Source organism: Embiotoca jacksoni, unplaced genomic scaffold, assembly GCF_022577435.1.
Source record: "Embiotoca jacksoni isolate LCO1_2020_lvr unplaced genomic scaffold, fEmbJac1.0.p SCAF_4, whole genome shotgun sequence".
NCBI lineage: Eukaryota > Metazoa > Chordata > Actinopteri > Embiotocidae > Embiotoca > Embiotoca jacksoni.
In genome coordinates this window covers 12,685,346-12,829,524 of record NW_027185392.1, presented here as the reverse complement: position 1 = coordinate 12,829,524, position 144,179 = coordinate 12,685,346, and the positions used below count along the sequence as shown (strand labels likewise).

General features: G+C 41.4%; 5 protein-coding genes across 12 annotated transcripts; 2 read left to right on the top strand and 3 right to left on the bottom strand.

Moving 5' to 3' along the window:
- The first annotated feature begins 35,920 nt into the window (after positions 1-35,920).
- Positions 35,921-80,009, top strand: lef1 (lymphoid enhancer-binding factor 1). Of its 6 annotated transcripts, none has more exons than XM_069166972.1 (11): positions 35,922-37,032; positions 39,130-39,196; positions 40,473-40,600; positions 59,580-59,712; positions 63,010-63,100; positions 65,005-65,124; positions 65,906-66,068; positions 66,878-66,985; positions 68,896-68,935; positions 69,558-69,599; positions 78,409-78,499. In XM_069166972.1, exons 1-10 carry the CDS (start codon positions 36,832-36,834, stop codon positions 69,590-69,592), a joined length of 1,086 nt encoding a protein of 361 aa, XP_069023073.1. In that variant the 5' UTR covers positions 35,922-36,831; the 3' UTR covers positions 69,593-69,599; positions 78,409-78,499. The 6 variants fall into 6 exon arrangements, with proteins under 6 accessions (XP_069023069.1, XP_069023068.1, XP_069023067.1 ...); XM_069166971.1 differs by having other exon boundaries at positions 68,893-68,935; XM_069166970.1 differs by having other exon boundaries at positions 68,887-68,935.
- A 1,976-nt stretch (positions 80,010-81,985) lies between these two features.
- hadh (hydroxyacyl-CoA dehydrogenase) lies at positions 81,986-86,028 on the bottom strand. Its single transcript, XM_069168150.1, has 8 exons — positions 85,843-86,028; positions 84,831-84,959; positions 84,564-84,721; positions 84,220-84,346; positions 82,892-82,981; positions 82,589-82,661; positions 82,384-82,500; positions 81,986-82,279 (listed from the first exon to the last, which is right to left on the bottom strand). The coding sequence occupies exons 1-8, from the start codon at positions 85,957-85,959 to the stop codon at positions 82,161-82,163; spliced, it is 930 nt and encodes a 309-aa protein (XP_069024251.1). The 5' UTR covers positions 85,960-86,028; the 3' UTR covers positions 81,986-82,160.
- Positions 86,029-86,298: 270 nt separating this feature from the next.
- On the bottom strand, positions 86,299-90,504 carry cyp2u1 (cytochrome P450, family 2, subfamily U, polypeptide 1). Its single transcript, XM_069168215.1, has 5 exons — positions 90,022-90,504; positions 88,393-89,043; positions 87,512-87,673; positions 87,107-87,274; positions 86,299-87,008 (listed from the first exon to the last, which is right to left on the bottom strand). The coding sequence occupies exons 1-5, from the start codon at positions 90,449-90,451 to the stop codon at positions 86,824-86,826; spliced, it is 1,596 nt and encodes a 531-aa protein (XP_069024316.1). The 5' UTR covers positions 90,452-90,504; the 3' UTR covers positions 86,299-86,823.
- A 1,497-nt stretch (positions 90,505-92,001) lies between these two features.
- Positions 92,002-100,843, bottom strand: sgms2a (sphingomyelin synthase 2a). Of its 3 annotated transcripts, XM_069167124.1 has the most exons (7): positions 100,684-100,843; positions 100,143-100,365; positions 96,048-96,551; positions 95,084-95,201; positions 94,182-94,335; positions 93,427-93,593; positions 92,002-92,729 (listed from the first exon to the last, which is right to left on the bottom strand). In XM_069167124.1, exons 3-7 carry the CDS (start codon positions 96,494-96,496, stop codon positions 92,544-92,546), a joined length of 1,074 nt encoding a protein of 357 aa, XP_069023225.1. In that variant the 5' UTR covers positions 96,497-96,551; positions 100,143-100,365; positions 100,684-100,843; the 3' UTR covers positions 92,002-92,543. The 3 variants fall into 3 exon arrangements, with proteins under 3 accessions (XP_069023225.1, XP_069023226.1, XP_069023224.1); XM_069167125.1 differs by lacking the exon at positions 100,684-100,843 and having other exon boundaries at positions 100,147-100,463; XM_069167123.1 differs by lacking the exon at positions 100,684-100,843 and having other exon boundaries at positions 100,143-100,462.
- Positions 100,844-100,881: 38 nt separating this feature from the next.
- On the top strand, positions 100,882-120,649 carry papss1 (3'-phosphoadenosine 5'-phosphosulfate synthase 1). The gene is made up of 12 exons (XM_069167122.1): positions 100,882-101,131; positions 102,191-102,305; positions 102,398-102,633; positions 103,338-103,476; positions 104,180-104,298; positions 104,566-104,679; positions 104,880-104,991; positions 107,227-107,432; positions 111,507-111,642; positions 112,037-112,305; positions 113,340-113,569; positions 117,733-120,649. Exons 1-12 carry the CDS (start codon positions 101,072-101,074, stop codon positions 117,869-117,871), a joined length of 1,875 nt encoding a protein of 624 aa, XP_069023223.1. The 5' UTR covers positions 100,882-101,071; the 3' UTR covers positions 117,872-120,649.
- The last annotated feature ends 23,530 nt before the right edge of the window (positions 120,650-144,179 follow it).

The following is a 144,179-nucleotide window of genomic DNA, read 5'->3' as shown; positions in this document are numbered from 1 at the left end:
CCGGGGGTGTGTGGGCGGTCTGGGATCTCACCCAGTCTACTCAAGCAGGGGGGGATACACCTGAACACAGGGAGAGACATGAGCAATGGCACAACTCATCTGGCTTGGCAGGGTAGATAGTGTGATGTAAGATTAGTTTTGATCACCTGCTAATTAAGTGTAATGCAGCACTCTAAGTAATATCATTACATGTTTATTTTTCTCGCTACAGACGTCTCCTCATGTTTGAATTGTAACTCTGTTTTTTAACTGACCTACTTGTTTAAGTAAAAGTAAAGTGCAAATACAAATTCCCGCATTTTGAAAGTCTGTCACTTCCAAATGCGATTTCCTTTTTTAGGAATATCTCAGTCAAACGTCTACATTCCACTTTGATGACAATGCATCTTGACATTATCCGGTAAGGTTTTAAAAGGGCTTTCATAAGCCCCCATGACCGTTTGATGGTGATTTAACTCTGGGCATTGTCCGCAAATGATCTGAGGACATGAGAGTCATCCACATTTTAATGCACAAACTTTTAAAACAAACCTGCATACAGTCATATATGTTTGTACTGTCTAGGTTTTTTATTATATCTGTAGAATTTCACACAAAAAGATGTCTGAAAACACATCGTTGGCTTCAACATTAAATCAATATTTTTTTTATCAAAGTAAAATATTGAAATTAGTTCAGACAAAACCATGAAGTGCATTAAATCACGAGAGTCTGTGAACTTTGAAAGGCTCTAAAAGAAATACTGTTATGTTGCATTTGGCAGCAATGGATGATTGTTATCTACCAATCTGGTGCTTATTTTCTTAATTAATGTATCCCTTATTTGGTCAAACACGGAACTTGGGGGAAAAATATCAATCGCAACTCCTCAGGAACATTTCATAAACTTTTTTCTTATGCATACAATAATCCATTTACCCAATATCACGCAAGAAAACGTCATGTTATTATCACAGGTTTGCCTAGTCTCGGCATCAAAACCATGTAGTTAGGTTTAGGGGGGAAAAAAACCACGGGGCAATGTTTAGGAAAACAAAACCACTTGGATAGGGTGAAGAAAATATATCTTTAAAGGAATCCAACTTACTTTGTCACAGATTCAAACTCCGGTCACAGTGATTTATTCATGCAAACAACTCCAAGCTTCCTCCCTGTATGGACTTGAGCACTTTTGTACTTCGTCAAATGATTTATGTCACATGACTTTTGTCACATGACCTCTTTCGTATAACGTGTCTACTTCTCAGGCCAGGAGAGGCCGGCCGTCACACCGACACGCTATCATCTTATAGACTGGCGGGTGGTTTAATTGACCGATTGTTTCATGTTTCCTGCTTCATGCCAGAAGTTAACTGATCAGATTTGATCCCTCTGTTAAGGTGGAAGACATCGTGTTGGCATTATGGATGTGCTTTGACCTTTTTATGTTGTTACATAATCAGAACAAAAACTAAAACCAAAACAAGTGTCCGATCCTCTAGGAAGCGATAAACAATGCTTCCTCCTCTCCCAGCTTCTTGGTTCCGGTCCACGTACGTCACAGCTGACTGGTAGTACCTGTAGAAGCAGCGCTGGTGCTGATGCTTCTGCCGGTGCCAGATAATCCCGTGTTTGTGTTTGCATGTGTATACTGAAACATTCACAGTGTCACTCCACATCAGTACAAAGGACCTGTGATGCGAGGATTACCACACAGAAGCCACACGGTGCTTTTGGTTTCATGCGGCGGGATGATGGCTGGCTGCTGCGCACCGGCAGCCTCTGTACCGTCCTAATGATGTTGTCTGAGCACCGAGGGGTGGGGATGTGGGGGTGCGTCGAGGAGGAAGAGGAGGAGGAGGAGGAGGAGGGAGGGACGGGAGCAGGGGGAAAATGGGGGGGGGGGAGGGTACTTATCTTCACTGCTCCCCAGCATTTCTCTTAATTAAAACTCCTATCTGTGTCTTTGAAGTTCATAATGAGTCAGTTTGGTTACGCAGAGGAACAGGGCGAAAATAAGGCCAGGGCTGATATTTATGCTGTTATTTCTCCACCTCTGATTCCTCCTGGTATTCAGCAACACACTGAATGTATGTTCCCGCGTGTTGTGCGAGGGAATGAGTATTGTTGTGCTTGTGTTGCGGGCTCTCTTATTTCGCTATTTACATGAAAACAACCCAGAGGAGAGACGACGTAAGAAATGAGGCTGATAAAAAGGAGCTAGGGCTGCTCATTTTTCATTATAGGATGTGAATGGGTTTAATCTTATCACTGGCTGCTCCTCACAGCTTGTGCTGATCTCTCTCTCTCTCACTCTCTCTCTCACTGCACACTCCTGCTTTCATAGGCCTTTCAGATTACAGTCAAATATTACAGCCCGTGACCAATCTCCAATTAACCAAATGTTGTAGGGGTATAGTATCACCCTTGGCTCCTTTCATGCTCCTTTAACGCCTTTTCAAGGGGCTTGAATATTTTTCACTTCTGTACTATGAAATATCATTCTGTTAAAGCCTCCTTACTCTTCTGCGAGGCACCAATGGCAGCTTAACCTAAATAAATCAGTCTTCCCGTAATGTATTCCAAATCAGCTTGGAATTAATTGAACATCAAAATTGTATTCCAATCAAGTAAATTACCACAGCATCCCGGTTTTTGAAAGGCTGACCAAGGAATTTTAGCGTCTCTTATTTTCGTCACAAACTACCAGGCATAATCGGCCGTTAAATGAGCCCATCTTGGTCATGGTCTACATGCATTTTGCTGGTTTACATGCTCCTCCTTTGTGTGTGTTCAGATGTATTTCAGCAGCGCCTTCACTTCTCTTAATCAATCCTCTCTGATGTTCATGCTTCACCCTCGTGTCCATATGTTGTTGGAGTGCTTTAAAGCACATATAGGGAAATAATTAGAGGCTTTGGACGCTGAATGTTATGGGTGCAATAAATCACATTCATAAAGCATGCGGGTCCAATAACTGAAACCATGATGCAAACTGCTCTTCCAGAGTTGGCGATGATTAAGATCCTCCGGCTGGGCGACTATTAGTGTTCTTGTGTATTCGTTGACCTGCAACGATTCATTGGAATCAGGAAAACACAAAGCCTTTCTTCCACTGAGATTTTTTTTTTTTCCTGGAGTGTTTTTGCTCACTAAGAGACGAACCGCAGCGATAGCTGAAAACTTGCTTTATTCTCTCACTAAACTCGCTCTCAGCTGGCACATTCTCTGTTTTCCTCCTAGAAAAGACATCTGAACTTTATGTCCAGACGTACTGGATCTGAAACTACTGATAGCATGTTATTTATTTCTCCATCTTTTTTTCTTGAGCTGAAAGAACTTCAAAAGAACAGCCTGATAGTGTGAAGCATGTTTGATGTCACCGGGGACATATATCGCAGCGGCGACTGATGTATAGTTTGGAGAAAGTGAGTTGAAAAGATCAATATGAGGGAGAAAGAAAAAAGGCTTACAATATACAATACAACAAGGCTGAGTTTGTTATGGGAAAAGACAACTTGTAACTTTTTGTTTGGAATTGGTTTGAATTCAATCAATTGTATCTCTGAAATCACCTTCAAATAAGATTTTTTTTTTTTTTCTCCTTTTGTGTCGCTGTGTCAACTGCTGCAGTCAGAAATAAGATTTACGTGTAAAGACTGAAATTGAAATGATGACTGTGGGAAAGCACACTGTGAGTGTTTTGGGTTTCTGGCACTAGGTTTTCTGTTTGAACCACCATAAAATACAGTTCTTGGCTATGTGGCTTTTAATTGCTGATTTAATTGTTTGCCACGACTTTCGTCTGCTTCAAAGGAAGTTTTGATCATTTACAACCTCTGAAGTTTCATATTTCATTTCTTGGGCCGAAATTTGCTGCAAATCTACAACAGGCCATAAATAAGTGTGGAGTCCTCTAATTTCTCTAAATCAGGTCTGAGACAAGAAACTCCATGAATTAAAACCACACTTTTCTTAAAGTGGTTTTAAAGTGAATTTTGTTTGCGAAGGCATTAGGTCATTTATTTAGGGGGCTGCTTGAGGGGAGCGGAACAACCTGTAAACACAACATTGGCATCGATCGGATTATTAAGTTGCCCCGCAGGCAAACTTGTTAGCAAACAGTTGCATATTTAGACATCTGACAGACACAGGGCAACATTAGTATTCATGCGAAGGCGTGTTTCTGGAATCCTGATAAATGTCTAATGCTCACAATCCTTCCAGCTCCACTGTCACCTGAGCAGAATATCTGTCAAATGCTTTACTGAGTTCTCCGGTTAATTTCTGGCTTCATCGGCCTGTTGTTCACTGCCGGAAGAGTAGCATACAATGGATTTTTAGAGCAACGTAGGTGAAGCGGCTGTATGCTGCGGCTGAAAGCAACTCTATCGGAGGGGCAAGGGTGAACCAAAATCGTACAGAGTGGCACTTTATTTCAAGGCCCCCGTGTTATCCAAATAATTCCCGAAAAAGGATCTAAAACTTGAAAGTTATTTCTTGGGAAGATTCTTGGAAAGGACAATGTCTTTGACTGTTATGATCGATGACTTCTAGTTGACACACAAGATTCCAATAAAACATTAATATTTACTACCTTATTCACATTTTCACACAGTCATTAAAGTCATCGTTAAGATGTCAATAATTCATACAGTGACCTTTGAGGTCAGAATTAAGGGGGAAAATGAAGGAGTAGAATAAAGCAAAGTTGACGAGTGTGTTGTTGATATCGGAAAGGCCAGAGCTCCAGCTGATGCTGCTGTAGATTTTCTATCACCTCTCTCACCGACGCACACAGCCCAGGGTCTGGAAATTACCTTTCGGTGTCCGGGGGCTGAATTCACCGGAGCATTTTGAGAAAATGCATCTGCAAGGACACAGAAGTCCTCTTCAGGTCTAAACCTTTGATCCTCAAGAGACCCCCACCTTCTTTTTAGCCCTTAGGTACTGGCATCAGTGTAATTGAAGATCATTACTAACCCACAATGCAAGCCTCTCAGCGACCGTCTCCATAATGGAAATGAATTGTGAGGCGCAGAGCCACTCACAACAGCAGAAAATGGAAGCGGGAGAGGTAGAAGGAGCAAGGGACGTATTCCAAATTGAAATGAAGTGGAAATATCCCGTCCGTGGTGCCATTGGTTAGCCAAGGAGCCGAAACGAGCAAGATTACTGGCTTACATTTGTAGCTCCTCAGTGTTTTTGTTTTGTTTCGCTGAAGTGGGGTGGTATAGGGGGGGTTTGTGTGTGCACTTCAAAAGAATTTGTAACAAACCTAATTCATCTGAAGCGTAGGATGAGCTGGTAAGAAAGATGAAAGATGAAAGTGAGTTGGCATGGAAACAGAAAGCACATCAGTGCTTGCTGGCACACAAAAGGGCTGCCTGTGTTGCATGTTGCATTTCTGCGGGAAGGGATCCAGAGAGGCTTTAAGTGCTATCATGACCTTACAAACGAAATTAGCCAATTATGACTAACTAGGGTTCTCAATTTCCACTTTTTTTTATGAGACCGTGCTTATCATGTTTTTCTCTATTTTTACATAGGCCTATAATTAGGAGCATAGAATCAAGATTTTTGTCACACACCTTGGAGTATGTTTCCTCCACACTTGTAATGTTGCTGATCAACATGAGAGCAAATCCAAGACGTCCAAAATACCCGTAAACCTCGTTCCATCTTTGTTTAACACTTTCTTTCCACTTCTGACTCGTTCCATCTCCGTTATTGACACTTTTCATCCGAGCGTAGACGCAGGTTATGTATTAATTGGAGAGCAGTTGAAGCCCATATATCTTTTCTCCATTTGATCTCAGGAAGGGGAATTCCACAAGTTGCTGCTGCTCAGACCTCCAGTGCTGCTGCTACTGCCACCACACACACACACACACAGAGACACACACACACACACACACACACACACACACACACACACACACACACAGGCATGTGCACTTAACAACACAAAAAAGTGCTTAAGAAAGTGAACAGAATATAAGTGACGATATCAGAGAGAAAGTTTTTCTGCAAACTGCAGCAGCGTTCACAGAACAAACACAATCCGAGTAAGAAAAAACAACAACATTAAAGCAGACAGTCATTTCCAGAAAAGCAAACATTGTAAAAGACTGTTGCCCCTAAACATTCGTGGTCAGAACATTTTGGAACAAAGAGGGCCTCTAAACAGGTAAACCACCAGGACACAGTGTTTACCTTTTCATGTTCTCTGTGTACAGAGGAGTTTGATCTTTTTCTCCTGTATATCCCGCAGTGTCACAAACACAATGCGGTGTCTCATAGCTTCAAAGGCCCATTGGTGACAGGTTCGGGGGGGAAAAGATCAAATATTCATTTCTAAGACACAGAATGGAAATTAAAATGAAATACAGTGAAAATAGAAAAAATAACTGCTTGTGTCACTCGTGACAGCGACTCAACCCGAGAGGAAAAACCTTTGGGCTCTCCTTTGTGTTTTTTTTTTTTGCGTGTTTTATTTTTGTAACATTGTTTGGCGTGGCGGCAAAAAGGCTGTTTCTTTTTTTCTTTTTCTTTTTTTGTCTTAAATTTGCTTGCACACAGTTTTCATTAAGTGAGTGAGTTCTTTGTTTGACAGGCAGGGAAACACGTAGACAAATAGCAAGTCTGATTTGAATTATAACTTCCATCCAAAAGCATTTTCCACCCATTATGAAACCTTTGGGTTTCTCACTCTTCACCGTAGCCAACTTTGTGTGTGAACGATTGAAGGCTTGTTTTGCTCTTAATTACAACTTTTTTTTTTCAAGTTTGTTGCTTGTTATGGCACCACATGTTCTCATCATATCATCATGTTAACAGTCGGCTCACTTTTTGCTCGCTCTATACCATCAACAAAATATCCCTCTGGGCTTCCATGGCACGCCCAGCGAAGAGCTGATTGAATTAAATGGCATTAATATGACATATGGTATGTCCTTTGCAAGCAAAGAAGAACATCGCTCTCTAATGCCCTCATGTTTATGATTATATGAGATATTGATTCCAGCACTTAAAAGAGACGTGCATTTTATCATATCAACCAAACAGCTCTCTCGTGGTTGCTTGTTTACAGACGACCCCGTCTGAATCGTAAACACAGATAACAAACATATGTATGCAAAAAAAAAAAAAAAAAAATCCCACAGCAATTTGAATAGCAATCCTCTGCAAACACCCTTTTTACTTTTTCTAAACACTTGCAGAGGGAGAAACTTAATCTCTCCCCATTTAGAGGCTAGATGGATTGTCGACTAAAATATGGGTGGGCTGCGAACCGATTGCGAAGCTTTAGTGTTTCATCAATATGACAATGATAACAACGGGGCTGACCTCGCCGAGCCTCCCGAAGACAAACTTCACAGAGGGAGGAGGAGCTCCCTCCACTTCTGTCAAGTGTGTGAAGAGGTGGAGGGCTTTACTGGATTACTGTGATCCCTGCCTGGCTGGCACACGCAAGGGAGCGTCTGCGCTGAAAGTCGGGATCTAAGGAGGCTCCATCACTGCCATCATTGTTTTCCCGGTGTCACTTTCTGGTAGATTTTTTTTTATTATTATTATTAAATGAGAGCATCACTAGCCAAAGGTAGGCTGAAGCTCTTTAATGAGCAGCACTGAGTAACTCACACCAACTCTTTTTGTCATGCCATCTCCCTTGTTCTCCCCTTCCACTAACTGCACCATATCACTGCCTATCCCCCTTACATTTTGTGTATGTATGGATGCATCAGAAACATGAGGGGGTGCTCCAGCGGTGGGGAAAGCGGAAGGGAGACCAGCCGGCACATGTTGAAAGGCATGGCTGCTCTTTAATGTGGCTCCAGCTCGGGAGTCCCGGGCCTAATGAGGTGCTGTGGAGCTCTGCTGCTCCATCTCCCATCGCCTACACAGCAGCAGCCCACATACTGCCACTGCTGCTCCATTCAAGATCATTAAGAAGATGCTCTGAAATTCCTCCGGGGGACCTTAAAAGAAAGGGGGGTAAGGGGTGGGGGGGGGGGGGGGGGGGGGACAGTCCTCTTTGGCACATAGGAGTTCGGTTGAGGTGAGAAGGATCATGCCCCGGTTGCCAGCCGTCACAGCTTGTATACACATTCAGACAACAGACCTGACCAACACTCAGGGTTGGTCGGGGGTCTGTAGTCACAGAAGGTGCCGCCGCCACCCCGTACATTCAGTAAGAAGGAGCAGAGACAGGGCCGGGTATGAGGCGTGCTCCATCTGCGCAAATCCCAGAAACACCTGCACGTAATGCAGGACAGTGCTTAGCATTTGTAATGCAAACTGCTTTCTGTTGCTATTACTTGAATTGCTGAGCTGCAGAACATTCCATTATCCAAACAAACTTAACTTCAACTCCCCCCCCTCCCCCCCATTGGCAAACAAGTAAGTGCAATGGTGATAATGTTTAAGGGATGTTATCAATTTGCCTTTTATGTGGTGTTTCATGCAGCTCAAACCAACCACATCTGTTGTTTTGTATCTTCTTAATGGACATTAAGCTGCATATTTATCAGCAGCTACTGATTCTTGGTATATTGTTTAAATCAGACAAAAAAAACTACATATTTTCAGCAGATTTGAGCAACCACCAAAAGCACTAAATGGAAACATTTTTTTAATGACTTAGCTCAAAGGCTAAAATTAAAGAGACAAAGATCAATGTTCAACAAGTTGAACATGCAAACATCAGCTGATTATTGAACAATTTCAACAGTGGACTGACAATTATTTCATCAATTCATTTTGTCAGTCTAAAAGATATTAGAAAATACTTTCCCATGACAATTTGAAAGGCTTCAAGGTGATGTCTCCAACTTGCTTGGTTTTATTCATCTCATGCTTCAAAACCTAATGAAATTCACTTTTTCAATCTAAAAAAGATCAAGAAATACAGAAAATCAATTATCAAAACTTGCTGTATAACATTAATCAGACTTCCTTGGATAATTAATGACTTTAGCAGTGATTATATTTATCTGTACTCTCTTTGAAGCCCAGGTTCACATTAGACTGCGAGAATATAAACATACAGTATAACTGTGTGCTGACTGGCAGTGATGTAAACAAAAGTGCAGTCAGTCCAAACTTCAGAAATCAGTAAGGGTCGGATTTTTATGAATGCCGGGTTCTTACACAGTTGAATGTGATCACTACTCAGAAGTGACTTTTTAATTCGTCCCAGCACGGACACATTCTGAGCCTTCAGTTTGACATCTCTTTCGGTCACTAATTTAATTTCTTTTTCAATAGTAAATGTTCTCATTAGATGCAGACCATCACATAATTTACACCTCACCTCTGTGTTATTTGGCTCACATTTGTGGTGAGCAGTTTGCTTTAAAGGCTTGAATTTTAAGAACATGTTTAGATGCTGGGTTGAAAATAAGTTTCACATGTTACAACATGTTCCACAATCTAAATATATGTCACTGAAATGGACAAATTTAGCTCAATTTAGTAAAATTTGTCTTATTTTGAAAAACTCACTGTAAAAAGTGTGGATAAACAAAAACTAATTTAAAAATACACTGATATTTGGATGTACAGTACCTTCTTTTTATTTATCATTTAACAACAAACTATTGACCTTTGTATTCAATGCTGAGACACTTTTGCTATTTAGGTTACAAGAAGGTGATGGAAAAAAAAAAAAAAAAACGAACGTAAAAGCAAAAATCCATTCGCTCGCATCATATATGTCTAAAATCAAATCAGTGATGATTGCAACATCTTGATGAGCCCAAAATCAACAGTGCATCATAACTTTTATAATATTTTGAAAATGACAGCAGTTCCAACATCAAAGTGTTGCAAAAGTCCAAATTCATGAGTGACAAATATTGGTGCAGTTATTTCTGAAGAGTGTGCCATTATGTGTATGTCTGCACATGCATGTGCTGCTGCTGCTGCTGCTGCTGTGTGACAGTGGAATACGGCCCAACGAACAGGATGAATAATCCCCAACACCATCAAAGGCTCCTCAACTCGGGAGCTCAGGCCATGACAGCGGCACATACAGCGAATCTCCCAGCCTGTCTCATACCCCCTGGGGACAGCAGAGGCCGAGGAGAGAGGGGAGAGAAAGACAGAAATGGGGAAAATGACGGGAGGAGAGAAGGCAAAAAGAGCCGAGAGGGGAAATTGGAATGGGTGGAAAAAGTGAAGAAAAGCAAAAAACGAGAAGGGAGATGGTGGTTGAGGGGAAGAGATAATGTGTACTGCAGTAAGTTCAATGTGTATCTAAGAGCTTCTCCTTTGGGTGATTGAGACAAAGCGTAGAAGATATTGTTACATGTGGGGCTCGAGGGGCCTGGACATAACATGCACTGTTGAGTCATCACTCTGCTCACTCTAAAGGATGAGCAGCTCGAATCGAGCTTAAAGTTTGAAGTTGCAGTTTTGTTTCCCTTGAGAAAAAGTGTGGGAGTGGGCAAACAATTTGAATTACCACTTGGCGGTTGTATGCCTTTCACCAACCAATCAAGTCAAATTGATCTGAATTGAATTTTTTGAGCTTTGGTGTTCTTGTTTTGCCGTATGTATTAATTCATTGAGAGAAATAAAAACAAAACAAAGTCCTTGTACGTGCTCCCATGCCTCGCCAATAAATCGGATGCTGATAGAACACAAAGTTGTATCCATGGCCGTGGAGATTGCTTCAATATGGATGTTGCTACAAATTCAGCTACAAATTTTAAAACATGGATGCTTCACACGTCTTATACCTGACAGCACAGAAGATCTCTACGGTCACCACAGTTTCAAGGTGAACACCCAAGATTAGCATCAATAAATCATTATATGACCAAATGTGAAATTTGGTCACAATCTCCTCTTTTGTTCTCGAGTTAACGCAGTAGAGCTGATCTTTGACCTTTCTAAAGGAATCTTTTTAAAAGATATTTTTTGACACAATTCTCTTTTTTAAATTTTTTTTTAGAAAAGTTATAGCCAAAGCACTGTGCTTGAAACTAGACAAACTGAAGAATTTATAGTGATCTCTGTTGAATTATGAAGTTAAGTCGCATCATTTTTATTTAGGCTCTACAGGCCAAAATTAAAAATGTATGTCAGAGATTGTATCTCTTTAGAATCTGAAAAACACATAAGGCCCTATATCCTCACATCTTTGATTTGAAAAAAAAAAATAGAAAAAGAAAATAGGAAAAAAAGGATCAACAGAGGAGGCACCACTGCATTGACAGAAATACGAAATAGGTTTCCTATGTGGAGAGATAATAGTAGTCTAGCTGACAATCATCTAGACTTTCAGAGATCAGATCTATGACCAGTCGCAGGTGGGAGCAAAACAGTTTGTTCTGATGCCAACAGCCTGTGGTAACAAAAGACTGCAGGTCAATGTCAGACAATCTGATCTAAACTGTGTGACGACAAGGAATGGGCTACCCTTTCAGTTTCTACTGTTTAAGTGAGGTTTGCACACAAACTGATTTGTCTATTTCACTGTGAATACACATACAGGTGTCAAAAAAAATTCACATTTGCTTATTGTGACAATTTAATGAACATGTGAGCACCGAAGTTTAGTTGTATCTCATTCTACTTGATGGAGAGATAGGCTGTAAAGAGTTCACAGAAAAGTTGCCTTTGGTTTTTATCGGACGTTCCAGGAGTTGAGTTGATTATTGATTCATATTAAGTCAGAAAGATTAGCGACATGGTTTGATTTGTGTTACAACCTGAGTAAAAGGTACTTTCCTGTCTGTTCCACCGAAAAACGTACAGATGCCACAAATTTTTCAGAACTGTGATACAACCTCGTTTTCCCTAAAAAGTTGACACGCTGTGTAAAATGTGAATGAAAACAGAATGCGATTATTTGCAAATCATGTAAACCATATTGAATTAAAAATAGACCAAAGACAACAAATGCTGAAACTGAGAAATTTTATTGTTTTATGAAAATATATACTCATCTTGAATTTGATGCCAGCAACATGTTTCAAAAAAAGTTGGGCATGTTTACCACTGTGTTGCATCACCTCTTCTCTAAGCAACATTCTGCAAATGTTTGGGAACTGAGGAGGACAGTTGGCAGAGTTTTGAAAGTGAAATGTTCCATTGTTGCCTGATTTCAGCTCAACAGTGTTGTATTTTTTTGTTTCATGATGCGCCAAATGGGTACCAGGTCTGTACTGCTTGCAGGCCAGTTTAGGACCCAGAATCTTCTACTATACAGAGCCATGCTGTTGCTATCTGTGCAAAATGCGTTTTGGCGTTGTCTTTGATTATTATTTGAAATAAGCAATGCCTTCCCTGAAAAAGTTGTCCGGATGGCAGCATATGTTGCTCCAAAATGGCAATGATGGGGCCTTCCTAGATGTGTAAGCTACCCATCCCTTATGCACTAAGTCACCCCCATATCATCACGGATGCTGGCTTTTGAAATGTGTACTGATAACAAGCTGGGTGGTCCCTCTCCTCTTCAGCCTGGAGGATACAGCATCCAAAATTTCCCCAAAGAATTTCAAATTTTGGCTCATTAGATCACAGGACAGTTTCCACTTCACCTTAGTCCATCTTAAATGAGCCGGGTGCAGAGAAGGCAAAGGATCTGGACCGTGTATATTTATGGTTTAGCTCATATATACGCTAGAATTTTGACCTGCATTTGCAGCAATTAATTGTCTTCACAGACAATGGTTTTCAGAAGTGTTCCTGAGCCCATGCAGGGATGTCCACTACAGATTCATCTCTGTTTTTAATGCAATGCCACCTGAGGGTCTGAATATCACAAACATCCATTATTGGTTTTCGGCCTTGTACCTTGTGTGTAGAGATTTCTCCGGATACTCTGAACCTTTTCAGATTTTATGTACCATAGATGATAAAATCCCTAAGTTTTTGTACCCAATCATATTACTGACCTGTTGCCAGTTGACCTAATTTGTTGTGAAATGTTTGACCAAGTGTTTCTTTTAGCATTATGTAAATTTTCCAGTCTTTTGTTGCCTCAGTCCCAAGTTTTTGGACAACAAAATTTCTCGTTTTGAGCATTTGATATGTTGTCTTTGGTCTATTTTCAATTAAATATGGATTTGAATGATTTGCAAATCATCACATTCTGTCTCATTTTCATTTTTCATTTTCACAGCGGCCCAAGTTTTTGGGAAATGGGGTTATAAAAGGTATCTTCTGACAGATTTTTCTAATATACATATATCATATTTCATCAGGAATTTTGAATGCAACAGTTCACTTCAAATAAATTCTTAAATTTTCAAATAGTCCTGCTTATTCATTTAAAAATAAATGTGATGCTCTCAATGAATGCTCGATTCAATTCATATTTAAAGCTATTGAGATACTTTGAGAACCTCATAAATGGAAATAGTTCAAATATGAAGTTGTTCCCCTCACTGAAAGGATATGACAGAGACTATCTAATAACCAATAATATTTAGGTCTCCTGGACATTTGATTTCATATTACTTGTTCGTTGCCTCTTTTTCTCTTGTTAATGATCATCTCTTTCCTTTATGACTTTCCTATTTCTGTCAGCTTCAAATTCTCCCCTTTTGGCATCAGAGCGTTACTGGCCTGTTTGACAGGAAAATACAGTAGATCACAGCTGGCTTGATGCCCACAGATAGAGCGGCTCCCCAGCGTCCTCACACCACTGCCTCAGATCCCGAGCCAATTCTCCTGCCCCTCCTCGTAGGTCAACCTTGGCTGCTCTCCGCAGCCTCACACTCCGTCCCCTGAGTCGGTGCCCATCCCATCACCCCTGGCACAGACAGTCCTGCTTTTCCCTGCCAGCTTTTACACAAACCAAAGAGGATACAATGCGCTGTTTTTGTCCAGAGATGGATATGTAATTAACCTTGGACTGTGGGCGTTTTTACTCGGTGTCAGGGCTTCTGGAGAGGTATGGAAGGCAGGTTAGCAAACAGTCAGAAATGTTAGCAGTGCATGAGGGGGGCTAAATTAATGAAAAAGCCATCCATTAACCTTTCTGGCTCACTGGCTGCTCACTCTGCTCGGGCTTCTGGACGGATTGCATCAATGTTAACAGCACGACTGAAGTTATATGTGCTGCAGTAATTACACAATTGACAGAAAAATACTTTGGGAAGTAATTTGATAAATTATTGATTATTTTAGTTATTTTTAAAAACAAAAATGGCAAACATTCCCTCATTCTGTCTTGTCAATTGTGAGATTTGCTCTGTGTCCTACCTATTGCAGAAACCCGACTGCACCACATGCCTGTCAATCAAACAGACCCCCCCTCCCCCAAACATAGCCCTTTTTGAGGCCAAATAGCTAATTAATGATGGGATTATTTTCAGATGGACCACCAGAAAACAAATAAGAAGGAGTGACTTTGGCAAATGACACAATGATGACTTGTGGAAAAATGTATTGACTTCACATAATCAGAAGTTTAATGGGAGTCTGTGGAGCCAGAGGCTTTTTGGAGCTGACCCCTAGAGGCCATATGTGGTATTGCGGTTTAGGGCACTTCCGCATTGGCTTCATTTTTCAGACCTGAAAGCTATGTCCCCTTTTTATACTTAACAGCATCACTTCTCTGGCTCACCCATGTGGTTACCACAACAAAGAATCCTAACTGACTTTTGATTGGCATTGTTTCCGCAGAACCCACACATAATTTTAACACATTACATTCCACCACCACTTAATGTGGTGTTAAAAGGTCATGATCATTTCACATAAGTGATCCCGGCACACCTGAGACGCCAAGATTGTTGTTTTTTAGTGTGAGCCGTTAAACGTAACTGTGAGTTGTAATAAGCTTGCACAAACGATCTTGGGATCAAGGATACTGCACAAACAGGAGTTGATATTTCGCGTGTTTTCATGGATATGTTTCACTGCTTTTTGATATTTAATCAAGAAAATGTAAGTATCAAAATGAAAATAGCGATCTGTCTAATTGATGCTGAAAATACAGTGATTAGGTAGAACCATTTGTTTGGGAATTATAACGCAAAACCCTTCACAGACCGCAGTTTCCTTTACCCTTACTGACTCAGCTGCCCATGAACTGTCTAGGAAGGTGTTCCAGTTAAATTTAGATTTGCACAGTCACACAGCTCAAACACTGACTCCAATATAGAGATAGTTCTCATCACAGGACTCTCTAAGCTGTCCCTCCCCCAATCTGCCACTTCTGTGACATTGTTCATCAGCAGTTACATAAAGCCCATACTGCCGCTGCTGATGTCAGGCAGGATCCATTCACATGCAGATGCTACTAAATCCTCCTCTTGTTTTGGTTCAGGGATGGCTCATTTTGCCTTCGCTCCCCACACCCTCAGCTCCCTCTCCTCCTGTTTATGTGTTTCCTTATGTACATTTATAGCCCCAAAAAAAGGAGGTTAAGCCCAAGTGTGGATGGTACAGAAATGTTAATTGGCTACATGGTCTATATAATCAACCCCTGCACGCTTTGGTTCTCTGTACTGATAAATATTTCATTACAGGCATGGAGCTTGAAGTCCCTTCTCCATCCAGTGTCATCTGTTTTTATGAAATCAGCAACAATAGCAATGATATTTTTCACTCGACTCATCCATTTTCCCCTCCTTTCCACCTCATTCTCTGCCATCCCGCCTCCAAAAAAGAAAGCTCACAGCTGCCCTATCAGCAGGGGCTCCCTTTCATCATATGCTGAATCCATTGCTCACCAGTTTTTTCTTTCATCACCCTCACAATAACTGGGGGATCAGGGCGACATTACGCAATCCACTGAAACATTATTACCTCATTGTCACATTTCGGCATTGTCGAGAAGGCGGGTACAGTATCTTCCAAAACTATAATCCAACAAATTCAAACGTCCCTTCACTCGAAAAAGACACGCTGTGACTTCCTTCCTCTCCCAGACACCCGAGACGGTGGCTGGTTGGCCATCTCTAATTATTTCATGCCCCTTGGTTCAACGCGTACAGGACAACATGGCATAGTATTGGAGAAGAATGAAGATGATTGACAGCCAGCCCCCGTCCCACAGGAACTCATTAGGCTTCTTGACTAAAAGCTAGTGGGCACGCTCATGCTGCTCTTGCCTTCTTCTTCCTCTGGTCCTCCTTTTAGTCCTACATTCAGTAAGTTGGAAAAAGAAATGCCTGAACTCAGCTGCAAGCGAAGAGTGAACTTACTGTGCTCTTATCTCATCTGATCTGAGGATCAGCTCAGTGTAAAAGTTTTTTTTTTTCCTTTGGCTGCGCGCTCTTTCATTTTGAGTTTCTTTTTCTCTGTGAGGGTTTCTCTGCTCATCTCAGCCCCTATGACTCTTTTGCATTTTGGTTTTAGAGTGTTCTCCCTCTTGCTTGCTGTCTCTTGCGTTCTCTTTCTATTTCTCTTTGGCCCTCTTTTCTCTCCCTCTCCCGGGGTGATACAAGGCTGTGGTGCGGGTTCTAAGAAGCCCTTGAAGTGTTGGCTCCTCTGAGACTACTTTAAAAGGCCATTTCATCATGTTCATGAAGCAGCACTTGAGACCAAGCTCAAATAGGACTTATGTGAAACTAGCATAAACTCCTTGGAAAGTTTTGTTGCAGCCTTTACAGTTATATACCACTTTTCTGTGCTGTGGATATCCTTTGCTGCTGCTTGTTTGTAGTCTTGCAGTTGGTTTTCCTCAGATCTCCATGCATGCTTGCAATATTTCTAGTTCAAGGAAAAAGAAAAGAGATTTACTGAATGCTGATAGTCATTAATTATGTTCAATTGTAACACTGATCTGAACCTTTTGATTTCCAGAACTATCGAATTGGACTCAAACGCCTTCAGGAGAGTGAGAGGAGCAAAGACACCTACTTTAAGACAGTGTCCAGACATCACTGGGCTTTGTGGAGTTGCAATTACGACATGCCAATTAGAAAGATAAAGAAGGACGGCTGTGCAGCTCTGTAGTTTCTAATCCGCTCCCAAACTGGGAAATCTACTGACCGGGGGCATCAGATTAGGTTCACTCACCGCCCTTCATTTAACTCATCCATCAACACACACACACACACACACACACACACACACACACACACACACACACACACACACACACACACACACACACATGCATGCACGGGCAAAAGGCAACAAGGTGTCAACATGCTCATAATGAACTTGTGTATATGTGTCCGACCACACGTAAAGACAAGTGTTGAAGCTCTTCTGAATGGAGGGGTGAAAGAGCAGAGCCTTGGAAAAGTAACAGAAAGAAGTTGAAACCCTGGTTTCTTCTTCATCTTCACATGCGTGGCCAAACACCACCAGCTTGGCTCCACCCACCTGTTGCTCACATCTTCAGTTTTTGTTGTGATTATAGTCTGGAAACCCTGTTAATGAAGCTTCCCTTAGCCACTCTTAAGGTCGGACCAATTAGCAACCAATTTAGCGTGGCTAAATGTAATGGTGCTGAAGCCAAGCGTTCATTCCCAAATGTAGCTCCAACAATAGTAGTGGTGCGACAGGAATAGGTGCAGCACAACTGAAGCAGAAGCAAGAACGATGCCAAAAATGAACAAAACAAAAAACATTTGCGATAGTCATTTACCAAAATAGTGCTGCCGTCTGCTCACATTAGGGGAGGGGGGGGAAAGGGGGGGGGGGGGCTCCGTTACAGCTTGGTGACTGTCGGCACACAAACATGGTGTCATATGGTGGTCAAAGGCAACTCCACTAGTTTCTAAATGAAGCTGAGGTCTACATACAATGACTGGAGACAATCCTCCACGGAGGGTGACCAGACCCTATATGTTTGGTGTGCGGCAATCTCAGGCTCAATCACTGCATGCAGACGGTTAAAACATCAAGTTGTCATTTGTCGATTACATAAATTGTTGGAGGCATCGCAGGCAGGGTTTGTGACTACGAGCAATTCCTTTTACATTAAAGTACAAATTAGGATTCTCGCCACTTGGCATATTAAATAAAACAAATAAACTTCCTAGACTTAAAACTTCCTTATAATTGAAACAATTGTTTGACCACTATGTATTTTTTCCTAGTAGGAGATACACCCAATTTAGGAAGTCAAATCCTTTTAACATTTTAATTGTAAATTTAAATTAGTTTAAAATCAAGTTCTTCCCCCTGTGTGAGCAAAAATTCAATCCCTTTGACTTCATGAATTTATCTACCCCTGCCGTGGTGCGCACACACACACACACATCTTGTCTGAAAATCTCACACTATTTAAACAGAGTTTGTGTTGTTTGAATTTACTTTACCCCGGCTCCCTTCACCAGAGCTGTTTGCTACCAATTAGTTTTCAAACACATCTGAGCAACTTCCCATTTGAGCTCATGCAATTCAATGTAGACTATTACTGCTTCTCCTTGCCGTGTAGTACCAAGACTTTAAGGCTCAACAGCTTGTTGTGGGAGCTGGGGTAAATACAGTGCTGTTTGAGGAAATGTTGATGGTGAAATCACGCATTTTTCATTTGCGATTAACATTATTTACGACATTGTTTGGCCTGGGTTTAGCGGTAAGAAATTAATGATGGATTTTAGAAGGCCATAAACACAATCTTTGTTGGTGCGAAGACAACGCTTCAATATGAATTAAGAAGAAAGCGAAAGATCAATGGGCCTTCTATTACTCTCAAATCCCATTGCTTTATTTTCTGTTTGATGTCTCAAGTGAAGAGCTCATTCACACTAAAATCAAAGACCTGTCATCTTGGTTGCAGTAAGAACAGATAATATCACGGTATGGGACTTTGGCTATGGGTTAGTTTTTAAGCCTTTAGGAAATTGTTGTTTCCACTGGGAGGTTTATTTAGGCTTGGCTTTGACTCTGCTGCTCGCTGCCTGCTGACCAGCATATTTACACCACTTATTGATCGTCATCAGGGACCAGTAAATATTCTCGTGTGAATTTAGATCAAACACATGCTGCAAGCCCTTTCTCACTGATTGCAGATATTGTATAACTGATCACCTTCTTTTGACAGGACCTTTACTGATTGGAGTCCTGCGTTCTTTATTTAGCAAATTCTATCTGTTATGAAGTTGATTTGATCTATTGATCCTCTGATGGTGTCGGGACTTTGGTCTGCATCTTTGTGCTTTGGAAACAATTGATTCATTTTCTGCAAAGTGTTTTAGAGTACCGTGAACTGCCCGCTATAGAAACCTTCAGTGTGGCCATGATTTGATGCTGAAAAAGCCACTTTTTGTTTAGAATAAAAATTTCACGAGGTTCTGATGCTATATTTCCCACTATCACAGTTATACTTAGTAAGCAATGTTGTGCCTAAAAATTGAGGCACAGCCATATTTCTAACAGGTGAACAATGGTTAAAGCTTGATTAGGTTTCATGGGCCTCTAACGAGTCAATTGAACCACCTGAGGGTCATCTGTTTCAGTGGAAGGACACACCTGAAGTGAATCTGTGCTTTTATTAAACCTGGCCAAAGCAAAAAATGTGCTTCAATTTGATTGCTGATCTAGAAAATGTACAGAATCTAAAATATTTCCTCTTCATTTAGATGTCAGAATTTTTTTGCTTTTGTGTATTTACTAGTCCACAAACTTGCAGATTATTTGAAGTTTTACATTAAACTTTGACAGTTTATGAATATGGTCTCAGGATTTTGAAGCCTACTGTATTTACATGTTGTGTTTTGAGACTCACAATTCTGTCAATAAGATCTTGAGAAGCTGTGTGGTTGAGGCAGATGTAAAAATGTTTAGAGGAGCTTACGACACAAGCCTTTACTTAGATTACACTTGGAACCCTTCCAAATATACACAGTGGGGTATTTTTTATTTGAGTAAAAGTATTAATACCTCACTGTGAGAATACTCCACTAAAAGTTAGTGTCCTGTATTAAAAACTTACATAAATGTAAGGTGTGTAAGTATTACAAGTAAAATTAAAGTGTCAAAAGTAAAAGTACACACTATGCAGTAAATGCTCCCTGTCAGTGTTTTACTTTTGATATTTTTGGATTAATATTACAGCTGCATTAATGTGCATTTTGGTGCTGCAGATATTTTAGGTTGTGATCATTTTACTGGCTTTATAATGTTTGTTAGTTTAATTCAATCTTCACATACTTTATATTCTATAAAATTATCATGTTTGTAGTGTCGCTGACCTGTAAGACCCATGTATTTCCGAAAAGTCAACATGCTAAAAAAAGAAAACAGTTGTTCAGCTTTTTAACATTGTCCAGTGAATCCAAGTGGGTATTTAATTTGTTTCAATCATCTTAAGAAGGAGGAGAATTTTCTCATTGCATAAAGGAATATTTAATCCTTCAGTTTATCAGAAACATTCAAATTTAAAATCACCAAATTTGGACTTAGGTTGTTTTTACTGCACAGAAAGGGTAAAAAAGTTATTCTGAAAAGAAACAAGTAACAAAAGCTGTCACACAAATATATTGGAGTAAAATCTATATTGGTGGCCTCTGAAATGTGGTAGAGTAAAAGTATAAAGTAGCATCAAATGGAAATACTCAAGAAAAGTACAATTAACTTAAAATTGTACTTACATTCCACCACTGAATATACAGTATATTTTTGCTTTGCTAAGAGTAAGGTGTGACAGGAAGGTGCACATTTCTAACATTTATAAGAGCAGAGAATTTGAAACGTTTGGAAAACTGCTGCATTCAAATGCGGTATTCACACTGGCGGAACTAAACATTTTCTATAATCCTCGAGTTCACAAGTTGTGACGTGTTTGCTAACGTTTACAGAAATGGCAGAGGCCATGGAAGTTCATTTTTCGTTGGATGTTAAGCTATTGTAATTTTAGTCATATAGCGATTGTCTTCGTAACTTAGATAATAGCCTACGTCTGAGGAAAATGCTGATATTCTCAAGGGCCTCATCTTTTCCCTCTGTGCCTTCGCATTTCCAACCTAACATTATCTCCCTGCTAGCTTGCTAAATTGTTAGCCTCTGTGGCTTCTAGACGCCGTCTATGTTGCTGCTGCCTCGACCGAGTGTTTTTACGACAGCAACACTTGAACGCCAAACATACGGTGAGTATGGCTTCCCGTTTTGTAACCACCAGCGCACATGTTCCATTTGAACACAGCAAATGATTGTTCACTTGAGTTTAGGGTTTCTGTAGGAGGACTTTAGTTACCTAACCTGTCTGATGATTTAAGAGGGAGTGCACATTCCCTTTTAAGGTGTCTTTGTGGGTGACTGTTTTTTTGTGTGTTTTCTGCTGTAATGTTCGCAAGAAAGGAATGTTTCTTTGTTCGACAATTTATCCTTTGACTCTACCTCTTGAGAAGGTAAATTTGTTTAATATTTCTGTAAAAGTACAACTGAGTACCACATCCAAATGAGGAGCGATTGATGCTACCTGGGTCACAGGGGTACTGCTTCTGGGGACCCTCCCTGATTGGCAGCAGAAAGCAGGTGACAGGGTATATACGATTTTGGAAGAAAGTATACTGGTTTGTCTCCAGGAAAATGGTAGAGGATGGGGTTTTGTGTGCTGTGGGGTTATTTTGGTTTTGTTTCTGTGTTTTTTGTTCTGTTTTTTGGTATTGTTTGTTTTTGAGGTGCATTTGAATGAATTTGATTTACTTTAAAGAACTCAATTCCAGCATGCCGATGTTTCCTTCACGTTACCAACCCATGTAAAGTCATGGGGGAAAACCCACACAACACTGACAGTAATGCGATGAGACAAACACAAACCACAAGTAGCAACAGGGAAAACTGTCGATGCCATGACAGGGTCACTCAATGTAAACAAACACTTGTGTGTGACAGAAAAAGGGGCGAGTAAGTGTGTGTATTGCTGTAATCATGTGTGATTTTAATTGTGCTGTGCCCGGAAGGCCTCCACCAATCAGAAGGATTACTCCGGCACGCTTCAGGGTGACCGCAAAGGAACAAAAAACAAATTCTGGGCAAATAAACGAACCCTGATCCGAAGCCACTGAACCTATCCTGTGACAGAGCTGTCACAAGGCTTTCAGGAGCAGAGCCCCATTCCTCCACGCTCTTGCCTTTAGATTTTCTCCCCAGGATTTTCCATTTTACCCCAATTCCATCCTTTTTACTTTCCTCTCCTCCTTTTGACTTTCTTATTCCCTCTCCCTTGCTATCTTGATGCTTTCACCCTCCTTCCTGCTCCCTCTGTGTCACTCAGCCCATCTGGGCTGTCTGGTGGAGTTGGGAACATCGGTCCCTGTCAGGGGAGCTCAGTGGGGCCCTGTTGAAGACACAAAGGGCGGATTACTGCAGCTGCCAGTCACACTAAGACCCATACAGCAACTCTTCGGAGTCTATACCAGTGTCCTCAACCCTCACACCCAGCCCTATCACAAAGGGACATCATTAGCTCCAACACAAAGGAGCCCCCTTCTCACCCTGTCTTAAGCAACACTGCAATAAGGCCCACAAATAGCGTGATTAGTGCAGATAATATGCACGTGTAATGTATGGTAAAGCAGTGTCATCTGCTTAAAATAGGACGGTTAGGTAGCGGGGCTTTGTTTTTAAGGCGCATCGTTGAGTTTTTCTATCATGTCCCTTTATATTCACATGTATTCCTCACAGTTGTCTCTTATTTCTACGTAAGGCAATTGTATATTAAGAATCAATAGAAAATGTACATAATATTAAAGAATAAAATCAAGAAAATACAAAAGCTTTGTTTATATTTCTTTTTAAAAAAAATCTCAAATGATTTTTGAGTGTCAGAGGATTAAACTTCATAAAATTATAACGCTCAACTCGATGGTGATATTATATATTAAGCAATTTTAATTATACATCAAAAAGGTGTGTTTTTAATTGGACTTTCCAGGAGAATTTTACAACTTGTCTTGATGACGGCAGCTGCAGAAAATCTGTTTTTGTCTGAGAAATCATTACATTTTGCAAGAACAAAGGACTCCCCACCCATCACTCTCACATCATAAAACAACCGCATTATAACATAGTTTCCTTTTGTTTGCTCTCCTCATTTAAGCATTTCTCATATCACTGAGAAGAAACAGTTGTGGGATATTGTGTTGGAACAAGATTCATTCCATTTTAACCCACTACAACCCAGCCCGATCCTCTATGACAAATCACACTGAGCATCTGGCCAGATCTGCTGACGTACTGAAGCCAAGCAGCACTCAGGGTGCCTAAAACACATATTCACGGCTCCAACACTCGTGCTGCGTTGCCGCCGCCGTCCTGCACAGTTATACGTCGTGTCGGCTGCTGACTATAACTATAAATGTCTCTGTTCATGCAGTTCGGCCGCTTGGATGGAGGGTTTTGCTATATGTCTTTCTAAGGAACAAGAAAACGTTTTCTCTCTTATTCTGTCTTTGGTCATGCTAGCTATCTGACGCTCTGCTTCCACTGCAAGATAAGGATGGAAGGGTCATACCATTGCCGTGCTCATGTAAATAATCTGAAGATAGCCTTGAAATCTTGACAAAATGTCTCAGTGACTGGACGTTACAGTGAATGTCCCCTGAAACTTAAAGGAACACTTTGATATTTTGGGAAATACACGCATTTGTTTTATGGTGAAGAGTTAGATGAAAAAAAAAAAAAAAAAAAAAAAAAATCAATATTACTTTCATATGTAAATGAAAGGCTTGAGCCAGCAGTTGTTGAGCTAACTTTACCTTAAGACTGGAAGCAGAACATACCAATCAGCCCTTCTAAAGTTCATAGATTTTGTTGAATCAATACAAAAAACAAAGTGTAAAAATGCTAGTTTACAGCTGTATGAAGGTGTTTATGTGCTGTTTAGGTCTGGCTGCAGTCTTGTATGAAGCATTAAAGCGGTAGGGTGGTACTCATCCATCATTTAGTTTTTAAGTAGGCTAGTTGTGACTGAAGCAAGGTAGAGACTCACAGACTGAAACGCTGTCATGACTTTCCTTGCCATAACTGATGAAATTATTGTGTATCGTAATATATTCTAACATCTTATTTTGGCTGCTAAAAATGCCTTGCACACGTTCCCCTTGAGATTCATAGACTTTTTCATATCAGTTGTTTTGTCATTGACCTGGGACATTTTCACAACATGAGAACAGTCTTTGAGTGAGTTGGATTAAAGCAAGGAACCATATAAAAATGAGGCTCAAGGGCTCGATTGAGAAATTGGGAATGTCTTTTAACTCTGAACCTGGACCAGTGACAGTCTACAAAGAGAGGAAACATTCACATGTTTTATGTGAAGTGGGAGGGATTTCTGTCTAAGGAAACGTGTGAACATTTTTTGACTGTCATCTCCAGAGGATTGGCCTCTCCTTAATCATTATCTTTCTCTCACCTCCGTCTGTCTCATTGTCTTTGCATCTCATACCGCCGTGCCTCGAAAAAAAGGTGAATCCAACAGCACCAGCGTTGTCAGAAATCTCTAACATTTAGGCAGGGGTAGTGGTGGAGGAAGATGAAAACAGACATGCACGAGGGAGACTTGTTTATGAGCATCACTTCAAGTCAAAGCCAGGAGAAGTCAAGCGGGGCAATGAAATCAGAAGAAGGCAAACGACATTACCAGCGGCATGAACTGGAAAAAAAATTTCAACAGGGGCAGCGGGTCACCACTAAATGAAATGCCTCCCTGATACATTTTAAATATATGCAGGGAAATGTGAAAACATGGTATGAATGTTTGCAGAACATTTGGCCAGGCCTTACTTTGTCAAATGTCTTTTAAGGTGTGGTGGCACTAAATCTCTCCCAGGCCTCTTCGTGACTAGACTTTATGAAGCAGATGGCAGGACAAGGAGGAGTTTGGCACAGTCACTTTACTATACATCCTTTGGGATTTTACTGTCTCAAATTTGGCTCAAAATAGGCCACAACTTGGATGAGACTGAAGCCAAGAGTTCAAACGCTCTCCTGGCCACATATTTCAAAAGTAAAAAAAAAAAAAAAAAAAAAAGAATGAGAAATTAGCAACAAGACAAAACAAGCTGCAGATTTACAGTAGACTGTTTGTCTCAGCCCACCCCCCCACCCCACCCCATACTGTATGCATTGCACTATTACCTGCAACCACATGTTCAAGCTCGAAGGAAACTTTGGGTGGGGAAAATATGACATTTTGAGTTTCGAGTCAGCCCCAAAATGAAGGCCAGTTACTGAAAGACAAGGCCTGCCTTTGATCTTCCCTCCCAGACCGACAAGAACAATAACACACTCATTTACCAACACATCAAGTCATCCATGCACACAAACACAAACCTTAACACACAATTTCCAAAATATTTTTCTGCACACACACACACACACACACACACACACACACACACACACACACAGTCCCAGACGGAACTTCTAAATTGGTGCTTGTGTGTGTAAAATGACAACTTTTTTTAAATTTTATTTTTTTAACCATATTAAATTTTAAAAATGTACTTATTATGGAAGATTTTATCAGACGTGATTAAAAGTGGTGACAGGCGTAAATCATATTTATCTACTGAAGTTTAAGGCTATTCTTTTTTTTTTTCCAACTCGCCTGAGGCCTTCCAAGACTGCATGACTCATTTGCAACAATCTCTTCGTGTTGGGAGACGTGGGGGGAAAGTCCTTAGACAAAGGGAGAAAAAAAAAATAGTTTCCTGACTCTGAAGGAGTCAAATACAGCCTGCCTGAAAAGAAGGGGAAGAAAACCCCTCATCTAATGCTTTATAAATACAACAAAAGAGCGGAGCCAAGGTGCCCAACTAAACCTGTCAAATTGGCAGCATGTGCCTGTGTCTGGAAATGCTTTCCTCTCTAGTAACAACCCCTGGGAATTAATGGACTTTTTCTCAGAGACTAGAAAAAAAATCAATCAGCAAGAGTAACTATCACACTTCAGTGGTTTTAACAGTTAATATCCTGATAGTGTAGGCGGGCTGGTGCACACAGGAAATCAGCCACCAGGCTGGTTACGTATTGCTTGCTCAGGCTCTTTAAAACAAGACCCTCTTCAGCTGCAGGCCCTTTCATCACCCTACTCGCAGCAAAGCCTCAAAATTGAGCCGGTGGAACATGTAAATTGAAATGGACGTGAATAGTCATATCGCTGCGAACATAAATGCAGTCACTCCAGGTATCAAAAACTGACTAAAAGTTGAAACTCTTCCAAATTTAAATGGAAAAGGGGCTTTTAAAAGTTAAGTGTGAACCTGCAGTGCTAAAAATGATTGCATGCAAGATGATAAACTGTTTAATGTAACATGCCATGAGAATGCAGTGTTTTTAATGTCCCAGAAAAGGGATAATCAATGTCAATAGCAAAGATAAAACGTAATATTAACCTTCAACTAAAAACAAATACGAAACACTACGGGTCAAACGAGTGTGTGTAAACAGGATCATAACCCACCAAGAGTTGCAACCTGACTCTACAGTGATTTTCAGTTTCTAAGTTCACTGTTACTCTATAGCTAAGGCTTGGTATCATTGTGAAATTATCGATCCCAGTACCAATATGTAGACTACAATACCTGTTCCAAAATAATACTTTCTTTTGATACCAGTTTTATCAAAACATTTCATGAGAAGAAATTTCTTCCAAATGAAACAGGATGATGCATTTCAGACTCTGCTGTGATCTATTTAGGGCTGAGTATCGTTGACAAATGTTTTCAACGTATTGGCATCAATACCTTGAATTTCTTGTTTTCTGTCCCTATGATTAATAGGTGTCCCCTGAACGCCTCACGTGGAAGTTATGATTTGACACTATTATTAGAGACTACAATTTACTGACGTTCACTAAACATTACATTACATTTCATTTAGCTGACGCTTTTATCAAAAGCGACTTACAATAAGTGCATTTCAACCACGAGGGTACAAAAACCCAGAACAACAAGAATCAAGAAAATACAATTTCTTCAAGAAAGCCAAACTACAAAGTGCTAAAAGTAAGTGCCATTTTAAGCGCTCCTAAAGTAGTTTGAAAAGACTGAAATACTGTTCTCTAATGAAAGTTTTACCTGAAGTGAAACCGAGTGATTTTTTTTTTTTTTATATCTACGCAGGCGGGACGTTCACGAGCAAGTGGGGATTTTTCCGAGGGGAGAAAATACACCGGGACACCTGTCGAACTAGTAAACTATCCCACCAGGGAAATCTAGAGGCTTTTAAGAGCCCGGAAGGAGGTTCGTCACTTCATACGGCTGCGTTTGTGGTGAAAGGAATGAATGTACTTGCTGTGAATATAAGGATAAACTGACTGACTCGGTTAGCCCAGCTAGTGAGCTGGCTGTTTTAAAAGTTAAACGCCCGTACATTGACATTTGTAGAAATGTAGCGGTGGCTCACAAAAAACTATTGAGATTAGCTCCATTTCTGGTTGATGTTGGTTCCAAAGGATGGGGTTGTTTGCCATTTCTCTGCAGTCTGACAACAGAAATGAAGCACATTTTCCAGGGGCGGCCATTTTGCTTGTTTATGGGATGTTCGTAAAAATAGGCTCTCGGCCAGTTCCCAGCTATTTGAGTAAAGGGTGGAAGTTATCAGGTTGTTTGACGCATCATTTTAGGTGCTGACGGTTCTTTCGTGTCTACTGAATGTCTAAGTTAGCTCATTCATCATACCATCCGTACTTACATTTGCTGAAAAAAACATTTCCCTTGAAACAAATTTTGATTGCTTATGTTGTAACAGAAAATATCCTAAATCTCACCCAGAACTCCTGGTGGAGCCAGATATGATAAACTCCAAATTCAAGCCATAAATCGATAAATTCAGCCATAGGCAACCGAACCCTCTCGTGCAGTCACACCGAGGGTTTCCACTGATATCTACACAAGCTTGCACACACACACACGCACACACATACACACACGCACACGCACACACACACACACACACACACACACACACACACACACACACACACACACACACACACACACACACACAGTGAGCCAAACCAGGCTGGCTGTGTTTACTGTTTAGCCCTGCGTGTTGATGTGATGAGACACCCAGGTTGATAACACAAGGCCAGAGGTGCTGCCGCTCCGTGTTTGATCTCAGGCTGCTGAGGCTGGGGGATGGACACAGACAGAGGAGTGGGGTCAGCGAGGTGTGCTGTGTGCTTGATTACAGACTGGACGGGGGCCCCGCGACCTCTTAGCGGGTCAGCTCCGACCCCTGACCCTGACACAGCGGGCCTTGACGCAGTGCTCAGTGCTTTCACCAATAACACAGTGGGATGAAAGGAGTAGCTGTGAGAGGACTGGACCACTTCCCCTTTGGACCAGAAGAATGTAGCACAACACAGCAGCACACAGCAGAGGACAGCTGGCGGTGAAGCTCGGCCAGCCTCTGGACATGTGTAGGCCCTGTGCAGTAAAAAAAGGAGCCTTGTCACGCCTCTCCAACCTGATCAACTGCACCGGTTGAGACCTTGCCCTTTCCCACAGCGTAACTAAAGGAAATACCTCTAAACTTTCACTTAGAAGAGGAAGAACTACAAAAGAAGTACTTTTTTTGTGATTTTTCTGTTGAATATATCAGTAACCATGGCGTTGCATTGTGAGATAGGTCATTTCAGACCATTTGTACGGCACACAGAGTTAGATAACTGCCCCTATCAACCGCAGAAACCCACTGTGTCAATTGGCAAGCTCAGCAGATTCCCATTAATTCCTGCCGACTGACTGACAGTCCGCTGGAGAGAAGGTGGCCGTCCCAGCTGGGTGAAGTTTGTAGGTAAACACCCTCGCTTACTGGTTCCCTCGAGGCACCTGGGTCAGCCAAGTGTTAATCTGCCCATTAGTCTTCAGGAGTGACAGTGGGACAGGGCTGCATGTGCACACAGAGGAGAAGGACTGTCTGTCATGATATTATATGGCTGAGAGGGTTTTTCTTTTTGGCTGCAGTGAGGCAGCACCTTTTGAGTATCATTGCGTTACGTTGGACGTGCTTGCGTGTCGAGACCGTGAGGAAAGTCAGAGAAGAAATCCAGATTTTGTCTGTCCTTGTTCACGTGTGTCTAATGTTTTCTGGCGATGACGGCGGCATGCAAGCACTCTTTCAGAAGCTTGGAAAATGTAAGTCAATACCGCCTCACCTGTGAGAGTGAGCCAAGTCTCAGAGGAAAGGTGATCCTCAACTCTCTCCTGAGTGAACTCGGCGCTGCTCTCCCTTCTGTCAGCATCACTGACTGGTGTGGATGGAAAGGTGGAGTCAGCTGCCAATTGGTCTGAATCACTCGTTTTCTGTGTCAGTGAGACAATAGAGGCGTCTGCAGATTGGATTTAGTGGTCTATACAGGGTGAGCTGTGTGGATCCTCCCGAGTACATTTCTGGTCCAGGTACATTGTTTTAACTGTAGAAATGCTGCATTGTACACACAGAATAGTTCCCGGGGTGGCAGTGTCAGCTGCTTGGTGCCACTTTGGTCCACACCCCCAAAATGAAATATTTCATCTGCTACTGCAGTGCACATATTCTCCAAATTACTTTAACGATCCTCTGAATTAGCACATTTTGTAACACATATCAGGGATGCCAAAAAGGATGAACTTTAATGACAGTTGTAATTCCCGTGACTTTTGGACATCAATATATTTTTTTCCAACTTGTTTTTCTCATGAGTACTTCCTTCCACACAGGACGCAAGTATTGCGTGGCAAAAAAACGGAAGGAAGTCAAATATACCGAGCTTTCACACGGCGGTTTAAGGCATCATCCAATCACATTGTGCGTGTCGTGCGTGTCGTTACATTCGTTGTTTCCTACAATATTCATTCAGACGCTGAATGACGCTGAATGACGCTCACGTGCGGAGTGATTTCCAAACCTTCCATTGAACAGACAGAGCACGCAGCTTCGTCCATGTTGGTCGGCTCATCTGTATCATCGGGACTGAACCCCAAATACTCCCCATGAACACCCTTCTTTCTCAGATCGGTTGCCCGCCTGTCTGTCCAGCTGCCCGTGTCACGACTGACTGTTGTGCACTATAATATGCATGTTAAAGTATCTCTGTATAAGTTTAGAAGAAAAAGAAGCAGTGTTATGACAGTATTGACGTTTTCCACCTTTAGCTTATGTTTGCGTATTTTCAAAAGATATATTTGCCATTTTAAATTGACACCCCCCCCCCCCCCCCCAAAAAAAAAAAAAAAAAAAGAATGACTTGGTGCAAATCTTTCAAACCTTGAGTGTTGAAACTGTCACAAATTCCCATTAAAGCAGGTCTGAAAATTTTTGGCGCACAATATTCACCAACGAGTATTTAGCATTTTTGTGTCGTTAATGTGTCACACTGCAGGTGTGTAAAGACCTTTTTTCCATTCGCACCGCAGGTCTAAGTTTTCCGCTTAACCGGGTGAAATATTTTGCAAACCTTGACTGTTTCTATGTAATGAATCCTCTTACCACCACCATGAAGTTGATAGTTGTGGTTTTGAGTGAAAAGTCGGAACACTTATTGGATGGATTGCCGTCAAATTCATCGGCATCAGATGTAGTTATTTTGATGATCCCTTGACATTTCGTTTTCTCTCATATCAGATCAAAACTGCTTCGTCAGCTGGTTTTATTTTTGGCTGCACTTTGTATTTGGTGCTAAGTAACAGCCGGTATCTTACTGACATGCCAAAGTAAGGTGGTGAACGTGGTAGACACGAAACATGTCATGTTAACGCTGTCGTTGTGACGATACTAACATGCTGCTTGTTTGCTCACAGCGCTGCCGTGCAGCGTCACCCAGCCTTTAGCGTGGCAGTGAGCTGAATTTCTTTCACTGGAGTATTGTGATATTTATACCTTCCCTCTATGCTTGAATTTAGCGCTTTCTTATTGTAGACCTGAGTTTCCAGGCCTGCGTTCCAATTTGGAGACATACAAAATATATACTGTACATAGCCTGACAAATTCCCCTCCCTTTCCATCCAAAAGATAATTTCATTTTAATGACAGTTTGTCTGAGACAGCCTCCTGACGAGCAAGGCCATAAATCATCAGATCACAGGCCTGCCCCTCTCTTCTTTCACCTTACCCCCAAGACACTTTCCTCCCCTTCCAAAAGGTGACTCATCTCCTACCAATCAAAGAGCGGCACCAATAATCACTCAACCTGGACCTCCCCCGGTTTTGATTTGCACGTTTGATGAATGGTGTCTTTTCTCGACTTTAATTGCAAGCTCTTTTCATCATATTTTAATGTTTGTTTCCTGTCGTTTTCTTGAAGATGCCTGCAAGCGCTAGGGCTATAATTTCTACATCAAGGAAGTTGTTATGAACGACGAGCAGGTGGAAAGAGACAGCGGGGTGACGATTTCCCCACTGAAATCACCTGGCAAGTGATGGTAGGAGATGATATCGACACATCATCGTGCAGAATGGCCTTATATCACACACGCAGACAGACGGTGAGACGCATGAGCAGCACAATGAGCGAACAGCAGATAATTAGGGTAATTTCTGTTTGAAGTATTATGCGTTGCAATGAAAATAGAACAGATAAAAGATGAGATAATAATAGATCTAAAGAGGACCTTGACTGGATATTGTTCCAACAAAGAGCATTTTGTTTGACACAGTTCATATTGTATGCTAAATTGATATCCTCTCCCAACTTTATAAGAGGAGGAAAAACATCATATAAAACAAAATATATGCAAAGTATGCATTATTATGCTCATCAACACTTTGGATCCCACCACAATGTGCACACCATTAATATATGTATTTGCTCCTTGAGATTGACTACCGGTCTTAAAGGAGGGAGATAAGGAATTGGAATCTGCTGGTGATAAATTATGCTGTGTGCATAGATATATTTCTTCCTTTATATAACATGCAAAATGTAGTATCTAAAGTGAGAGACAACTGAATTCAGGTCACAACGCAGCAGGAAATCTTCCTTTTCATGTGAGATCCAGAGGGGTCACTCTTATGAACTCATTAGGAGAGAAATGCTAATTTAGCTCTGTTTCTTTTTTTTTTTTTTTTTTTTTTCCTTCTTCTTCTTTTCCCTCCCTTTCCCTCCGTCTCTCTCTTTTCTCCCCACTTCAACTTTCCTGGTTATTTTAACAATCAGGGCCGCGATGCACTCTCGCCAGAGAATATAATGTAGTTTGATGTCGGGGGAAAGTGTGTTAGGTGGTTCTGACAGCGGCTTCATTAGAGAGGCTGTCGTTCGTTGCCTTGTCATCAAGTCGCTAAACCGGAATTATTACACAGCAAGCTGACATCTTAACTTTTACCCATGCTGGCTTATTACTGATGTGCTTCTTCTTCTGCGGCTGCCGCCAAAAATATTCATTAAATAAATGAAAAGGAAAATCTATATCAGCCGGTGAAATATGTACATCAGCGTAGTATCCTGGAGAACAAATGACCTCTCCTCTCAGGCCTCCTCTAATCAGGAAGATGGGCTTCTCTGCAGTGGTCTCTCGCCATGCAGCGAAGGACATTAAACAATGAATCTCCCACTCATGACTTCCACAAACTGTACCTCCCTTCACCAGACAAGAATAATAAATCATCATAAACTTAGGCCGAGACTTATTTTTGAAAGTTTTACATGCAGGAAACAAAATGAAATTGATCCCAAATTGTCATTTATATAATTGCTCCTTCAGAGGTTAAATGTAGCGTGGAACGTTTGCAACGACAGCAGCAGTAATATGATGTTGAAAATATATAATAACACTCATTTGTTTAACTCCTTAATGTTTTTATGTTTGCACTTTGAATATTGGCATTCATCCATTTTTTTTTTTTTCATGATTTTTTTTTTTTTTTTTTTTGTGAATGTTACAGGTAGTCTGTCTGGTTCGCTTCTTAAAAAATGTCAGATTTTTTTATGATTAAATTTCCTTTTTAATTAGTTATCAGTTTCAGTATTTCTTCAGTCAGATGAGGAGTGCCTGTATACATCTAGATTATTTTTGGTGTTTTGTCGACATTCGATTTCTTCACTGATTAGGCTTCCACAGACCCCGTGCTGTATGTCTAAAAATTTAAAAAGTAGCTTCGAAATCATCAATTTACCTGCCTTAAATCTCTGATTTAAGACTGATTATTACCGTTAATTGGCATATTGAGTTTAATAAGATCAGACGTGACCTTTGCTTCGTCAAAAAACAGATTTGACTAATATAAATATATTCAATGTTTTGTTATATGGGCTATCTGTGAAAGAATATGTTAGAAAGTCATGCAGAAGAAGAAATGAAGAGCAATTTATTTATGGAGAGGTGCTGTGTAAAAAAAACAAAAAAAACACCAATCACTTGTGCAGAGCAGATGAAAATATTTATATGTTTTACAGCAGGATTTTTTGAGACCACAAATGGATGTAACGCACAGTTTTCTAAATCTTAATTGGTTCAAAATCATGTTTATAATTCTCATAAAATATGAGCCACCATGAATATATTGAGTATGTGTTAAATTGGGGCCTTAGGTCTCAATGATCCTGAACAGAACATTAAGATTAAGATTCCTGTTGTATTTTTTTTTTTCATATATTTGAATGCCAACAAACCAAAACCGAAGGAAAAAACATGAATCATTTAAGCCTGTGATTTATTTAATCTGTTTTATTTTTCAGTTTGGATATCTTCACCTCTTACCTCAGGCCCTGCAGGCCTGTACCGACTCGTTTTAGTATCTTAATAGGCCTTAATGCTTCTAAAAATCGTTTTTTTTACCCCCATTTCTTCTAATTTTATGATTTAATACCATAACCAAGGTGAATTCTGAAGAACACACTAAAAAAAAAAAAAAAAAAAAAAAAAAAAAAAACATGTAAAGGAAATGAGGTTGCTCCTGTTAGCATGGTTGTAGGGTGATGGTGGTGGATGTAGGTAGCATCATTTCAGATTGTGCCAGGAAAAGTGCCGGATAATTAAATTATCGAAGCACCTCTTCCACAAAGTGGGGGGTAAAAAAAAAAAAAACAGCCAGAGTTTTTATTTCTCATTACCTTGTATCACGGTTTTTGGCTGCAAACAAGAAAAAATAATGTTAAAGGGCCTTTTTTTTTTTTTTTTTTAAATCAAAGGTTTGGTTGTTCTTGTCTGCCTGTGTGAAATCTGTCTAATTAACTCTCTCTCTCTCTTTCAGTGCTGCGTTGTTGTTGTTTTTTGCGCGTGAGGTTGGTGCCTGTGTCCCGCGTGCGTGCGGTGCTCGTGCGTGTACGCGTATATGCGTTGCGTGTGTGTGAAGGGGCGCGTGTAGCAGCTCGCGCTTTCCGCTATACTCTGGAATGCAGCCAGTCTCGGCTCTTTTGAATCCGCACTCGGCTTCCAAAACCCCAAAGCCTTTGATCTTTGTTTTCCTCGCTGTCTCCTTACCCGGAAGAGAACCCCTTCTCTCTCTCTCTCTCTCTCTCTCCCTCCTCTCTCCCTCTTTTTCTCTCCTCTCTCAGCTGGGATGAACGCACACGTGGAAATGTTGGCCCGGCTCCACACTCGGGCCAAATTTAGTCATACAAAGGCGAAGGGAGAGCGAGGAGGGGGAGGAAGGGGTGGAAGCGGGAGGAAGGGAAGGAGGGAGGGGAGGGGAGGGAGCTGGTGGGGGAACCGGGGCGGGGGAAGGGAGGAAGGGGGGGGGGGGGGGGTGAGGGGGGGGGGGGTCGGGGATGAAAGAGCCAGCCGCCGCAAGATCAAAGGCAGCCGCGGCTCCGCCCCGCTAACCCCACCTCCGCGCTTTATAAAGATCTGCCTCCCCATCCCAACTTTGATTCTCACGCAATCTGCTCAGACAGACACAGAAAGCACGCCACTTCCACTGCTTTTTCTTGCTTTATTTTCTTGATTTTTTTTTCTTTCTCTCTCTCTCTCTCTCTCTCCCCCCCCCCCCCACATTATTTTCTCATGAAATATTCGACACTAAAATGCTCTAACTCTTAGTTTCTTCTAAACATTTTTTTTTTCTCTTCCAAATGTTAGTGGCCCCGTTTTGCACATTTTTTTTTTTTCTGTCGTGTTTCTTTTCTGAATAATAACTGGAAAACAGTTTCGTTGGGCCCGTTTGTGGTCCTGAAACTTTGCCGTCTGTCTTTGTTTTGTCTATTTTATTGTTTTTTGAATGAATGAGTCTGTAGGCCTATGTTCTAGTCATGACTAGATGGGCTGTAGTAATACCCGCGGCATGTACTCCCGCGTTTCCTTCGACCATTATATCGCATGTTATTATCTCGCCACTGTGGCAAGAGAAAGGCTGCATTGTTTTGTTGAATATTTGCATGTGAGCACTTCAAACCGACAAACGTAGCCAACACTGGTTATTACAATGCAATTTAAATAGAGATAAAAACAAACAAAAACAAAGCAGAGCGCCCCCCCCCCCCAATGTGGTTAAAAAAAAGAGAGAAAGTATAGGCTAAATAAATAATAGGTTATATCTATATGGCCTGTTTATGGTTTATAAAAACGTACCCTATAGCCCCACATACACCTGAAAAAGGCTTTAAATATTTTACTCTTCCTTTTAAAGGGCCCTCGTTTTTTGTTTTTTTTTTGTCTTTTTTTTTTTACGCTATTTCTTCAACAACAACAACAACAACAACAAAAATGAGTCTATTGCCTACTTGCGTTCAGATTAAATTCAACCTTCCTCTGCCTCGACCCAACAAGCTTAAACTCGTCTCATTTCTCTCCATTCTCATGATCATTTGTATTTCCCCTAATTGTTTTAACCCATCACACACAGCGCGTGTGTCAGCCTCCCCGCGTCTCCCTCTCCTCCTCCTCCTCCTCCTCTTCCTCCCCCCCCCCCCCCCCCACCCCTCCCTGTCTGCCCATTTGTTGTGAGCTGTGTAGAAATCTCTCTCTCTCTCTCTCTCTCTCTCTCAGGAGGAGTGTCAATCCGTGCGGTGTCAATCAGAGCCTCGGCTTCCCTTTCATCTCTCCTTCCTCCCAGTGACTGAGGAGAGAGAGAGAAAGAGGAGGAGGAGGAGGAGGAGGAGGAGGAGGGAGCACGGCTACATTACCAACACACACATACACACACTGGTTACATTACAGTGTGGAAGCAGCGCGGGAGCAGTGGGAAGTCGGGTCCACGGCGGTTTTTTCCCCCACTCTTATCTCCCTTTTTTTTGATTGTTTTATGACTTTTGCTTTTATCCCTCCTCGTCCGAGCAGCTTGGAGGATGTATTTTTAAGCATCACAGCGGCTCACTGCTGTTGCTTGTTGTCTTGTCTAAGTGATAAAAAAAAACAACAACAACAAACTGTTTTCCTCCACATCCATCAGTTACCTTCTCACCTCCAGACGGGTGTTTTGGTTTTGTGTGGGTTTTTTTTTTTTTTTTTTTTTTTTTTTTTCCCCCTCCACGCTGAACGACGCCTGCAAGCTTCTTCACTGGACCAGCGAGGAAATATTTTCTCTCACTTTTGCAAATGCACTTTTTATTTTAACGTTTTTTTTTTTTGTTTTGTTTTTTTTACAGGACCACCGTCGGTTGTTGTATTTGCTGACTGAAAAAAAAAACAACAACAATAACTGGTGATGCGATTTTAACTCGTGGTTTGTCTCCCTTTTTATTTGTTCCAAATGACATTGAGGCGTGCACCGGACTCTCTTTCTGACCCTCTCAGTTTGTTTGGGGTCTGACTTTCAGGCTTATTTTTTTATTTTTTTTTTTTTAGTTGAAACTCCGGTGGTTTAAAACAAAAACAAAAAGGACGCCGACGGCAGCCACACTCCTCCTGTTGCTTCAGAGAAAAGAAAAAAAAACAAAACACCGGCAGCTTGTGTGCTCGCCGCTTCCTCTCCAAGTGACTCACGGTCGGCGCTCCGGTGTGAGACGGGGACGCTTTCCCACTCGGTTTCGGGGAATATTAGTGGGAGTATCCCGGACAGTGGTGGCCCGTGTGTTGCCTTCAGTTTTCTTGGCGAAACAGACAAACCAAAATATTTTTGAAAATGCCCCAGTTATCAGGCGGCGGTGGAGACCCGGAGCTTTGCGCTACAGACGAAATGATCCCGTTCAAAGACGAAGGAGACCCGCACAAGGAGCAGATCTTCGCCGAGCTGAGCCACTCGGAGGAGGAAGGAGACCTGGCAGACATCAAGTCATCCCTGGTCAATGAGTCGGAGAGCAGCCCCAACAGCAACAACCACGATGTGAGTAAACTGCTGTGGTTTCACTGCTGTGATGAGGAAGAGAGGAAGGTGGGTATCAACTCTGAACTCTATTGGAGAGGCGAGTTGTTTGCTCACTTTTGACATCACAAGACCTGCTTTTTAATCAGCTTTTGGCACTTGGGATGTGCTCGGATGATTTGTCAGTTTAAAATGATGTGAGCAGCACAATTAAAGACAAATCAGACCAACAAATAACGTTTCTGAAGACTCCTGCCTGTGTTCATTGTAAAATGCACAAATGCGTTATTTTTTTTTTTTTCGATCAATCTCATAATTAATCACAGTACAGTCCAGGTGCATGCATCCAATCCTGTCTGTGTATAGTGTAGCCTATTGATATATGTCTATTACATTGAATTGTGTAACTGTAAATGTGGCTTTTGTGATGCCACTGACAGTCTGCAGACCTACTTCCAGAAACTTTAAATACCACATCCAAGCACTGGTAATCTCCTGATCCGGAGACACTACAGGCCTAAATACTCACTTGACCTTCTATAGCAGTTACAGTTTATGTATTTGTTATAAAATTTGGATAAAAAGAAAGCTCATAGATATTTAAAGATGGAAGAATTGAGGCCTTGTGAGCAGCCTGTGACAAGCAGGCTAATGGCTGTGTTTGCTGTGGTACACTGTAACCCTCAGCAGCTGTAAACACCAGCAGATGAATACATTTAACACACGTGGCTTAAAACCTATTGGCAAACAATATTAGGAATTAATTTATTGGTAAAAATGAATACAATTTAACCTAAATGAAAGGATGATGTCCAATTGTTTTGAAGTCAAGGATATAGTCTTTTCATATTCCTTTTTTATCTATTATTTTTTATTGTGTCCTTTTAATGGTGCCCATCAATTATGTTTGCATGTTTTGGGGCTGACAAAAATAGTAAGCATGCAACATTTGTTTTTGCCTATCCTAACTTATCAAATTTAAAGGATTTTAAAGAGGTGAGATGAATCCACATACATCAATTCTTAAATGTAAAAATGTGCTAAATTCATTGTAAATGTAAATGGACATCAAATCTCAGTGGAAAAACGATTAATACTTAATTTTTCAGGTTTGTAAAAATTCTCACTAACATGCTTAATATTCTATACTCGCAAGATGGCATTTTATTAGCACACATAAATTGACAGAGCATGAAACACCAGCTACAAATTTGTTTTTTAATTTTTTTTCCCCCCCTGCATCCATCCACCAATGCGCTGACCTCAGGATGCAGCTTCAGCTTCCTCCCTCCTCCATCACAAAGTTACTCAGGCTGTTTTGTCATTAACTGCGGTGTTAATGAAATTTTTGGCCACATCCTAAACGAAACTGTACACACTCCCCACCGAATGTCCTGGAGACGCACGAGACAGAGGCTGAATGTTAATTAGGAATCCAGTGAAGTTCCCTTGCTCAGCTTGAAGCCATCCTGAGGGGTCTGAACTCCAAAAAAAAGGTCCTCTTCCCAATTCTGATTCGAAAAAGAGAAAGGAAATGGATGTGCAAAGTGCACAGGATTTTTTTTTTTTTTTTTTTTTTTTTTTAATATTAGTAAAAAAAAATTGTCTGCGGTGTTCTCTCGTTTTGCAGGCTAATTTTATTTCACTTTGCACAGAGCCTTTTTAATTTATACCACAAATACACACTGTTTATTTGAATTTAAGGAGGCTTAAACTGAGAGATGAAAATGAGAGTGGACCTATGGTATTGAAAACAAGTTAATTTGTAGGCTCCTTAAGGACATGAAGCTTAATTAAGTGGTTCTTCTGAAGCTTTGATGCAGGCTGCTCCATCACTGCTCTATAGATAGTGGTGTGTGTGTGTGTGTGTGTGTGTGTGTGTGTGTGTGTGTGTGTGTGTGTGTGTGCGCGTGTGTGCGCGCGTGTGCTTGTTCTACTTTGGTTACAAGGAGAAGGGACAGCATTTGTCCCAGCAGTGTTTGCAGCAGTGTTTGTGTGTGTCTGACTGTATCAGCATGTCTGTGTGTGTAACTGTGTGTGAAGGCCTTCCTAATTGATTCACCATCATTTTAATTTTCCTCTTCTTCTTCTTCTTCTCCTAATTTTTTTTTTTTACAGGCAGCTAGACAGTCCCAAATACCGCAAGATTCATATCATGAAAAACACAGAGACCATCCGGAAGACGGTAAGTGCCACAGCCTTAAGCAAGAGCTCGTTAAGTCAGCGTGCTTTTATAGGACAGTCAGCACGCCAGTCAGCTGCAATAAAGCCTCCGATTTTCAGAGTAATTCGCTGAAGTTCAAGTGACGCGGGACGGTGTGAAAACCTTGTGTTCCCCCTCGCGGAAGCGATCACACTGTTGGTCCTTTTCTTATCAGCGCCCCTGTTTCTGCTGATCCAAGGTCTAGTCAGGACATGCTATACCTTCATAAACACAGCTACCTGCTCACAGATGAGGGCGCCTGCAGAAGCAGAAAACAAGGAATACCTCAATTGAAAAGGAGGAAAGACTTACGTACACATATTTCTTATGGTTTAATGTGGAAATGGTTGTTATGTCACAAGCCATGGTAAACAAAATTACATGACTCTCTGGTTCCAGTGTTTCTTATTATGCAAATACCCCGCCCCCCCTCAAAAAAATAATAATATATATATATCCGGTTGCACTGTCACATGCAACATGTTGCTGCCGCTCGGGGCTCGTCGCTCTCTGGCTATTGTAGTCTGACCCCCCGCTGCTGCAGGTCATCATTAGGCCTTTTGAAGAGGAGTGTGTCTCCTCTTTGTTCCCCTTTCACTACTCAATAAGATCCCCTCAAACCAAACACTGGCTTTTTTTTTTTTTTTTTTCACAAGATCCACGTTGCCATCAGGCTGTGTACCAGAAACACTCCCAACCCTTCCCCTCCTGCCCCTCCTCCCTCTGGCCTTATTACGTGGCGCACAGCTGAGTGGCGAGTGGCCCTGTATTGAGGCCTCTTGTATAAAGCCCCCCCTCTCAGGTCAAAGGCATAGAGGAACAGTTGGGGCGTCTCCTGTTTTGACACAGTCTGTATGTTCGTCTAATTGGTGCTAATTGGCACAGAGGGGCTCCATTGTTCCTCTGCATAATACGACCCTCCTCTCTAAGACGGGGAGAAAGGGCACAAACAAAAGGCAAAGGCAAAATAGGGCAGAGGTTAAAGCGATCCACAGCGATATCATTAAGGCATCGGAACAGGCAGACCAACTTTGTGCTCAGCTTTGTTGTTAATAGTTGCCTGGTTTGTTGATCGAAAGATATTTTGTATTCATCCTTTTAAAGATATGTTTGTGTTTAAAGCCCCACTGTGAAACAGGAGTTTGAGTTTTGTCAGATAATCTCCTGTTTATTTTGTGTCATTATGTTTATCTGCATTTTACAAACACACACTGAGACTGACTCCTACACCTTTTTTAAAAAAAAAAAAATTTCTTAGGAAAGCATCAAGACATGTACAGTAAAGGCCATCCATACCCCAGCTACCCAGGTTACATCATGATGAGCAACATGAGCAACGACTCGTACATGAACAATGGCTCCCTCTCGCCACCCATGCCCAGAACGGTCAGTACCAACTCTTTTTTTCTTTTCTTTTTTTTCTCACAACTCAGTGTATCAGTTTGAGTCAAATGATGTCATGATGTGAAATGCTGTTGGTATAACAACGAACTTGCCTGAATGGTAATAATAAGTGCCACTCGGACAAAACAAAAATCAGCAAAATGGCTGAACCATGAATTTCCTTTTTTTTTTGCATTGCCAGGATTTATATAGATATCATATCAAATTTAGCTGTTAGAAAGTAAACCACTGACAATATTAATCATGGGCGAGAAAAATCTCTCGAGTGTTATTTCATCAGTGTGTCTGAGGAATGAAATTTGTTATTTTCTTTGGTGGGTTAAGTGTAAAATTTATTGTTGTTGTTGTTGTTGTTGTTTTTTTTTTTTTTTTTTTAGCTGTTAAAGGCTATAGTCTATGGTTAGCAACATTAGTTTTGTTTATTAAGAAGCGCTTGCAGGACGGAAAGCAAAAACAAACATGAAGGATGATTCTGAGATTGTGAGATTTAATTTATTTTCAGACCTGCTCAGGTTAAGTTCGGACACTAATTAGAATATCACAGTTCACAACAGAAGTTAAATGGTAAAGTTGTTTGTTAATTCTCTCAAAAAAGGGCCACATACGCCGATGTTGTAACACAGAGCATGTAGACTGAGGAAGAGGAAGGACAGCGACTTGTTGCTTTACCTACTCACAGATTCTGAGAACATCACCGGAGGTTTGGTCAGGAGACCCACTGTCTCATTTTGAAAACATTTTACTTATGATGTGAAACAGCACTGACACCATATAATAATTTGTTTTTGTTTTTAATTCATTCACCAGAGTACTAATTAGGACCTGTTCCCATCCCTTGTATTGATAATAGTTTTGTTTGTCATATATCAAGTAAAAGTACCAGGATTGCTTTTATGAGCCTCTCGGATGGGAACGTTTTCTTACTTCTGTTTCTGCAAATTGAATAGTTTGTGATATTGATTGTTGATTAGATGAGATAAACAATTTTAAGATATCGCTTTGGACTCTTGATACCTTGCGATAGGTTGTTTTTCAATGTTTTGGATATTTTAAAACTACACAATGAATCAGTGGATTTAAAAACTGGTTAGATTAAAAGATATTCCTGATCCATTAGCCATTAAAGGACTGTTTTCATTGCCTCTTTCAGAAAATATGCACGATTGCATGAAAAAAAAAAATTCCTTACTAAAATTTGTGGGTCAAAATGCATGCAGAGTAAGAAATTAGATCATTTTGTTAAATTATTTATTTGCTAATCAAGTGCTTTGGTTTTACTTTTCAAAACCTGTATCATAAAACAATAATCTGCCAACAATTTAGTGATTAATCAATGAATTGCGCATTTAAAATAATTCAAGAATCAATTATTAGATTTCCCGGTAAAATCATATTTCTCGACATTCTTGTAACAAATTTAAACCTTATCATATAAACCCCCCAACAAATAGAATTTCTCCGGTGTTGTTAATGTTTAATGTTTGTGTTGTAAAGTACATTTGTGCAGTATTTCATCTCGCGTACCAACATTGTTGGAACCCGCCCACTTGACAACCATATGTGACCCTTGGAAACCATATGCCTGCCGTACTTTCCAGGAGATTAACGTGAGACGTACAGTACTTCTCATCTCGTTAAAATCTAGAAGTGATGCATGTCTACGTGACCCAAGTAAACCCTCTAATTAGCCCAGCATGACTGCGGAGGCCTCAAGGCAACATCACATCTCCGAGGCTTCCCTGCAGGAGGGTTTATGGTACTTGTCCAGGGGTGGCGTGTGTTGCAGATATCATCCCTGTAACGGTATTAATTTCAGGCCAGCTGCAGATCTCTCACTGGCGGCTTCCTGTGTCTGTCCCGTTTGCAAATTTCTCCTCTCAAGGCAGACATAAAATGCAGGGCACACCAGCAGCTGTCCACCCTAATCCCGTTCCGTCCATGTCTCTGTGTCACACTTGGGAGGACATGCAGCTTCGGTCTGTCTGCTTTGGTTCCTCCATAGAGGAAAAGACTTACACATGGTGCCGAGGAACCCAAAGCCTTTGCTTGTTGTGCTTTTGCAGCTCATGAGAGTTTGTTTCATCAGGGTGAAGTTGTGAAATGTGCGTTCTGCATTCTCTTAAGAACCAGTTTTTGGAGGCAGATGCCATTGTTGGAGGCAGACGCCACATGCTGTGTGTAAAGGATCTTCATTCACACGCAACTCTATCACGGAATGATGTTAAAATTGCATTGCTTCCCCGCTGCCAAAGTTGCAGAGGCTGAAAGTATGTGACATTGTGGAGAAAACGTGATCCTGATTACCTCATGCTTTGCCCCGTTCAGTTTACAAATAGAATAGCTTATGAAACGCGGGGTGTGATGCTTTCCAAATTCCCTTTCGTTATGGCACATTTTCTGGTCAATTTGATCAATTATACCATCGTATTCCAATGCATTGAAAGACTTACAGAGGGCTGTATAGAGACCAGCTGACTGTGTGAGAGGAAATTACCCCTCACTGCAGATGAATTAGGCCAGGCAGTTAGGCGGCGTACTTGCTGGCAAAACTTCTAAAGCCCAGCTTTCATTTCATTTACCATGGCTGCTCCCCCCCCCCCCCCCAAACCCCCCCTCCCCTGCCCACCTCTCCCCCCAACCCTCACCCCCCACCCTGTCTTCAATAAAACGGTAGTCATTTTATATACGTTTCTCTCACTTATCCAATAAAAAGAGCCAAGGCTTGGTGGAAGGATCACGGAACATGAGTCCTCTGGCTCCCTCACTGATGTCAGCTTGCTGCCTGTGCTGCTGGCCACCGCAGCCACAGTATCTGCAGGCCTGGGATCGGTTTTCACTGAGATCAAAGGCACATTCTCTCTTTCATTCTCTTCCATCTCCAGCCACCCCCCAATCCCAGTAGTTTAGATTGATTTCCATTGACCATGACATTCCTGCACATGCCGTCCAGTCACGACGGAGCTGTGGGGAGTTGCTGATTGTCAGCAGATTTTAGGACTTCGAGCTTGATAAGCCACAAGAGCTCAGATTGTGAAGTGGCCATGCTGAAGGTGCCAGTTGTTTTTACACGTGCAATTAAAAGAGTCACTGTTGTGTTATGGATTCTCTGAAGTTTATGCAAACCTATAGCAGTTTTATGTGAAGTCTACTAAGCAAAAGGTAATGTAATGACTTTTGAGTTCATCATCATGTGATGTTGATCTTGGAACTGCTGCTTAAATGTAATTGAATTTCTTATTTAAAGTTATTTGGACTGTTATTGTCCTGTTGACGTTTATGTGCGCAAAGGAAAACAATTATTGTCAAAATAAAGTTGAAGCTGAAATTCAGCTGGTAGCAGCTACAGTTGGACATCCCACTACATAGGCTAAACACAAACAATGTTTTCCTCTCATATGAACATGTTCAAAGCAAGGTTTAAGCCCCCTAAGATTTTAAAGTGGATCGCTTATTAAAATGATGTTAAAGTTTCTTTTACTTCAGAAGCACATTAATTGTCTTTACCTGGGTGATTTTGTGTCATGGCAGCTTACCTGAGCCTTTTTATGTGCATCAGATAACGTGAAGTCTTGTGTACATGTAATGATTCGTATTCCTGCTGCTTTGCCCTTTGGTGTGTGAAACCGAAAAAGGTAACGGAGATCATTAAGATGCACAGTTCTTTGTGACGAGTCAGAATGATCACAATACCCCCAGGAATGTTTGCTAAGTATGATTCTCCACCAGGTTTGATGTGTGGAAGAGGATAAGTTCCCTGCCTTGAAGGGCTTTCTTCTATCATTGATCAGTTCGTTAGTCTCCCAAACTAGTACCAGCATTTAAAAATGACAGCTTTCTAAAAAGAGATCCCCATACATATTTTTAAATGACCCAAAATCCATTCTCAGTGCATGCTGCTGTTGTCACATAAACAGCTCCCCATGAGTTAAAGCCACAAAAACTCCAGTTTTACGAGCTCCTCTAGGTTATGTTAGGTAGTTACTTTATTAATCCCTGAGGCGAATTTTTTTTCAATATATATCTATAGTTTTAGATGGGTCCTATAGAACCCCTGGGCCCGCGATATCCCACTATACCCCTTGAATAACCTCCAGTGCATGGTTGACGAGATAAAAACGCTTCTATATGTTTGCAGTTTTGAAATGTTGATAGTGCAGAGACACAGTACAAGGTGCGAACGGTCCTGCAAGTCTTGGGCAACGACTAGATGAGAGAAACGGATAGAATCGCTGATATATTTTTTTTTTCTTAAGCTGAGTTTTGTTGCTGTGTTGCGGGGGGGTGGGGAGGGGGGGGGGGGAGTTTAAGAGAACTCCATTGCCGTGCACTCTTTTTCCCTTTGGACCCTCAATTGCAGATCCTCATGGCGAGGAAGAGGGGGTGGAGGAGGAGGAGGGGGGGGTGCAGCGCTGCACTTTCCTTTGATGTAGTGGGAACGTGACGGATCTGCTAGCCAGTGTCTCGCAGCGTGGAATCACTAACCCAGGCTTACCTAACGGGATTTGGTAGGACCGCTCTGGTGTCCCTCAGTGCCATGTGTGTCCTGAGCTCATGCCCCCAGCGCTACCGTGGAAGATCCCTGTTAAAGAGAACACTACATTTACCAGCAGCCTTCCATGTCCACACATAATGTTCTAGATGGCAGCTTATGGCACCTTGAGTAGTTTCTTTAAGTCTCACTACAGGCTGGACATGCTGTGTGAAGTTTACTACAGCTGAATGCAGCATTTTGCCGTTAAGCAGCTGGACTCCATTTGATTATCACACTGTCAGCTCATCTCATTTTCTACGCGGAGGCTTTAGCACAGTTCTGTGTTTTCGTCTAAAAATAAACCAAGAAAATATAGCAACTCTTAAGACAGAATTATAATTGGCCCATTTTGTGCCATAACAAATCAGTAATTTTCTTCAGTCTGGCAGAGTACGTATCAGTCACGTTGACATTGATGTCATCTGCTGTGCAGATCTATCGGAGAGTGAAATGTGTGAGAACACATGAAGGACCGCACCGGGGACCTCACAGAAGAAACACTTGCGTCCCAGGCTTTCTTTAGTGCTGCTGGGTCGTGGTGTTTTATAAAAAGCAACATTAACGCCAAGGTTTCTCCGCTGGTTGACACATTTACTCCTTATGCGCAGCGTTAATGATGCCATGTGGTCGCAATCACCTTATCAGTGTTTTCATCTTGTTCAATGGAGAGTGTCTGCCATCACCAAGAGATAAGTGTTGTTGTTTTAAGACGAGAACCAAAGAGAAGACAATCAAGGTTTAAGTTTCTGTTGTTTTTTTTTGTGGTATTTTGATGACATGCTTGTTGATTTGTTGTAATGTCAAAAAAACCAACAATGGAAATACAGCTAACTTTTAATTCTTAAAAAAAACATTTATGTTTACATAGCTGACCCAAAACATAGATCACATTAACATAGAACTTTACTCAGTGACAAAGTTACACAATTTGTCGACTTGATAGCCGCGATTTCCTTAATCCCTTTTAAGTTAAAAGCCATCTTGCATTTAAGATGGTCCAGCCCTACATTAGGTTTTTACCAAGTCTTATTTAATTTAACATAAACAAGTGTCTGCTTTGTTACTGTAAGACCTTAAAAAAGGCAAACTTTTGAATTTGAAGGCAGTGTTGTTGCATTAAAATGAGAAATAAATGACCAAGCAGTAGATATAATCAGAAACTGCTGCCTTTTTTTCTTTGGGTTTAGTTTTACAAACGTGACACAGATGACAGACAGCCATTTACAAAATCTGAAGCTCTAAAAATGTGACTCGTTATGTGTGTCTGAGAAAAGCAGTCGTGAGCATCACAAGCAGGCACACACCTGACACACCCCGTTTATGTTTATTTTGGGCACGTGTTACTGCTCAAAGCACTCATAGATGATCACGCTTCTCTTAACTCCCGATCCTCCCACTGAAATTGAATGAAGCTTAACAAATCAAGCACTGCTGCCTGGAGCCAGCCAGTCAGGCTTCCATGGACCCACTGCTGCTCCTCGCAGCCCGCAACACCTGCTCAGAGGGCTTCACTCTTCACCAGAAGTCTGCCCCTGATCTCCAGGGGTCAGTGGAGGGCCCTCGCCAAGGTTGTCCCTAATGCCCAGTTCTGTTTGAATGGCCTGGGTGTGGACTTCCTGTAAGGGTGGATCAGAAATGGAGACTAGAGGGCGGTGTGTGCATGTGTCGAGTGTTTTTGTCAATATGTGGTGCAACTGTTGTCACTCTTCGTGATGTTATGACTGTGGAAGAAGTCGCATTGCAAAGATATTTTTGTTGGATTTTGATCATGGACAGCACAGGGCAGAAATCGAAAGTTAGATACACTTCAAAATCAATCATCTGAACTAGATTTACAGTTGTTTCCAATATAAAAATGTAACTTATGTGATCCTGAAGCATAAATTAAAGTCTTTAAGTTTGACAGTAGTCCTTAAAAGCTGATCACAGTACCTCACTGTTCCCTGATACAGCCATAAAATGAGTAAAAACATGAATGAGCTTTATTGACTTGATCCTGACAGGTTGTAGGACTATATAGAGGCGAGCAGTGTTCCAACTAGTAAACTGCAGCAAGGGGAACAATAGGATCACAGGAGTGAAACATGGCAACAAATCCTGCCGGCTGTGTCCAGACTTCAGAGAAGCTCAAACAGCCCTCACTTTGTCCAGCTAAGAAATAGAGCTGTGATCAATAGCTGCTCTGTTGTATGAAGTTGGTCAGTCTCGGGCGTGCTCTCGCCCTCCCTCCCTTCTTTTTGCTGTTTCATATTTTTCAGAAGCTCATTATTTCTTTCTGCTGTGGGTGTGAGTGCTAAACAGGCTCACATGCAATGTGTATCTGACAGCGTTGAAATATTAATGATCCCCAGTGTAGGAGGTTGGTATAGGGCCGGCATAGTTGCAGTACAAAGGGTGCCTTCTCGCCACCAGGCTTTATTAGCCAAGCTATTAAATGAATTGATGGATATAGCTTGCACTCTTTCTTCATGCCTCCTTTTGTTTTTGAGCTAAACATCAAACCACTTTCTTTTTGTCTAACATTTTCCTACACATGCACTAAACGGGGGACTTGCATGTGCACACATAACACACACACACACACACACACACACACACACACACACACACACACATATGCTTCACTACGTTGCTGAGTTTTCTGTGGGAGGACAAAGAGGAGGGCTTTGCTATCAGTTCATTTTGTGTGGTCTTGGACATAAAAAACACCCTGTTCTTTGACTGTGAAAAAAGCCTGTCTTTAATTTTTGGGAAACCCATAAAAGTTTGTCGCTCCTTTCATATCGGCAGCGGAATTGAAAACAAATGCTACATTCTCCCCTCCTCTCCTTTGAACTGGCCAATTATGGAGTTGTGAAAATAAAAATCAGTCGGTAGATCTCTTTACCCCCTCTCTTTTCTTTCCTCCCTTTTTCCCCCAGCTTCTTTCTTTCTCTTTCTTCCTCTTTCACGTTCTTTTTTTTTTTTTTTTTTTTTTTCCTCTCCCCCCTTGTTTTTGAAGAAACCGAGGGGGATCACTGATGTCAAAGTCAAAACCAAGAGCATTAAGAAAACTGGCGAAATGCAATACAGCTGCAATCCAACATGACGCTAGAAAATAGGGCTGAGGAGCAGAAAGCCTCTCTCCCGTATTCCCAGGGCGCGCAACTGCTCCCGGCCTTGGCTTTGATCTCTTCAAAGCCTCCTGCCTCCTACTAGATGGAGAGTCTTGGCTGCTGCTCGTGAGCGCTGGAGAGAGGCAGGGAGGGAGGTGGGGGTGTTTGGAAGGCAGGGAGGGGGAGGGGGGGGGGCATCGTCTTTTCCTTTCCAGGGCTGAAATCAATCACGGTACCGAGGCAATTATGTGTAATTCAACCCCGGCCAGATTAGTGACTCTTGTTACCTGAGTGACCGGAGCTCTGTAATCTGTGAGACACACCGGCCTCACCGGCAGAGGAGTAGCCAAGGAACAGGCGAGGACACTTGAGGGAAAAGGAGGGGAGCGAGGGGAGAGGGAGATGTGCTGAAAAGCAGGCTGCCATGCTGCTGCCCAGCAGAGCAGAAAATCAGAGTACAATGGAGTGATTACACTTGCAGATGTAGCCATATTTATGACGAGGTGGATAGAGAGAACAGAAAGAAAGAGGAGTGCTGATTGCCATGGAGCTTGCTAGTTAGTGTGCTAACGAGCCAGGTCCCTTTTGTGGTGAAACGTGTGCGTAATGTCGCCGCCGCTGTGCTTCTAGTCCTCCCCCCCCCCCCCACCACCCAACTACGCCCTGTCCCCCATATCTCTATCCCTCATGCCCTCCACAGTCGGCTCCGAAATGCAAGCTTGGCCAAGGCTCCTGCCCCAGGCGCCCAATTTACCATGGCTGGAGAAAAACTCAGTGGCCCCAAGTCACAGAGGAAAACAGCCGAAGCTGAATGCTGCTCTTTCCCTGCTGCTGCAGTTCCTCTGATCTGTGCAACTGTTTCAGTGTCTTAACACACAGCAGTGTAACAATTTACACCCTTTTGCTTTTTCATGTGGCTTACTGAGGAGATTTATACCAATTATGCTTGCTCCTAGTTGAGGCAAATCTAGAACATGGTAGGAGTTTGAAGCTCATGACTAATACCGCCTAGCGCACATTAGGATATTATTTATTTCTCCTTTTTTTTTTTTTTTTTTAATGATCCTAATATATTTTTGTGTAAGATTTTGAGAAACAATTAATTGGAAGATGGGTGGAGGACAGATGGAAAATTGCAGATTCACATCTTTGGACTAGTTAATTGGAAATATATGATCGCCCGAGCCTTGATTCTTCCCCTGCGCTCTGTCTGTAAGCGCTGATGTCACAGGGATGAGAACAAGGCTTTGTTTTTTTTCCCCCAGCAGTCACTTGATGCAGGATGATGAAACCCACATAGATATCCAGCAAGAATGTGTTTGTTCATCTGACGAGCTCGCCTTGTGCTCCATGTTTCTTTTGATCATCGGACAGCTCGGTCGGTGATGGAAGGCTCTTATTTTCCTCATGGGATGTACACATTGAATAAATTAGATATACAGTTCACAGCACGTAGTTGATCAGGACCTCGATTTGTGCGATAGTTTCAACAAGGCAGGCGGCCAGGGAAGTGCAACTGACTCTAAAAATATAAAGGTCACGCTGAATGGATTATGTGGCGTGAATGGAGCCACCGTCCAGCTCAGCAGGAGCCCTTAAATCCACTATCAGCCATAACCCTCGGCTCAGGGGCCAGGTGACGCTTTTCATGTCCTCCAATGGAGAGACATCACAGAGGCCTCCTCCACTTTGAGCTGCCCGTCATCAAACAATGCATCAAAACATCAAATCAATCCACCCCCACTGTACCCCTATCTTTTGAGATGAAAGATGGGGGGGGAAGTGTAAGGGCCCACCACACCCCCACACATCGACTCTACATTTCCACCGCTCTCATCAACACTGCCGCTTCCATACTGAAGCAGTGATACAGATACAGTGGAAACAGTTGTTTGACTCAGTTAAACAGCGGTTATCTGACCTGCGTCCACAGCAACACTGAAGGTACAACATTTTCTTAACTTCCTACAGCAACTCTACTGTGGTAGATATTAATACTTCAAGCCATTTTAGCCATACATCATGGTGCCTGTTCTGTTTGTACACAAACAATAACATTAACTGTATAGTAGAGGAAAGAAAGTCAAATTTCATTTGATTTCAACAGTAAACGTATGGATATATAACAAAACTTACTCCATTTTATTATGTCTTGCTTTTTTTTTTAGTATTTCTACACTACAAGTTCTAGAAAATACGACTTCATCGTGGGGTATAATCAGTTAATCTGCTGATTTCCCAGTCTGTTCAAATGTATTTAAAAAATGCCCAAAGGAGACATATTTGCAGTGCTTGTTTTGTCCAGTCAACAGTCCATAACCAGTATACTATAATTACAAAACAAACAAACATAAAATTCTTACATTTACATTTTTTGTCATTTTTGCTTGAAAATTGGTAGTGAATCATTTTTCTGTTGCTGATGTCTCAAAGACGTTGCAGCTCATTCAATCCTACATCGACAAATTAGATAAACACACCTGTGGTCCACTATGAATAAATCCAGCTGAATTACAACCTGGTTGTGCTCATTATATGCCTAATCATTCAGATTCGTGGCATCAGGTGCGTGAGTGTGACCTATAATGTTGCAGTAACCATATGTCTCGAGTCTAAGGGGTCCCTTTTGTGTTCCAGAAATTCCCTATTACCATATCTTTAGACGTATCAAGGGATAAGCAGACGTAGTCCATTGCCATGTTGTACATGGTCATTGTTTTGTTTGTATTAAAGCCCACTAAAGCCTGCCACAAAGCTAATTGACGGGGTGGAGTTTTCTTGTGACCGTTCAGATCCTTGGAGAGGTTCTTTAAGTGTTCCCTGCTTCTGTGGGGATGGAGAAAAGCCATTTGTTCAGAGGGGATCAGATCTGAATAGCTTTGTGTTTGCCATTCAGCTCTTAGCAGGGGCGTGTGCGCCTGGCTTGAAGGAAACCCTAAAATGTGTGGTTTGATTAATGACTAATTCCACGCTGAAAGGCAGTTGTTGGTAGTCTTTACCAGTTAATCCCTTAAAACGTGGAATCACACCCAAATACTGGGCTGTGGGTATTATTGTTTGGTTGTGAATGAGAGGAAAGGTTTGCAATGTGATCCACAGCCGTGAATGCTCCTTAGCTCTGTGGCATGAACCATACCTCATTATACCTGTACCGAAACAGGCGTAGAAAATGTAACGTAATGAAAAACCCAGCTCCGTCTGGGTGTCTGTCTAAGAGATGGGACATTTACATCTTCAAGAGCAGAGGTGCTTTGAGGTGAAAAGATAATGATCATGTTACTGCAGGGTCAAAAGTTCAGATCCAGGCCAGGACACGGGTGTCGTGGCACTTGAGGCTAAAAAAAAAAAAAAAAAAAAAAAAAAGGCTTCTCGTAGCCTGCCGCTGTTAAATGATTACATAACCTGAACCCAAATACGAAACGTTACGTAACCCTACTGAACCCTATCACAAGGAGCTGAATGGAAATTCAGACCTTTTTCTGTCTTTTCTATTGGTTCCATTAAGTCATCAATGGTAAAGGCTCACTAACCCATGAATATTTGTATTCTTTCTATTCTTACACATTATGTGGGTGGGTCTGCATCTGTCGGAGTGAAATAGAGAAGGAAAACTAGGTCAATACTCTCTTCAGCTCAGGCAGAAGCAGCCCTCATTCAAACCACCTCCCCGTCCACATTTTCCTGGTGCGCGTGCCATCGAAAAAAACCTTCCCGGCAAACCCAGCAGCGCCTCTGCAGCCGCCTGCCGCCTGCCCTCGTCCATCTCTCGTTGGCTAGCTTGCAGTGCTAATATTTACACCCGTCCCTTTCCATAGACGTAATGTGACGTTTTTTTTTTTTTTGCACCAGCCGGGGCTCAGTGAGAAGAGCACTGTCTCTAGCGCTCGTCTCCACAAGTAGAGACGCACAAAGACCCCCACCAGACTCTTATTTTCCCCCTCAACGCTGAGCTCCCAAATCCAAACTGACAGCCATTCATGCCCAGAATACCTGGGCGAAAGCTGAGGGGGGGGGAAACACTATCTAGGTGTAGCAGGCAAATCCGCTCTTGTTCGACGGATCTATGAAGCTCCTCCGCAAGGCAACTCATCAGCACTTTTTCCTCCCATTCTGCGCTGTGTTTTCTCTCCGTCTGCGCTATTGTACGCAGGCTAAGGTTTTAGCGCGGTGGCCACACAAAGTTACCTTGTGCTGCGATTTTATTTGCGTGCATCTCCCCGGGCCCCCCGAGTGTTGTTGTTGAATGTGGATGTTGGCACCGCCGTGCTGCCTGGCACGAATGGAGCTACTCAGCAGACCAGAGCTGGCTTCTAATGATAAATCATGCAGTGCATTAATGCAGCAGCGAGGTTGCTATAAATAGTTGCGGCAGAGGGATGCCGATTGATTCAGAAAGAAGAAGTGTCCTCCCAAACGTTTTCTGCTTGCGGTCAGCTATAAAAGCCGGGTTTAAACACAGGGCCCCGACGCGGACACCGCTGCTGGTCTGAAGCGCGCAGCTGATCGGGTGTACGATGCGGCGATGCGGCCGAAGGCTTTTGTGAGTCACTTTTTAACACGTCAGACGCAGCGGCAGATTCCAGGTGGCTGCGTTCGTCTCTTTTGTGCCGCCGTGAATCTATGACACCGTTCTGCTGTCAGTTAGCACGTCTCCGCAGATCCACACCGAGCGATGGCGTTGCAGAGAGCAGCCATGTTCTTTGTGGGGGTGTAGACGCCCAGTGGGCGCTCGAGTGCGTGTGCGGTCTGTCTTTTGTGTGTGTGTGTGTGTGTGTGTGTGTGTGTGTGTTTGCGTGTGCGCTTGCAGGCCCGCTGACAGTGGCACTTCAGCAGAATGTTTGCCCTTTCCTTAGTCCTTTGATGTGACCAGGACCCGCTGTGATAATGAGCCCTGTGCCCCGCCGCAAGGTGAACATCCTGCAGTTCGCCCAGGGCTCTGCCAGAGCAGCGGCCCAACCCCCAACACACCTCCGACACACACACACACACACACACACACACACACACACACACACACACACACACACACTCACACACTGCAAAATGCAAGCGGGACAGTGGAGGAGCAGTCCTCAGACTCAGAGCTGATCAACCTTCACACAGTATGTAGACCGTGTGAACACAGAGACAGTCTTTGATGGAGCACAGCATCATTTTTAGCCCAAAATCCTCACCTGCACCCATATTTACAATACACACCATATGAAACAGTATGCGGATCGATATTAAATCTTTTTTTTTATGTTTACCATATTCTAATATGTCCCAATCATATATAAGATAATCAAATTGTTGTTAAAATCATTTAAATGACACGTCTGGGGATATTATTTATTTGTTTGAATATACATTTCAATAAGTGTCACTAAAAGACCAAAACCTTCAATGAATTGATCTCTAACTATTGTGTGTGTAGTCAAAGCTTGTTGTAGCTTCTTTCCTCTTTGCCTCAGTCTGCCATTATTGTCCAAAAACGATTGAAAACACACCAGTGAGAAACACTGTTGCATTGGAATATGTTACTGTATGAGTATGACCATGCGCTGATATGTACCTGTATGACCATGGGTCAATCGAACCAATGCTGGCCTTGCTGCTGTGAATTCTAACTACCATATGTTGGTGACTATTTTCAGTAATAGATTTCTACATAAACACACAGTTTACTCCTTATATAAGTCTCATTTGTGAAAACAATTCAGTGCTCACCAGTTATAGGAAATTATTTTCTTTTGTATATGAAAATGTATATTTCTGACTTCAGTGGGAGTCTGAGGCTGAGTCATAGAAAGGTTTGAGAGATCACTGACACATCGCTGGTTTTGGTCTTTTCATTGCATCACTGAAAACAGAGATACTGCCGGATAAAATCAGATAAAATTCACACATGTATAATAAACACCTTAATACCACATTTCTTTTTGATTTGTATTTGCTTTGCTGAGAAAAGCAATTTGGACCCCAGGAACCGTTGTTTAAAAAAAAAAAATAATAATAATTACACTGCTGTCTACCACAGTTTCTAATTAAAAGACCTTTTAAAGCCTCGCCTCTTTAAAAACAGACTGTCTGTTGTCATATTACTTACATTTCTCTACTTTCTGTGGCATAACGTGAAGAATAAAAAGCAACTGGATTGTTTCGAATGTTCTGTTCCTTTTCCCTCCGTTTATTTTTTATTTTTTTTAATAGCACCGCGACATATAGAAATTCAAGAAATGAACACTTTAAAAAGCGAATCAAGTCTTTTCATCTGGGGCAGGCACATTTCACACAAATTATCTTCTTTGCACGTTCAGAATGTCACCATAAGAGCGAGCACGAACGGTTCGCTCGGAGCACACGCTCCACATGCCAACTGAAGGATGATGGGTAATCCATCTCGTCCTATTCAGTTAGCGCTCAGTGGTGGGAAAGAAGACATCTGGCTGTTAATAGCTCCTCTGTGTTCATATGCAACATGTATGTGTTAAATTCATTGAAAGCGTGGTTATTGCGGTCCCCGATTCCCGACACCATGAACATATTTTAAAGTGTGTGTTTCTGTTTAGTTTGTGTGGATTCCATGGTTTTACAGATGCAAGCGACAGTCATGTGTGTTACTTTGAAGTGGTTGATGTATGGTTTGTGATTCTGTGTGGGTGCAACACCAGCATTTAGAAGGATGGCATATCAAGTTCCTTGCATGACACATTTGTGCTGCAACTTAGCCACTAAACCCATAGAATTGACTGTATGGTCCATGCATATGTTTGCTGCATGAGTAATTCAACAAACTCCACTCCTCAAGTTTGTGTTATCTTCTATACCTTTTTGTTATTTAACAATTTCTACCAACTGGCCACAGCCTTCTGTGTCACTGCTTCCCTTTAAGTCGTGGACTCTTAGTAGCACGAAGGGATTTTTTTTTTTTTTTTTTTTTTTTTTTTTTTGGGAGGGGGGGGGTGCGTCGTCGTCACAGATGTATATTTCTCTCCAGGGCAGGCTTTTCCTGTTATTCGAAGCCTCCCCCGCTGCCGTCCCTGTGGTTGGCTCCGTGTGTTCGTCTCATTACCCTGGGCGCGTGCCGCTCCTTCGCTCGCTGGCGGCCCGGCTTTCTTCTCCATTAATTGGGTTTCGTTACATTAAGCCCCCTGGCCAAGGGGCCATCCTGCCAATAAAACATTCCATTTTTAGCACTCTACTCGAAGCTGGTGGGGTTCAACCTGCTTTACGAATGGTAATTGGTTATTTATTTAAGCATCCTCAGGTTGGTCTCCACTGGTTTTGGTAAAGAGGGAGGGGGGGAAGGCCTTTTCTTTTCCATACTGTAAAGCTACTTCAGGTGCAGGTTTTCTCACTTTTGTTCGAGGAAGGTTGGACAACTTGCACACAAATACACCTAAGAGTGAACACCTGGTCTGAGGGTGACTGTAGGAGTTTGGCAGTGGGCACACCCTGGCTTCATATGCAAGCTTTGGGCATTTATAGTCTTTGTCTCTGTATACTTGTCTTCTACTAGGAGCGCATTGCCGGTGGAAACAGTAGCCAAAGACTGTTTAAACAGCCAAAGGAGGGTGTGTGCTCTCTGCCATTGATTTGCTGCTTTTTTTTATTCATTAGAAGTGGGAATTATTTCATGTTATTAGAAATTTACACCAAACTTTTGCTGATATTGTTTTTGATCACAGAACAAATTCTTGCCTCATCTTTTTTTCCCTCCTCTTCTGTTAATATCCTGGGCCCTCTACTGGGCATCTTTTTCCTCCAGAGTGCAGAGAATACTGTGAGTAGATGAGGTAGGGTTTTTGGGGTGAGAAGGGCTTCTTAGTGAATAGATTTAGCAGCATGGGAATCCATAGCCACCACTTGAGCTGCCATCTCCCCAGCTGTTTGTGAAACTCCTCACATGGTTTCTACACACTTGATTGTAGCTGCAGGCGCAAAGAGTCCTCATTGCATATAAATTACAGAAGTGGAAAGTGATTATTATAAAATTCCTGCTTTCCCTTTTTTCCGCTCCACTCTGCAGAAGTGGTATAATCGAGTGGAGTACAAAAGCTTTGCTGTGAGGGGAGAGACGGCGAGGGATGCTAAAAAGGCAATATTGCAGGGATAGTGACTCCATATACCACATAGACACACATATAAAAACATCCATTCATGCTTAGCAACCATAGCAGGGTGTTGGTGGAATATGACAAGAATACGAGCTCACAGAAACCGGCGTGTCGTCATGAAAATCAGACAGGAAAAAAAAAAAAAAAAACAGAAACAAAAATGAAGCGTCCCATTTCCCTTCCCCGCCCCCAATTTCAGACAGCACGCCAAGTCACTGGATGCCCGTGCTGAAACACTGAAGTGTCTCCTCCATGGAGGGCTCCCTGCCAGCTCCAGTTCCGCACAATGAATTTCTCTTAAAACCACATCTGAGGGGTTCTTTAAAAGGGCTGGCCAAGCCTGGATATGAAATTCCAAATGGAACGTTTTCTTTTCAATCCTCGCCGCCTCTCTTCTTTCGCTCTCCCTGAAAAATATGAATAGAAAGATCGTAAGCCTATTATTTCTCCTATACAATAAGAGACCTCCAATATGGCTGCTCTGCATTGCAACAGTGCCGCTGCCGCTGCTGCTTTTGGAGTCAGGAGGGGGATGAGAACATGGCGTGACTCATGGTTGTGGTCAGTTTAATGTCTCCAAATATTTCATCTAGGACATTGGTAAAAAAAAAAAAAAAAAAAGTGCAGCTCCTAGAGTTTACATACAAAAATGGCATCGAAGTTAACGCCAACAAGTCTCCAGCTCGTGGCAAAATGGTTGCTCCATGACTGCTCTTGACATGTAATCATCGGAATTTGAACAGTCAAAACATGTAGCAAGGTTTTTGCTTAACCCTGATAAGGTTTTTGCGATCATATTCTATGTATATCTGGAGAGATATGAAGCTGTGAGAAGCATGATTCACAATTTATTGCTCTTCCTCGCCGCTGAAAGTAAACTATGGTTAGTTAGAGCATGCAGTTTGCCCCTAAACAGCCATAAATTCTCTTTTGGTCACAGAGGCCGACAGGTTTTTCCCTGGTGGATTTTCCCACAATGAAGGCAGTTTATTAAGAAGTTGAGAAAAATGGGATTTGACAGCTGTAACTGTGAAAAGCACAAAAGAGGGCTTCTCCACCATGGCAGAAACCTCCAGCTTTCTTACTGTAGGTGTTACGGAGTCAATCACCTTCTTTTTTATTTTGCTCTACTGCAGTTTATTTGTGTGAACAAGAGAGACCAACTTTTGTTTCCACCAGCTTTTTTCTCTCTAGTTGGAGAGGACTTCCGGCTAAAATTATAATCTTCCAGGTTCTTATCTCATTCCCACAGGATAACAAATGGGAGTGGAGAGGCGTAAAATAATATGGGCGAGAATGCTATCATTTAGCCTCTGGTGTAGGCATGTCCAAGCCACTTCAATCCTGGTTAGTCCCTCTTCCAGCTTTATAAGCCTTACTAATAAGTCCCCCCCCCCCCCCTAAAGGATGCGTTTGGAGACTCCCACGCTCACAGATTATCCCATCACCTTTGACTCTTGTTGACTGGGGTCAGAGAACCCAACTCACCTGGGCTAGTGTGAAAAAAAATATCTGCATCCGAGCTAAGTTAGCTTTCAGATTGGATTTTTGGATTTTATTTTTTTTTCTGAGACAGGCAGTGGGCAGTGTGACCTGTGCTTGATGTCTCTGTATGAGATTCGTATCAAAACTGGCTCTAGCAGATGAGATTCTCAGCCCGATTAGGAGCCTGATGTGAGTGATGGTTCGTGTGGTTGAACACGCACACACGCACGCACGCACACACACACACACACACACACACACACACACACACACACACACACACACACACACACACACACACACACACTCTGCTCATACTGCCCTTTGTGTTCCTGGTTAGGACATTCCCAGAAGGGCGGGGGATTAAGTTGAAGCCAGTGCCAGTCTGCGAGAGGTTCGGGGAAACTCAGACATTCCAGCCACTCTTGTGTCCAAGAGGGTGCTGTGTGTGTGTGTGTGTGTGTGTGTGTGTGTGTGTGTGTGTGTGTGTGTGTGTGTGTGTGTGTGCGCGCGCGTGTGTGCGCGTGTGCGTGTGTGTGAGAGTGGTCGAGGAGTGGCACTAGTCGCCACTTAGCCCTGCAGGAATGTCACCTTGGCACACACGTCACTCGACAACAAAGCGAGAGCCAATAAAGAAAAGTCAGTTAATAATATCATCTCTTTAAAGTGTTATGCTCGTACTAAATTTAGATGACTGTCTTCAGCAACATTGTAAGTCAGGTGACTGTGTCAGTGAAACAAAATTTGATTACAGTTTCATGAAACTCTTTGATTCAAAGCTTGTGGTAGGCGTTTTGTGTGAGACGTGTCTCAGCCAGCAGTGAACTGACGTCTCCCTGATTAGCCATATATCCTGTGGAGGTGATATTTTGACTCGAGCTCAGCTCTGGGCTCAGATTGTGAGGAGTAGATTTAGCATGGCTAAGCATTACCATGTGTTCAGTGCAGCTGAAGCATGTAAGTGCCGGTGGTTGGGGCCGGGGCTTTTTTCGGGCCTGGTCCGGTTTATTTTAGTTGTTAGGAGGCAGGTCTCTCTGAGTCAGCCGGGGATGAGGGGTCTGCGGCCGGGCCAGTGTTGACGTGATTACCCTGCATTAAGTACCGCTACAGACATCTGTCTCACTCGCGCTCTCTCACCATAGTCAAACCCCCCCCCCCTTTCTCCTCCTCCTCCTCCATCCCTCATCTCTCCTTCCCCCGGCTCTTGCTCTGTAATGAACTCCCCTTATTCAACAGCTAATGACTGCCTTTGATCTACCGACTAAGACCTCTGCTCTAACTCTACCCTGCAAGTCTCTCCTTTCTCTCCCCTCTCTTTGCTCTATCGCTCGCTCGCTCCTATTCGCTTCACCTCTGTTTGCATCTTTCTCTCTCTTTCTGTCTCAAACACCTCTTTTGACTTGTTTTTCCTCCTTCCTTCAGGGATTGGGATTCTCAATCCTGCTGACCTAGGCCAAACAAAGTTTTCAGCTACTAAAAAAAGAAGAAATTGATGAAATGTTTTTTCTTTTTAAGCAACTTCTTGACCATACCATTAAACTTTACCCACAGCTAAAAGAAGGCTCTGTGTTGCAGAGCAGACCACTGGCATTGTACTGTGCTGTACCAGTGCCTGCATCATGTGGCAGGGAACAGGGCTATAACGCACATGGAATAATGCAATGAAAGCTCCCGTGTAATGCCATCATTCTTTCATATTGTTTTTTTGTTTTTGTTTTTTTTTAAATCCACTTGTATTTTTTTCTCCTCAGTCCAACAAAGTCCCTGTGGTGCAGCCGTCCCATGCAGTCCACCCACTCACCCCGCTGATCACGTACAGTGACGAGCACTTCGCTCCAGGGTCCCACTCTGGCCATCACCCTCAGGATGCCAACAACAAACAAGGTAGAGATGTACAGGATGCTTGCTTCGTGTCGTGTCCGAGTCTGTGGCTGCAGGTTTGCTGCCGGAGTAAATACTTGGGTGTCACAGTGCCATCACTGAGTGAAAAAGTAAAAACACCAAATTGTAGTAGGACGTGATGAAGACACTGTATTTAATGTGGATTAGTAACATACCAGTCCTCTTGATAAGGTCATTATCAGTGCAGCACAGTCTCTGTGTCTTGATTGGTGCATTACTACTATTTAATTCAATAAAGGATCAAGTTGAAGTTCAATACAGTTTCTGCATCATTTCAACTTCCACCCTCCAGTGGGAAAAAAACAGTAACGGTTTGATTTGACTGGCAAGTCAATAGAAGGTTATCAAAAGTAAGAAAAGTAGTAACTCTGTTTGAAGCATATAACACTATTGCTTTTTAGAGGGAACAGTTGGGACGTTTTGTAGTACCAAATTTGGTCAATAGGCATTATTGAATTTCATTTGAACTGGCATATAAGAGACTGAAAGCTTTACCCTGAAAGAAACACAGTAAAACAGGGTTACTAAAACTTGTGTTTAAACTCCTCAGGGTCAGAAATTAAGTATTGAATGGTGAATGGTGAACTCAGCCTGTATTCGACTGAGCCGATACCTGAGTGTTTTTTTTTATTTCTTTATTTTTTGTTGACATTCCTATCTGGCAGCGCTGTCAGGAATCAGTAGAGACACACAAACTAAAATGTGTCGCAGCAAAGTCATCCTTCCTGTCATCTCTGTGTCTGAACTCATTTGAAGCAGCCTGTGGGACGGCACTCTGAGCTCCGCTGCCCTCTCCCTCTGCTCTCCTCGCCTCTCAGTAATAACATCAAGCTCCAGCTCTGACAGCTGCAGAGGAACTCCTCAGACGTTTGGAAGAGCTCCTCAGCCCCGCGCAGCTGGAGACTCTGGCAGCTTCTCACTAATGCAGAGAAAGACGTGGGCCCTCCGTAGTTTTGTCCCGCACCTTCTCTCTTTTTCTCTGCTTTCTTCTCCTGCGACTGCCAGTTGAAAAGGAGGGGAGGGATCAGACAGGATGTAGGTGATGATGATGATGATGAGGAGGAGGAGGAGGAGGAGGAGGCTAGCAGGTTCTGAGGGACCAGCTATAAATAACAATGTAGAACTGAGCACAAGAGTACACAGCGTAGTGAGATGAAGGGAAGCGGGACATATAAAGAAACTGTGCTCCACATATGTCAGAGGAATCATGCGTCTGACACATTTTCTTGAATATTTTTCTAATGGCAGTAGGAAAGAAAAACAAACAGGTAACAGAATGAAATTCAATTTCAGAAATCTGTTTTCATGTAGTACAATTTATGACGAAATGCGCTCCATCTCTGACAATGTAGAGGAGAAAGGCCCCCTGGAGCTCTGTTTTTTCTTACGATTTGATCTTTGCACTCGCAGCCCAACAGAAATCCATGTCCAAGCAAGCCAGCTGCAGAATTAACTGCAAATGATATCCCAAGGTATATTCATGTGTATATCAGTGGAGCTAAGCCGAAGATGCTTAAAAATAAATCTCTCTTATTCTCTTTTTTTGCTGTCCCTCTTGCTCTCTCTCTCTCTCTCTCCATTTCTCTCTCATATATATCGACCAATTGCCGCTCTGCTTTCCTTCGTGGGCTCAGACTTTGATCTGCTCGTTAATTATGAAAAACAATCATGGATTTTCTCATTATGAGCTCTAATATGCACAGGGCCGCATCGCTGGATGGAAGGTCGGAAGAGGGGAAGGGCTTTGAACGTTTTAAATTTACACCTTTAGTTTGTTTGAAAAAACACTGAAATATAACATTGGGACTCTAATCGATTACATCCACAATGACAATCATGTTAGTGTTGCTTGTTTTGAGAGGAAACGTGAGTGTGAAGCTTTGCTGGATGCCAACGGGAACGTGTGAAAGGGGGAGTGAGTAATTAGGCACCTTAGGGGTGTGAGTGACAAGGTTAACACGCCGGGGCTCTCCCTTCCTCCCCTGCTGCTTCAGCCCTTTCCTCCTTCTCTTCTTGCCCCGAGGAGGGGCCCGGAGGAGTGTTAGGTGGTGGATTAGTGGGCAGGGAGCAGTGCTATCCGGGCTATGAATCCAGCTTCGCAACATTGGCTTTGGAGATATAAGCCTCCCACTCGGCCAGCCTCTCCGAGGAGGGAGGCCCCTTCAGACCACAGCCTGGAGAGAGAAGGAGGCAGGGAAAAGATAGAGGCAGGGAGAAAAGGCTGGCTCCAGCAGGGATTAGAAGATGGTGTTAATCTGGAGGCATTTGCCCTCTTTTCTTTGTGTGTGTGTGTGTGTGCATTTGAGCACACATGTAGGCACATTCCACTTGTATGTGTATGAACAGTATTTCCGGAAAGCTTTAGACTTTCAGTCCTATTATCACTCGCCCAAAATGAAAAACCAATCGGTGTTAGATGAAGACGACGTGAGGCGCTACAGATGTTTGTGAGGGGACTTGGGCTGTAGGATGACAAAAGGAGACCCATTGACCTTGAAGCCCAGTAGGAGCCGACGAGCTGGAGATGGAGGAGCTTAGTCCTGAAGATCCACTGACAGTTAGTCTCAGTCAATCCCGTGTCTACAGGGAGAGCTGCAGCCTCTGCCACAAAGAGGAAGCCTCAATTATGCAGCTTAAAGACGCTGAAACACACTGGAAGGAATCCAACTCAGCGGACAAAATATTATCCTTTTCTAGTGGTTGATAATGTGAGGTCAAGGGCTACGTTCATACCCTAACATGTCTCCTGTCTTTGACTTGTGGTGAAGCCGGGCGGGGTGAGGGGAATGTGTAGGGGTCTATTGTTCGATTATCATTAAAAAAAAAAAAGACGCTTTTTCAGAAGTTTGGAACCAAAGCTCACATTCTTCTAGTTTACTCAGTTGTCATGGATTCAAGATTAAAACAACTTCATCTCGAAGTTCTACTTGCTTTAACTTTTTACAAGGTTTTCCAGGTCTAGAATTTGCAAACTGTTGCACCTTTTCTCACCAATACAGACTCCAATACCAGACCTCAGTGTTTCTACCACACCAGTTAAACTTTTCATGCACAGCTATGTTAAAAGTTGTCTTAACATAAGCAGCTGCACAAGAAGATTTTCTGATTTAACTTTGCCAATTGCATACCATTTTATGTGAGCAAACAACACGTAAACATGACCTTGAAAAAAGCATTTGAACTTTTTGGTCGGCACTCAAAATGTATTGAATTTTGCTCCCCTGACTTATATCTGCATTATGCCTGTCTAATAGTTACGTACCACTGTTGTTTGTCCAGGTATGGCGAGGCATCACCACGGACCGGACATGCCCAACTTCTACTCCCTGTCTCCTGGAGGAGTTGGGCAGATCACGCCACCGCTGGGCTGGTGAGTCACACACGGACAAAAGCAAAAGCATGCACAGTCGTTTCGTGCAAACAAGGAGCAATTACTTTCCTGTCTCTTCACATAGTGTGGCCACTTGCACTGCACCAGCTCTGTGTGCTGAATGGCTGGGCTGCAGCAGCAGCCTCCACGGGGGGAGGTCTGCCTGTGGCTGTTTCTGCTGCGCTGCTGCGGCTTCAGCCTCACCGCTCTTCCGTGAGCGCTGCACATGTCAAACACATCACCGCATACGTGCCCCTGCATAGCCATATGGCTGCTTAACCCCCATCAAAGTTTTCTGGAAGCACTTCTCTCTCCGAGACTCAGTGTTTGTGAAGTACTTTTTTATTAGTATCTTTTACCTCTTTCTTTTCTGCCTCTTTCACTGCATCCGTCTGCTTTTTTTTTTTCTTTTTCTTTTTCCAAACACATCTACCGCTCACTGTCTCTCTCTCTGTCGGTGTTGATGGCTTCAGGCAGGCACTGAGTGAAGCCAGATGTAAGGTGCAGGGTCGGGCGACAGCTGAAACGCAGCGGGTCTCCTCCTTTCCTCCTTAGACCCTCTTAAATCTGAATACCTGCAATATACTAGCTCATTTTTTTGATTTTCAAACTTTCCCACTGATTAGGGATTGTTCTTTTGGGAACTTTCCTGTTTTTTTTTTTACATGTGGAACCAAGTGATTTCCTCCTCTTTAGCCACTACAAAGTCCGTGGGACAGAGTGAGCGTTAATGCTGTTTAGTAAATGTAATGCCTCACAATAATCTTCATTTATATAACAAACGTTGGCAGGTGATTAAAACATAACCACAGTCCGATGAACTGATAAATAGAAAAGTGAACCAAAATGTAACTTTTTTTTTACCCTTTGATGATGAGACTTTACTATTTATTATGTCTGAGTAGGAATCGAAGATAATTTAAGATGTGACACAAGACGAAAAGCATATCTTAGGATTTCCTGACGTGCAACTGGTCGACATATACAAAGAATGTCTGAAAGAAACAACAAAATGAAACAGATCTTTTTCTACAAACACTTAAAGAAGTTTCTCTACGAGTTCCTTTTATTCTTCCTGATACTGATTGTTCTTGAGGTGCAGTGAGAGGGCAAAACACACATGTACTTCCTCACATTATTAGTTACTGCAGTTGGATCATTGTCTCACACACTCTACTATTGTGTATACAAACATGCAATTTACTATACTGTATAATCACTTAAACTAATGGTTCCCAGACTTTTCATTTGATGGCAATCCTTTCATGGAGGTCAAAATATTATAAATATTTCCTCATATTAAAGTTTAAGCGGGTCAGTTTGGACTTTTCCTCCTCACTCTGCTTCTTTCAGATTAATTTGGAAATTCTACGAATAATGACATTACATTATTACACCAGAAAGAAGCAGACATGTGAGAAGTCTGAAACATAAACAGGAGTTTATATGTAAAAAAAAAAAATAAAAAAAAAATCTTGTTTTCTCTTGTAAGGGTCTACATTTGGGAACCGCTCATATTAAGATGTTTGTGGTCTTTTTCATGTGGCCTTACTTACTGTGTCCAGTATCACATTGTTATAGTTATTACTGACAGCTGCTTGTAAGCCAAATTTCCCCTTATGGAAATCAAAGCTTTACTTCTACTCTTCATTTTCCTGCAACGTGGGTGACCTCTCTCCATTGTCTTTTTCTTGAATATTTTGTGAGCGAAACAGCTCTCTGAATCTAAAGTATTTAAAAGCAAATATCAAGCAAAAATATGTGTTTTAATTACTTACTTTGTTTGTTAAGCGCACACTTGCTACAGAGTCTACACTTGTGAGTTTTTGACATTTAGGGGACCCTTTCCGTGCTACTGATGCTCCTCATCTGCTTTTATTAATCAGAGTCTGCTGTTATTGCAGGTTCTCGCACCACATGGTGCCCGGCCCCCCAGGGCCCCACGCCACAGGGATCCCCCACCCAGCCATCGTCAACCCACAGGTCAAACACGAGCCTCCGCATGACACTGACATCATGCACATGTGAGTCCTGCAGGCACCGAACAAACCTCACTCAAACACTCTTACACACTCTTTTTTTGAAGCTCATGCCATCACCGCTCTATCAGCTGTTTTCTGAGTCGACATACTTCCAGGTATTTGTGCACTACCCCACCACAGTAGGCCATTGCTGAACAAACCCTCTGTCAGAGCCTTGCACTCATTCTCTTGATGTGAGCAGATAAGCAGTGAGGACCCGTGCTCTACTGATAACAGGCCTATGCTTCACTTGGCCTCAGGGATCACAACACTCTCAGCCGGTAACAGATACAGGTCCCAGATTAGTACTCGGATGAACTGAATTCACATCCCCAGTGTGTGCAGTGGGAAGTGCTGTGAGCGCCCTGAAGTGGTTATCACCGATATTTCCATTATTCATGGCATCCTCATACCATAAGACTGCACTAGAATCAAAAAGGTTGTTAGAAAGGGAGTCAGGAGTGGGAGCGGAGCGGCTTTGACTGTGATAGTTTGAGCATTTGGTTTTAAGTAATTGCCAATGTGCTGTGGACAAGAGGCTTTGGTTGCCATTACTGGTGAAGTAATCTCTCCGCATGAAGGGCTGCGACTGTACATGATTAAAGAGGCAGGGGCCCATGGCGTGGCGGCCCCCTCTCACGCTGCCTCGCCATCGGCTGCGAGCGACCAGACCCTCACCGCCGCAATTTCCTTTCTTCTCTTGTTCTTATATTCGCTTAACTATTTTGTTTCTACCTCTTCTCACCTCCATCCATGTTTCTATTGTTTTGTTTTATTTCGACAGGAAATCCCAGCACGAACAGAGAAAGGAGCAAGAGCCCAAAAGACCGCACATCAAGAAGCCGCTAAACGCCTTCATGCTCTACATGAAAGAGATGCGTGCGAATGTGGTTGCCGAGTGCACGCTGAAGGAGAGCGCTGCCATCAATCAGATCCTGGGACGAAGGGTAGGTCACGTCGTTGCTGGAACCCGGATTCATTTTGGTCTCATTTTCCTTCTTGCTGTAGTTTATCTTTGTTGATTTGGCTTAAATCGCCCAGAGATCACAGTTCATGCCGTGGCTTTAAAGAAGCTGCGTGCACTGACTTCCTGGGCCCAATTAGCTGAAAAAGTACAAAGATTCCTCTCTCTATTAAGACAGAGCTTTTTTATGAACTAGTTGTGATTATTGTCATAATGGTTGCCCAGGCCAATTACTTCCCCCTCAGAAGCACAGATACGACTGCCTATCTAACTGACATTTAGTCAAATTGGCTTTAATAAAATATGCCTGGATAATGGCACGGTTGGAAATGACAAAATTTGTTCCTTTTGAGGATTGGGAAAAGAGTGGAACCACAGAGCCATGTTAAAAGCCTTAACGAATAGGCCTGGCGGTTGAGGGCGCCAGCCACAGCAAAGCCTAGTTTGTGGCCTGCATAGGGTAATTGCTTGCTGACATAGTTTGCATAAAAAGCACTGCTAAATTGGAAGCAGTGTTTTGATATGAAATCAAAGTTTCTTTTTTTTCTTCTGTTCTTTCCCTCTCCGTCTCTTGTGCATGTTAATCTCTTCATCATGTTTACCACTTCTTCTTTGTGTCTTTTATCCCGTTTTTTTTTTTCTACACCAAACGCTTGAAAGTTAAAAAAGTTTTTTTTTTCCCTTTACCAAAACTCTAGCGCACTTTTCTACGCAGGAAACATGCGATTGCATGCCGGTAATTGACTGAATGCTATTTCCCCCCCCCCCCAATCTCCTTTTGTACTGAAACAGTGGCATGCTTTATCTCGGGAAGAGCAAGCTAAGTATTATGAGTTAGCCCGCAAGGAACGGCAGCTCCACATGCAGCTCTACCCAGGCTGGTCCGCTCGAGACAATTATGTAAGTATCAACAGAACAGATTGGCAGAGGTGCGCGTGCGTGTGTGTATTAATGTCGATTCATGTTGTTTGTTTGTGTCAGTGTTGCATGACTTGTTCCTTAATATGACATACTAGAATCACACACACACACACACACACACACACACACACACACACACACACACACACACACACACACACACACACACACACAGATTCACACTAGTCTTCTCCATGCTAATGGGGTCCATTTGTAGACCCTTTTGTTTCAGGCTAATGTGTAATTCATAACACTGTGATTCACTGTTACAGCACCATCCACACTAAAATGGATTGTAGTGTCATAGACGCTATTATTGCCCCTGTGAGTGAAAATTGACGGGTAATGGTTATGCCAGTCTTTGATGTTCCATATCAGCATAGAGCTTCGGATGTAAAAGGCCACTGTTAGACCGAGTTGAGGAGGCTGGATCGTACACGCAGCATTCAGCAGCTGCAGCCTCGGCTCCCCCAGCTGCCCATTTTGTTTGTGAATGTAGGAGGTTCGGGCTGGGTTTTAGGAGCCCGTCTGTTTTTAGTGTCAATCGCGGTATGCGCGTGTGCGTATGTGTCTGTCTGTGTGTGTGTGTGTGTGTGTGTGTGTGTGTGTGTGTGTGTGTGATTGGAAGCTGTCAACATCTGTCTCTGAGTACGTGATGTGTATGGATTTGTGAGAGAGCACCAGCCTTTATTAAAAGTGTGGCTCCGGCACTCACATTCACTCCACCACCAAAGTGCTTTGTGGTGTTTATCTGCCTCCCCTCGGACACCGACAGCATCCCTCCTCCTTCTGCCTCCACTGCTCCACTGCCAAAATGCCTCGCTGAGGGGGAGACAGTTCCACAGCTCTGCTCCCAGTGAAGCACAGCGCAGCACAGTTAAAAGATACACAACATCAGCTGGTGACAGTTAGCCCAAATCCCATTTAAATTCTAGCTCTGTAAGTACAAGTGTAGTTGACGTGTTGTGGAGTAAAAAAAAAATTTTTTTTTATTTTTTTATTTTTTTATTTTTTTAAAAAGAGTAGAGGAATGGCTTTCTACTTGGCATACCAGAAAGATGGTACATGCAAAACATTTCTCACAAGTAAATATTGCATCCCTGTGAGAGCTATCCTGTGACCGCTCCCATAATCAGGATCCTCAGCTGTACGCAGGCAGCGCATCGTGCCTGGAAACACCCAAAATAGGAAACGCACTGGCATGGAGAGCGTGTAGCATTCATAGTTTTGCTGTGTACCCCCTCACTCATCCTTTCTCTCACCCACACTCACTTAGCCTCTCTTCTTCCCTGTCTGCCGCAGCAGTAGAAGGCAGATTAGCTCATGAATAAGTGGATTAGCAGACTTTGCAGCAGGAAACCAAAGTGCTGCTCATATTTGACTAGAACGACTCTACACTGCTATCTATACCTATAGTCTCCCCCCTGGGGATTTAGCATAAGCTATAAATCCGTACACACTCCCACCACCTCGCTGGAGAAAAGAGTGGCGCTCTTCACCAGCCATTGAGATAGACTAGCCTAATTATGGTGAGCGTTTTTAATTGCACTTCACGCCAATGTTTGTCATTAGGGGGACTTCAAAGGGAGACACGGAGTGGTCAGAACAGCAGAACGGTTGGTCACAACTCATAAATGGGCCTAAAAATGACAGAAACTACTACTCCTGGTAATTTAAAATCAGTTGAGAGCAGGTAGAGCACACTTAGCTCAGTCCCTCTCAGTGATGCAGTTTGCGGTGGAGTCCGGAGTCTGGGGGATGCTGGTTGGGTGCCCAGCAGGGGATGAGTGAACATGGCAGTCAGCAGCAGGATATCAGAGTGGTCTAGTGAGCGTGAGTGCTGGAGCCACACTTTATGCGTTCCTCTGAATATTTTTAAGGGAAAGAAGAAGAAGCGGAAGAGGGAGAAGATGCAGGAATCGGCCCCAGGTGAGCAATGGTCCCTGCAGCTTTTTCTCTTCAATTATTATTATTCTTTTTTTTTTTTTTTTTTGTCTGTTGCATCTTGAAGTGGCGAGCTACACGTCATCTTTTGGAGCATATTGCCGCATTTGTACTAATACACGCACTGTAAAGCCGTAAAACAAACGGATCTCCCAGTGAAGAGGGACAAGCATAGTTTTAACTGACTCTAGCCAAACTAATGTCACCTGCTTTCCTCATCCTGGCCTCAGTAGACTGACTTGACTTTCTTTGAGTACATCCCTCCATCCATTTGTCCAATGCTTGTCTCTCGTCCCCGTCTTCACAAATTACCACCTACTTTGGGATTAGTCTGTCCATTCTTTACGACTACTTACAGATTCTGGGCTTTGCACTATTTGTTTGCCTGCTGCACTACATTATGTCTTTCTGCTGACCTTGTTTAGCTGCGCTTTTTGAGCCTCCTCTTAGCACTGCAACTGTAATCCACAGAGAATTGCGTCTTAAGTAAAAATGTCAGTATTTTTCCTTGGTCTGTACACTGTGTAGGCCAGCTGGACGTTTATGATCTATGCCCGTCCAGATTCCTCCAATTTTTATTTTTTTTAAAAGATGCAATTTTCTGCAGGTACAGGCCAGAGAATGAAAACGGCGTACATCTGAGAATATGGTAAGAAAAAAAACAAAACCTCTAATGCCCTCCCTGTCTGGTCCGCTTCAATATATGTCAAGCTTTTTTCTTTTTTTTCTTTTTAACTGCTAAACACTGACTTGAGAGTATGTGCTCACAGACTAATCCTAAAAAGGTCCACCCTAACCTCGCCATAGTCATTGTGTCAGCGGTGTTAAGGCCTGAAGAGGGATTGTGCTTTGTGTGTGTGGAGTTTTGCTCAATGGCCTTAGCACAATAATGCATTGGATTTCCTGTGTGTGCGTGTGCAAGCGTGCATGTGTGCATGCATATTGGTCAGTTCAATGTTTCTGTGTGAGCACCGGTTGGCGGAGAGGGTCAGATGCTGTGTCAGAAGCTTGTGGCTGATTTTTTTCCTCCAGTGTGTAAGAAAAATGTCCGAATAAAAAGTGTTTTTCGAAAAATATAGCTTCATAAATCAGGCAGCTCGTCCACTCATCATGTTTTCTAAACGGGGACTAAATAAATCTGGAAAAAAAAAAAAAATTCTGAAAACACTTCTACTAGCCCAGAACTTTCTTTTTGTTTTTTTTGAACTGCTGGTGGAGGCTGGGATGTCAGCTCAGCCCCATATGGACTACATGTGTTGTCTTTCTCTGCGTCTCTGTGAAGCAGAGCAGGATCCAGCAGCTTGTTTGGTAGGAACTTAATGAGATGCTATACCTTAATACGATTTCATGGTATCTGGGATTTCAGGGTGTCTGTAATGCTCCCGTAACAAAGGCACTCCGTGGTATTTATTTATTTCTTTTAACATGTGAAAGATATGTAGAGATGTATAGATTCAGATCAAATGTCAAACCCTCCCTGAACTGTCACCTGTCCTTTGTTCTTTTTTTTTTTGAAAGCAGGATTAACATTCCCAGTGTGTGGTAGAGGCGACTCTATTTTCCCCTCTCAATCGTCCTTTCTCTCTCTGGATCTTTTTTGCTTTCCGTCTATTTGCTTGCCTCCCCCCCCACACACACACCCCTTCACCCCCCCCACCCCCCTCCTCCCTCCTCCCTGCGAGTCTGGTAGCATCCTGTTATTCCGCTCCCTTTTGGCAGCAGGAAAAGCCGGGCAGATGTGACAAATCTGGTCTTACGTCGAAATCACCCCAACCAGACAAAGGTTTTCCACTTGATCGATTCCTGACCCGGTGGTTCTCTCTGAACCCAAAATTGGGCTGCTTTTCTTTTCTCTTCCTTTTTTTTTTTTTTTTTCCTTTTTTGCAATGGCCAGTTTTCAAAGCGCGAGAGAGCGCGAGCGCTAAAAAGCACTTTATCTCTGATCCAATAATTAGCAGTGCCTAGCCGCGGCGGGATGGACACCCTTGCTGATTCTCAGTGACAGCCTTAAACTAATATGCATAATACCAAGGATACTGCCGCAACTCCCCAAGCCCTCAATTTATGCAGATCCCAAAGAGCTGGATTGAGGTTAGCCTGCTGTAGACGCCAAAAAAACATCTTTAAATGAACTCGTTTGTCTATTTCTTTTCATCTGTCCCAGCCTCTACCCCATCTGTCGCTCCCCCGTAGGAAAAAAAAAAAAAAAAATCTGAAAGGAAATTTGTTAAGGAGTGAATTTTGAAGACACGATCTGTGCACCTTTGTATGAGGGGGTCAAACCCACTCAACATTTGCTCCATTCCATTTTTATTTTTTAGCACTCTGTATAGACATAATGACAAATATTCCGCATAACAAAGTGAACTACTTGACCGTGGGTAGATTTTATGAGGGGGGGGGGGGGATGACTTAATACATTTTCATATCAACGTGCTTTATGGCTTCTCTGCTGTGTTTTTCGGCCTGTGAGGCAGACCAGGAGTTGAGTCGCGTTTTTAATGGCTCGATGTTGTTCCTCTTTGTTATCTTTAGCACGTCAAACAGTGGGCCCACCACACAGCTGGCTCCCACCACAGCAGAACTCCTCTGAAAAGTCATTACTCTGACATCGGGAAATTAGAGCTTCCGTCTCTTTCCCCCCCCCGTCACTGCCTTCCCCAACCCTCCTTCTTTTTTTTTTTCTACTTCTTTTTTTTTTCTTCCTTCCCTCCCTTCGCACCTACTGGAAATGTGCGCTTTTACTCCTCCTCTCTCCGCTGCCTTTATTTCCTTTCCCTGTGTCTTGCCTCGCCTCTTGCTGTTAGTCTTTTGTCTGACTAAGCCCACTGATTCACAGATAGTTATCTGGCCGAGACACATTCATGCCCTGGAGGCTCTCTCCCGCCTCAGCCACTGCACATTTTTTTCACAGGGGGGAGACACTCCTAACAAAGGTGGCCTTTTAAATCGGGCTAGTTGCAAACACTTTCCACAACACTGCATGTGAGTCATGTTGCGCCACATTTTATGAAGGTGCTCTATTGTCGATACGCTTCTGCAAGTCAGATTGCGCTTGTGCAAGAGGTTGTATTTTTTTTTTTTTTAATATGATTCGGGGTATCTTTCCTTTTTAAAATATGGTACCAAAGGTCATTTCTGTCCACGTGTCCTGGTCCAGAGACATAAGAGAAAGTGTTGTTGCAGCAGGAGCTCCGGTGGCCGCTCTCCCTCTCTCCGTCTCTGATGTGTGCAGCCAGAAGTCAGCTGTCAAAAGACTTTGACGAGTGAGGAGGGAAGAAGAGGAGAGAGGGAGTGAGTGTGTTAGAGGAAAAGGGAGGGTTAGAAAGGGGCCAAAAGAAAATCCCACATTCTCCAGAGCTCCAGAGTTTACCCAATCTCACTCGACTGCCACTCATCCTTCAGTCTGGTCTCCTCGTTTCGTCCCCCATTTTTCCTCTTTCTTTATTTGTTGCCTCTCATCTTTTCTCTCTTTCTCTCCCGGACCCTCATCACACATCTCTCTCTCTCTAGCACAAATCTGAGCAGCCAGCCACACACTCCGGCTGCAATTAGGCGAGATTCAGCTTCTGCCTCCATTTCCCGAGTCGTTTCAATTTGGCACTGAGCCTCCAGGCCACGGCGGCACAGCCCAGTGCCTCCACACTCTGCCTTATTAGTGACCCGGGATAATTGGGGAAGGAATCCGGATCGCAAAACTGACTGTGGGTCTCGCTTTGAGCAGCACACAGGAGATGAGAGGATGTTTTTAAAACTGTACTTCTTTACAAAAAAGAGAGAGGGGTTAAAAAAATAAAAATAGAGGGGCGGGATGTGGGGGAGAGAGATTTGGGCTTAAATCAGAGCGACGCCCCGGCTAATGTTACTGTAGGTAGGAAATGGAATCGGAAATGTTCACCCCCACAGTCCTCCGGTTCCCCGACTCCTCTGACCTCCACAAAGCCCACTCTGTGAAGAAAAACGAGCCGATCAGCACTCGACTCTATGGACCTGTAATTAAAGTATGTGTTTTTTTAGCTTAGAAGTACACATCTTTCACACTGACATGGTTGTCTTATCCTGGCCGGGCAACCTTATTTGACATTTAAAGGAGGGGATATAACTCTCTTAACTCTCTTAAAGGTCTGTGTTTACTCAGGAGAAAATGCAGCTCTTACACTCCGACTGTTTAGACTGGGGCTTGAAATTTGTTTTGATTGAGTCACGGGCCTATTGTGTTGTGGTTTGGCCAGCTGCAGTAACAGTATGAGGGTCCAGTCTCCTGGCTTTCTGTGATGTCTTCCCCACTTCCTCCCCCCTCCTCCCCCCCCTCCCACACACACACACACACACACACACACACACACACACACACACACACACACACACACACACACACACACCTCTCCACCTCACCCCTGAGGCACCTCAAGGCACTGCAGCCTCTCAGAAGAGGTGGAGATCCGTGACCTTATAAAACACTCCATCTCGAGAGATGCTTATCTGCCAATGAAAGGCCTCCAGGTAACACGGGGCGCAGGCAGGAAGAGGACAGTGGAGCTGGCAGAAGTGCTGTTTATTTTTGTTCTGCTCTAGTCAGTCAAGCCATTGTTAAAAAAAAAAAAAGGAAAAAAAAAAAAAAAAAAAGAGGCAAAACTTTAACCCAAGCTCTGCTTCCACTCATTTTCTGCCTCTTTACTCCCCTTCTTCCTCGCTCCTCCTCTTCCTGCTCCACTCCTCTGTCCTGATGCTGAATATGAGTGGCGGGTGGAGGCCTTTGAAGTGAGACCACAGCAGAGGGAACAGTCATTGTGCAGGCTCTTTGAATGTGCCGCACTCCCACCTCCCCTCCTGACATCCCCTCAGCCTGCAGCGACTCAGATGGAGCTGCGAGGGGGCACATGGCCAGACTTCAGCTGCCTGGGCCCCCAGTGATGCCGCCTCAGATGTGGGCGACCCCCCCCCCCCCCCCCCACACACACACATACACACACACACACACACACACACACACACACACACACACACACACACACACACACACACACACCCTTCTGTGCTCTCCTAGTCTCACCAACACATGCCTGAGGTTTGGGGTTTTGGTGACTCCCCCCTCCTCATTCCCTTTTTGACCACAACCAGACCCCACCCTTCCCAACACTCCAATATTCAACGCAGGCACTGTCTTTCCTCTTCTTTCTCTTTAACCTTTTAGTTTCAGCCCCTCCCGACTCACTTTTTAGTTTCTGATAGCCCCTGCGGAAAAAGAGACAACATCCCCGGAGTCAGCCTTTTGATTGGAGGTTAAAAATTTCAAAGTGTTTTTTTAAGGGGCGATTTCTTTTATGTTGAATGTCTCAGAGCTGAAGAAAGTGCTGACAGTGCAGAGCATTTTGTTTCAAACATCGCCATCTCTTCCAGGTGCCTTTTTCTTTTTTTTTTTAATTTAATTTAATTTTTTTTTTTTTTTTTTTATGGCCCGTCCGTTTTATTTTTCTCTTTTGTCTTTATAAAAGCGGCACTGTCACACTTTTATTGTGTGGAGGCTCCTTTGAAAAGGTGACACCGAAACCAGCCGTGCAGTCCAAGCCAAGGTCACTGCCAAGACACACCACTGCAGACTCTTATCACAATGTGTGGACATTTACTTTCTAGACCTGACAACTCTTACTTTGAGCCAAACTGAATTAAGCCCAGTTAATGTGGCACATAGATACATAGATGGAGCATTCATCTTTATTTGAACCAGATTGGACATACTGTAACCAAATGTTGGTTCTATCTGTGCTAATGGCATTTAGCAGTGACGGTTTCCTGATTGTACCTCATTCATGAAGTCGTCCCTGGCTATTCCACACAATCTGGGTAACTTCCAAGTCGTGTTTAAATGATTTCAAAGCAAATATGACCCAAACATTCAGTGGTTTTGTTTGCTTTTCAGTTTTATATTAAGTAAAACAAACATCTTTGGGGATTTGACTGAATGAATAGTTAAAATGTGTAAAAAAAACACATTTCCCAAACTTAAGATGAGAAAAAAAAAACTATTATTGGCACGGAGTGACTGAAAGGGCAAGAAAAAAAGTTGTAAACATGCTTACAGACTTCCTTTAAGTTCCCACATGTTGTCCAATCTTAATTAACTTGCTGAGTACAATATTATCATAAGTGATTAATTTTTTTTTTTTAAAAGTGGCCAAATCTATAAAAATAAGACCCAAGTCGTAACAGGAAACATCATATAAAACATAGTCTTGTACTTGCTTTGCTCTCTATCTCTCAGCCCCTGTCTTCCCTCCCATTTCTCCCCCAAATCTCCCCCCTTCTTTCTACCATTGTAAAGTCTGCACCTCCGACTGTGCTGGAGACACCTCTCTCAACTTGGCTTATTTTTAGAGTAATTTGTCAGCAGTGTTTTCCTTTTTAATGGCACCAAAAGAAACCCCAGAACTGTGTGTAGGGAGTGAGGGAACCGAGTAGGTGGGTGGGTTCTGTGGGATGGAGGTTAAGGGTCTACAAGGTGTTTGGGCCCCAGCTGTGGGCGCTTTGATTTGGCTGGGGAGGTGAAAGCAGCGATTGAGGTGCAAGACTGTGCCAGTTATCTTAACCTCCCACACTTCAAAAGCTGGGTGAGAGCTGGTCCAACGCCTTCCTCCCGCCGCCCTCTCTCACTCCTTCACTCCCTCCCTCCCTCCTTCCTTTCCTCCCTCACTCTGTCACATAGAGGCAAAGGAATTGGGGGAGAGAGAGAGGGAGAAAGGGGGAGACGAAACCTTCGCTCGCCCTCTGAACAGAGGAGCATTTCATTTCCTGCAAAAAACTCCAGCCAGCATTCCTGAGCACTAATGTAGGAGGAGGCGAAGGAGGAGAGGAGAAGAGAGGAGAGGAGGGAAGGAAGGGAGGGGAGGAGAGGAGAGGAGGGAAGGGGAGGAGGGGAGGGGAGGAAGGGAAGGGAGGAGGAGAGAGGAGAGAAAGGAGGGGAGGAGAGGAGAGGAGGGAAGGGGAGGAGGGGAGAAGAGGAGAGGAGAGGAGGTGAGAGGAGAGGAGGTGAGAGGAGGAGAGGAGAGGTCAAGTTGCTCCTGAATTCCACTGTTTGTGTCAGCTGGACCTTGTGAAGCTCTGGCCTGGTGCCCCCTACAACCAACACCACACAAGCACACACCCCTGTTGTTACCATCAACCCTTTTTGAAACACACACACACACACACACACACACACACACACACACACACACACACACACACACACACACACACACACACACACACACACACACACACACACACACACACACTCACACACTTCTCGCCCCTCAGCCCCTCAGGACTCTTCCCCAGGCAGGAAGGCCGGTGCTTTTCATGTCTGTGGTGGGGGAAGGAAAAATGCTCCCCAGGAAACTGGGTGCAGGGCCGGGCGTGCGGGCCTGCTTTGAGATCCTGGGATGAAAAGAGGGAGGGCGGCGGAGGTAAATAAAAGCGACAGGGGCTCTCTCTTTTTCTCTGAGCGCTGTGTTCCTTTCAGTCTCTGCTCTGTGCAGCTCCGGGTCAGCTCTCCTCGGGAAAGGTGGCCTCTGTCCCGTTCCCTTTTATCCACATGTGGTAAAGCAGTCTGCAGGGTGGTGTGTGTTTGCGTGTTAAGACTTTTGAGCGTTAAGATGCAGCAAGCAGCAGGACTCAACTGACTTCTCTCCTACACAAACACACTTGGTTTTGCCACAGGGGAGAAGCAAACTAATACCGTTTCTTTTCCTCTTTTCGTCTTCACAAAACATCCATCTTTTTAGTCGCAGGAGGCATCTATCCACCTCTGTCTCTGCCTCTCCACTTTGATCACAGATTCTATTTGATGCTGCTCGGGTCTAAAATAACTCTCCTTGGCTTGTCAGTAACTGAGACTAACTCGGTTATGTTAGCTCAGGCTCAGATCACGAGAGGGAAAAGAACACTTTTGCAGCTTGACAAACAATTTCCCTCTCAGGAAAAGGGGGGCCAATTTCTTGAATGTCCTGTGAAGTGGATTCAGGTAGCGTGTTGGCACCTTCGTGTCAACGTGTACGTGACCCACACGGGTTCAGATAATTACCAACATTGTTCCATGAACCCGGCTAGTTTTTACCAGCTTGGCTCAATGTGGCGATCGGGCTGTGCGGAGAGTTGATCGTCAGATGCCCGTTCGCCAGACGTATTTTGGGTAGTTGACACAGTTCCCAAGTGCTTGTTAAGACCGCAGGCCTGTGGAGGTTCATCGGAGCTCACTGGGACACACTTGAGTTAACAAAGACATGTCAGCTCGCTCGAAATCACTAATAGGCTACTGTACTCGTTGCCACAAATATGTATTACCAGTAGCAGGAGAAAAAAAAAACATGCATATCAAAGAGCCGAGAGGCAAAAACAAAACATAAAAATAAGTTATTTAGAAGCACAGATACTGTACAGAAAATAATCTGTATTATATTATATTATTTCTGAATGGTTTCTGCCAATTCTTTTTTGAAGAATTTAACATTTTATAAACTCTTGGTCAGGATAAATAAATATATAAAAACAATGAAATTTCAGATGCGCAATATTATTCTTATTAGTCCCATGTAGAGTAAGATATTACTAATATTACTAATATTATGGGATAACCACCACTGCCATCACTGTGGTTGGGCATGAGTATTAATACTGACGCCGAATCCAACGCAGCTCTTGCGTTTGCTGCCGCTGACAACCGGACTGGAGCGGTGCAGTAAACTGTGCTGAATTGTGGGATACACTTGGCTCCGTCTGAATACCGCTTCGAGGCGGGATTAGACGTTTGTACAAGCGTGGCGTTAATTGTACTTTTGTGTTGGCATTTTTTTCGACGTGGGCAACAGTCTTTGTCCACTACCTATAGATCTGGGTGGCGCACACTTTCGCGCTCAAGACTGTAAATGTTTTATATTTTCGAAAAGCTGCAGAATTTCCCCTTCTTGTTTTCCCGTCGCCCAACCGCAGCGGCAACTTAAATGTCAACCAGAAGCAACACAATTGGGTGAGAGTGAGAGTGAGGAATGAGCAACAGAGGGAGCGTAGCACTGCCAGATGGGTCACGGCAACCCTCGTGTTGGACCAGATCAAAGCCAGGCCGGCCCACATCCTGTCACTGACCTCTAACCCCTCTGTAGCCCAGTGTTTGAATGAAAGCCTTTTCAGCTAATCAGCTGTAACACTGAGAACAAAACAAAAAAACAACAACTAATGATCGATTATGCTTGTGGAAATGACAGATAATGTGTCCCTCCTTGAACCGAATGCATGCTTGCATGGTGAGACACTTGGGAGTCACTCCTGAGTCATCTTGATGTCTGTCTGGTGTTTGCCCGTATGATGTAAATGCAACCAGTGTCTCTGTTCTCACATGCAGTTACTTCACTTAGCGTGCTTGATTAAACCGTCTTTCCTTTTATTCCTTCCTCTTTTTTCTTTTCTTTTGTGTATTAATCCAGGAGGAAAACGGAACAGTTTCTCCACATGCAAAGCGAAGGCAGCAGCTACGGGCCCTCTGCTAGAGATGGAGGCCTGTTAAGATTCCATGAAGACCCTTAAAATCCTCCAAACTGAAGCCTCCAGTTCTCAGAGGACCCCCCCCCCCCACCCACACCCACACACACACACACACACACACCTCCACCTCCACCTCCTCCTCCAACCCTGTCGTACTCCACCTAACCCAACTCCCTTCCCTTCAAAAGTCCACCACCATCACCAAAAAAAACACTTCACGGTTTGACTCTACTCCTTCCTGAAGGTGCCTGCTGTAGAGACACTGAACTGAACTGAACAAGACAATCATGATTTAGTAGGAGCACCCTCACGCGACCACCTTCTCTCACCGAAGACCCAGAAAATATCAATTTGACGTCTTGTGTTTTGTCTATTACCGTTTGAATATCAGCTTTACTGCAATCCAAGGCACTGCACTGAAAAACAGCAGCAATTGTGATGTGCGCACAAACTTCTCCCCCCTGCACCGCCCGAACGCTCGGAAACACCTGTTACTAAGTTATTATAAGTTATTTGTCACCTCTGTTCCTTTGTATAGTCCATTAGGCCGACATCCGCCCCCTCGACACCTCCCACCCCTGTCTCCTTTTTCTCTTTCTCACTGGATTTTTGAGACCATTTGGGGTTTCACCCGACCGACCAAACACCTCTTTTTAGACTGCACTAAGGAAGATGGAGGGATCTCATCTTGTCTAAGAAACGTCTTCAAGACGCCATTTTAGTTCGTTGCTGACCAGTTGGTGCAAAAAAGGATCAACATTTTGATTTGCTTTTCATTTTCGACTGAATTTTATTTTGAATGCTTTTTTGTATCTTGGACCCTTGTTTCAATTTCTTGGTGTATATTTTAGTGACTTTTTTTTTTTTTTTTTTTTTAATATTGTTTTTTTTATATAGTGGTATATATGAAAATAAGCTTTGGACACAGGAAAGCCATTTTTCTTGTTGAAGCGTCTTGCAGAAATTGAAACTTAAGGCTTCTTTTGATAACTATTTGTAACAAATAGTGACCTCGAGTCTTGCTCAGATGTAAAATAATGCTCAGTATGTGTACTTTTTAAAACTGTCAGGATATGTCAATTTTCTTGGTATTTTTGCAGGCAACATTAGGACAAAGGCGAGTGACAGCTCAGAGGCCTATATTTTATTGTTCTAAAACATGACAAATGAAGCAGATATATATATTTACCCCAGCACTTGACAGTCTTTCTTTTATTGCAATGGACCTTTGTCTTTTCTCTCTGGTAGCTAATAGTGTGGTCTTTAGCCATGTTGTTTATTCCATGCAAACATCTCTGTAACATTTTGATTTTAATGCTCTATTTTAGTATTACTTGATGAATTCCTTTTTTTTTTTTTTTTTATTATCATATTTTGGGTCACTGTCATCTTGGAAGAGCATTTTGCTTCCCAAGTGGTCATATTTGAGCGGTTTCAACATGTTTTGTTTTGTTTTTTTAAAGAAAAATAAAAAGGCACCAATGGCTCATTTGGATCACTTGTGTGGTGGAAAGACAGGAGCTGGATGTGCCAGATGTAACAGTCTGTGTGTCATCCTTGGAGATTAAAGTGAAGCAACCATAGGCAGCAGTGACACATGGTGGTGTAAAACAGGTAAAACATATTGGATATGACTCTGTGGAAACTTCTAAAAGCTTAAAGAAAATAACAAGCAATTGAAACTCCCAAAACACAAGATGCTCAGATCTGCATTTATAGTGTTACTGTAATGATAATGAAAAGAGAAAATTGCAGAATCTGGGTATGAAAACCTTTCAATTGTGTTAGATTTGGACTTTATTCATCCCACAGTGGGGAAAATTAGTAACTTGATTTCAAGAGTAAGAGGCATCTTTTCTCTTGTCCCGCAATGTAAAAGTTGAACAGCAAACAGACTTGGCTTAAAATTCTTGAAGTAACCGTTACGTGTTAAAAGTTGACCTAATATTTTCATGAAAGATCCCAGATCAGAAGAAAATTCTATTTATAGACAAACCTGAACGTTGCCATTGAGTCCTATGTAAAGTCAAACAGCGCCACCTTGTGTTCATGTCAGGTTAACGGGACACTTTGAAGACACCCAGTGGTGAGGTAACCAGTCCCATGAGTGAAATGCTTTGTGAAAGCAGTGACATATGATTCATTCTGCACATTCAGGTCATTTTTAAAGACCAAAATCACGAAATGTGTCCAAGCATTTAGCAGTTTGACGCAATGTGTGACCCTCTATCTGTGGACTCAACGTGAGCATCTCACCAAATACCCCTTTAACGTGGACAGAATTACAATAGCAGTATGAAGTTGAACTGTTGCATATTAAAACTGCCTTTCCTGTGTAGAATGGTGTGTGTGTGTGTGCGGTGTCTGACATTACAGGTCTGGACTAAAGGGGGTGGTTTCTCTACCATGGACGTATTCTGGAGATCTCTTGTAGCTCAAGGAGGCTCCAAAGCGCGCTGCTGTTTGGGGCCGGGCAAACTCTCCTTCAGGCTCCGTAAAAGCTGACGGGTGCTGCAGATACTTCTCTGTAGATTCATCACTACAAACAACTTCTTTCACATTGTCTTTCGTTGAATTTGATACAATATCATTAATATATAAATTATAACAAACTTTTAAAGCGTTGTATGGTTTCAGGCAAAGTGTGAACGTTTTCTTTCTATGTCATTACCTTGTGCGGCACAACAAACACACCATTTCTGTTTGCTTTGTTTAAAGTTAAGAGCAGCTTGAGTTCAACCTTTGTCCCATTTTCTGCTGATAACAGATGGCTGTGACACGGGTGAATCTAAATGATGTGATACACCCTCTAGTCCACTAGAGGACAGCGTGTCAATGTCACAGATTTGCTTTGCCTTTGGCGTAAAAGACCACGCAGTTAAGTTTCGAAACAAAAAACACATGGTTAAGGTTAGATACAAAAACCACTTGGATTTCTTTAAAGACATCTTTTCCTAAATAACCAATTCATTTTTGTGTCTAACCCTAACCGTGTTTTTTTTATTCCTTAACCTAATCACTTTTTTTTTTTTTTTTTAAACCTCAGCAAGGCAAAACTGTGACATGGACACACTGTCCTCTAGTGGACTGGCAGGTGCATTGCTTGCTTTGGCGTGACACTGACTGCATGAGGATGCTGAGAATAAGTTATTTTTCATCCACTTGCAACAAATTAAATAACAATAGCTTTGTTCGCATATTGAAAAGTTGTCCATAGTTTGACCCACTGTGGTTTTAAAGCACGCATCAAAATTGTATTTTACGTTAATATAATGCACCTGCACTAGCAGGCCCTTTGATCCACTCATCTATCCTGCTGCATCACAACACAGCCTAAACTTTCAGTTAACTCAATTTTCAAAGAACTGGGATAAATATTTGATCTTCAATCCTAACAGTAGGATTGTTCTTCAATCATCATCAAACTATCTTTAAACTGAAGCTCATCAATCTCGGAGACACTCGCGTCCACAAAGCAGTCGACGCCTTTCAATCTACCAATGAGAACAGACACCAAGGTGTTGGGAAAAAAAAAAAAAAAAAAAATCAATATTTAATCAGATTTAATTTCTTCTTTCATACATAGATGACATTCAGTGGAGGTTAGTAAGAAAATTAGACGGAGAGAACACGAGTTGATTTTAAATGTAGCAGCACAGGCACTTCTAGTTTCAGTGATGGCATCCACAGTAAATCACTTGTACTTGTAGAATCCTTCTCCTGTCTTTTTGCCATATTTGCCCTCCGCAACCAACTTGTCCAGCAATTCACTTGGTTTAAAGAGCACGCTGTCGGGATCCATTGCTTTCCAGCCTAAAGATAAACAGGAACAGGGTTTAGATTAATATATATCGGTTTTATATACCTTTCCCAGTAGCTTTGCTTCCTCTTCCCTCTGCCCAAGCTGTTTCACTCACCATCGATAATGAACTTCATCGTGTCTAGTCCTACGTAGTCAGCTAGCTCAAAGGGCCCCATGGGGTAACCACCACCAAGTTTCATAGCAACATCAATGTCTTCTTTGGATCCATGACCTGAGGAAGGAAACAAAGTCGCAACCGTGAACAGTAATCAATCAAAAACTAGAATATTAAAGGATGTTGAAACGACAGAGAGGCAAACCTCTCTCGTGCAGCCGGATGGCCTCCATCAGGTAAGGAACAAGTAGACGGTTGACGATGAATCCGGGTGTATCCTGAATAAACAGATGTTGGATACTGCTGAGTGCGATGTTAGAGGTACACGCTCCGACTCAGCTGTCAAAGTCAAAGTCGCTCAGTCGTTCCACCTGCCCATTTCTCCCTCGTGTCTCATTGGCATTGTTACAAGATTACCAAGGTTATTCTCTTCATCTGTGAGTGGCCATAATGCTCATCAGTGTGTTTTGTATGAGACTACATCCGTGACGTCAGTATATAAGCTTACCTTGCAGGACACTGGTGTTTTTCCAATCTTCTTGCTGAAGTTCAGGAGGGAATCAAAAGTCTCTTGGCTCGTAGCTGGGGTGCCAATGACCTGTAGAAGATTAATACTTTAGCAACTTTAAAAAAAATTAACATTATAATTCCCAACATACAGGTTTCTCCAACTGATGCTGTTTTCTAATTAAATGATTAAAAGTCCCTGTGTACATCGGGTGGATGTTGTTACCACTAAACTGAACCTGGCTAGTAGTTTCCCTTTGTTTGAGCAAAGATAAATGAACAAAAAAATACATATAATATTGTATTTTTCTTCCCTAACAGATGCCATCCAGGGCAATGCAATTTTCAAATGTACAATACAGGTAATGATACCTTGACTTCGATGACAGTTCGTGAAGCATGCTTTTATTGATATCAGTTGCATTAAATCCATCTTAACAAAAATGAAATTACATTACGGGACAAATCTTTATGCAGTTTAGAGGGGGAGAGTATTCTTTTTATTTATTTTTGTAATTAAAAAATGTTCCCTAAACACCTCACATGCAGGCTATCACTAGACACTACAATTTCAACATTGTACTGAAGCACCCTGCCCTTGCCGCCTCCGTGCCCATGCGCAACCAGCTGTTTGTATTACTATTAATAACTGTATCTTATCACTAGAGATGCAGAGCATTGTGGTCACTCGATTTACTCTTTTAAAAGAAAAGAGTATTAAACATTTGTGTTATCTGTAAACTCGAGGAAGCTGAATAAAGTCTGAGTTTTAACTCCCACAATGTGCCCCTCATTATGATAAGTATAACACTATGACAGCCTTGTAGGTCACGCCTATATATAGCTGACTCTTTTTTTCAATCCGACCAGACTGTTTTTTTTTCTCAGCTGTCTCAAGGTTTTGACATGCAGATGTGCTTTCTTAATAACCCCTTTAAAATCCCTCTAAACCTCTTCAGCCCCAGATAAACCGTAGGTGTGGTATATGAGCTATTGTTATGAAATAATGGACATGTGAACTCTGAATGGGTTTATACAAAAAGATAAACTACAATCACCCATTTTCGCACCTACCACCCCGTCCTGAATACAGTCATATACAACTTGTACACGCAAACAAATGATCACAGTCTATTTTATCTCTCCTTTTGTTTTTTTGCACATATGCTTCAGCTAGATGCCCCATATACATTACATCTGTTAAATTACTTCCTACTACTGTGTTAAAAAAAAAAAAAAAAAAAAAAAAAAAAAAAAAAAAAAAAATCACGATTTCTTCTTTGTTAAATGAATGAATAAAACAAGCACACTGATTTTTGGAGGGCCTACCTCGACCAGCTTCATCATCGGGACCGGGTTGAAGAAGTGAAGGCCACCGAATCTGTCCAGCCGGTTGGTGGAGCTGGCGATGTCAGAGATGGGCAGGGAGGATGTGTTGCTGGCAAAGATGGTGTGTCTAAAACCCAAAGTGCAGAAAAAACAGACAATGAGTCACCCATAATACAGATAGAAGTTAATATTAAAGCAGAAATGTGCCTTTTCATTGCTCTTTAAGAAGACCAACAAATATTCGTTCCCTCTCGGACGTGAACTTCAAAATGAATTTGGAAAGCATCCATTGCTAATCAAACTACTTCCAACACATCACACAACAGAAAACAAGCCTTGCTTACGCTGGTGCCAGCTTGTCAAGATGACTAAAAATATCCTGTTTGATTTTCAGATTTTCCACAATGGCCTCCAGCACCAGATCTGAGCCCTGAACTGCAGAGCCAGCATCAGTCGAGGTTGACACGTTCTGCAGGACTTTCTGGATGAACTCTTCACCTGCCTTGAACAAACCAAACACAACATTATGTTCTTCTCTACTTAACTTGGCACATTTCAACCTATTAATAATGTGGTCGTTTATTTTTGTCAGTCAATCTCCTGCGGCTCACCTCCGGTTTATCAGCAAACTTCTTCTTCACCACTCTTTTGAGGCTCCCTTCCAATGTTTTGATGGCCTTTTTCAAGATGCTGTCATTCGTGTCCACCAGCGTCACCGAGTGGCCAGTTGACGCAGCAACCTTCAGAAAGGAAATAATTTCAAGATTACCTGAAACACAGATGTCACTGTCAGTGATTTTAAAGTAGGAGCTCCTTATGTGGAATTGCTGCTCGTGTTACCCAGTGGCGGAATAAGTAATCAGATCCTTTAATTAAGTAAAAGAACCAGTAAAGCAATGTAAAAATACTCAATGACAAGTAAAAGCCCTGCATGAAAATCCCTACTTAAAAAGTATTTAAGTATGAGCAGAAAAAAACGTGATGTGATGTTGACAAAGTCAAAATTTCTAGAGAATAAAGGCAAAAAGTTGAGAAGGTTAACCCTCAACATTTAGACTTCGTTCGTCAAATACAAAATAAAACAAAAACAAATGTTCTTCCTCTTACTTTTATTTCCTTGATGCGACACTTCGTCGTAGAAATGTGATCCGACTACACGCAGCTATTTGTAACATGTCAGGAAAAACAGGTTGAGAACAACTGGTTTAATATTTAACAATGCGTTGCATTTCAAAAGCTTCTTATAATCATCTATTGTGTCTAATGTTAACTTTAAACGTAATAAAAGCCATCATAAAAATGCAGTGGACTAGAAGGTACAATATTTCCCTCTGAAACGTAGTGGAGTGAGACTGTAGAGTAGAACCAAATGTAAACACTCAAGTTAAAAAGGTGCAAATACTTCGAAATTGTACTTGAAATTGTAAATGTAGCCTACTTGAGCTGCTTTTAGCTGCACCTGTGCAGGATTCACAGAAAGTGATAGACATTTTTTTTTTTTTTTTTTTTATATGAACACAAAAAGCATGACAGCCGATGGACCGTATAATCACTTTGTGAGGCTGTCAGTAACGCTAACCAGCTACTTGGCTAAAAGCTCCACGAAGGCACGGCGTCGCTTACTTGTGCAATTCCTGCGCCCATTTGTCCGCCTCCGATGATCGTCACATGTTTGATAACCACACTCCTGACAGCCGAAGACGCGAAACCCCTGTGGATCTGGTGAGTGAAGAAAGCCATGGTTCGTGTGTGTGTGTGTGGACCTGAACCTGGTGAAGGACACGGTGGGAAATGATACGGGCACGTAGCACGTGGTGAGCGGTCACGTGATCACGGAGACGCTGACTACCTTTAAAGACACCGGCCGAGACACGGTGACATTTTCTCCGCCCTCAGTCCGGGACCTACAATGTTTCCAGTTTGATAGAAGTTTATCGATCCTAAAATAAATGAAATTAACTTAAAAATAATTAAAAGAGTAAAAAAAAAAAGAAAAAAAAAAAGAAAAAAAAAAAAAGCCAAAAATATACATTCATGATCCAACATAACTTCAGGTAGTTATTATTAAAAACATTTTTTTTATTGATTTACAGTAATCCATACATCCAGTCTGAAAGGAAACATGTTTTTAAATTTTTAAGCAGAATACACTTATTTAAATCATAAAAACATAAACTAATACAATATTACAATATATAATATGAATATCCAACATTTATTACTGACCTTATTATTGAATTTCCCGATTCATTCAAAATAAACAGCATTGATAACTGATAACAGTCTAAATCTACTTAAAAAACAAATTAAAAACTATAAAACATCCCTTGTCTTTGTGTTCATTTTATGGTCAGCATTTGTCAATACTTTTGAAATGTTACGAACTCAACAACTCATGGATAATCAGGCAAATAATCTATAAATCAACAACAACAAAAATAATCTGGGATGTCAGTCGTATAATAATAATAATAAAAAAAACATTTAATTATTTCCGGATATTTCAAAATGTCTCTCCGGGAGAACTTGACCTTTAAACATTTTTGGACTTTGGTGAAGTCCTCAGCATCAAACCACCCCGTTTACGTAACATCTTCTCCACTGTTACATGTTTCGAGCACTCACACACACAGTGTACGGGCAGGGTGCTAGCGTCAGGCCGAAGCGTCCGTGCTGAGCAGGAGGAGGCTTTCCCTCTGGGAGTGTGAATTTAAAGGCCTGCAGTAGGCTGGTGACGGTCAGGAACAGCTCCATCTTTGCCAACTGCTCACCCATGCAGACCCTGCGACCTGAGACGTATAGGTGTGAAATCATACGATGTTGGTGCATACAAATACATGAATATAGAGACAAATGCTTTGAGTCTGATGAGTAAAGGATGGCATACCAATCCCAAATGGTATGAAGTACTCTTTCCTGAGCAATTTCCCCTCACTGTCCAGGAAGCGTGCTGGATTGAAACGGTCCGCATCATCCCACAGAGACGGATCTCTGTGGACGGACCACAGATTGGGCAAAATAACGGTTCCTTTAGGAATAGTGTAGCCTCTGAACACTGAAAAAGGAGAAAAAAAAACACACACACACACACACCTAAATGCAACCCCCTTAGCAAATTAGATACATTATTGTCAATATGTGAATCGTAATATTAGTAATTTTATTTTAAGTAATCTAAAACTACCCTCATCAGGATTGTCAAATAAATAACATTCAAGTAGTTTTTATCTTTGAGAAAACAGAGATCTGAGTGGTTGGGTGGTGGCGGTGGGGTTATATTGGTGTTGTTTACCTGTTGTCTCTGAGGCCATGTGAGGAATACCCAGTGGAACCACAGTCGTCAGTCTCTGCACCTCCATGATGGTGGCTTCAGTAAAAGGTAAACTTCCTTTATCAGTCAGAGACGGGATCCGATGTCTGCCCACCACCTCATCAATCTCTGCCTGGACCTTGTCTTCAATCAAAACAGTAGGAGAAACTCTATATATATATACACATATATAAAAAATGCATGAAGTCACCTCAGCAGAAATGAAGTGTGACTCCAGGGCACTTAAATAAGTATGAAAATGCAATATGAATTCACACTTCTCCAACTGTGGTTAAATGTGTGGTAAGATGCATCATCGAACCATACGTGTTCTTATGTTGAAATCAGGAAGTATTCGAGCAACAGGTTTCTGATGCACATTTCCAGTTCCTTTTTTCCCCACAAGACCTTTGCATTAATGAGGAAACAAGGTCTGCCAACATAAAAAAAAAAATCAATCACTTCTATGTAACTATATTTTTATCCATCAATATCTTGAAAATATACTTTGAAGCTCTAAAATGATGTAAAACTCTTATTATTGACAATTGTACTGTTGTAAAATCTTTTACTGTGTGTGCAAATTATAACTTTTATGTTGTTTATTCATCAACAACATGTGCAAAGTTCCATTAGAAATCTGCAACAGGAATTCAGATTTGGACAAGAGATGATTTTCTGGGGTTTTATCAGACATTATCTGATTTGAGGTCTGATTTCAAATATCACATTTGATGGCAACATAACTCCACTCCGCTGGAGGCCAATTTTGCTTCAGCAAACTACACAAAGTGATTCAATTTGACAAAGGGTGTGTAAGCAGTCAGTAACGGATACATCAAACAGACCGTTGCTTCTTTTACCTTGGATATCAGGGCGTAACACCATGTAGAGCAGAATCCACAAAACTGAATTGGTGCTGGTGTCAGTTCCAGCAATGAAGAGATCTCCGATTATATAAAAGAGGTAATCCTCTGTGAAGCTGCTGTCTTTCTCCCCGGCAGCTTGCTGGGCCAACATCTCCATCAAGTACATGTCTGCAAGATCTCTGGGATTGTCAGGATCTAATGTTTGACGGTGCTTCGTAATAATCCTCTTCAGAAACACCGTGATGTCTCTTTCTACCTGTCGTAACTCCTTAAAGACCCCCAACGGCAAATAGTAGAGCAGCGGGAAGATGTTGATGAGGACTGCGGGGCTGTTCACGCAGATCTCCAGCCCGCGCACCATCAGGTCTACAATAGTGCGGAACTCGCGGTCCTCGTGATGGAAGCGCTGACCCAGGATCAGTGAGCAGATGACGTTTGACACAGCGTTGCTGATCAGTGGAGTGAGGTCCACGCCGGCAGCAGCGCCCTCATCACTCAGGCGCAGCAGCTCTGTTTTGATGGTAGCCAGTCCCTGCTGGATGCAAGGCTCCAGACTCAGCTTCCCCAGGCCAAAGCTTCGGAGTATGGTGTGGCAGAACTTGCGCTGCTTTCTCCACACCGGCCCGTAAGGTGCAAAGACTATGCCTGAAGTTGAAATAAACAAAGAGAATAAATGGCTTATTGCTCATTTCATTAACCCCAGTAAAGAGAGCATCCAGGTCCAGTGTCAGTTAAGTCTATTTTCAACCTGATCAAACCATAACACTAATAAATACAGACTTATCAGAAGGGTGCATGTATTGTTTCAGACTCAAAGTCCTTCCCAAACCCTATATTTGGTGATGCGGGCCATTGGTCAGTTCAGGCTTTCCATGACGGTGTGTCCACGTGATGTCAATTTCATCGTGTCCAAGTTTCATAAGGGTCAGTGCAGACCTCTCTGTAGACATTCACGTGTAGTCCAAAGTTTGTGATTGTGCTGACTTACGCACTGCAAGCGCACTGACTGGATGTTTACCTTGAGGAAAGGTTGTGGACCACACTTCAATAAATCATCACTAAAGGAGTACAAGAACACCCGTCCGGCACAGTCATTCTCCTTCAATTTGCCACCATCACTTTCACAACCATACCTCCATGTCCACTGTTGTAAAGCTATTAGAGCAATAAGAGTAGGCCCGCAAGCCTCAAACTTTGTCCAGACGTTCATGTCGTCTACGTTCCCCCGATATGCTTAAAACAAGGAAGTCAAGACACGTTTGCGCTTTCGTTTACATAAACAGGGTCCAAACACAGTGAGAGGAACTGGAGAGTTAACAGCCCACAACTCACTTTCATCCGAGCATGTTGGAAGGATAAAGGATCCTAAGACCATATTCACCATATTCACATAACTACACCTCATTAGATTCAACCAAATTTGAACGTGTTTTTGTTTTACACACACACACACACACACACACACACACAAACATTATTTATCACAGGGCTTGACAGATTGCAATCCTTCCAGCTATGTGCCTGATAAAGCTGAACCTGTTTACACACGTCTGTCTGTTACATGCCTTTGGACTGTACTCCACTGAGGTGTGGAATAGTCCTTGAATGCAAACACTTGCTTGCCTTTGCGTTTAGTCATGATGGTCACAGCGGGGATGTCCGGTCTGTCGGAGAACACCTCGGGATGGTTCGACAGGGCATCCTTCACTGCTTCGTATCCATTCAGCACAACAATCAGCTGACTCCCTACAAACAGGCTGTACACGTTTCCGTAAATGTTGGCCATTTCTGCTAAAACATCCATGATGTTTACGTCCGCTCTGACTGGCCCCCGTCCAAATCTCCTCTGGACGAAAGAGGGGATGAGAAAGTGGCCGAAGTTGCCGACGACCGGCCACGGCGTCGGACCCGGAGGGATGTTTTTGTAGCAGTCCCGTTGTTTCTGATAAAAAGCAACTATATAACACACCAGCAAGACAATGATCAAAGCTGCAATGTTGACGTGTGAAAAAACCGAGCTGCTCTGAAGTCCCAGCCATGACAGCGAAACCATGGCGTCAGAGTTCAAAGAAAATAAACTCAGTGAGCATTTCAGGTATTTAATTCTCCAACACGACTTCCTGTGTTGTAAAACCGCAGGAGTCAATGTTTTTACCGTTAGTGGCCTCCTATTGGCTGACTGTGCTGTAGCCTGCTGTGATTGGTCTGTTTAAATCAGCCTTTATTTTGTCTTAAAGGAGACACCACGGCTTTCCACGATCCGGCAAAAAACAGAGAATTTGTACTTTTTGATAGGGCTCCATTTATTATGCTTTATGAGCTCTAATCAATCCATTCGATGGTTAACACACAATTTACTTATGGTTTCTAGATTTGTAAAAAACAATTAGTAACAACAACTTTTGGTTTGCCAGATGGTGTAAAACCCTCCATGACTCTTGCTTGTCTTTTAAGCAAGTACTTTAATCCATTTGTTAGTTTGTAATATAATGTAACGAGCAATATCTACTGACTGCAACCCGATCAGATGCACATAGTCCATCTCTACTTCTATTTCAGAAACTCAAAATTCTTACCATTTACGATATTAATGTTTTTCAAAAATGTGTCTTTATTTTTAAAAATATACTCAAAAGAAGGAAATATTACTGAACAGTTTAAGACTTAGTTTCAAGTAAATGCACAGGTTCACTCTTACTCTACCACTCAAGTCTCAGATCTTCTACCGCCTAAATTTCTCACCTGCAGAGGTCAATTTTCAATTTGATACAGGGGTACCAAATTATGGAATGGCCTCCCCCATCGAACAAAAAGCTGTTCCTCTATTAAATGCTTGAAAAGGTGCTTAAAAAAATAACTCAACTGCTGTTTCATAACTGCAATATACGCATATACACTCTCAGCCATCAGCATACTCATATCTTTTTGCTTTTATATTAACTTTATTGTTTTTGCTTTGATTGTTGTAGCCTATATTTTGTTGTTATTTCTGCATATGAACTTTGTATTTTCTATAATTGTAAATGTTTAATATTATCGGGTGGAGGCTCCAAATTAGCCCACTGTTTTTTTTTTGCCTCTCCCTACACTGAACTGAATTTTTTTATTTTGTAAGATCTTGTGTGTTTTTAATTTGTGCAAAATAAATCAAATCAAGTCAAATCAAATCAAATCAAATCATATCAAATCAAATCAAATCAAAAGGCTGTACATGTTGCTATATATGTTGGGTTGCTGTGTCTGATTGCAGTCCAAATCTACTCTGAATGATAGCAGTGATGAGAAAGCCCACCCCTTTGAAAAGGGAAGCATCTCGACTACTTTTTCCTACTAATGTATAAACTAGTATAAACATTCAAATTATATATTAAAATATAAAATGTGAGAGCTTTGGAAAATAAACCACGTTAAATATTTAATCCATATTCAGCATATTTTTTATAATATAAATACACAGCACTGTGCATTACTGTTCTTTATGGGGATAGGCATGTGGTTTTGACTATATTTTCATGTATCACAGAAATTACTTTTTGTGTATAGTTGTGCTTTAAAGTATAACAATTTACTTTAGTTATTAATTGAATTAAACAAAAGCAATCCTCTGAAGCGATTACATTTTAATACAATAGTACAACGTGAGACTACAGCTGGGATATACACACTGAAGGCTACTAAAATTAATATAAAATGAATCATAACATTAATAAAACTGATAGAAAAGAAATACAATAAAATATTCATAATGGCAGCTTTGGTACACCTACGGACATGTAACACACTAAGGCACCTTGTGATGTGCTAAAGCACTTTGATAATGGAAGAGTTAAAGCAGCAGATCCAAAGTCAAAGTCTTGACAATACTGCAACAAACCTACGAGTATTTTGCAAAAAACTTGATTCATGTGTGAACTGACCAGAAGCAATTACAAGTATCATTTACAAAAACATAGACTTAAAGAACTTTAATCAATGAATAAATCACCTTTGCAAATAAAAAGACATTATGATAATCCTTCCAGGCATATTTCGCTGAAAGATTTCTTTCATTTGTTATTAATGTTCTTGTCCAGTAGACAAGACTGAATGAATAAATGCCCCTTCATTGGATTATCAAGCAACACTGCTGTGGTATCTGGGACGTGTCACTCCTCTCGTGTGCTCTGTACCATGGAATACTTCTTGCAGGGGTTCTTAAGGCAAGCAGGCGGCCAGGTGATGGGCCAACTGTACGAACACGGCACCGAGATTTGGACATTTCTCTCCAGGAAGTTGAACAGTGGGTTCCACCAGGTGTTGGTGAGGTAGTTATTGGGCGAGCATTTCAGAGTCTGTAAAGACAGTAAAAATGTTCTTTAAGAGTGATATCATGGACAATAAAAGTGCTTGTTTAACAGACAGAGACAGTCTATTTGCCAATAAATTGTCTGAATGCCAAAGCCTCATAGTAGCCGTGAACCACTATCCAGTGACAAACAATAAACAGTATGACTTCCAAACAGTTAAATTAGTTTGAACAAACTGAAATAGAACATAATACTAAAATCAATGGCCATTGTTGTATTTTTTGTGTTTTACTTTATTGGTCTTCTTGATTGGAAATATTGTGGTAAAAGTGTAAAGCATATTAACCATTATATTATTGTTTCATGTTACCTTTAAGATAATTGAGCATTGATGCAGTGCCATAAAAACTGTCTTTTTACAATTTGCCCAGTAGAGGGAGCAATTCACCATTTTGAAGGCACAGTGACAATAAATTACATACAGGCATTTTGAAACAGTCTTAAGAAAATGGTCTATATATTACATATTATTACATACGTGAAATAAATCCTTTTAAACATAAAACATTATTAATTTGTGTGTTTGCATGGAGCTTAAACAGTTAAAGTAAACTCCCAGAACAAAATGGACCATGTGTCACCAGGGAGACAGCAGAGACACATGATGATTCATATAACAAGGTTATACACAAGGTTAACACACACACACACACACACACACACACACACACAGTGTTCAGACCTGTAAATTGGCCATGGTGTGGTACCACCAGAACAGACGGGAGGTGACAAAATAGGCCACGACCACGTCCACACTGTAGTGATCATGTGCCACCAAGATGCACACCACACCCACAGCACTCAGCAGCCAGCACATGAGATGGTACCACCAAAACGACCGTGGTGAGTCTTGAGGGAGGGAAAGACAAGAGTGCCGTCAATATTTATAACAACATCCATTTGTTCTCTGTTCTTACGAGTATTAACTGTAAAAAAAAAAAAAAAAAAAAAAAAAAAAAAAAAAAAAAAAAGGCATGCTGTGGTATTTCAGTGAAATATAACTAGACCAGAAGAATTTATTGCAACACAAAATATTAATGACAATGGAAACTAAAACAGCTGCTTGTAAATCTCAATTAAACAACATATTTTTTGGCGTTTTTTTGAAAGGTTTTTTAAATGCTTTATCAAGCTACAACAAATATCCAGCATACAGGTATATTCAGAAATATACAGCTTTAGAAGCTCTCTGCTGTCAAACACTGAATATTTGATTACTAAAATAAAAGCAGTATATAGTATTATATATCAATATGATTATATTAATACAATATTTGTGTTAGTTTGTAGAAGGTTCATGTGTAGCTGTATAATACAATCTGTGGCCCGTATGAATTGAGAATGCAAACACACAATGTAGCTCATGTATTATTAAGGGTAAAATCCCATAAATTATTCCACACAAGAAAACAAACAAGCACAGCCTTGAGTACTCACACTCCTTGATGAAGAGATAGGTGAGAGTGAGCATCACCGTGTGTCCACTGTAGAGGAAGTCTCCACACAAGAGATGGGAGTTTGTGATGGAAAGGCCTCCACCTGAAATCAGCTGCAGAATTCGCTGAATCTTTGCCTGGGAATCTCCGTGAAGCTGATATAGGAGAGGGAAGATGTTATGAGTGAAATAAATGCCGGATCAGCAAGAACATTCACGCTACATTACTGATTATTACCAATTATTTTGTCTTCCAGTTTGTTTGCAATCACTTCTTTCCTCTAATCAAGGTCAGAATAAAGGGAAAAATGTCAATGTCCAAAGACTAACATAATCTCTTCAAATTGTTTGCTTTTTCTTACAACAGTTCAAAAGTAAATTACATAAAATTTCCAGTGATGTTAAACAGTTTGACATTTTAGTCTCCACTGGTTACTTGGTAATGTCCCTGTGACGACAGCAGGAAATTACAGGACAACAAAAATGTTCAGCAGTATCTTCAACGACACGTAATGAAAATACAATTGTGATAAGATCTTGGTTCTTGAACTTGCTGCCTAAATTACAGAGTAGACTTCTTACAGTAGCTGACGGCTTTTATATTCTGTCCACTTTTAAATTTTTGGGGAAAAAAAGCTACGACTAAACCATCTAACCTCTGATCCTTTTGCACTATACCACCCAGCAAACAAGTGCCAGGAGCGCATGTTTTGATCAGACACTGATGCACTACAACATCATTGGTCTCCTGAGGCAGTCAAACCTCAAGTGGCTTCTTTTTTTTTTTTTTTTTATTGTTTTTTTCTCTTGTGTAGCTGTGCAAAACAAGCCTGAGAAGTGCCTGAGAGTACATAGGTGAGAAACAACTGCTCACACCCTTTCCGTATGTTTGCATGCTACTCACCTTAGGAGCGCATGTCATGTGCATGCCAGGTACAGGCAAGGTGGTGATGTACATGGTCACACAGCGGTACAAGTACAGGGTGCCAATGAGGAAAAAGAACCGTCTGCATGCTATTGACCTGAAAATGGACAAAGTAACAGCCGCCATGGAGTCATAAATGGAACTTTTGATTATGCAATACTTCTCATATAACGTATATGAAGTGCAAAAAGTGTACTTCATCGACAAAATGGCAAACATCTACTCAAATCAACAAAATGCTGGAGGCAGTCTTGCTCATTGTGATTACTCAACATGTTGTCAGGTACAGGCAAAGTGAGGGATCTTGTTCGCAAGTCAAATTGAGTTTAATCAACCAGAGCATATAATGACAATGAGAAAAGACCAACTAGTATGCATTAAAAATGTTAAATAGTTTTTTGTCATTTTGCTTGCATTGTTGCAAATCACCAATTTTTGTTCCATCCTAGCTCCCAGACAAGTGACCAGATATGGAAGACTTCATGATAATTAATTAAACTATACATTTTTCAGCTATATTGAAACAGTCAGGATCTGGCTTTGTTGTAATCTCTAATGAGCGAAGACTGCTTTCTAATCTACTCATCTACTCATTCTGAAGAGTAAGACGGAGAGCTGTCCAAAGTAGAAAAGACAGAAATGCAATCTCCTCACTGACAGCCGCCGCAGTAAACTAATATGATGAACTTCCTGAGTAATCGGAAGGTACTAACAGCTCAGTGACAGGTTACAACCCATACAGAGTACATATAGTATGAAAAGGAAATACTGTTGCCCAATCAACTCTCTCTGCAGCAATGTTTTTTTTCTCATGGTTTTTTAAAATTCTGTATTTCTCCAGTTATCAACAATCTCCACAAAGATTAACTGATATCAATAAAATATAGAACATCCCATAATGCTGAAAAACACATGTGCAATTAATAGTACCAATGTTTCTTACTTGTATCTAAAGAAGAACAACTGGATCATCCAAATGGTCAGCAGCACCATGCCGTTGATCTCCGTTACTGTAAATGCCCACTTGACCCTGTCAATATAGTCAAAAAACTTATCAGGAAGAGGTGGGCTGCTTTCTTTGGGTGGAACCCTCTCGTGGACGACCGTGATGACGACCGTTGTCAGGACCAGGTTAAAACCAGCATAGAAGAAAGCGATCGCTGTCTTCCACCACTCCATGGGCAGACGGTTGACCTTGGACTCTGGCACAGAGATCTTCACATAGTCATTATGCCTTCCTATGCCTTTCCGAAAGGCCCTCTTTGTATCCTCTCCACCTGGAGTGTGAACAGGACAAGTTTTACCGGCGCTGGGCACAGGTCCACCCTCCATTCCTGGGCTCAGATTATCAGTGGCAGAGTCTCTCGCATCCACAAGCTCCTGTGATGCCATGGGTGCCTGCACTGTCCATCCACAGGCACTGCTCCTCTGAACTGAGGCTTTTTAGCTGCATGAGAGAAAACAAAAGGATGAAAGTCTTCTGCTTTGGAAAGCACATGTCATCATTTTTATTTTAGGGATAAGCAATGCAAGGGATGGCTGAAATCCCCATCTCACAGTGAAAAGCTATTTTTGAGTTTTAACACCCAGCTATTGTAGATGTCGTTGTATGAGTTAATGCACTGTTTAAATACATGTACCTGTAAATTGTCCGGACCAAGAGGTCCCAAGGAAAATGCAACTTTTTAGAAATTAGCAAGTGAAAGGTTTGTTTTTGAGCTATTTTCATGTATTGACTTGAGAGTGCACCATTGCAATGACCATATTCATTCGTTCACATTTTAAAAGGCCTCTCGTCCCTTTAATAGCTCCATGAATGGATTAGAGAATACTGCTATCAGCCCTGAAATGCATCATAATAAATGTCATCTGGGATACACACAGAAAGCTATGTTTACTTGGAGAGAAATCTAGCAGCAGGATAAAAGATCGGATAGAAATAGAGCACAGCTGGATACAAGAGAGCTGCTGAATGTATCAGTTTCCACAGAATCAAATTTTGGGAAAATATTATTGCAGCGGGGAAAGGATTAGAGTAGAATAGCCTCTGACTAACCCATAACCGTTTCAGTCTTTGTTATGCAACTGATGGCTACAGAACAAAAACTCTGGCATGCTTTAAAGGTTCATAAGGTCTGTTAATACTGAGCAAGAGGGGCAAACAACATCAACAAGAGCAAACAAACAATATAAGCTAATTACAATGCTATGTCCCTTATGTTATTGTGATACATGAGATTGTGTTGCATCTCTGTGGTTATTATACGCCGCAAGATCGTTTATGTCAAAGACATTTAAGAGGAAGTCCCTATTGCTGGTCTTCCATAGAGTTTGCATCAGGAGTTTGAACGATTTCTAGACTATAGCAGTCTCAGACTGCATGGTGATTCACCAGTTATCTGTCAAACCAGCATAAGGCCACTGGTTTGGAAACAGAAACACATTTTTATCAATATATTTGTAAAACCACTTAGACAGGTATCTAGTGTTTGAATTGGTCTGAGGGCATAGTTCTCGTAAATATTGATTGCTAATTCAAACACTAATTTGATATCTATGTCCGAGTCTTTTAAAAGATTAGTGTGGTGTTCAGTATAAAGAAGAAGTGAGATATTTATTTTCTAGTGTTTATTGTGACATTGTACTGTATACTGTGCATGGGGCACAGTGTCTCCATTAGACTCTTTTTCCAGTCCCCTCCTCCCTAGTGTACAGTACGCAGCATTTTCCCACCGGTCAAAGCACCAATCACTCTAAAGGGATGGGTGGTGATGGAAAACTGGCAGAGAAAAAACCCTATTCCACATGGTCACAGGCCGTAATGGATAACTTGGCTGCCTCTACTCACCCGAGCTATTTCAAGAGAAGTCAACTGGTTGCCTTGAAGGCTGTATTTTACTCCAGGGGAACCATGGTTTTGACTCCATTTTGGGGCCTTCGTAATAACATGCTTCTCTTGCTGTCCACTCATTTTCCTCTCCGCATAGTGTCTTCATCAAAGGGAGGGTTAAAAATAAGTCACACAAGAGGTGGCCCTGCCCTCCAAGACCTAGTGAAGAGCTGACTTTACTTGCTCTGAAACAAGATTAAGAATCTCCATGTTCAGTATGTTTCAGTGTTAGTTTTGTGCTCCCATGTCTTCTGTTTTTATTTTCATAACAGATGCTATTTTGGTTTTTATAACAGATGCTCAAAACGGATGTTTAAAGTCTCACTAAAGAGTTACTGAAGTATCTGACAAGTTTCTTTATTGCAACATGTTGAGTTTTTTTTTTAATAACAATAATGAATCTGTGACAAAAGAATGACTAGATAGGTGTTTAATATTATTATTGTTATTATTACTATTATACTTATTATTGTGTGTCGTAGTAGCAGCAGACTAAGTATTCTATACTTGTGTAAAATACTTCATTGCAAGTAAATAATACTATGTTCAACATATTTCTTAGGTAAGAGCAGATAAATATGAGAAAAATGTTCTGTTACAAAAGTAGAAGTATTTGTTATGCAGGATTTTTCTTTTTATTCCTGTATATTATAGTATTGGCATTTTAATAGTGATACTTCCATGTGTATGTAGTGCTTCACTGTTCTAACTGGTTCAGGTGGAGCTAACTGTGACTTATTTTCACTGGAAATAAGTTCAACAGTTCAATACTCTATTTGAGCTCATGGATCCATGTGGAAGTACAACCAAATACATGTCATTGTCTAAACATAATCTGAGTGAGTACACAGAGTAAATCAATGTTGGCCTCTGAAATATGTTAGAGCAGCATGAATTAGCAGGGACTGGAAATAAGTAAAGCACCAGTAAAACTGTTCAGGACAGTGGTTGAACATGCTCTTGTCCTTATTACATTTCATTTAGCTGACACTTTTATCCAAAGCGACTTACAATAAGTGCATTTCAACCACAAGGGTACACAACCCAGAACAACAGGAATCAACTTATGTTACTTTCAACCCCAGTTAGTATTGTCTCTGTAATATAGTGGAAATCAAAATAGTATTACTTGTAGTAGCAGGTCTTGATTTTATAGTATCAGAATTGTAATTAGTCATAGACTTTTTGCATATTCATTTAAACATGTTAGGACAATCATGTGAATGACGGAGAGCAAATGTTGGGTTCCATTACTGTTTTACACAAGTTTATCATCCGAGGCTGTTGATCAAAACAGAAAAACACAGTCTTTGCGAACAGAACAAACATTTGTTCTTATATTTCTGAAAAGACATCCCATTTCATACGGTGCAAGCAAAAATAGTGCCACTGTGTGGACCCACCCCAACTATTCTGGATTCCATAACCACATGTGTGGTGGATACTGGCAGTAATGTCAGGCTCAGGTTTGGGTGTCTACTGTATGCCTCCCACATATTACAGGGTGGCAGTCTGTCACACATGGTGTGTTCAGCACAGCCAGTTTTGAAGTTTACTTTTGGGGTGTAACAGTGGCCCCACACACAGTGTTAAACAGGTTCCATATGGGGCTCCTGGGTGGGGCAACAGTCATGTCCTGTAATTAAGCCCTCTAGACTTGACTGAGACAGTCAAAGTTATTGCAGTTGGGAAATGACAGCTGAATTATTAAAACGGAATTAAAGCAAAAGACTTATGAAGGAGCATTCAGAAATAGGATAGTGTTTTTGATGTGATTTGTGACAAGTTTTTCATTACTGTATGTCACCTGATGCTTCATCATCACAACACGTACTCTTCCAGCTCATGTAAGCGATCCATAGAATAAAACGTTTACATGAATACATGAACCGATATTACAAATAAACATTCAAAGATGTTAGGTCGTATCCACATTAGGCTATTTTTCCGTATCTGTATGCAAGACTGATGAAAAAGTTGAACGTCATCAGGAGTATAAAATTCTGTTCGCAGGGTATAACGTAATATATATTTTTTTTAAATCACAATAATACCACTATTCATATATTAAACATAACCAACCCCACACATAACGACGACGAGACGATTTTTCTGCATTCACATGGTGCACAGTTTGTAGCATCCTACCTGCCTTGCTCGGGCCTCCCAGCACCTCTTCCTGGAGTCGCAGCTCCTTGATTCCCCGATGCTGCGCCCTGTCTGGTCGCTGCTCCTCTCAGGCTGGTCTGCTACGTTAGACTGACACTGCCGCTCGCGTTTGAGGGAGCGCTCCTCCCTGATGCCCCTCATATTCACAGATCTATGTATCCAGCCTCCTGCCTCGCATCCCCTTTAATTCAGTGCCTCTGTCCTGTAATAAGCATATGCATCACCCTGTAACTCCGCTGATTTAAAAATAGATATTTCGCTCTTAAGTGGTATTTTAATTATTGTGAGCGAGTGCAGCATTTATTATGGAAATAATTCTGTTTTTTTTGTTGTTTAAATAACTTTATAGATTACAAACATGAGATGCAATATTAAAATCTATTTTAATTTAGTTTCCAAATTTGCGTATTTATTTACGAGTCAATCATATTGTTTTACGTAATTCCACGGATAGCCATATTAGTAATAATACATATTTTAATTCTCAAAAGATAAATATTCGAAATTATTATATATTTACAGGAGTTTCACTTGCAACTGTGAACCCTTCAGGTTGCAGATCAGTTGAGTCCCTGAGTCTGTTACTGTGCTGGGTTAGGACGTTGAAACAAAACTGACGTCAGATCAGTTTTTCCCGGAAGCGACCTCAGACATAGCCAAACGTCACTTCCTCGCCGGTGACGTGGCTGCTCGGGAAAGCGCTTCCTGGTTGTTGTGCCAACCAGGCTCCTCTTACTCCGGGCTCCTCCATCCACTGGACCCTACTTTGGCAAAAACAAAAACAAGAGATACCTGTGCTGGTAAACAAAGAGGCCCGTCGGTCGGTCGTTTTATTTGTGTTGTTTTTTTTTGGTTGTTTTTGTTTTAAGAGGTAGCCGGTTGAACGAAGCCGCTGACTGCCGCCGCCCATGGAGACACATGGTAACTCCCACAAGAAACAGAAGCTAAGCAACGCCGCCGAGAGCTGGGTGAGTTTTCAATCTGCTGCCGAGTTACGCTAATCCAACACGACGCGCCGTCACGTCCGACCACCTCCTCTAAACCGGCTGCTCATGAGCGAACCCCCCCGGGGGGGGGGGGGGGGGGGGCCTGCCGCACAGCTGGGTAATTAGCACAGTTCACATTTAGCTGCGCCGGCTATCCATTTAAAGCGGTGGATGCTAGCGGGAGCGCGCACAGCTAGCGCGGAAGCTTGAACTAATTTGGTCGATGCCCTCCCTGCTGTGATGACGTGAAACGCAAGATTGTTTCACCAGATCCTTTCAGCAAAAAAAAAAAAAAAAAAAATACTGCTTGGAAAAGCTGCCGTGCTCAGAGGTACACCTGTTGATAAGTGCACAGCTTTTTTTTTTGATTGATTGTTGGTTAAACTCTCTGCGCTGCAGTATTTTCAATGGTCTTCTACAATTCACAAGCAGTGACCTCAGACACACACACACACACACACACACACACACACAGAGCCTAAATAAATAGCGACAGCATTGTGTTACTTGTTTTTTTTTTTTTTTTTTTTTTTTTTTTTAACCTTCCCCTTGTTATGCTGTCCATTGCTTTCCAAGGCATTGGCCACTACTGCATGTTGTTTCAACACTACCTTTAACACTGACCTTTTATTTGTATTGATATTTTTAACTCATTTCCTGTGTTGTACACTTTTTTTGTTTTGTCATTGGTATTTAAAGACGTTGTCCTTCGTTCTAGTTAATTTTTTTTTTAATTATTATTATTATTTCCCACATTTAGTTGTTGTTTATAGTGTTTTAAAGTGTAATGGGACTATGCTCCATCACTATAGATAAAACTGAATTGAATTAAATTGATATCAATAGTTTTTCTAGCAAAAAGACCAGCATTCTCAAATGTTAGGATTTGAAGCCCGTCTGTCATGTGTATTGGTAAACTAAATGTTTTGGGGTTGTGATTTACTGGTTGGAGAAAACAAGAACTTTGAATACATCAACTTGACCTGTGTTAAAAGGGCTGATTTACAGGGTTGAACTGACACAAAACCTGTGTTATTTCAGGGAATGCAACGTGCAACTAATGTCACCTATCAAGCTCATCATGTAAGCCGAAACAAGCGTGGGCAGGTTGTGGGCACAAGAGGAGGATTCAGAGGATGCACTGTTTGGCTAACTGGTAGGACACGAGATGTTACATTTTAGGGTGGCCTCAATAAACCCGTGGTTTCCCAATTTTTTCATAACGCCGTGTTCTTCCCTCATGTAAAGGTTTATCCGGTGCAGGGAAGACCACAGTGAGCATGGCTTTGGAGGAGTACCTCGTTTGTCACGGTATCCCTTGCTACTCCCTGGACGGGGACAACATCCGTCAGGGGCTGAACAAAAACCTGGGTTTCAGCCCAGAGGACCGTGAGGAGAACATCAGACGCATTGCTGAGGTGGCCCGGCTTTTTGCTGATGCGGGGCTGGTCTGCATTGCCAGTTTCATCTCTCCCTACAGCCGGGTGAGTGTCACTCTCCAACACCAGCATTTGAATGAGAGAAATGACGACATGCGATGAATGTGGCGAAGCCTAACTGATACTTCACCTAAATTTGTCTCTCACTCTGTTTTTTTAGGTTTTATTGACCCATAAGTAAACAAAGTCTGACCCTTTGTGAGCAGGTTTAGTCTAGGCTGAAAGGAAATTAGCATTATCAGACTCGTGCTTTACAGCATTGTAAAAATCCCGACCGTTTTTTTGTGAATGCCACAGTTGATATTGACTATGATCACATTTTTAATCATGTCACTTTTGGTCATCATTAACCTGCTGAATTTAATGACGTCAGCCCCAACAATAAGTTGTGTTTTAATATGAAAAAATACAGCTTTTGAAGGTAAGATTTTATGTTATCACATGTACTTAAAATTATTTCTGTCTCAGTAATTTTGTTGTTGAGTTATTTCAAAAAGTGATTTTACAAATGTGGATTTTTAATCACGTAAAAAAAAAATAAAAAAAATAATGCCTTTACCAACCATTATCGGAGGCCAATTCTGAGCTGCGTTTTCTAAATATAACCCAACTTACTTTTACATTGTGATGTCCTCTTACAGCAGAAAAAAAACACACCTGATGTAGCCTTAACCATGTGCTATTTTTCACTAAATGTTTGTCTAAAATCATGTTTATACTTTGTTTTGCATATTGTTTATGCCTATCAGGATCGCCTCAATGCCAGGAAGATCCATGAGGCCGCAGGGCTGCCTTTCTTTGAGGTTTTTGTGGATGCCCCTCTGGACGTATGTGAGCAGAGGGACGTGAAGGGGCTCTACAAGAGAGCCAGAGCTGGGGAGATAAGAGGTGGAGTATGATTTAGTTCTCTTTATGTGCAGTGCAGAATCGATACAAGACTGGGAGTCCATGTTCAGTATGTGATAACAACTTTCGCACTAGATAAACAGATAAATGAATGTGTCAATGGTGCACAGTTTTCTATACTTTAAGAGCTAAAGAGGTTTGGCCATTTGATGTTTTGTTACTAAGCAGAAAATAGTGACTTTGGCTTCTGTAATTACTCAGGATTATCATTTCAAATGACTGCGGCAATTCAATTTTCCACATCACTGTCAGAGGAAGTGTCTCTTATCACACTGGTGCAGCACGTAGTTATTTTTGTTTTGCAGTGGGGAGAGCTTGACACTATCTTGAATTTATCGTGTCATCTCTGAAGAGCAGATTGGCCTCTGTCTGTTTGCTCTTTGGTAGCTCTTGTGTAGTAGGGGTCTAATACAGATACAGTAAATGGCTTTGCCTGAAACATTTTCTGTATCCGCATTCTTATTTTTGTATTTACACCAGAACTGGTTGAAAATCTGTCACATTTCTTTACAAACATTGTAACTGGAGACTTTCTGTGTATTTCCTAGTGTTCATTTCACATCTATTCAATAATGAAAACCAAAGAGAGAAATGGAAAGATAGACTCTACTGAAAAGGTTGCTGATGAGTTGAATATTGTCAACATAACAGAGCTAACTCTGCTTTAAATTCTCTGCTTTATCAGGTTTCACTGGCATTGACTCTGAGTATGAGAAGCCGGAGGCTCCAGAACTGGTGCTGAAGACTGACTCCTGCAATGTGAATGAGTGTATACAACAGCTGATTGACCTGCTTCAGGAGAGGGTGAGGGGAAGAAATATCCTGCGCCTACCTTTGTGTTTTTTTTCCAGTTTTTTAGCCTTAACGCCACCTTTAAAGGTAAATGTAGAGTCTTGAAGTTCTCACTTGATACATAAAACTCCTGTCATTTTTCTTTTGGCCACTAGGTGGCAGGGAAGTATCATATTTTTTATGGATATTGATGCCACTGCATCTACATTTTTATCACATTTTTTTTTTTTATTTATTTTTTTTGTAACTAATTTGACATTGTGATGTTTAATGCTGCAGGATATAGTTCCTGTCGATGCTTCGTATGAAGTGAAGGAGCTGTACGTTCAGGAGAATAAACTGGACCTGGCTAAGGCTGACGCTGAGACTCTTCCTGCTGTACAGATTGGGAAGGTGATTGGGATTGTCTTTTCTCATTTTAATAAATGAAACTAAATAACTATTAATAATCTTCGTATACGATGCCTATAACTTATAACTAGTAGTACTTACTAGTCGTCCACTGATAAAAACATTTTATATCCTGTTTATTTGGATGCCGTATATGAAACGTTGTTGGACAAAATGTCACCCACTGTTTGTGTCAACGTCAGGTGGACATGCAGTGGGTGCAGGTGCTGGCTGAAGGCTGGGCCACTCCTCTGAATGGCTTCATGAGAGAGAGAGAGTTTCTGCAGTGTCTTCACTTTGACTGTCTGCTGGATGGTAAGATGTTGTTTAAAATCACTGTTTTCACAGGATAGAAAGTCCAAACATTTCTTTGTAAAAGAAAAGGCATTCATTACAGCTGAGTGCTCACAAAATATAATGTCGCAACAGAGAGTCATCTACTATTTTTTTTTGCAATTGTGTATTTATCAATATTCAAGTCTACTTGTTGCATTGGTAAATCATGTTCTGGTGCTTCCATCACTACAGTATGAGTAAGTTCTGGTTCACATTTTATGCAATGTGACTCCTTCGATGTTCAGCTGATCAACCATTTTTTATTAGATTGTGTTTTGGCCAAAAGGTTAATTCAAAATTCTCTTATGGTTTTAACATTTTAGTTTTGTGTTAATTAAATCTGTTGAGCTGCCACTTTTATTATCCCACTTTTTCATTATTTAAATTAAAACATTGAGCCCTTTAACTAAATGGAGCCTTAAATTAGTTGAACAAATCCTCCATGCACGTGTTTCTGCAAGCTGCAATACTTACTGTGTACTGTTGGATGTGCTGAGAGACTTGAAAAAGCATTTCTTGTGTTCCATTATAGCGGTGATCCACAACTTAACCACTGTGGCTTAATGACATAAAATCTGATGTAAGATTGATCTATATGCAGATTTTTAAGAATAATTATATGTTCAATTTGCACCGAGCACTCAGGATTTCAACCCTTCGGCAGGGTTTTGAGAATGAGTATTATACTAGGTGTAATTACAATACTTTCTCATGTATTGTTTGATATTCAAAATGTTTTTTATTTGCTTGTATTGCACATGTGACTACTTGTGCAATATCCTCAGTTCTGTGTTGTGGTGCCAAATATTCAGTGAGATAAACACGCACAAAAATGAAGTACAGCGTAGATTAACATAATTTATATAAAATTTTTACATTTTGACAGGTATATATATAACAACTAAAAGATTAAAAAAATCTGAATCTCACAAATTAGGAAAGTGAGTCATGACTTTTTAAATCTATATATTTGTATTTATATTCCTGTCTGATTTTTGTCTGTTGGCCCCGAGGGGGGAGGAACGAAGGCAAAGAAACTTTTGCATTGATTAACACCACACACTGCCATGTGTTCATTTTCACTTTCTCCCAGTAATTTGACAGTAAAAGGATTGACTGCACACACACTATAATGCTAAAACTGGTCAGAAGCATAAAACTGCACGTTTTAATAATCAAATAGTCCGCAAAAATAAACAGAAGTCCAAATTCAAGATTATGTCTCCCTCTTTGGGGATTTAGAAGTTGTGTGTGCACATTTTATTGGAACCAGCTGTAAGTGGTCCACTGTGACAGAGGGACCAGACGGGGGTCCCGGAGTAGGCGGCGTCCCCTCCTTTCTCCTCAGTATTTGATCTGATGTGACGTGAAAAGCGTGCTGGTCTCAACGTTTTCATCAACCTGGAAGGCAGAAAGAATTTAACAAAAGAACGCTGTCGTGACGCCAATCAAATCATGAAATGAGAAAAGGTCATGCACCAGGGTTAGCGTAAAAGGACTTTTCTTTTTGAACTTCTTAAATTGCAGCCTTGAAGAGTCACTGTAGCCTGTGGTTTAGCCGTATACTCCACATTTAGCCTCAAGGTTTTACGACATGATACTTTACAAGAATGGTTGAGCTGTTTTGTTGCACATACTTCATCTTTAACCTGCCTTTTGTATGTTGTCTGATATTAGATCTCAGTGTATTGCAAAACTGATCTTTGCAGTGGATTCAGAAAGTATGTTATGTAGACCTTTTTATATAGTTAAAATTGTCATTAGTGACAATGTACGCAGATACAGGGAGAGCATGCAAACTCCATACAAAAAGCATGATAGATTTATTTTTCCATTCCTAAAGATGTTTTCACTTTTTCAGTATCGGTCGAGTTTAGATAGATGGTCAAAGTTACGTTTTCTTTTTCATTTCGAAATTAAATCTGTAACAGAGTGCAAACAGTCGAGGGGTCTGAATACTTTCTGGTTTCTCACCAGAATGCACCACACGTATATTCTTCAAATTTAACAGATCTTTGAGTGCATCTTTTAATTTGAAAGCTGATTTAAAATAATAATAAAAAAAAAAAGGAAATAGGTCATGTGAAGTTAACACGATCACAGTCATCTTCTTCTCGGCCAATGTTGGCACAATGACGATATTCATTAGATTAATGCTAGGTGCGCCATTGTAGTATTTTCAATCTTTTCACAACGCACCTTCTCGGCCCATAGGTGGCGTAATCAACCTCTCGGTGCCTGTGGTGCTGCCAGTGTCAACTGCAGATAAAGAGCGTTTGGATGGTGTGACAGCTATAGCCCTGGTTTACGAGGGCAGACGAGTGGCCATCCTCCGTAACCCCGAGTTTTACGAACACCGAAAAGAAGAGCGCTGCGCTCGGCAGTGGGGCACCACCTGCAAGGACCACCCGTACATCAAGGTCAGTGCCTGAGATGACGGATGCATTCAGGGTCATGGTATTTATCCTCTAAAGATAAATTCATCTAAAGCGGCTGTTTATTTTTCTGGGTCTCTTTTCACATGTGAAATCGTGGGGGCACTTCTGTTGATTAAACTTAGCGCGTGCGTACGTGTGGGCCTCCTCCTTTGACATATCCATGTAGACATTATATTTTCCATTTAATTCTGTTTGGAGGATATATTGTGACTTTTTGTGCTGATCTGACCTCAGAATACGACTGTTGAGCATCTTTCATGACTGTTGTCAGGCTGGCAGTGGACAGGTTGGATTGATTGTAGTGATTGATTGTAGCGTGGAAAACGGCTTAAAGCGGAGCCAATTCATAATTGATCGCATCACCTGAGCTGCTGGCTACATTCTGATTTTTATGCATAGTTTGCCAGATCAAACTGAGTGTTTGTAAAGTATACACATAAAAAAATGATCCACATGATAACATTATGAGTCAATAAAAGAGTAACGTGGATAGAATCTTTTTTTATTTTTTTAAATCAGCTTGAACTTTTCGGTTTCATTTGTGGTCTTTTTTTTTTTTTTTTTATGGTTTTCTCAGTGTCAGCGCCGGAGCTGAGCTTCTTTTACTGCCTCGTCTCTGGGAAATTGTCATCTTCTATCACGCTAACATCACACAGACCAGTGTTTTCAGTAACTCTAGCTACAGTCTCCACAGGAGACGGATTAATATATTGTCTGATATATGCGTAGCCAGAACTGATTTGATTAAATTCTTGATGTTAAAAATGATTCTCAAAATGTATCTTTAAACCTCAATCTCTTTCACAGTCAACCAGTTAGAAACACTGGTGTTTGATTCAATGTAAAATGAGAAAAATAAACGCTATTTCAAACAGGAATGTTAATGCAAAAATTGCAAGTTTGACCAATAATTCATTGTTTGCGTTGACAAGACATGAGCCGGATATCCACAGACAGCTGGCTTGCTCACATTAGCTACACCTACCCAGCGGGCACGGACTGAATAAATTCAAATCCACACTCTGTTCTCTGGACTTTCACTTTTCACGTTTCGCAGCCAGAAGTAATAACCCGTCAGCTAACACAAACAGATGTCACGCAGGCTATCCCTTTCTTAAAATGTGTACTCTGGATTGAATACAATATCAGCAGCGAGCTAACTATAGTGAGGCCATGTTCACACTTGACATTGAAATGTCTTGGTTGATCTGACCGCAACTGGACAGCTCTAAGTACAGGTGTGAATGCACCAAAGACACATTGAGATCCGATGGCTCAGATTACGTTGAGGTTTGTTAATGTCATTTTTTTCAACTGCTGCTGGGCCACATTCACATCGCACTTAATGGGACTATTATTAGTCAGAGACGGTGATTTACATCTCTGTTCCATTTAAACTTTGTCATATCTTGATTTCCATTAAGTAGACATTTTCTACATCATGCAGCCCTAAGTAGGTTGTACCTATGTGTCCACAATGTACACGCAACATTTAGCGCAAATGCAGCATGTTTCCTGAGAAAAGGCTCAAGTCCAAAGCTGGATCTTGGCTTATTCAAATACAAATTGCTATTACTGGGAATTTATTTTATTCCGTCCTGCTGTGATAACTGAGTTTACAACACGGGCTAATATGTCAGAAATGTTTTAGAAGCTTAACCTTGGCCAAAGTACTGAATAGCATCTGCAGAGCTCCAGACCGTCTGTCTCAGAGTAAGATGTGATAAACACTGTGCATGTGAAAGCAAGCAGCCTCCCTGGATTCGGCACTGATAGGACACAGATCCCAGCTGGCCTTTTCACTTTGCTTATGGAAAGAATGAATTGGTGGAGTAGGAGAGATGCTTTTCTCACAGTCTGTCTGGATGCCGAATGTAATCACTTGATCTTTTTGGTCCGCCCTCCTTTTGCAGGTGTTATATTTGGATGCAGAGTCTCTTGCTCAGCCTCCACCAAAATGTGTTTTGAGATTGTACCGCTCTGCTGCCAGCTTCCACCTTTCCGCTCTCTCAAGTTCTCTCCAAATATACCCAGGAATCGTTTCCATCTGTCTCTTATCCACTGCCATGGGGCTCAGGTAGACTCTGTGGTGAGATAATGTCCTGAAATGATCCTACGCAACCTGCGGGAAAGTGGCATTGGCTCGTTGCTGGAAAAGAACGGAACTGTCTGGCGTTACTGATAAAGATAGTTGTCGCTTTGCCTTTTTGTAATCCCATCTGTGTGAACTTATACTGCGAAGTTTCTTTTAAAAGACGCATGTAAGGCCAATTTCATATTGTCAGTGTTTTCAGTATGTGTGCAGTTCATCACCACTTGTAACAAAGGTTCAAAACCAAACTAATACTCCCCCACATGGTGTCTCGTGATTTCACTCTCTGGGGGCAAACTTACTGTAAACCTCACTGGCTGTTTTTAAAGCACTTGGATGCAAAACATTCTGGGCAGAGAAGTTGAGCTCCAGACAACAGCTGTCTCGATGTTTCGGCACAATTGGCAGTCATTTTAAATTTTAGTGAATATCTTTTTTTGTTTGTCTCACCCTGTTTATGATGTAAGTCTGGCTCAATAGTGTGGTTTAAGATGCATTGGAAGTTGCAAGTTTCATAAATTGGTACCATGAATCTTCAGTGTCAACATGTGATGCCTCAGTGCTACCTTTAAACATGCCGTGGGCTCTGTATTTACCCAACTGTCATTCTTTATCCACTCTAACCTGACGTGTGTGTTCAGCCTGCTCTGATTAAGGTCCCACTCATTAAAGAGTGTGCGTATGTATACATCGGTGTATGTTTAACTTACTGCTCCGGAGCCAGTCTGTCAGCACACCTCGGTCGGTACTGATAGCTACAACGTTTGTATCCCGTCTCCTTCAGACAGAAACAACCTGCTCCACATAACATGTAGTTAATCCACTTTTTCCTGTTTACCTGCCTGTCAGTCAGACAGGAGCCCCCTTCACCGGAAGCCATGGTGTAGTGGCTGTTTATTTGGCTAGGCCCCTTTTCACGTGAAGTCATGGGGCACTTTAAATGGTTAAACCTAACACATGTGACCCAGCAGGCCTCCTCCTCTGATTTATCCATGTAGACACGACACTTTCTGTTCACTTCCTTGAGGAAAACCGATTGGGAATTGTCTTCGCTGTTAATCTGTCCAAAGAATAAGACTATTGAGCATCTTTCATGAGTTTAATCAGGCCAGCAGTGGATAAGTTGGATGCATTGCATTGTGAAAAACTAATCACAACATGATCCGGAATACTTCTTAAATGAACGAAGCCTCCAGGGGGTTCTTGATCACATCTCGTAGACGCCTCTGCTGATGACAACTTCCAGATTTGTATGTGTAGTTTGCCAGATTTAACAAAAATCAAAGAGCATTCACAGGCACAAAAGGAAACTTCATCCCCATCACTTGCTTTGTTGATGTTGACATGTAATTTATCAACTCCCAAATTTTTCTCGTTTTATTTGTGGCCTTTTCTGAGTTGTCTTGAGTCTCACTGCTGGAGCTCTGCTTCTTCTCCACCCTAGTCTGTAGAAATTTGTCACTTTGTATCACGCTAACATCACACAGACCAGTGTTTTCAGTAACTCCAGCGACGGTCTCATAAGTGCCACAGGAGGCAGGCGAAAGATGTTGCCTGAAACAATAGCAGCCTTTGCCTGACTCCTGAGCACTTTAGTGACATTGTTGGATGACTCTCATGAGGGGAAAATTTCTCTCCAGTGTGGTCATGAGCTCATCACCAGGTCTCATTGTGGAATACAATCTGATTTTGTCGTAGCGCTGTTGTTGAAATTAAGGTTGCAGTCCTGACCAAATGCAGAAGGGCAAGCATACCAGAGTTTTGTTGGCTCTTTTAACGACACATCAAGACTTTGATTTATACTGCGGTGTCCCTGTTGTCATGGGGTAATAACGTGGAAGTTTTATTAGAATTTCCGCTGGCCTGCTTCCAGCACAGTGAAGGTTTTAAGGACCACAGTGTCTTAAGTCTGGATAATGTTTGAGTTGTGTTCACTGTCATGATCATTGTGGCTCCAATTTCAGATGGTGATGGAAAGTGGGGACTGGCTGGTTGGTGGAGACCTGCAGGTTCTGGACAGGATCTATTGGAATGACGGACTCGACCAGTACCGACTGACACCCACTGACCTCAAACAGAAGTTTAAAGAAATGAATGCAGGTATGAGGACAAGTCCAGATGGTATTAGTTTACTTAAATTTTTGTTTCGAGTTAAAAACGGTGATGAAATCCTGAATCAAGGAAAGATGATAAAGACACGGCTGTAAATTTTTTTATTTTTTTTAATTTTTTTTTAAAAACTTTTTATTCATTCTATTTTTCACTTTCATTCTTTGTTTAGATTCTGGTAAAGAAATAAAGGAGTCACAGTAGTTCATAAGAGAAAAGGCTATGGTGTGATTTAACCCTTCACCAACCAGACACAGATTGTATGTGGTTCCAGAGGTTAGGCACTTAGCAGCTTGATTATCTCTAAGTACAATTTGGCCTTTTGTTTGTCTTGTACAGACGTCTTCAGTCGCAGTTCAACAAACCTTTCTTCCTCTCTATATAGATGCCGTATTTGCCTTCCAGCTCCGTAACCCAGTCCACAACGGCCACGCTCTCCTGATGCAGGACACCCACAAGCGTCTCATCGAGCGAGGCTACCGTCGGCCTGTTCTGCTGCTCCACCCACTGGGAGGTTGGACCAAAGACGACGACGTGCCGCTGCCTTGGAGAATGAAGCAGCACGCTGCGGTGCTGGAAGAGGGCATCCTGAAGCCAGACTCTACCATTGTTGCTATTTTTCCCTCGCCCATGATGTACGCAGGGCCGACTGAGGTATGGATGATCAAGAATGCTGTATTTTGTATTTCTCCAGTTGCACGTTTGAGGTTTTTGTTAAATAAAGGCGTCATGTTTTCATCAAAAGTGACAGAACAAAAAATGTGCCTGCAGCACTGAAGACTGATAACAGACGCACAGGAAAGAGGACCATCACATACTTCGAGAGGGAAAAAATGGCCGGAAATTAGATTTAGAATTGTCTTGAGGCACTACGCTTCCATGCAACACAAACCTCTCCGTGTGACTGAGCGTAGCTGGGAATCTTTTAATCGTTCACTTATGATAATGCGATGGCACAAATGATCGGGGCCAAGTATTGAATTTATCCGGTCTGTAATTCTGAATGGGAGGTTTAGAGAGCCAGGTGCCGTCACAGCATTAGTATTATGTCTTTGCTCTGGTGTACCCATTAAAAACATGTATACTCTTATTCTCCATGCCAATCAAATCACAGGACTCCATCTCCAGCGTTCACAATTAAGCAACAAGTTTTTAAGCAACACACTAAAAGTGTGCCTTGAGTTGAAACTACCAGTTTTTTTTAAGTCTAAAAATCATAGATCCTGAAATATACAAACTACATGGACACGAAACCTGCTGGAGGTAGTGTTTGTAATTGTCACGGATAACGTGTAGATTTAACAATTATTGATAATGAGAAACCGAAAAAGAGCTTCAGTGCTTATGATAAATGCAAGTTCCTAAGAGGAGCACTTGTTGGAGGCTGGCTGAACTTATGTGGAGATAGTTTACGTCTGTTAAAAAGTGAAAATGGTCACGGCGCAACTAGCTTTATGTTTTAGGATTTCAGATAATCTAATGCACTTTTACACAACACTATAATTAGATAATAGTTTGAGTTTTGCCGAGATTTTCCATGACAAAAATAGTTCAATCCCCCCCTCCCCCCCCCCCCAAAAAAAACCAAAAACAAATGTAAAGGTTTCTTGCCTTTGTTTATGAATCCTCGACATGTGGAACTGTGTCCTCTGTAGCTTCAGTTTTTCTTTTTTACTCCTTGGCCACAGGTTCAGTGGCACTGCAGAGCACGAATGGTGGCCGGTGCCAATTTCTACATTGTAGGCCGTGACCCTGCAGGCATGCCCCACCCTGACACGGGAAAGGACCTGTATGAACCCACTCATGGAGCCAAGGTCCTCACCATGGCGCCAGGCCTCATCACCCTTGAGATTGTGCCCTTTAAGGTCGCTGCTTACAACAAGGTCAAAAGGGCAATGGACTTTTATGACCCTGAAAAGTAAGTATTGTTAAATACCATTTTTAAAAGCATGTCTCATTTAGTTCCCTGTAGGTTTATTTATTATGGTCATGAAATACAGGTCTGGTTTACAGGCAGTGCTCCCTAACATTAAATGATTCCGTTAATTAGTAGATTTAGTCCAGAGTGATTCCTCCCATTTAGCCCAATTAGAGCGAGCGGCCTAAACAGAAATTCTATTCTCTGAATTAATTCCTCATTAGACTTGTATTGTTTACAAAAAACCCTTTCATCCGTTTCCTTTATTTCATCTCTTCTATCTGCAGTGAACATCCAGCCAAGAATAACAGCAGTTGTTTTTCTATCTTATAGAGTTAAAAGGTTTTGTGGATTAGCATGAGCTTTGATGTTCCTCAAAATTACAGAGACCTGCCATCAATTTAAGTCTGGACACTGCACATGGTGACTAACAAAAATCATGCAATTTCTTTGCCTTTCCTCCAGGTTTGACGCAGCCTCCTTCGTCAGGTTATACAACTGGAGCTGTACTCAGCCAGGAATGTTAAAACTAAATATGGCCAGACTAATCAAAAGATTTGCTTTGTTTTCCATGATGCATATTTATGACGTTAAGTCCAAAGTGGACTGTTGTTTAGGGACATTTAGTTCTTCTGTGGAAAAAGTAAGAGTGCTGCTAGAAGTAGTATGTGTTAAAATATTTGCATTTTGTATTTTCTTAGCAGTCTTTGGCTTTGAAGGGACATTAGGAAAAGCTCTGTTGTCATTTGAATCTCACCTGCTTTATAGATAGATTAAATGTTCAGCAATCGTGGGTCTAAAAGGGAGGGCTGATCATTCAAATAGGGTTAAATTGTGTAATGATGTCAGTAATTTTCAATCTATATTATTACCAAAATTATTACCATCAGTCTTAAAATCGAGCATTCAACGCTCTAATTTGTTGTCGACAAAAGCAGTGTGGCATACTCATCAAGACTTCCGCAAAAATAATAAAAACATCCAGACAAAATACAAAAATATGAAATGCAAAAGGTAAAAATGTATAAATATATGTAAAAAAATAAATAAAAGACCTCCGTCACAACTTTAGGTAAGGATGCTCCGATCAGGATTTTCAAGGCCAATGGCCAATAAAATTAAGAGATGATAAAGTATCAGTAGTAATTGGCCGCTGTTTTTTTTTTAATTGCCAGGTAACGTGTGTAACATATTCCTTTGTCTCTCTTAGAGACAAAACTTAAATCCCAGCAGCCTCGGTTTGATTATTGGGAACAGGTTATTCAGAGAGACAGAGGGTGGATAGAGATCAGTATCATTTAAACACCATTACTATCGTTCATACCTCTCAAACCGTACTTCTTCAGCATCAATGCATTTTTTCTTTATAAATACAAGCATCTCTGCATTTCTGGCAGACCGTCTGTTCCTCTTCTCATGAATAAAATCCCCAGCTGTGCTGAAAAGTCTACTGCTATCTACACCTGCGCGTGCTGGCTCGTGTTACTTCTGTGTGCCTGGGAAAGTGGCTTTTATTGCCCTTCTAAAAAAAAAAAAATGTAAAATTTTAAAAAAAAAACACACCTGTCCGCTTCATGCGGCATCTGTCTCCGAAAGCTCGAGGTTCAGCTGCTGCCGATGTCGCTGCCACTATGTTCCCGATCTTTATCCCGAAATTCAACATCCAGATCGTGAAGGAGCAGCTCGTGGTACTTTCTCTGTAGCTCACAGCCGTTCCCTCTTTAACTCGCGTCACCGTTCTGCTGCTCCGGTCCAGCGGCCGGGAGGTCGGAAAGAAGCCCACGTAAGTGGGGCTTGAGTGCATCTGGGAAATATCTCTCTCTCCTTTTTTTTTTTTTTTTTTTTTTTTTTTTTTTATAGTAAGAAAAATAACAACTTTTTCAGATGAATTACTTTTTACATTTAACTGAGCGCAGACAGAGAGTTTTACATCATGTGATCGGCTCCTCTGATTCACCTTTTTGGAGACTGCCGATCAAACTTTTTAGAGCTGATATCGGCCAATCATGATTTGTGGCTGATTGATCAGAGCACCCTTAACTTTAGGCAAACTATACAATAAAACATCAACAGGCTCAAGTTGCCTGTATTGTAATAGGCTTTGTAGTTATTTAAAACATAAAAAAAAAAAAATCGCCTCAAAAGTCTTCAAGAAAATTGTATACACATTTCACAATGTTAGTAAGTCACGCCCTCTAGCAAAATGCATTTTACCTACTTATTTATATGTAATCTTATTTAATCAAGAAGTGTATTGATACCATATTCCATGGTGTTTTTTGTAGTGTAATTAAAATTGGATCCATCTTTCTAAGGCTAATGCTAGAGAGCAAATTCAGGACTACTGGATTTCCAGTCCGTAGCCTGTCACTCAGTTAGATTTATGGCATTCCTTTCTCCCAAGCACGCTGGCCTGGCCAGATTTCAGGAGGAATATGGATGCTCAGCTTAATCCCAATGCCCCTCAGTCTGTTTCTGAACTCTAATGGCTCAGATCACAGAAAGCTGTTTCTGATTTGACAATGTATAAAAACGTTCTCCGAAGAATTGGCCTGGAGCTCATTTACCTTCCGCCAAGGGTCTTCACAAGCTCTTCTTTTTCTTCACAGATTCTTAATGTTTCAGAGCCACAGGATGTGCTCTCTCATGTTATAGCAATTAGAAAGCCTGCTCCTTGACTCTCTGAATGTGAACTCAATCTGCGAACAGGGAGTTTAAAACGGTCTTGATTATCCCTCACTGTAGTGTATAGATGAGGATAGTGAGGATGTGGTGGAATTGTGCCAGGGCTCCGCTCAGCTTGGATGACGACTCTTTGGCTGCTTGCTTCACATAGTTGTTCATATCTTTTTTTTCTTCTTTTTTTTTTATCCAGTTGAACTCTGTGCAGTGAGAAGCCATCTGTCATAAAAAGAGAAGGGAGAAGATGTCAGAATGTCTGAAAGATATTTTTTTTTAAAAAAGAGAGAAAAGTTTCTGGACAAAAAAAATGTACAATCTGTCTGCGTGGAGGGGAAACTCTCCAGCCATCAATTTGTCTTTTAGTTGTATTTCCCTCCAGCGACGTCCAGCAGATCGGTTTACATAATTCTGCTTCAAGTATTGAAAACAAAACTAAAGCAAGGAGCAGACGACCATCTTTTCTTGTCCTTATGAAAACTTAAACCTGCAGTGTGGAACTTTTGTCTCCCCCTTCCACCAATGGGAGTAATTACAGCAACACTCCATGTCTGCTCTGTAGCTACTGTTGCGAATGGAAAACGGTGGATAAAATGTTTTGTGTCAAAACCCAAATGACTCGTATCACTATCAGATTTAGTTCCATTCAGTTATTTGGGAACTCTAAAAGCGCTGCACGATTGAATGAGCATCTGGCTAAACCGGAAGTTGGCTGGCTTGGCTTGAGCATGCTCAGTATGAATTCATCTGGCACATACGGGAATGTCTCACCAGACACTGGATTTAAAATCTCTGCACAGTGTAAGTGAAAGAGATTCATCTGGCACTGACGGGCAAAATCAGCATTGTGTGAACTCATTCGGCGAGTGCTGTTGGACTATAGCTTAAAATACGTATTTTTTTTTATGTATGTATTCACAGGCAACATTACTGAATTAATGACAGAGTTCAAGAAATTCAGATTTTAGTTGGGTCCTGCTGGTTGCAACAACAACGATTCCGAGGCAGACGGCAATGCGTAGTAAAAACTCAGAAACTCCCTCAAACGTATATATCAAACGTCGACGTGTCGACAGTCAGCTGTACAGGCCGGACTTTCCAACCGCCATTGCTATGGCGCGCTGCTGCTTGCTGAATTGTGACATTATCTCTCCTGCCACAGAGGGATTTTAGAGCAATTTGTAGCCGTGAGAAATGGTCAGCACATGAAATGCAGTTTAGTAATATATTCTCCTACTCAAAAATGATTACGTCCCAGTTCACAGGGTGGGTGGAATGTGTCATAAAATAGTGTTATAAGAGCCTCGCTTCGATTTGCAGAAATGTTAACTAGCCCGCTCCTTGATCCTACCGATTCTAAAACAGCAGCTGGCTCCGTTGCCTTGTTGATAAGCATCTTTTCATTGATTGAAATATGTCTGTTACTCAAAACTCTCTCTCTCTCTCTCTCTTCGCACTCTGTATTTTTCTTTTTTTTATTGCAGCCGTCAAGATTTTGATTTCATCTCGGGCACACGCATGCGCAAGATGGCTCGTGAGGGAGAGAACCCTCCCGACGGCTTCATGGCGCCGAAGGCCTGGGCAGTGTTGAAAGAATACTATAAGTCACTGGAGAAGGCCTAAAGGTCGAGTCTCGGATGAAAAACCATGGGAACACGGTGGTCTCCACTGATGTTTAAAGTGATGAATGTGGGGACCACTCACTCACTCTCTCTCGCTCTGGCTTCTGTCAGTGTCAGTCATGAACCTGGTCACATTTGTGTTTTAGCTGTACGTGCTTTATTTAACTAAACTTACTCTAACTGAAATAAAGCAGGAGAGGTCGCTAGACTGAAGAGTTGGCATTTCAAGAGAACGAACAGAAAAAAAATGATTTCAAAGCTGATGTTTTGTGTTTTTCCTCTAAAGGTATCGTGTTAACACATAAAGATCAAAAAGAACTCGTAAGGACCTGTATGGAAAGTGCTGTTGACCAGTACTTCAGTATGCAGGAGTGAATGTTGAGTATTTGTGATGTCCAAATTTCAAATCTTCGTGCACCTGCCAGAGCCCACGTCTCGCACTTCTGAACCCTGAACGAGTGGCCTCGTACTGTATGTGTGCGAGTGGCTGTGGCAGCTGCTCAGAATTTGATGTACGCACGTATTTGGAAGTTAAAAGTCGAGTGCCTTGGTCCTCAGAAAGTTAACTCGCACAATGTCTTGTTTGAATTAGGACACACACCTGTTGTATTGTGAGCCTGAAATGGTCCAGTAGTTCAAGAAATGTCTGCAAAACCGATCAACATTAATTGCTATTATTGAGATATCAACCCTAACCTCACTCAAGTACTAGGAATTATTGTTTTGTTTAGTGTATTTATTCTACCCTAACACATTTCTCTTTTTAACTGTGTTGTGCATGTGGTTTTGGTGCTTTAAGTTTGTCTCTCTCTCGCCAGTCTTGGTATTTTGCTACATTTTCACCATTTTAATTTTTCCCCCCATCTCACGGGTTGGTAATATTTTCCATGTGGTAATTCATTTTTAAGAGTTGGCCTGTATAATCAGATGGTTGAGGCTCACCGAGGGATCAGATTTGTAATCTTCCTTGTCCAATAAACCATTTTTAGCAAAAAGAACAATTTGTTTACTTTTCCTTTCTTTAATCTTTGAATTTGGTGCACACAGTGTATGGCATGTGTGTGCGTGTTTTTTTTTTCTTTTTTTTTCTTTTTCTTTTGAAGTACACCAAAGAGTTTAAAATACATGTTTTTAAAAGAATTTCACTTCATTTCAAATGCCGGCACTGAATTTAATGTAACTGGCTGATGAGAGAGCTCTGTGATTTTTCTGTAACAGTATGTTAGAGCATGACTCAATTCCTGTAAATCTCTTTGTCTTGGAAACTCGTTTCTTTGTCAGCTAGCTGATCAACGCACTCTTCAACGCTAAATTTCCCCAGTTTCGTAACCACTGCCTGTTGAAATTTGTGTGCCCTCTCAGTTGGTCAATCAGCTGAATACTGAGTGAGAGAGACCCTTTTGCGACCCCAATCAGACTCGAACAGTCTCTCACACTGTATACAAAGAGCTGCAGCTGGCTTCCAGATGCAGAGAAAGTGGAACGTGCAGGGTTAAATCGAGACTGAGAAGAGTAGCTCTGTCAGAAATGCCCTGGATACTTCATCTAATCCAGCTCCAAGATGTAATGAAGAGACCTGCCGGCAGCAGTTTTTTTTTTTTTCCTACCTTTCACCAGAGCTTGTTCAATCTCAAATGGTGATGGAGCTGGGACCTCGGTGCGACTTCAGAACAAGAGACCTGTTTTCACACAGAAAAATGATCAAATGATTATGGAGGGGTTGCCTTATGATTTCTATTGTCCTTTTAACTGTCTGGAGGAGATGTGTGCTCTCTGGGTAATGTAGGTGTCTGTTACTATCTGTATCCATAACCTCTTGATGTTATCTCAGATGTACCCTGCACAGTGTATTTTAGTCCCGGGTCCATTTACAGCTTGTTTGCCCCATAATCAGATCTTGCTTTGAAACTGTTCATTCATCTGAGGGTGTGTTACTGTGTGGCACACTGCCAGAGAAAAAAGGCTTAAGGTGCTCTGACGACTATTTACGCGACTTATGCCTCCACATATTTCTATTCAGGCTATAAACAGTCATAAACAACATTCATCACAGGCATTACAAAAATATGTTTTGCTGTACTTTTTTAGGTGCCGATTCTAGTACCAGACTTTACAGTTTGCAAGTATTGTGTGTTACTTAGTTATGCACATTTTATTGGTAATATAAGATTATTTATATACAAAAAATATGCTATATTCTTATAAGGGATTTTTTTTTTCTTGCTGCTGCTATCACCAAAGTTTCTCATGATCTGACAGACTTTCTTTTTGGAAGGCACATGATAGCTTGTTTAAGATATTTTTATTTTTATTTTAATTTGTACCACACAATACTGGAGCTCTTCATGTTAAATGGTAAATGGTTTGCACTCATATACTTTATCACTGTCGCTGTCTCAAAGCACTTTACAGTTTTCCTGCCTCCCACTCACTCCTTCTCTCTCTCTCACACACACACACACACACACACACACACACACACACACATTCCAGAGGTGGCAGAGCTGCAATGCAAGGTGCTAGCCTGCCATCGGCATAGCAACTTGTAGCTCAGGGTCTGGCCCAAAGACACTTCGGCATGTGGTCAGGACAACTCAGGAATCAAACTGCCAGTCTCATCATTAGCGGGCAACCTGCTCTACCATCTGAACCACAGCCTCCTCTGAGCCATTTATAACTGCCATATGAAACAGTTAATATATGTTTAATAATACAGTGATAATTGTGATATTGTTTCTAATCATATGATTTTGGTAGTTTTCAACTTGTTGTACATGTTTAAATAAACAGATAATAAAACAGCAAACTTGTTAAAATTGTATGTAAATGATCAAAATAAATTATATATTACATGTATGCAATAAATTGCTAGTGTGTGCAACACAGGCAGGTCAGCTTGTAAATATGTTACTGCAATCGAAAAAAAAAAAAGTTTTCCAAAGTTTAAATTTTCGGTTTTAATCTCAGTCCATCTTTCCAGACATTAGGACTTTAATCCTGTTTATGGCAACCATACCTGGCTACCATATCATGTCCTCGTCCTTACTTTAGAGCTCAAAGAAATGAGATGGTACTCAAGTAAAAAATGGTGCCTCATATATAGTTTTAAGCCAATTGCATAGTTTGGAAACAAATAAAAAGTCGTCTCAATCGCAAAAAATTATATTCTATACATATAATGTTATATTTGCATGCATGCATCATACATACAATGACATCATGGCTGTTTCATCCCATACCACCAAAAGGTTCTGTTTTTACATGGACTCCAGCTGCATTTATCTCCAATTTCCTTCCATCTGGTTTGAGTTCCATTCAAAGCCCGTCGTGATAAAAACAGGCTTTACTTTGAGAAAGGCAATACAGTGATAAAGGACATGGTTAAAATTCAAGGAAAGTCGTGTCCCTCAAGTGATGACTGTGAGTGTGTGCAGGGTGAAGGCGTTGCTCATCTGCAGTAATGATTTTGTCTGATCATCTGGTCCGGGATAATGGCATTGGAACGAGCCGTCTCCCATAATGTTTTATAAACTGGATTTCTAGGAAGTTCTGACTGTATTGTTATCATCCTAAGGGGCAGTTTCTGGAATACATTCAGCCAATGTATGAGTATGTTCGGTTAGATTGTTTGATTTGGTTGATTCCCATCCAGAAAATGTACCTGATGATTCTGTAATCTCCCTTTTACTTTTTTCAGCAGTTCAGAGTCCACAGTTTCTGTTTCTTGATTACATTATTTACACACCTTTGCACAGGATGAATATACTGTATTTTGTGTATTTCTTTGCTTGTGTTGTAACAGACAGCCAGGTTTGACAAATAAATGCGTGTCAAATATGTTCTTTGGTGGCCAGAAAATGTCCACAAGTCATTAGTCATGCTTCCATCATATGTTATTCTACCTCACACATGCCCTTGATATGGGTTTCAGGGGACACTCATTACTACACGCTTACGAGAGCCTGATAAATCCTTCAGCTTTATGATTCTTTTGTCAGTGCACCATGTCAGAATGAGACTGGACAGCCTTGGGAACAATACCTCACGAACCAGACGCTCAACATGCACAAGATCATACAGCGGGAAGGAGATCATGCATCAAATGATGATTTATGAACACATCAAAGGAAAGCATCTGTTTCACAACCTTGGACCACTGGAAAAGAGGAATTCCAGGTTTCATTCACCAAATACTCTCTTAGGCACCAAAGGTGGGTTGTTTTCATAACCCTGCTCCTCAGCGAGGGTCTCACCTACAGAATGCAACAGAGAAAGAGGAAACAGTTTATCTATACCTGTCACCAGCAGTGAGACTAAACTGGTACATGTACAGTGTCAGATATTACTGAGGGCTAGAGAAGACACGAGTTATGTTTTTTTTTTTTTTTTATTAGAACAAAGAGATAAGTAAATCTAAGACCCAAAAAAGATTTCCACAATATGTGCCTGTAACAGTAAAAACAACATTACAACATTATAACTTTATTTATTGGCAAGATAAACCAGTATGGTTTACAGTGTCAGAGGCTGCACGGCAATCTATAATGTATAAAAATGCCAGATGAGCTTTGTTGTTTCTAGGCTGTGTTAAATTGCACCGTTTTCAGAAATTAAAGATAACCTAAGGTGACCTAATATTTATAAATTATTTATAAAACACCCAGCTCAACTGTATCCAACATGCCTTGTCAGAAAAACTAAAAGATATCTTCATTGTAGACTATTCGATCAGTTTGAACAGTTTTCAAGAAAACATCTTTTAAAAAAAGCTCCTCAAAAGACAAAGAAATCTCCAAAAAGATTTTGTAGTCTACAATGCAGGTTTTTCAATCAGTAGTTTCTCGATAAAGTTACAATTTAGTAAAGCGGGACCACAAACTTAACGAATTCACTAAACTGTTTCAGGGTGCCGGTTATAGAGCCTCGAAATATCGGAAAATCTCAAGAGATTAAACTGTACGTCAGTGCAAAACAAACATGGAGGCGGATCGTCGTGATCAGCGGTTTGCGTTTGTTTTTCCTGTTTCGCAAGTGTGTGCAATGTTTTACACCAAAAGAACAGAAGAAAAGAAAAGCGCTGTGGATGAAGTCGTGACTGAAAAGACAGAATCAGCTGGGCTTGTACATTTAGCAGTGGGAGCTGGAGGTGAGTTGGAAAAAAAGTTATATTGTTAATCTCAAACCGCTAGACTACTGCAAGATACTGCTACAAGCTGATACTAATGTCATTTGAATACAGGTGGAGGGGAGAGTGAAACCTGTTAGCATTGGAAATTCTGTAACTTTTATACATTCTCTGACTTGTTACTGACATTGACTTGTTCCATATTATTACCGTGCTCTGGCCTTGTGAGGATGGGGACGCTTTCTGGTCAATAACCATTGAGGGCGACTCAATGGTTATTACAGACTTCTGCTCAATATTCCCCTAACTGTTCTTTTCACGCAACATTTTTTTTTTTTTTTTGTAATCTAGGAACCTTTGATCCAGTCGGAAACATTAAGATTATATCCCCTCAAACTACAGGATCATTTGAGCAGATAATCGCTTCAGACCAGCCCCGTCGATTGTTGGAAGAGGGGGTGAATCGAATTCAAAATCTGCTCAGTTAACCTTTGGTGTGGGATGAGTTTGAGGTATGTGTCATTGCGTCATTACAATTTTAGGTTGTTTTAAGCCACATGAGCTAAATCTGTTCATTGTTTTCTATACTTGCAGCTCATTTATTGTATTTGGTTGTGTTTTGTCAAATAAGTGAAGATGTTTTCTTTATTTGTGTTCTGTCTGTCTGCCTTGCGTTTTCTTTCCCTGCCGTGTGCGAAGCTCCCAAATGCACAGTACCAAACAGTCTTTTTAAATTTCACACTGATAAACAGCGTCTACAGAAGGAAGGTTTAATTACAGTGTTGAGATAATCGCTTTATTTGATTAATGTGGGAGGTAGATGTCTGAAAATAACGTCCTTGTTTTGCGACAAGACTGATACATTTGGAGTGCAGTTGGCTGTCCTGAGAACAAGTGAGACAAAAGTAGGAGCTGTTGAGCAGATAATTGCAATTCACAGTGCTACTTTCAGTAAATTTACTCCAGTATAGCTGGGTTGTCTATAATGCCTTGCGACATCTGGACATGAAAATCAGCTCATGATGTTCAATAAGACTGGGCTTCACCATTCAGCAAGACATACATTTAATTTACCTTTTAATAAACTGTGTGAATTTTATATAGCTGAGCCAGAAGTTCCTCTATTCTTATCAAAGAAAACAACAAACAAATTGTTCTGAGTAAACAGGGGAAACAGACACAACATAGGTCAGAGCTAAGGGAAATGAAGAAGTCAGACCGCTTTGTAAAGTAATACTGAGGTGTCCTTGATATAGATGAATATGTGTGATTGTGTACAACATAATGAGTCATTTATTTTTGGTGACATGTGACATGAATATTTTGTGAATCAGCACTAAATATATTAGTTCTGACAAGCAGGACAGCATCACACTGCTGAGTCAGCTGACAGCGGCGCCTACCACACCCATCGCAGCTCACGGCGCTGATATTGCAGCCGGTTACGGGCCTTCACACTGTCACTCACTCTGCATGCTGATATTTTCCTCCTGCTTTCAGCTCAGCCCCCCCACCTGCTTTTGTTTTCCTCAGTTGCATAAACTGTAGACTGTGTTTATTTCTGCATTTACATTCTCACTGCGTGTTGTTTATAACTTTGTGATGTATCCAGTGTTTTTATGCCACATTGCCTCAAAAGACAGATGCCTCCTGTCAAGTCAAAACCTTCTCTGTTTTGGAAATATATGTAGTACTGCTATTCATTTCGCACTGCTTGTTTTCCACTCTTTTACATGAAACTGAAATTACACTTGCCTTTATTCATTTGACATCCATCGGCATGGAAAATGCAGATATTCTCGTCTTATTTTTCAACCAAATCAGTTTTGTACTGAGATCAGAGTTAACGTGGCCCAAACACAACTCGGTCAGCCAAATGGCCCGCTGATTCTCAACATGTTCTTCAATTTTGTACAGACAGTAGATCTGTTGATTTGTTACAGACAGTCCAACTGGGTTGTGTAGTGAGTGAATCTTTGAAATATATATATATAAAAAAAAAACAGGATCCCAAAACAGAAGGAGCTAAAATGGATCCATTATTTATTATTGAATGTTAGCATAGCAGGATTTCAAATCACTATTTTCCACTCCAATTACTCCTTTATTTATGTAGTTTTTTTTTTGTTGCCGATCTCCTGCTTTTCCACAAGTTTTTAGAATTTGCTACAACAGGGGTTCCCAAACTTTTCAGACCAAGTAGAGCTATGTACCAAACCAAATTTCCATGACAGATAAGTAATAATTTACAAGTGTCGAGCTAACGTTGGTGTTGTGCAATGTCTGATGTGATGTGACGTAATACTACGTGGTGAAACACAAACAAACTTTATTTCTAAAATATTATAACAACAAATTTTTACATCACTGTAATGTGACAAGTATGTGATATTGCTTGTATTCAAATTAAATTCCACAACAATTTCCTTTGGACTTTTGCAATGCAATTGTTCGGCAAGACTCTTTGAGTACCACCAGGTAGAGCCTTGCTTGAACCGCAGCTTGGATGTCACTGCACTAAAATGTATTTTGGCTTAACTAAAGGCAAAATATGTGCAATAGTTTCTATGCAATGAATGCTGAAAAACATAACAAGGACCACCTACCATTACAACTGCAGGGAATCTAAAATGACTCTTTGACTAAGAATGTTGGGATCTCAGGGACTCAGCTGGGTGCCTTCACTGCATGCTGTTCCAAGTTCATCTGTTGACTCAGAAACATACCATAGTTTCTCTGCATACTTAATATTCTCATACTCGATATATATCAGCAGCACACGCTGTTAACTCCTTATATATTCTGTGAATAATGGATTATGTGCTGCAGTTCACTTCGAGTTCATGAGATCGACTTGTACATAAAGACATAATGAGTACCTGTGATTGACTTCCAGCCGCTTTTGCTCGCAAAGAAGTGTGGTGATGCGGTTTCAGCCTCTCCTTGGCACAGCTCACTCAGGCAATCTCAAGTTCCCCCTTATCATCAGATGTGCTGCTACCCGATGCCACGATTGTATTTGTCTTGGACATTGTTCTAGCTTTGATCATAAATTGCAGTAATTAGTTTGGGCCTTATCCCTCCCTCTGGAAACAATGCGTGGAACAGGAGAAGCCAGTGCGTACACCAGCACCGACACAGAGGCCTACAGTATGTTGGAGAGCGGTGAAAGGATAAATGGGCTGATTAAATGCAGCCTTCATGTTTTTCATCCACAATGAGCTTTGCAGCACAGCCACCAGTGTGCAGCCACTTAGCAGTGAAGGACTTAAGTCCGGATGTGCTAATGAAACAAGGTGTTCTGTAATCGAACCAGATCTCTTTATATCTCCTCCTCCGCATTCGTTTAGCTTTTCTCCTGACGTGTCTGAGCACAAATAAATGAGTAGAACCTGAGATGTGACTACAGGGAATTGTTCATTATGGACTCGGGAATAAAGCAGCAATCAGGAGTACAAACAGGCAGGGTGGCTCATTTTGGTCCCAGGGGCCACACAGCTAACCCCCCGCATGCCACAAGCAAAAAAATTTCTTTTGTAGCTTCCCCTCAGCAGGAAACAAACATGTTGGAATTCCAAGAGCTGCGTGCATACTGTGATAACATTTTGTAATTAGGATTCCGGTCAAACTCCACTGTAACTTCCTGGAAGATTGTGAACCTCTGTCTCTGGGAATTAAACGTTCTTCTGCGGTGGAACCTCAGTGCGGTTATCCTAAAATATGGCAGCACAAATTCCAAAAATTCTCTATTTATAACCATAAAACCTTTAATGATGTGAGATCCAACCCTTCCCATGGTGTTAAGCCATGCTTTTTTTTTTTTTTTTTTTTTTAAAGAAAAAGAGGTTTCAAGAGACTTTTAATTTATTGATCATCCAGAGCGCTCCAACATGTGGCACCAAAAATAACCTGGGGAACTTAACTAAGACTTTTATATCATTTTAATATTTATGTTTTAATGAGGTATTGGAACGGTATTGTTTTGTTCCAAGTGTTTAGAATTACTGATCTGTAACTGTAGTTAAGACAGAGCAGCTCCACAGCCAGCAATAACACAAAATATGATTTTTGGATCCCACACAGCGAAGTATCACAGCACAAAAAGAAGAAAACAAAAATACTGAAAACAAGAACAGATGTATGCTACGAATTAGTAACCATAAAAAGTAAAACACTAATTACACATTATGAGCATCTACTTTATTCAAATTAGCAATGAAAAAAGTTTAAAGGCTGTAGATACTATTACACCCAAGTATAACAAAGTGTATTTAGTCAAACAATAGTCATAAGTGTAGCAAGAAGGTAAAAATGTTACAATATGTAATGTAAGGTATGTATTTTTGGAGGAACATTTTCATGTGTATGACACTTTATTGCATGTTCAGCAGGTGATGGGTAATGATTTTTGAATAGTCATTAAAAAAACCTGTCGTATTTTTCTTGGCCTACAAGGTTTCAGTAATGCACCTAAAAGCTCGTTGCCAAAAAACACTACAACCAGCAGAAGATCCTGTCTGGAACTCCTTCGAAAAACATAAACGAAAATGAGGTGCAGTGCAAACTCTACCAGGTAAAACTAGCATATCATAAGTCTACCACAGTTATGTAATTTGACAGTTGAGTAATGACTCTCGTGCAGAGCATACAACACCCCTCGTTTCAAAGATGAAAAATCTCCATCTCTAATGACAGGCTGATTAACAATTGCTGTTAAATTAAAATTATTTCCCCCATATTTCTTATTCAGTTACTGCAAAGACACAAACTGGGACAAATACTGATCTAATGTAAACAGCATAAGGATTTGAGAATTGTTACTGGGATTTAAGACAAAAGTAAATGATAATCTGTGGGGATGTCATATTTCAAGAGACTTTAAACCCAAATTCCAAATACATTAGTTTGAGATAATTGTGTATTCACGAATGCCTTTTGGCCTTTTAGAGTATTTAATAAAGTTTATTGGAACTGGCCAAAAGCAAGGCTTTAAGATGCAGTGACTGTTGATAGAGTAAGTCTTTGCCAGGTCCTTTAAAAGAGCTTATTTCAACCAATAACTAAAGTGAATGTATGATTTAAGAATCAGCTTCAGCCTCATAGTGAATTGTGCAACACATCATTTCTTATTGGAAAACATCCTCAGAGCACAGAGAAGGAAATATGCACCCACCAACAGTATCAAATGTGTATCCTGAGGGAGGTCATTACTTTATGATGTGGCATGTTCAGATGCCAACGTGTAATGATCCACCTCAAGATGGTTTGTTCACTGTCTTCTGCACATGAAAAACAAAGCTGTTCAACATAAATATTTTTGACATTCCCAGGGCCAGAATTGATCATTGTTCCCACAGATCAGTTTTCAAAATTATGTTGTCATTTCAATGCTGAGATCAGAGCAGAGTTTTGTTTAAAATATTGAGATTTAATAACATTAAAAGCATTAAAACTCCAGTATATTGGGAGATCATGTTCTTTGATGATCCCATCTGTGAAACACCACCAACAAAATCTCTTCAGTTTGATTGTATTTTAATTACAAAACACTGTTTTGCTGAAACTATGGTCAGAATAGTAAAATGTAACAGTCTCCTCTTGGTGATTAAGAATTCTCAAATTATACCATGAACTTGGTTCGATATCACATTAGCACCAATGTGGTGGTTTTGGGGTAGAAAGCTGTATTAATTGATTGTTTTGGCCACTTCGGGCCAGATGAGCAAGCTGGCGCACATCACTGACAAATCATGTCATTACAAAGTTTTTGTCATGGCAGGTGTGGGAACAGTTGCCTATTACACACCTTAAGATACGGAGCAACATTATCATTTATTTGGAGTAGCATTTCCAGCCCCCTGATGAATCTTAATCCAACATTTACTCTCCGTCTGACACAACAGCTGGCTTTTGCATCCAAAAATCAATGCAGCGTTTCGCTTGAAAACAACCCCCAAACAAACAAAAAAGCTGAAAGGCTCTAAAACAGTTCTATGAAGTAATGGGCACAACAGAGTTGGGTAATATCCTCAGTTAGTTGTTCATCATTTGACCCATTTGTGAAATAATACAAATATTTTGTTCAAAACAGGTCTAAATATAGAATTCAATCACTGTAAAAGGGAGTTTAATCAATAGTCATTTGTACTTCCATCTAACAAACAAACTTCACTTTCCCACTTTTCACCATATGTTGAGACATTAAACTCCTCTACATATTACATAAAAGAGATACAATTTTCTATATTCTGCATGGTTTCTATAAAAAAAAACAACAACAACAACAACAAAAAAAAACCTGTTGTGATAAACCACCTCTCAAATGAATTTTACTGCAAGATTACGTTAATGTTGACCTGCAGTTTTGTTTTTAAGCCGAGCATTTATCCAGCTCTGTGTGGCTGGTGTTATTTTTTGCCTGAGGCTCAGTCTTCAGTGGTGCCATAGCCTGAGGCTCAACATTATAATGTTACCCTGCATCAGACAAGTTAAGAACCTCCAGTAGATGCTCACCTCATCTGCTGGTGTACATGTACTGTCAATAAACATGCACAGTAACATCATGCAGGGTGTAAACAGATATAAGCTGTTGAGAATTTGGTGATTGTTTCCAAGGAACTCAGTTTGTTTATTACCCTAACATCTTATTCCAAAAAAAAAGATTGTTATTTTCACTACATTTGCCATTGGGCCAGTTTTTGATCAAAGCAGTGCTCGGTCTGGAATATTTTCTCAGAATTGGAGGTGACACCTCATGATATTGTATCTAGGTTTTGAGGGGGTTGATATGTATGGAATTGTTAAAAAAAAAAAAAAAAAAAAAAAAAAAAAAAAAGTGCACTGGCCAGGGTTTTAATAATGTTAAATGGTTACATGTTCGTAAATATTTTATGTGATGAAAACAGAGCAACGTCCACTCCACTAACATGTGGTCAAAAGCTTAGAGAAAAGCTCACATTGACATCTTTGTCAAATAAAATGAAGTGTTGAAGCGTGAAGACACAGAAAATCAGTCACATTTCCAGTGCAGTGACACTTTGCTAAATTTGAGATGTGCAGATCAATTTACTCAATCTCACTGACACTAAACTGTCCAAAATGTAATAGAATACAGAAAAACTGATCAAATCAAACGTAACTACTTGTGGTCAAAAGAACAAAGATTTTGTGACTACTTACAAACCCCCCCCCCCAAAAAAAAAATCTAAAGAAGTTTAATTATTTTATGTACAAATGCAGCTAATCCGATTCAACAGTATGATTACATAAATAAAACATGCACTTTAAGCATATTCAAACATTTTTCTAATCCTTATTTTCTCCCTCTTACTTACTCAAATTATAGGACAATACCCTTCTATCAGGGTAATAGCTCCACATTTTACTATGCATTTAACATTTGAGCATGTGACGTAAACCTTTGATTTATTTTGAACAGTTACAGAAAGCACAGGGATCTTTTTTCAAAATGTACTATAAGTTATGGGCCCTAAAGTAAAGACATTCAGCAAAGCAGAGTAACTTAACACTGTTGATGAAAAGATTTCAATTGTCCAACAAGTCAGTGTAAGCGTGTTGCTGTGGGTTCCCTCATCCCAAACCACACCAGTAGAGTAAGTGTGCAGAGTAGGTGCACACAGTAAGTTTAAAGAAAGTAGTAACAGTGAATCGCACACTAAACACTACAAGCATAAGGGCTGTGTGCTCTGAATTTCCCCCGGCGTTAGCCCACATGCCAAAAAGTCGACCAGTTGCCAGTCTATCCGTGTGTGTGAGTGTAGACACCAGCCACAGTGCGCTGCTGCCAATATATAGGAAGAGAGCGTTATCAGTTAACACCAGAGACATGTGTCAGTTACTTCCCTCCCTGGCAATGTTCCCAGAGCCACTCACACCACCTCTCCCTTCCAGCTGAAACACAGGCCAAGCCCACTACCAGTCAGCTCTTCAAAATTTACAATAATAGCCTACTGTTTAAACTCGACAACAACTTCTGTTGATTTTATCCAGTGGATAAGAAACTTTTAAATACAAGGATCCAGAAAATTGTTACCCTACAAAAATTTATAAATTTCCAAATTAATGTGAAAACATGATGATTTATGATGTTAAGCAACAAGCAACACACAAAGTGAGGGCTTGCAGTTCACCCACTCTCAACTCTTTAATGTTGGTCCAGAGACACGTTTTTGGTGTGCAGCAAAGTACTTTGTCATATTAGATTTGTTTGCATTGTCTTGTTAGTTGCTACAGTAAAACGTCTTGATCAATAAGATCCTTTTTAGGCATGTCTAATGTTTAAATAACATGGAATATCTTTCTGAACAATGACAAAATGCTACAAGTGATCAAACCACGACACATTTATTTAAAGACAAATGTGTGTCTTTAAAGATGCTGTAAAGTAGAAATGAAAATGAGTTTTAAGTTCATCACACCACAGAAGTATGGGTTGTTAACTACCAATCCAAATTTGAATGAAAAAAAACAGACAAATATGTTAAATTAGGATTTGAAACCGTGAGATAATCATCAGTCTTCTCTGCTCTGAGACTGGGGGGGCGTGTCGCCTGAAGGAGCTGGAGCTCCGCCCACTCGCTGGAAGGTGTTCAGTGTTCAGTATGACAGTCCTGTGGCTGCAGTTCTTTTCCCCACTAAGCGGTCCGTCTGACATCCAACCTCTCAGTGACTTTATGCATGATGTCGCACTGGCACTCTTGTCTCTCTGGTGGACGGAGCAGCGGGCTTTGTGAAAGCAGAATAGAATCAGAATTTATTTGTCCAATGATTGAAACATACAGATGCATATAAATCCAGCTTGTCCCCCTGATCTGTAACACAGGAGTCAAACTGGACACCAGAGACAGCAGACAGTGAACTCTCCAAATACTTCTAACGCACCTGTATTACAATAGTGGAGATAATAAGAGTGGAGGAGTTGATTTAGTTCTGCAACTCTGCATTACATCATTCATTACATGTCAATTCATTACATCACGTTCATTATATCAGTCAATTCAAACTTTGGACCTGCTCAGGTCGAGCAGACAGTCTTTCTCTTTCACTGATGTCTCTCCACCTCCACCTCCACCTCCACCTGTTCTCTGCAGCCTCCTGCACATGTAGTCGGGCTCGTTTATCCGGACCGGTACCGGTACATGTAACCGAGAGGGTCGGTGATTGTAACGTTACACCAGAGTACAAAAACAACAACCCTCATTAATCACGAGGACAAGGTATCCTCTGGTCCATGTTTACCATCACCCCGACATGTAAAGTACAGAGTTACATATGTTATAGTTCCTTGTCGTAGCTAGATGGACAGGCATAAAAAAAATCTGCGGTTATCGGAGCATTTTCTTCTGAACTCTGCTCGGCTACGAGCTCAATAGAACTGAATAAAATCACATTAGGGGTTTGCCCCGCGGACTAAATGTGGCAGAGTTACCTCTGGAAAAGTTATCCGCCTCTTTTTCCTTCCTTCATCAGTAGGAAATTTAAATAGCGAAGCGCTGCTTTGGAGGTTCTTGCTTTTAGGAAAGATGCACTTGTGGAGGGAGACATCCTGTAGCAGCCAGCTGATGTACAATAACAATCTGACTATGGCAGGAGTAGAACTGAAGTCAAGTGGGATGACCTCTTGTGCAAATGAGCTCCAGGCTTTTATAGCGTTTCACCGTGTGAGAAGAGGAGCCATGCAGAAGGTTATATAAACCGTCTGTGCGATAGCTCGGTGATGTACTGAAGCTACCTTTTAGCCCCACTTAAAAAAAACTGAGCTGAAGACGGATGAGAAACTGTTTAACGGTCTAACTCCACATTTCAGTGCGACAAAGTTTTCAAACTTTGCACATGCTTTCAGCAACTCATTTCACACGTATATAATGTATTTAGAAGCAAATCTTGGAATTTGCTTTACAGCAACTTTAAACAATGGGGCACTCATTAACCACATGTGAACAAATGTGATAGTGTGTCAAGACTACAAATATAGAAAGTCTCACTCCTACAAAGGATATTGTTGATGCCTCCCACTGCTACAAGCACATGTTCCATCAGTGCTAAAAGACTGCAGTGTTGAAGTGACCTGTATTATTTAGATGATGCGTGAATACCGAACCAATGTCCAACAATTCTTCAAAGAATGTTGAATTACTGTTTATGCCTGAGGAGGATCTTATTAATCGAAACATTGCACTGCAATAATATACAAAACACTCTGGGAACTCAGCAGTGTGCTTTTGTTGCCATAAAAATGAAGAATCCTTTTTTTGTTTTGTTAAGCAACTCTAACTCTAAGTTTTTTGGATGTGCATTTTCTATTGCCTGCATTTGACCAGCAAATACTCTGAGACGTTGATGTGCATTTGTTAATTTACTTATGGATTAACATCCACTGACATTAGTAAAAACAGACCCCAAACAAAATAATTTACAGCTTTTAGAATTGAAGAGGAAACTTTTTGCAATGTAACTTTGCTTTCTAGTTTAAAGTTACATCAAACATAAACACCCCATTTATTATAAAATAAGTGTAAATTCATGTCTAATTAACATTCATTTAGTCCAGTCAATTACAATAACAAAACCAGGAGAGGGACGTGCACAATTGATATGTGGATAGAAGCCAAGTGCCACAATCCAATTAAGGATTAAATCACATTCATATTTTGGTGGCAGGACTGTTATTTAAATGGCATTTTTCAGATTACTTGATTTGAGTTGATCTTTGCTTAATTGGTTATATAGGGTCGGCCCTGGGCAATATCAAAATATTGGTTGTATGGTCTGCCCTCTGCTTGCCTCTCATGGGCTCCTCCTACCTCACTGAGGGATTGTTTCCACCTTTGGAGGAGTCTATATAAGATAGTTTTCTCCCAATCTGTCTCCTTCTTCCATGTGGAAGGCTGCTGCCTTTCAGGCACCCACTTTGGTTAATTTGGTTTTGTTTGATTGTGTTGCGCTTATCCTTTGTTTATGTCATAAGTAAGCCTAGGTGAGCAATGACTGGAGTTGTAGTCATGCGGGTGGCAGTGTGGACATTTTTTTGGGCTAAACACAAAACAAATGTTTCTTGGGAAGACATTTCAGATGCCCACCAAGTCCAATTTATAGTTACAGTATTTTTTGTAAAACTGACACGTCATTCAATTTTATTTATATAGCACCAAACTACACGGCACTTTATTTCAAGGCACGTAACATAGTAAAGTCCCGACAACAGAACCTTACAACATTATAGAAAGGAGCGCAACAATTTAACAATTCCCACCTGAGTGACAGCTGGGAGGAAAAATATAAAACTTTTAACAGGAAGCAAATCTCAGACAGAACCAGACCAGGGGGAGGAAGAGTGAAAAGAACAGCATAGAGTGCCAAAACAATGAGTTGTTGATGCTAGTAAACCGCAGACCAGAGACATACACCTCCAGGGATACCTTAAAAAAAAAGGAACGAACTATGTGAGCGAGAAGAACTGCATAGAGACTACAAACAAACAAAACTATGGGAGAGATAAGTTCCTAAAGTTAATGAGATGTAATGTGGCATATAAATACATAGAGAGTGAAAGGGAAAGAGTAGAGGAGCTCAGTAGGCTACATCATACGAGGTCCCTCAGCAGTCTAAGCCTGTAACAGCATAACCAAGGGATGGCTCAAGGTGACCTGAGTCAGCCCTAATTACAAGCTTTGACAAATCTAAAGGTTTTAAGCCTAATGTTCAAAGTAGACAGAGTGTCTGCCTCCCGAACCCAAACTGGGAGCTGGTTCCACAGGAGGGGACCTAAAAAGATGAAGGCTCTGCCTCCCATGCTGCTTTTGTAAACTCTAGGAACCACAAGTATCATATATACTCTCAGATATGTTTGATGAGATGGAGTTAGGCCAAGAAGAGCTTTGTAAATCTGGAATTTTCAAATGAAATCCTTGCATTCATGGGAGGCCAATGAAGAAAAGCTAATATTTAAGCATTGTGATCTCTCCTGCTAAATCTTGTCAGTACTCTGAACTGCAGCATTTCAGATGAACTGCAGACTTTTTAATAATAATAATTATAATAATAATCAGAATTAAAACTGCAAACAGTGATATGTGGGCCTTTGCACGCTGCACGTCGGGGATCCAGCGCGTTCAGGACGCGAGGATCCGCATATTCCCGATTGCAATTAAAATTTTTTTACCGACCTCATTCCTTATTCTTCTTTAAAAAAGTTGGCGGCTTTATCATCTTCAAAAACTCATGAAAATTGGTGCCTGGTGCATGTGCAAAGTTTCATGAGGTTTGGAACATCGTTTGACCTTAAACATCAACTTCCTGTGTTACGGCAAAATGTCAAACTTAGCCGCATCCCCCTGGCTATACTATATACTATACACTATGTACAAGATACTATGTGCAAAAATTACTTTTGGGTCACTTTTTGGACGACATGCTATAGTATGACTTTTTTTAAAAAAAAATATTTCTGACGACATACTATAGTATGGCTTTTTAAAAAAATGTTTTTATCATATTTTGGACAACATGCTATAGTATGAGAGAAAAATATAGTATAGAGAAAAATAAGGAACGAAAAGAATAATAATTCCTTGGATAACAATAGGGCTTTCACACTTTCGGTGCTCAGGCCCTAATAATAATTCCTTGAAGAACAATAGGGCTTTCGCACCATCGGTGCTCGGGCCCTAATAACAGACATCCTGACAACAAGAAATTGTAGTAGTCAGCATTCATCTCTTATAACTACTGTGCTGGTTTTATACTGTATCAGCCCTCTGATCTTCTGGTCTGGCAAAATTGAAAATCTGTCTCAATAACATGGGCTGGTTATAATTTAGATTGTAGAAATACATTTTCACACTTCAGTTCAATCGTAAGAATTTATTGAAATTAGTTTCTGATACTTTCTGTTTCTAATTTCTTTCTTATGCTCAGAGTCTAAGCACGTGTGGTGGAGGGTTTAATGTAATAGGTGAAGGGTCCTACAGGGCCTAGAGCTATTATGCTTGTAAAGAAAATTCTCTGAATTGTTTTGAGTGTCATTTACATGCAAGAGAGGGTTGGACATTATATTCCTTGCCTGAGGAATGGACCTTCTCCTTATGCCTGACCACAGACACTTTGTTCATTTTCTCAAGGCAGAACTACAACCAACGTGTACGGCATATGCACGGTAACTGAGGAGTAAAACATGCCCAGCGTGCATCACATCTGGCCCCAACAAATCCCCAGGGAGGCAATGGGTCAACATGCCTCTCAGAAATTCCCAAGACCCCTTTAGCAGTCGAGTGTTGTTGAACCACCATGACAAATGTGGTTCTTCACCACAATTAGGGCGATGTGAAATCTGACCAAATATCAGAGGTCTAAAGTGCGTCCACAAGAATCAGAATTAACTTTCTGTGACTGGGCTGTGTCGTGTTCACTTTCGGCCCAACCAGTGCAATTTAATTTGGTTTGACTTGGAGTCCTTTTTTTTTTTTTTTTTTTTTTACTGTTTTTTTGAGACAGTCGGTGTAAATCAATTGTGTTTTCAAGTAGCAGACCTCCACAAAGTCTAACATCTGCTGTGTAATTATGCTTGCCCCACATGGCTGCCCTTCATCATGTTGTGGTGTCATTTCATGCAGAAGCTGTTGAACAAATTTTTAACCAGACTTGCATCACTGCAGCACCGTCTGTCCGTGTTTGTCACATAGGTCCAGGTCAACTATCACATCTTTTACACTTTATTGCTCGTCTACGTGAGGTTGGCTAAACAGCTGGCATCTATTACAGAACATTCTGCATTCACACACATACAAAGACAGAGATAAACACATTGAATCACACAGTTTGTATAACATTGTTGTCATAGGTTCCCTGCTTGCACGTGGATCTTGTTAGCAAAGCTGGCATTACAAGCTCTTTTAATCTTTTATCTTAGGTTTAATTTTTGTCTTTTGGCCTTTTGGTTCGTGACACTTTATTTGAAACCAGTGGCTCGCTGGAGGCAACAAATACTTTGGCTTTGACTTTCACAAGTGAAAACAGGAATCTTGTTGCACACAGTTTACACACAGAATCTTAAAGGAATGTTCCAGTCTATTTCAACTGTGGCGTCGCTCTTAGCAGGTCTATCCCTGCAGGAGTCTGGTGGGAGGAGTCAGGCCGTCATGGAGACTAAGCTCACCTGGTCTCATGCCACCACTGCAGTTTCTCCATTGACGGTGCCAGCTTGATTATACTCGACTATTCTCACTTTTGTTATCCAGTACTTCTATGGATTTGGTTTTCCATTGTGTATAGTACCTCCTAGTACTAGTACCTCCAAACAGCCATGACGTCATCTTCACGAGGGAATGCTGTTCTTGATTCTCAATACGTGTCTGTTTGCTACAGTAAGGACACATATTTTGTCTCAAAAGAGGCTGAATGCAGTATGACAAGACTGCTGAAGTGAACAAGAGACTTTAGGAAATATTACATAGTTAAGACAATAATGCTGTGGTTGCTCGATGGCTGCCGGCCTGGGAGCCGCCAGTGTCGGTGCTGCTGCTTGAGTCGGAGTCAACGCTATGGCTGGCGCCAACAAGGCCTCATCGTTAGGGATAATGGAGGGCTCAGCACTGTGTGAAGTTGAGTCTTGAAAAGAAAGATTATACAAATCCTTTGTTAATCACACGAACGACTGCAACATGATACGAAATAGCAACAACAGCTCTAGATAGCTGAATGGAACGTAAACATTAGCACAACAGCAGCACTAGCAGATGTCTGCCACATGTTGGTTTTACAAGTTTAGGAGTAGAATAGCTCTACTTTTTTTAGAGGTGAACTTTCCAATTGCAACAAAAATAAAAAATATTTCAAGCAGAGTACAGAGAATGTACTTTGCTTTAAATAGAAGAAGCTTACCATCCTCCATCATGGTTCCATCGATCCTTCTACTGGACTGGTGTCGATGGCCGTATGTGACATCAATGCTCGAAACACTTCCAGTACCTTCGGTTGGACCCTCTCCGGCCATCGTGATCCTTAATAAACTGGTAGTCACTTTTCAATACTTTCTCTTTTTCCCTGCAGTGCAGTAAAGTACTGTTATAGCCATGTGCGGCTGAAGAATCGGCAACTTCTTGATATCCTTTTTTGTTTTGTGTAGCTCTGTCCAGCTCTCCTCAGATCCTTTCATCAGCCATTAAAGAGAAGAACGTCTGCACCTCATCTATTGACCACGACAGGGTTTTTCAGGCTGCCCTTACTCAATTAATAACAAAAATTAAATGTAGCTGATCTGTAGCTTGGCTATTTAACAATGGTCTGTGTGAAGTGATTGTGAGGATTCCCTCTGACCAACAGTGATCTGTAGTGTTTTTATGTCACCTTTTAGTATCTGCTTAGCAGGCTTAAAACCTTAACACAGGCAATACAAAAAAAAAACCAACTATCCACGGACAATGAAAAACTGTAACGAAGTGGGTAAAGAAGAGCCAAGCCGATACTGCCTGTGAAGAAGTGGCTTTTAAAAGGCGTTTACAGGCAGCCAGTCCCCCTCTGGCTTCCACCTTGTTTGTTTTTTCCATCCAGTCATTATCTTTACTCGCTTTATCTTGAACAGGGTCACGGGGGAGCTGGTGGCTATCCCAGCTGACATTGGGTGAAGGCGGGGTACACCGTGGACAGGTCACCAGTCCATCACAGGGCCAACACAGACAACCAATTTTTGCACAGGTTAATTTCCCTTTTACCCTTGAGCCAGGGTATGATACAAAGTAGACCAAAGGTAGCATGAAATTGATTTTATGGATTTTTTCTTGGTAAAAATGTCCTTGTGTTTCTTTCTGAATATTTAATTACAAACCTCCTGCCCTTAAATAAGCAGTATTTTGTGATGGTGATAAGATTTTTTTTAATTGTTGTTGTTTTGTCCTAACCGGAGTACACAAACTGACAGCTAAATTAAATGGCAGAGAGACAAACAACGGAGGCTGAGGCACAGAGCCAGCAAGGGACTGCAAAACAACACGCAGGACATAACTAAAGAAACTGGTGGTGTTCGCGTTCCCGCTGCTCTGACTGACTGAGGAGAGATACTTTACAGCAGAAAGTCAAGAGTTGAATATACAGTGGGTACGGAAAGTATTCAGACCCTTTTACATTTTTCACTCTTTGTTTCATTGCAGCCATTTGCTAAAATCAAAAAAGTTCATTTTATTTCTCATTAATGTACACTCAGCACCCCATCTTGACAGAAAAAAACAGAAATGTAGAAATTTGTGCAAATTTATTAAAAAAGAAAAACTGAAATATCACTTTGCTCAGTATTGAGTAGAAGCACCCTTTTGAGCTAGTACAGCCATGAGTCTTCTTGGGAATGATGCAACAAGCTTTTCACACCTGGATTTGGGGATCCTCTGCCATTCTTCCTTGCAGATCCTCTCCAGTTCCGTCAGGTTGGATGGTGAACGTTGGTGGACAGCCATTTTCAGGTCTCTCCAGAGATGCTTAATTGGGTTTAGGTCAGGGCTCTGGCTGGGCCAGTCAAGAATGGTCACAGAGTTGTTCCGAAGCCACTCCTTTGTTATTTTAGCTGTGTGCTTAGGGTCATTGTCTTGTTGGAAGGTGAACCTTCGGCCCAGTCTGAGGTCCAGAGCACTCTGGAAGAGGTTTTCTTCCAGGATATCTCTGTACTTGGCCGCATTCATCTTTCCTTCAATTGCAACCAGTCGTCCTGTCCCTGCAACTGAAAAACACCCCCATAGCATGATGCTGCCACCACCATGTTTCACTGTTGGGATTGTATTGGGCAGGCGATGAGCAGTGCCTGATTTTCTCCACACATACCGCTTAGAATTAACGCCAAAAAGTTCAATCTTGGTCTCATCAGACCAGAGAATCTTATTTCTCATAGTCTGGGAGTCCTTCATGTGTTTTTTGGCAAACTCTATGCGGGCTTTCATATGTCTTGCACTGAGGAGAGGCTTCCGTCGGGCCACTCTGCCATAAAGCCCCGACTGGTGGAGGGCTGCAGTGATAGTTGACTTTGTGGAACTTTCTCCCATCTCCCTACTGCATCTCTGGAGCTCAGTCACAGTGATCTTTGGGTTCTTCTTTACCTCTCTCACCAAGGCTCTTCTCCCACGATTGCTCAGTTTGGCTGGACGGCCAGGTCTAGGAAGAGTTCTGGTCGTCCCAAACTTCTTCCATTTAAGGATTATGGAGGTCACTGTGCTCTTAGGAACCTTGAGTGCTGCAGAAATTATTTTGTAACCTTGGCCAGATCTGTGCCTTGCCACAATTCTGTCTCTGAGCTCCTTGGACAGTTCCTTCGACCTCATGATTCTCATTTGCTCTGACATGCACTGTGAGCTGTAAGGTCTTATATAGACAGGTGTGTGCCTTTCCTAATCAAGTCCAATCAGTTTAATTAAACACAGCTGGACTCCAATGAAAGAGTAGAACCATCTCAAGGAGGATCAGAAGAAATGGACAGCATGTGAGTTAAATATGAGTGTCACAGCAAAGGGTCTGAATACTTATGACCATGTGATATTTCAGTTTTTCTTTTTAAATAAATTTGCACAAATTTCTACATTTCTGTTTTTTTCTGTCAAGATGGGGTGCTGAGTGTACATTAATGAGAAATACAATGAACTTTTTTGATTTTAGCAAATGGCTGCAATGAAACAAAGAGTGAAAAATGTAAAGGGGTCTGAATACTTTCCGTACCCACTGTATACATACACCAATATTTGGTAAAAAAAAAAAAAGAAGCTGTGGTTGGACCTTCCCAAATACCTTTCCCAGTAGAAGACCAAAATGGGAAAATAATACAATGACAACTTTGATCTCTCAATAACAAACAAATAATGTCAGAATGAAAGCAGCTTCCATCATTAAGAAAGCCTGTAATTCTTGCTCATACCAGCAGCTGAGTATGTCTGTAAAATTTGTGGTTGATGCTGCACACATTTGAAGCTATCCACCATGAATACAGCTCATCCACCTCCTGTTACTCAGCCCACTAGTTGTTAGTGATGAGCGGAGGAAACGGATCGACTATCTTAAGATGTACTGTAAGGTGTCAAACCAGCAAAAAGGAGCCAAGCGGAGATGGTGCCCCTTGCCACATATTCATAAAGTGCCATTTCTGAGCGATGAGATCAAAAAAGGCCAAGATAAGCGTTTAGCTAATTGAATGGGTGGCTCAGAAACGAGACCGCTGTCCGTTATTTTCCTGTCCCAGAAATGTCTTGTTGGGCTTTATGATTTGCTAAGGACACTTGAAAGGAAGCTTTTCTTAAAAGATATTTCAAGAGCTCTCAGGTTTCTCGCTGCCCTTATAGCTTTGGTTTAACTTTGCTGTCGAGGAATTGAAAACATGCCACATGAAAACTTCACTTTGGGTCTACCAAATCATTTTACATTTTTTTTGGTGGGACAAAGACAAAACAAGTTTTCCCAGGTCAAAGTTAACATCTACATACATCTGGTCCCATCACAGCAAACCACGAAAAACACTAAGGACCAGGATGGATAATAGTAATAAAAAACACTGAATTTTTTTTTCTCCAGTTGTTTTGAGATTTATGGATGTTGGACACACCGCTGCAGCTTAGAAGGCGTGCAGAGGTTGTACAGGGGGTTAAGCCCTGTGCCTCTGGGATATTGCTGACGTTGGATGGATGAAAGGTTGTGACAATTTGAGAGGGCCACAGCTGGAGAAAAATTCCAAGTAGGATTATTTTATTAAGAGAAGTAGGTGTCCAGAAAGATAGTGGTCCTTCAGGGGGCTCATAATTCATAGCTATGCCACTGCACACATACGACCACACTCACGGAAACCCAGACACCACAGATTTGTCTCCGGCTGTGTCACCTGCACTGTTTTGTTAAGCTGAGCAGACTTTTCCCTTTGCTCTCATAAAATGTATTTTTGACATTTGGAGTGAAAAAGAACTGGACTCCCATCATCATTCCTGCTTTGATAGCTTTGACTATCATTTCTATTGCTAATAATAACATTGTACTCACTAAGTGGATTTCAGAAGGCCAGGAAATCGCTACAAAGAAGTGTGTAATATATTGCAAAAGACAGCAGCAGTCAGATGATTATACAGAAATAATACTCAAGACCAACTGCACTTTTTTGTCCTAATAGATTTTAACTGCTATAAAATAACTGACAGATCTTTCCTTTTATAGGCAATGACACACTGTAATAACAACAGTATATTTATTTTTTCATTGTATTGAGTGAGTAATGTTTGTAGTAAAAGCAGTTGAATTATCAGATGGTTTCTGATCAGTTAATGAAACATGCCAAAGAAGTCAGACTGTTCACTTATTTGTGTTTAAACGACTTGATTCCAGATCAGTCAGTTTTGATGTTTTATGTTCCAGACATTGATCTCCAATAACGTGAATATAGAGATATACTTTCCATCATCACAACCCTTGTTTGTACCGCAGTAGAGTAGTGGCGGTGAGGTAGGGTTTACCTTCCCCTTATTTTACCTAAACAGGCCTGTACTCTTAAATCTAACACACTTTTAGAAATTGGTCTCTAAATCTCTAAATTGTGACCTCAGTTTTGATTTCACCAAGTTACTTTTACGAACATCTGGGGCAGCCCAAAATCGCAGTGTATGCAGGCCTTTAGATAAACTGTTGGCTTGTTTACTAACTTCATGATAGTCTGGCTGTTTTCTAGCCCCATTGGATTTCACTATAGTGATGTCACTTCTCGGATCTCAGTAATTGCTGAGTAAGAGGAAGGCCAACACTACATAGTTATAAAGTCCCAAGTTGAAATAAACTGGAATTATCCTTAAACAATGTTTGCTAACAAGTCTGTCAAACGATTACATCTTCCAGCTGCCCTTAGAGTGAATAACAAGATATTCGAGGTCCGAAGGACGTCAGGATTTTAGTGATTTAGGACCTATCCACCTAAAACTAGTGTGTGCATGTCATTAAGCACGATGCTGCTGCCAGAATAATGTGTGTTTGCCTCTTTGAATGAGTGGTTTGTTGGTGTTGATTGAGTGCTGGCAAACATTCTGTCCATCTGACCAAGATTCCTGCCTGTCCAGAGATGAATGATGTCTTTGTGGTGCTAAGGCCAGAGAGTTTGGACTCTGAGTTAACATCAACACTTGTCCAAACCAGAAATATTCCAACTCTGACCAACACATCTAAGTGACCTATGACTGAACCGGAAAGAATCTGCAATTAAAAGTAAGAGTCACAGATGTTTGTGGTATTGTGGTGGATGTGGTATAGGGAGTATTGATTTGGGAAGGGTCTTTAGTTTTTTTCTCTTCTGACACCTCGACGATCCTCTGGGATGAACTTTATTCTATCAACACTTCATTAGGGAACTGTAACATAACCTTTGTCAGGAGCTCACTCTTTAAATGGACCATTTCTGTCTATGCATGTTTTTGCCAATGAAATTACATATCGGGTTAATGTCCCAAAGAAGCTGAGAAAGGAACACCTGGGTTGGCTTAGCCTTCCATGTCACACCCTGTTTGGACTCGGTGTAATCTCTTCTTGTTATATTTTGGAGTTCTCTACCCTTAGTGTCCATGTGTGCATTATTTCTTGCCATTGTTTAGTTTCTCGCCCGTTGCTGTACCCACCGCCCAGTCTGTTCACCTAGATTATAAAGTTGTAGTACTTTTTTTTTCTGCCTGCCTATGTTTTTTGGATGTTGCCTATTTTTACAATCCTGCTCCTGCCTGTATCATATTTTTACATCGGCCTGCTTTATTCATCGCAAACCAACCGTTTTTTTTCTCCGCTTTTTTGTGAACCGTAACATTCCTTCATTAGCACCCTTGAACAAAGCTCTCATTATGCTGCTAAAATAGAGCTGTGCTGTGACCAAATAGACTTTTTTGTGGTTTCATTTAGAAAGATCCGGTCTGAAATGTGCTTGTGAAAAACTCTACCCAAGTCTACCCAAATTGCATATATTAACATTGAAATAATTATTACCATAAAATAAATTATTAGACACAAAACTGAAGCAGTGCAGCTATTCATTTATCCCTGCACTTCACCGTCTACATTCCATCTCTAATCAAAAGGCATATTTTCCTCCTGTGATGATCAGAGATGATATCACATCTAACTTAAATAACCCATTTAAGTATAACGTATCGATACAAACTTCTACTTAGCCTGATCTAAATAA

What these genes read in the sequence shown, in the direction of transcription:
- sgms2a (XM_069167124.1), bottom strand. Translation starts at nt 96,496, where the DNA reads ATGGCATCACAGGAGCTTGTGGATGCGAGAGACTCTGCCACTGATAAT. An exon ending in TTGTTCTTCTTTAGATACAA is followed by an intron (nt 95,202 to 96,047) that starts GTAAGAAACATT and finishes GTCCATTTTCAG; the next exon opens with GTCAATAGCATGCAGACGGT. An exon ending in CTATCTCTTCATCAAGGAGT is followed by an intron (nt 93,594 to 94,181) that starts GTGAGTACTCAA and finishes CCCTCCCTCAAG; the next exon opens with ACTCACCACGGTCGTTTTGG.
- cyp2u1 (XM_069168215.1), bottom strand. Translation starts at nt 90,451, where the DNA reads ATGGTTTCGCTGTCATGGCTGGGACTTCAGAGCAGCTCGGTTTTTTCA. An exon ending in CATCATGACTAAACGCAAAG is followed by an intron (nt 89,044 to 90,021) that starts GCAAGCAAGTGT and finishes TTTCAACTTCAG; the next exon opens with GCATAGTCTTTGCACCTTAC. An exon ending in CATGGCCTCAGAGACAACAG is followed by an intron (nt 87,275 to 87,511) that starts GTAAACAACACC and finishes CTCCTTTTTCAG; the next exon opens with TGTTCAGAGGCTACACTATT.
- hadh (XM_069168150.1), bottom strand. Translation starts at nt 85,959, where the DNA reads ATGGCTTTCTTCACTCACCAGATCCACAGGGGTTTCGCGTCTTCGGCT. An exon ending in AGTTTGCTGATAAACCGGAG is followed by an intron (nt 84,722 to 84,830) that starts GTGAGCCGCAGG and finishes GGTTTGTTCAAG; the next exon opens with GCAGGTGAAGAGTTCATCCA. An exon ending in CATCCGGCTGCACGAGAGAG is followed by an intron (nt 82,501 to 82,588) that starts GTTTGCCTCTCT and finishes TTCCTTCCTCAG; the next exon opens with GTCATGGATCCAAAGAAGAC.
- lef1 (XM_069166966.1), top strand. Translation starts at nt 36,832, where the DNA reads ATGCCCCAGTTATCAGGCGGCGGTGGAGACCCGGAGCTTTGCGCTACA. An exon ending in CCAACAGCAACAACCACGAT is followed by an intron (nt 37,033 to 39,129) that starts GTGAGTAAACTG and finishes TTTTTTTTACAG; the next exon opens with GCAGCTAGACAGTCCCAAAT. An exon ending in CGCCACCCATGCCCAGAACG is followed by an intron (nt 40,601 to 59,579) that starts GTCAGTACCAAC and finishes TTTTCTCCTCAG; the next exon opens with TCCAACAAAGTCCCTGTGGT.
- papss1 (XM_069167122.1), top strand. Translation starts at nt 101,072, where the DNA reads ATGGAGACACATGGTAACTCCCACAAGAAACAGAAGCTAAGCAACGCC. An exon ending in TTGACCTGCTTCAGGAGAGG is followed by an intron (nt 104,299 to 104,565) that starts GTGAGGGGAAGA and finishes TTAATGCTGCAG; the next exon opens with GATATAGTTCCTGTCGATGC. An exon ending in GTTTAAAGAAATGAATGCAG is followed by an intron (nt 111,643 to 112,036) that starts GTATGAGGACAA and finishes CTCTCTATATAG; the next exon opens with ATGCCGTATTTGCCTTCCAG.